This window comes from Taudactylus pleione, unplaced genomic scaffold, assembly GCF_031769625.1.
Source record: "Taudactylus pleione unplaced genomic scaffold, aTauple2 ptg000006l, whole genome shotgun sequence".
In the NCBI taxonomy this organism is placed as follows: domain Eukaryota; kingdom Metazoa; phylum Chordata; class Amphibia; order Anura; family Myobatrachidae; genus Taudactylus; species Taudactylus pleione.
Window position 1 is genome coordinate 3,197,172 of NW_028284409.1, and position 144,179 is coordinate 3,341,350.

Here is a 144,179-nt window from a genome sequence, read left to right on the forward strand (position 1 = left end):
TTGTCACAGTTCATTGACGTGGGTTTAATGAAATTGCTGTTTGCTTCTATTTGTTTAAAAAACAAATCACTTAATTAACTCAGAGGAAAATAACATTCAGTGATTATGGCAATGCACTTGTCCCTACTCCAGTTTGATCTTTCATATTACAGTCCCATTTCTTGCCAACCCTCACAGTAGAGTACAAGGGGAGTGCAGTAGCAGTCCAGTGATTGCTTGGCCTTATATCAATCTCTCTTCTTATAAACACTTAGAAGACTAATTAACAGAGTACTCATATGTGTTTCAGCAAGACATTTCTTAACGAGAAGGGAATGGGCTAAACAAGAGTTGCTAATTGGGAAATTAGGTGTAATAGCATTAACTTATTAAAAGAATGGCAGCTTGGCTTTTGATAGTATAAACCTGCTAAATATGATCATTGTTTTATGTGTGCCTGTTCTTCTGTATCTAACATGCATGATTTTTAATAAATTCCTTAAGAATTGTTAAAAGTGTTTGTGGCACCATGTGGCCTGTAATCATATGTTGAAGAAAATTTCGTCCTTCAGCTCTTCCTTGTTCAGAGCACATGGCTTTTTTCCATTGCTTCAAAAGGAAACCACCTTTGGGTAAAAAAAAAGAAAATTGATAAATATAATATTTATTGTTACATTGTTTTAAAGGCTTTCTTATCATAAAATTAGTTATGTGTGTTATACCCCTTTCAGACTAGCAGATAAAACCCAGGTCATTACCGGGTTAACCTGGGTTGCTGCTAGGTGACAAAGGGGCCAGGGTTGGATTACCGTTTCGAGTGACCCGACAATCCAACCCAGGCAAGTTGCAGGGTTTAACACGGGAACAACCTGTATAACCCTACAGTGTAAACAGATAACCAGGGTCGTCCGATCCGGGTCCCATTTACAGCATGATGCGTTCTGGATTTTCTGTGGCATGGGAATGAGGTCATCTCTAAGCATCGGCAGGCCAGTTCCACTTCACCAGTGTGCTGTGTGAACGGCGCCCATCCGGGAATAACCCGGGTCGGTGTCATGGTCTGAAAGGGGTATGTCCTGGGTCTGAACCAGTTTAGAACCTTGTACCAAATCCTGGGTAAACCCGGGAATTTAGTGTAAAAGGGGTATTACATTATCCATATGCACTTCTTTCCACATTATTATAGTGTGTAACACAGAAAGCAGCTGCGTGTCTTGCTCATGCAAGGAGAGTGAACAAGAGGTCTTCCCAAAGAGTTGAGGAGACAGTTCAGCTCAGTAAAGGGACAAGCGGGAGGACATTGTCTGTGAGAGGCAGAGTGACAGACGTCGAAGTGAAGACAGAAATGCATCTTGTCTCTAAACAGAGACTAGGGGGTTTAATTACTAAAGTGCGAGTTTATAGACGTGGAGTTGCTGCCCATAGCAACCAATCATATTCTATTTATCATTTATCTAGCACCTTCTAGAAGATGATAGCTAGAATCTGATTGGTTGCTATGGACAACAACTCCACTTCTAAAAACCCGCACTTTAGTAAATATACCCCTAAGGAGGGAAACTCAGAAACCTAAAAAGGACCATATATTTGTGTGTACAGCCACTAAACAAAGTGGTAAGTAACCTGATTACCCACTCTTGTAGACTATTAAGGTGGAAGAGGTGATTCCTATCACATTGTAATACCCACAATGCAACTGTGGTGTTAACAGTCTGCTTTATTTTCAGGATGGTAAATCATTTCTCCATTAACAAAATAATGAATTCTTGGCAATTCCTAGCACTAATTTAGCAAAGTCCAACTAACTCTTAGATTGGCCAAATGGTCCGGATTGTTTACAGGAACCAGCAGCTTTTTAAAGGATTAGTTCTAGCTCAGTTCTATTCTAATTAGCTGGTGTTTCACAAGTTTTACCTTTCCCTATATGGAATCGGTATGTAATTGCGGCTGTCGGGATGCCTCCTGTCACAATACCAACAGCGGCATCCTGATGGTTGGTATCCCAACAAGGGTCTGGTAAGTATACTTACACTCCCCCCTTCTCCCCCCAACCCTCCATTCTTGTAGCCTAACCCTAACCCTCCCTGTTAGTTCCTAAACCTAAATCTCCTCCCACGTGCCTAATGCTAACCCTCCCCCCTTAGTGCCTAAACCCAGAGGCATTACTAGGGTTGGTGTCACCCGGTGCTGTAATGCACGGTGACACCCCCCCACCAAAAAATAAATAAATCGGGACCAAGGTGCGCAGCTCCGTGAATTCTTCCTCCTTACCAGTCCAGCAGTCACACTGTGCTCATCACAGAATGCCGGGCGCACCCGACGGGCGTGATGAAGCTTAAAGTGGTCCTAGAGACGTGGTGGAAGGAGCCCCCCTCCCCCCTTCCTCTGCGATTAATCAATAAAATGACAGCATGTGCCTAAGGCGCATGGCGCAAAAAAAGGGGCGTGATCTCGAAAGAAAGGGGCATGGTCATACAATACTATCCACAATTAAAATTCTGCCAGAGAGTATCACAATCTTATTCACATTACACAGCACATAGTACCCCTGATCCACTTTACACCATAAAGTAGTGTCCTTTATTTATGTTACGACACACAGTAGTGCCCCTTTTACACAATGCCCACAGTAGTGCTCTTTTTACACAATGTCCACATTAGTGACCCTTACACACAATACCCACAGCAGTAGTGCCCCTATAAAATGCCCACAGTAGTAGTGCCCCTTATGCAATGTCCCCAGTAGTAGTGCCCCTTATGCAATGCCCCCTGTAGCTGTGCCCATTATGCAGTTCCCATTTTAGCAGTGCCCCTTTATGCAATGCCCCCTGTAGTTGTGTCCAATATGCAATGTCCCCTGTATTCGAGCCCATTATGCAATGCCGCCTGTATTATAGCCCATTATGCAATGCCTCCTGTATTAGAGCCCCTTACACTGTGCCCCCAGTAGTGCCCCTTATACACTACCACCAGTAGCACCCCTTATGCAGTGCCCACAGTAGTGCCCCTTATACAGTACCCCCAGGAGTGCCCCTTATGCAGTGCCCACAGTAGTGCCCTTATACAGTATCCCCCAGAAGTACTCTTATGCAGTGCCCCCAGTAGTGCCCCTTATACTATACCACAGCAGCTCCCCTTATGCAGTGCCCCCAGTAGTGCCCCTTATGCAGTGCCACCAGTAGTGCCCCTTATGCTGTCTCCCCAGTAGTGCTCTTATACTGTGCCCCTTATACAGTACCTCCAGGAGTGCCCCTTATGCAGTGCCCACAGTAGTGCCCTTATACAGTACCCCCCAGAAGTGCTCTTATGCAGTGCACCCAGTAGTGCCCCTTATACTATACCACAGCAGCTCCCCTTATGCAGTGCCCCCAGTAGTGCCCCTATGCAGGGGCCCCAGAATGCCCCTTATGCTGTGCCCCCTCACCTGTGCAGTACTACTTACCTCTCTTCATGATGTACAGGCTGGCTTGCACTTGGGGTGTCCGGGTGTGCACCTCCTTCTTCTTCTCCCGCCCAGAACCACAAGCGGAGCCGGCGTGCCGCGTGCGTGATGAGGTCACCGCAGCCTGCATCCAGAGTCACACACAGGCACAGAGAGATGCTCAGTACCTGTGTGAAGCTCTAGATGTCAGCCGCAGTGAGAGAATGAACTGACCCCCGGCAGCGGCGTGCAGGGCCAGCTCGTTTTTGGGGTGCGGTGGTGCCGGGGAAAGGGGTGTGCGGGCATGTCTGTGGATGGGGTGTGACCCATGGGTGTGTGCGCTGCTCTTTTTGGTGTCACCCTTGAAGGGTGACACCAGGTGCGGGCTGCATCCCCCTAGTGATGCCACTGCCTAAACCTAACCCCCCTCAGTGGTGCCTGACCCTAACCCTCCCCCTATGGGTTCCTAACCCTAACCTCCCCCCCACCTAACCCCGCTAACTAACCTAAACCTAACCCGCCTCCCCGCGACTAACATTAAGGTTGCCCCAGCTTACCTTTGTTTCGGGCATGCATCCTCCTGGATTCCGGCGGTATTTCAATGCCTACCTTAACTCCCTTGTTGGGATTCCAGCGTCGGGATAGAGACCGGCAGCCGTGAACTACATACCCCCTATATACAACTGATTATCCATGGTGTCCTGTTTGATATCAGTTCCTCTGTGCATTCTGCCAGAGTAATGAAAGTTGAATCTCCTACAAACAGGTGGTAACTCATTCACTTGGTCACAATTATCTATCAATAGAGGAAAGGAAGAAAAAAAAGTCTTATAACTGTCGAAGCCGGATGATTGGCTAAGACAGAATCTGTTTAAAATCAAGATCTGCAAGACGCCATTTTGTGACTGGTCGCAAAACACCATTTTTACAACTAAAATAATCCTTACATTAAATATTCAGTGATGACAAGACAGGTTTTTTTTAGATCTGTCTGTAACAAATAATTAAGAATACACAAAGGTATGGTGATCGTTTGCTCTGCATACAGAACAGTATGCCTATGAAAATTGAGAATACACAAAAACACTAATATACTTAGAAGGAATGGATTGGGAAACAATTGTTAGACATATAAGCTATTGTTAGCCATTGTATGCCTTGTATCTAATGGAGAAAGGAATTGTATTCTGGGTAAGCCATTGTCTTTAAGTCTGAGGCTTAAACAAATTAGCCTTACCTGTGTGATCTCATCAAGCCTTGTTTGATCACATGTGTAAACACATTGCCTATCATTGTTGTAGCCCAGTAATATCAAAACCAAGTAATGCAGAGAGAGATACATATATATATATAAATATCTCTCTCTCTATATATATATATATATTAAATTCATGATAAATACATGCATGCACATAGACAATTGCATGTGTACCCACAATGCGTGCATATATATATATATATATATATATATATATATATACAGTTGCTATTTCAGATATAAACCTACACACTGCACACTTCCATAAAAGGTTCCCTAGCATTAAAGTGTAATATCCAAGGTTTATGCAGTAGTTATTAATGTTGTGTAATAAAGGTTATTTGATATCTAAGGTTTAGTACATGGTAAGCTGACCGTGTTTGGTGTTGTACTGATTCACTGTGTCTAAACAGATTTCCAGTATCATCGGTGAGAAGATCGCAACATGCATCTGCAAACTATGGACTATAGAGAGTTAAAACATTAAAATGTACTCTGTAATGTTAGCAGCTTAGATTAGCATGCAGCGGGAAAAAGGACACAAAGGGTTGTTAGAGGCTGTTTGTGTCCATTCGAGTTGACCTATGAACTATCCTGTGACAGAAGCACTTTTAAGAAGAACCAATGGAATCATGTCAAACTTGTCTATTGTATTGCCTATCCCTGTAAGAGTATATATGTGCGCTCTCTGACCCCAGTCTTGAGTCTTCTTGCTGTGCTGTTGACGGAGGTTTCTAATGCTGATGCCGGGATCTGGGCCCAAAGCGGCGTGCATATATAACAACTGTACCTTGGGTCTACATGATTTATTTGTGCTAATTGTCTTTAGATCACAGCATGTAACCATCTGTTTTTATATTGAATAATAACTTTTTGTGCTTTGAAACCACACTCAAAGTCTGAAAGCATTTATTTACTGTGCGACTCATTACGCTAAATAGCGACAATTTTAGAAGGTATAGGCAGGATTTTAGAAGGTATAGACAGGATTGCATAGAGGTTTTATTTAGGTATCCATAGTTGGGGGCTCACAGTGTTAATCACGCTACCGGTCACTTGGTAACACTCGGTAGCAATCTCTCAGCAAAAGGGTGGAGGCGCCATAGCAGGAGAACGCATTGTGCCTTTGAAATCTGCTACCACTTTGTTGCTGAGAGCCCTGTTATTGTGGCTTTAGGAGCGCTGATTGAGAATCCAGGGACGATGGAGGAAAAAGTTTGTTTTCCTTCATCAATAGTTTTTTTTGTGTTAAAAATGGGAAGTCGCATTATTGTGTATGCGACCAGTCACAATATAGCATAAAAGTCATAATACGTGTTGTGTAGTAGTCGCATTATTGTGTATTGACTAGTCGCACAATAGCGTATACATACTTTCGGTATTGCTGCCACGTGTTTTGAACAAAGCCATTGAGAGTGCATTGATAGACAGCATTGTTGTAAGCATCTTGATCAGTGTTGCCATAGTCTGGGAAAACGTGTATTTTTCTGCGCAGGAAAAGGGTGTGTAACAGTGAGTATTTGTTGGTAGGGACAAGAGTTCCCTAGTTAAGGATATCGTAGGACCCTAGGCGCAAGGGTCGACCTAGTAGCTCGGTAGTAGATACCATTCTAACACATAAGCAGGTGTAGTTGTTGTCTTTGTTGTAGGTTCGGCTCCCACTGTGATTACAGTATTCAGTGATCAGTTATCTGGGTTATTTGAGCATTGTAATTGAACCGCACAGTTTTGGCTAAATTGTGATTGTGAACTGGGTAGAGAGTGGACAAAATCACTGAAAAGGGTAGATGTTATTGGAATGCCTACATGCTAGCAGTTGAAAGGTAGTCAAAAAGGAATTAGGTGCGTGGAAGCAGCCTGGTTATTTTTCCATAGGTTTGTGGGCGCGTCCTGTTAAGACGTCCACAGGTAAGTGAAAGTATCTTGATTGTCTTTCACCAGTTTAAATCTCCATTGAAAAGCTTAGGGATCTCCCAGGTGGGGGCCAAGCAAATGGTAGAGATATTAGATGATGTGCTGCTGATGGAAGCGCCGCTTGGATTGGCATGCCATATTATGCATACTAAGTACGGTGCTTATGCAATTAGGTATTGTGATGTATGGTTTAAAATGACAATGAAGAGTGTTAGACCATTTCCCAGAATTGGTAGCTTTGATAAGGAGGTATTGAACAATGGCCCTCATTCAGAGCCGTACGCTCTGAGCAGAGCACACGCTCTGAATGAGGGCCGCCCTCCATAATTATGGAGCGTCCTCCTGGACGCTCGTATAGCTGTGGGTCACCACCCACAGCCTATACGAGCGTGCAGTTTGATGGCTGCGATGGTCGTGACCATCGCGACCATCGCCACTGCGAGCCGGAGCCTGCGGTTGAGGTTTTCAACCGCAAGGCCCGGAGTGATTTTGGCTCTATCAGAGCCAAAATCACTCCCACTGACATCACTAGTGATGTCAGTGGGCCGGCTTCTGATGGTAGGCGTTCCCTTGGGAACGCCCCCGTCTGGGAGGCACGCCCCCGGCACGCCCACCAAAGGGGGCGTGCTGTCAATCAACATCGACAGCACACCCCCTTTGATCAGACACAACGAGCGAAGGAAAGTCCTTCGCTCATCGCGTCTGGCGCATGCGCACGACGGAGCTCCCTCCGTCGTGCGCATGCTCAGTGCAGACCATCGACCCACTTGCGAGCGGACAGCCGCTCGCGAGTGGGTCTGAATCAGGCCCAATGTCCGAGATAGCATCTGTATGGTGTGCTCTCAAATGAAAAAGGTAAAATATAATGAGTGTTTAAAATTATGGCAGCGTGAGGGGGATGCGTGGCTTAAAGGTGTGCACGCAACGCAAACTAGTGTCGCAAGCACGTAACCAGAAAGTACACACGCAGCGCTAAACTGCGATGCGTGCGCGCCGCGAGATAGCATGCACGTGCAGCAAGGTAGCATTGCAGAAGGTATTGCCAGTGGTTCACATGCACCACCGCTGCCCTATGCGGATGGGGGTGCAGGTGCAGTTGTTGAAAAAACCCATAAAAATTTAACAAGTAATTTGTACCCTCTCTTAAGTAATCATAAAGAAAATGTTTATGATGCGGATGATGAGCCTACTGTTATGCCTGCCATTTCCCATGCTGTACACATGTTAGAGGCTCCACCACAACAATCACAAGTGGTGCCACCATCTTCATCAGGGAAAGCACAGGAAGTGTTTACATCCACTGCACCGATAGAGGAAGTTGTTAACCCTATACGTAGCAGTAATAGACTAAATCCCCAGCCAGGTAACAAGGTCAAAAGTAGCAGTGCGGCCGGTCTGCATCCCATCCGGACAATAACGGTTCTGAATGGGAATGCGGATGCAAACGGTGTAGTGCCCACAAGGGAGGTAGCAATGCATTGTCCTTGGACAAGAGCGGAGCTAAATTCCATAATGAATGATTTCCCTGATCCTAAAAAGGAATTAGCCAAATGCCAAAGATTTTTAAAAAATTTGGGTAGTGCTCACAAGCCAACCAACAGAGATTGGCGAGTGGTGTTAAGGGCTTGTCTTCCACGCAATACTGATGTGACAAAGTTTATCACGGATTGTGTATTGGATGGAGATGTTCCCTTAACAGACGAAATTAACCAAGGTAACATTTCCCACATTATAACTCAATTGGGTGCATATTTTTCAGTAGTAGTTAACTGGAGCAAAATTTTCACCATAAAACAAAAAGAGAGTGAATCTGCAGAGGATTATTGTAACCGAGCTCTGCAGGCTATCACCCAGTACACTGGGTTAAAGGATATTAAAGATAGCACTCATCACAGGGGAATGATTGTCACTGTAATTATGGATGGTCTAAAAGAGAACCTAAAGACCCGAGTTCAGACCTCACAACCTGGCTGGAGGGGAGTCACTGTAGACACCCTCTTAGAATCCACTATTGAACATGATAAGAACATCCTTAAAAAGAGAGAGACCCAGAGCGAGAAGCTAATGGCTGTTAGTATTCAAGCTCTAGAAGGAATGACTATAACATCACAGCCAACAGTCACACATGCACCTGCACAGCTACACCTCCTCACCAATCCAGCACCACCTCAAACACAAGCTTACCCCACTTATCACACACAGCCACAAAACCCATACTATCCACAACCACCATATTTCCCTCAATATCTTTACCCACACCCACCATCTTTCCCTTCTGCTCAACCCACACAGCAATCCTTTCACCCAACCCACTCACGAAGGTGCTTTAACTGCAACCAAGTGGGACATATAAGTAGGAACTGTAGGGTGAAGAAGGTAGGACCCCCTAACCAGGGAGTACCTGGATATCCCCATAAGTGATATACACAGAGTAGAGGAAACCTACAACAGTCACCAGCTCCAATTGTGGCCGTAAATGCTGTATTGGGGAGTGAGAGTCAACGCTAGGTGTCAGGTCATACCTGTAGTCTACAGATAGTCAGGTTAACGTGAAGTACTAGGGAAGAACCGGTGATGATGGTTGATGTAGCTGGTACCAAATATCCTTTCTTTGTAGACACAGGGGCGACCAGGTCAGTGATAAAATCTCCCGCTAACTTACAGGTAACCAGCGAGACGGTACCAGCAATGGGTGTAATGGGTAAAGTGCAACATTATCCTTTTACAAAATCCACAGAGGTCACTATCGGGCCATTGCATAACAGACATTCTTTCCTCCTGGCAGCAGTGGCTCCTACTAACCTACTGGGAAGGGATTTGTTATGTAAGATGGGATGTGTCATATATTGTACCTCTGATGGTGTATTTCTAGATATCCCAGAGAGAGTTGTGCATGAGGTGAGGGATATGTTGGACACTCCCCAAAGGATAATGTATCACTCTATTGGTTTAAGTGAAAATCCATCTCAGGTAGATCAAATGCTATCCCAAATTCCAGATTCACTTTGGACCAAGGATGGACAGGACGCTGGATTAATGGCAAACATAATTCCCGTAATGGTAAATCTAAAAAGTGGTAGGCAAGCTCCTAAAATTCTCCAGTACCCATTAAAACAGGAGATAGAATTAGGGGTTTATTCCATAATTGAGCGATTGTTACAGCAGGAAATTTTAGTTCATACAGCAAGTGTAGTCAACAGTCCCATCTTTCCTGTAAAGAAGAGTGGTGGGAGGGGTTATAGGCTGGTACAAGACCTTAGAGGGGTTAATATGGCGGTAGAGAGCCAATTTCCCATAGTGCCAAATTCAGCTGTCATTCTTATGCAGATCCCACCCAAAGCAACCCATTTCACTGTCATTGACCTCTGTTCTGCTTTCTTCTCTGTACCTCTTCATCCTGGCTGTCAGTACCTGTTCGCCTTTACATACAGGGGTGTACAATACACATGGACACGATTGCCCCAGGGTTTCATAGACAGCCCCAGTATCTTCTCCCAGGCCTTACATGACTGTTTACAATCTTTTCAACCTGCCAATTGATCTGTTCTAATACAATATGTGGATGATTTATTGTTATGTTCTGATTCATTTATGTCATGTTTAAATGATACTAAACTTTTGTTGCTTCATCTCTCGCAAACAGGACACAAGGTTGCTAAGGACATATTACAGCCATGCCAGGCTAAGGTTAAATACTTAGGGCACTGCCTAACCCAGGGCCTACGACACCTGACAAATGATAGAATCCAAGCCATACAGACCATGACCCTGCCGCAGAGCCAAAAGCAAATTTGTACTTTCTTGGGAATGTGTGGTTATTGCAGAATGTGGATCCCAGGTTTTTCTATTTTGGCATTACCATTGCAGGAATTGGTGTCATCCTCAAAACCCGATCGTGTCATACATACGGAGGAAACAGAGCAGGCTTTTCTTAATCTTAGGATTAAAAGGATAGTCTGACGAGAGCACCTGCATTGGGAATACCTAACTATGAAAAACCCTTTGAATTGTATTGTACGGAAGCCAATGGCTGTGCAGCAGGTGTCCTCACTCAGAAACATGGTGATGCTAACAGACCTGTAGCATACTACAGTGCAGAATTGGACACTGTGGCAAGATCACTCCCAACGTGTTTAAGAAGTGTTGCTGCTACCGCTCTTTTGGTCAACAAGAGCGAGGACGTAGTGTTAGGGCATGATACAATTGTCTATACACCCCGTGTAGTATCTGCCTTGTTGAATTCAGCCCGAACCAGACATGTCTCCTCAGCTAGGTTCACTAAATGGGAGCTAGCTCTGATAGCACCTGCAAACATCACCATAAAATGGTGCAATATGTTAAATCAAGCTACGTACTTACCGTATGTGTATGGGAATGCACAAAGGGTGGAGGGTGAGTCTATTTCAGAAGGTGAGTTTTGCAGGGCTACTAATGAACATGATTGTATGGATTATCTGAATCAAACTTTTACAGCTAGGCCTGACATTCGTGATACACTTTTAGAAAAATGCAGATTTTATGTTTTACACAGACGGGAGTTGTCGTAGACAAACAGACACAGGTGAATTATGTACAGGTTATGCTGTTGTAAATGACGAGGATGTCATAGAAATGGAACCTCTTGGTCCGCCTCACTCAGCTCATGGGGGCAGAGTTAGTAGCACTAAGGAGAGCGTGTGAATTGGAGGCAGGAAAATCTGCTAACATTTACACTGACTCAAGGTATGCGTTCGGGAAGGTACACGATTTCGGAGCTCTATGGCATCTGAGAAATTTTATGATAGCAGCAGGCACACCAGTAGCCCATTCAAAACACATAAAAGGACTTTTGACAGCCATTCAAATGCCAAAGGCAGTGGCTGTCATAAACTGTAAAGCTCAAACATGTGAGGACGACCCAGTGTCTTTGGGTAATAACAGGGCAGACGAAGCTGCCAAGTAGGCAGCAGGGTTGAAAATAAATGTACCTAATGAACAAATTATGGTTTTTCAAACGATTGATATGCAGAAATTAATTAAGATGCAAAACTTGTGTTCCATTCAGTAAAAAGCAGTCTGGAGATCGAAGGTATGTGGGCAGGAGTCCTCCGGACTTTGGAGACATGGACAAGGTAAGCCGGTGGCACCCAAGGCATACTACTCAAGCTTGGCTGAGGGAGCACACTGTCTGACTCACTTGGGAAAGCAAGGTATGTGTAAGTTGGTATTGGCGTGCATCGGGCTTCTCTTCTCAAGCTGAGAAGAGAGCAATGTCCTGTTTGACATGCTTAAGGAAGAATGTTGGAAAAACAATACCAACTGAACCATCCCACATCCCTCCGACAGACGGACCTTTCCAGGTAATACAAATTGATTTCATCCAATTACCACCCTGTAGGAATCTCAAGTATGTATTAGTTTGTACAGATGTATTCTTTAATTGGGAAGAGGCCTATCCAGCTGCCACTAATACTGCTGTGTTCACTGCTGAAAAGATTGTACAGTAGTTTGTATACAGATACAGTATCCCTAGATTTATTGAAAGTGATAGAGGTACTCATTTCACCGGTGACGTCTTCCAGAGTATGTGTAAGTTGATGGGTATTGATAGTAAACTTCACACCCCATATCGACCCCAGGCCAGTGCCAAGGTGGAGAGAGTGAACGGCACTTTTAAAAATAAATTAAGTAAGTACATGGCAGAAACTGGACTGGGGTGGCCAGAAGCACTACTGTTGGCCCTACATAGCATAAGGGCCACTCCTAGGCCTCCTCTTAATCTGTCCCCCTATGAAATACTGTTTTGTAGACAACCTCATTTGATTGTAAGTCCACAGGAAGATCTGAAAAGTAACAACGAGGTCACTGTAAAGGATCTTATAACAATGAGTAAACAGTTGAAACAGCAGCAGGAGAAACCGAATTTGTTGTCACCCGATATGCCAGAGACAAACTGTCATGATGTCAAACTTGGAGAATTTGTTGTGATCCGAAATTTTTTTACACTCAGGTTGTCTTATAGATCGGTGGGAAGGTTCGTATCAGGTGTTGTTGACGAGTACCACATCCTTGAATGTGGCCGAGAGAGATACTTGGGTCCATTCCACTCACTGCAGGAAGGTTAACCAACCGGTGGAGATACAGGGCAGAGTCGAGGCAGATAATGAGGACCTGTCAATTGCGAACCTGTTCCGGGAGGATTAAAAGAGTCTCCATCATCTTGGTTTGTCTGGGGATTTCTGGTTTCTGTGACAGAGGACAGATAAAGGAGATGGGAGCTGATGTTGATGTTAATGTAGTGGAGTCGAGAGGAGGAGTGCTACGCCAATCAGAGGAGTGTCTGACCAATCTTAGTACCATAATTGTTATGTTATTTGGGAAGGATACGTCCAGAAATTATGACCCTTACACATGGTGAAATGCTTAGTATCCAATAAAAACACCCCATCTCCACATCTTCAAACACATGTTGAAGTGCAGGAAATGTACTAGGGCGAATCGAGAAATCAAGATGGTGGTGGTAAGCATTGGAGATATGGATACCAAGGTTAAGGAAGAGCTGTATTACAACCCTGAATTAGAATGTACCCAATGATAAAGTGATCCAGATTTTGTATGGTTGTTCATGAATATATATCGATAATGTTATTTTAAAACATCCTAGGTAATACTGTCCAAATTCCCCCTCAAAACTTCCTTTATAGGCTAGATGAATTCCCACATCCTGCCAATGGTCCCTTAAGGATCTGCAGATGGCGCATAAGGATTGTTTCACCCTCCTCGAGACGCATTATCTAATGGTTCAAATGACCAAACTGTGTCATACCATAATAACATTAAAAGGTATATTCTCATGCATAGCCAAACAGATTCAAAATAGGTTGTGATAGCGTTTGATTGTCTATCAAAGGGTGGACTGTCGAAGCCAGATGATTGGCTAAGAAAGAATCTGTTTAAAATCAAGATCTGCAAGACACCATTTTGTGACTGGTCGCAAAACACCATTTTTACAACTAAAATAATCCTTACATTAAATATTCAGTGATGACAAGTCAGGTTTTTTTTAGATCTGTCTGTAACAAATAATTAAGAATACACAAAGGTATGGTGATCATTTGCTCTGCATACAGAACAGTATGCCTATGAAAACTGAGAATAAACAAAAACACTAATATACTCAGAAGTAATGGATTGGGAAACAATTGTAAGACATCTAAGCTATCATTAGCCATTGTATGCCTTGTATCTAATGTGATGTGGTTAAGGAGAAAGGAATTGTATTCTGGGTAAGCCATTGTCTTTAAGTCTGAGGCTTAAACAAATTAGCCTTACCTGTGTGATCTCATCAAGCCTCGTTTGATCACATGTGTAAACACATTGCCTGTCATTGTTGTAGCCCAGTAATATCAAAACCAAGTAATGCAGAGAGAGAGATATATGTATATATAAATCTCTCTCTCTCTCTCTATATATATATATGTATATATATATATACAATATATATATCCATATATATATATATATATATATTAAATTCATGATAAATACATGCATGCACATAGACAATTGCATGTGTACCCACAATGCGTGCATATATATATGCATATATATATATATACAGTTGCCATTTCAGATATAAACTTACACACTGCACACTTCCATAAAAGGTTCCCTAGCATTAAAGTGTAAAATCCAAGGTTTATGCAGTAATTATTAATGTTGTGTAATAAAGGTCATTTGATATCTAAGGTTTAGTACATGGTAAGCAGTCCATGTTTGGTTTTGTACTGATCCACTGTGTCTCAACAGATTTCCGGTTTCATCGGTGAGAAGATCGCAACATGTGTCTGCAAACTATGGACTATAGAGAGTTAAAACATTAAAATGTACTCTGTAATGTTAGCAGCTTAGATTAGCATGCAGCGGGAAAAAGGACACAAAGGATTGTTAGAGGCTGTTTGTGTCCATTCAAATTGACCTATGAACTAACCTGTAACAGAAGCACCTTTAAGAAGAACCAATGGAATCATGTCAAACTTGTCTATTGTATTGCCTATCCCTGTAAGAGTATATATGTGTGCTCTCTGACCCCAGTCTTGAGTCTTCTTGCTGTGCTGTTGACGGAGGTTTCTAATGCTGATGCCGGTATCTGGGCCCAAAGCGCGTGCGTATATAACAACTGTACCTTGGGTCTGTATGATTTATTTGCGCTAACTGTCTTTAGATCACAGCGTGTAACCATCTGTTTTTATATTTAATAATAACTTTTTATGCTTTGGAACCACACTCAAAGTCTGAAAGCATTTATTTCTTGTGCAACTCATTACGCTAAATAGCGACAATTTTAGAAGGTATAGGCAGGATTTTAGAAGGTATAGACAGGATTGCATAGAGGTTTTATTTAGGTATCCATATAACCAACAATTAATAACAGTGGAATGAGGTAAAAAGTGTAAGTAATATGTCAGGGGAGTGAAAACAAGAGAATAGAAAAAAATTAGAGAAAGAACTAATGGGGAGGATTTCTTTTTATCAGTTATGGGAATATTATCATGGAGAAATGGGATAATGTGTTTGGTCTATATATATATATATATATATATATCACCGAAGTGCAAAAAGTAAGCGATAGTTGCCTATTATCATGTAGAATCCCCTCTAGACCGTGAAAAAGTGCAGCAACGGGTGTGGCATTGATTCCACAGATTGACAGAAGACTTATGGAGAGATATTGATCCAAGCCATCTGTATAGCTTCCCACAGCTCTATCATATTTGTAGATGAAGGATCTTGGATGCGAATGGACCTCTCAACCACATCCCATAAATGCTAGATTGGGTTCATGTTGGGCGAACATGGTGGCCACACCATTTGTTATAACTCTCCAAAATGCTCCTCAAACCAATTCTGGACAACTTGGTTAGGATGACACAATGCATTATCCTGCTGGAATATTCCATTGTGGGGGTACATGAAGTCAATGAAGGCCTGAAAATGGTCACCAAGCAATGCAATGTAGTGGTTAGCAGTCAATGACGTGTTTAAGTGGATAAACAGACCCAACCTATGCCATGTGAACACCAACCACACCATTATGGAATCACCACCAGCCTGCATGTTGCCTTGTTCACAACTGGGGTCCATGACCTCATGGGGTCCACACCACACCTGAATCCTATCATCACCCTATCAAAACAACTGGAACCATAACTCATTGGATCATGTCACATGTTGCCAGTCCTCCAGGGTCCAATTAGCAACGTCACAAGCCCAGATGAGGATCTGTGTTTGGTGTGATGGTGTTAACAGGGACACATTGGTGGGTCTCTTCTGCTCCAATATCCTATGCAAGCTAAAGAACACTGACCTGCTGGATATGCATCTGGTACCTCCTGCATTGATTGTGGATGTGATTTGAGCCAGTGTTGCTTGTCTGTTACCACTGAGAATTCTGTCCAGACCTGCTGGCCACAATCATTATGCACCCTTGTTCAGCCACTGGACTGTCCACGGTGGGTGGTAATGGCTTACATGAGGTATTCCCAGTACACATGTGGCACCGTAGATTGAGGAATGTTGAATGTCCATCCATTAGGTGTGTGGGAAACATTCAGGTAATTACACCGCTGATACAGGTAGGAGGAGTTAGAGTTCAAACTGTCAGTAACTGTATTGTGACTGTTACTTAGTATAGGTGTTTTTGTTACTTCTTTCATTAGCAGCAATCTACAGAGACAGTGGCAAGATTTATAAAATTTCATGAGGTATTTTTCAAAAATGCTTTATGAATATGTATGGCCAACTAACAGCCTAAATAGCAATTGAACAAAAAAAACGATCATTTGGATTACTACAATGCTGGCGAGCGATTATCTGGTAACTGTTGCACACCTATCTTCCTCACAGAATAGACATATCCCAACCCCATACACAACAAGAAAGAATTATGTCTGATATGCTCTAATGTTCTGGAGTGTGGGGGCGATAGGTGCATTGATATTAACCACTGATCGTGAATTATACAAATTAACTAACAACAAGAACTGGAAATATTAGACTTAAATTCTTAGATAGATCTTATATCATGTGTGTGATCAGATTCAATAGTCCAAAAAAAAACACAATTCTTTGTTCCACTGTGTGCCACCTCAGGGAGAAGTCAGGATGGATGTGCACACTCTATAATTTTCATGTCTTCAGCATAGGGTTTGTTATGTTGCACTAATTTACATTAATAGCCCCACCTAGTGGTCAGGACAGCAGCAGTTTAAATCTGATCTATTTTGTCCTTCTTAACAATCCATAGCAGTCTAGCAATGCATTCTAGGCTAAAGGAGCTGTAAGCAGCCATTTTCCTTTTCACATGGTCCCAGACAGTCATCATTACATATGCTCAACCTGGTACAGCATCCGATGGTGAGTTCTAAGCTTCAACTGTGCCATAGATCTGCTAGCCAGTTATGTTATGCATGTTAGCTGTACTATGTGACATTGCAGCCTGTACTTTGCATACTGTATATTTCATGTTGTTTGCATAGCCCATGTAATGTATATGTTTGCCTTGCATTCCCATGTACATTTAGTAATTGTTTTTTATTATTTGTTTACAGTTTTACCATCACTTATCATCACTTATCATTACTTATCATCACACATGCGCACACACGTGCACACTTGTTTATACGCATTGATCTGTGTACATCTACGCAAGTTCCTCTATCGAATAATAAACTCAGTTCTTCAGATCACATCTGACTGGTTTATTGGAAGATAGAGTATTAGTTATGCTGGCTGCTCCAAATTTGTAAGACACTTTGGGCCTGATTCTGACCTGGTTGCAAGCGCTGTGCGCTCGCAACCGGGTCGATGGTGGGCCAGTGTGCATGTGCACGACGGAGCCGGCTCCGTTGTGCGCATGCATGAGACCCGGATAGTGACGGGCAATCCGTTGCTCTGGGTCTCGTACCAAAGGGGGTGTGCTGTCAATGTTGAGTGACAGCATGCCCCCTTTGGTGGGCGTGCTGGGGGAGTGGCTGCCGAAACGGAGGCGTTCCCATGTGAGCACGAGTGATGTCAGTGGGAGAGATTTCGGCTGTTAGAGCCGAAATCTCTCTGGGGCTTGCGGCAACAAGTCCCTACCACAAGGGTCTCGCTGCAAGCCCGATGGTCGCGATGGTCTTGACCATCGCGACCATCTTCCTGGCCGCTCGCTATAGCTGTGGGTGGTCACCCACAGCTATGCGAGCGGCCAGGAGGCCGTTCTAAAAAAAAAAAAAGCCCAGCCCTGATTCAGACCCGCTCACGAGTGCGGGTCGATGTTGGCCAAGTGCATGTAGGCGGCTCCGTCGTGCGCATGCACGAGACCCGAATAACGACGGCCAAGCCGTTGTTATGGGTCTCGCACCAAAGGGGGCGTGCTGTCGATGGTGAGTGACAGCACGCCCCCTTTGGTGGGCGTGGTGGGGGCGTGGCTGCCCAGATGGAGGCGTTCCCATGGCAATGCCTACCGTCTGGGGCTGGCCCCACTGACATCACAAGTGATGTCAGTGGGAGTGCTTTGGCTCTGATAGAGCCAAAAGCAGTCCAGGGCTTGCGGCAACGAGACCCTACCGCAAGGGTCTCGTCGCAAGCCCGATGGTCGCGATGGTCTTGACCATCGCGACCATCATTTTAGCCGCTCGCTATAGGAGGCCGCTCTTAAATTCAGAGGGACGGCCCTGATTCTGAATCAGGGCCACAGTGCGGGGCAGTACAATAATCCTGAAGTCTGTAGGTAGGGTGTTGTTGATAGTTGCAATCAGGTTATTCTGCATGCAAAAACTGTGGGCATGGTATTCTTTAAAGTATAGTTTGTTGCCTTGATGTAATATCCCGGGCAGCATGTTATGTCGGCTAATAATTTATATAATATGTATATATATTAGGGGTGAGCGGGATCCGAGTCAGGCTCGACTTTTCCCGCCTGACTCGGATCTGAAATCGAGGCAAAACGTCATCATCCCGCCTTCCGAGTCTCGCGGGTTTTGGATCCTATATAAGGTACCCGCGTCGGCGCCATTTTCTCACTCGGCTGTGGACAGTGAAGAGGGAGGGTGGGAGTTAGGGCTGGCTGGGCTGTGTAGTGTAGTGTAGTGTAGTGCTGCTGTTGTCCACTACTTCAAAGTCCATAGGGGCTGGCTGTGTTGTGCTGTGCTGCTGTTGTTAATAGGGGTTGTTAATAGGGGCTGTGTCCACTACTTCAAAGTCCATAGGGGCTGGCTGGACTGTGTTGTGCAGTCAGTTCTCCATAGGGGCTGTGTCCACTCCAAAGTCCTGTGTAGTGTCCCAGTCCTAAAGGGGTGCTGTAGTGTTGTCCAGGGGGTGCTCTGTCCATCAGGGGTGCTCCCCTCAAGTGCTAAAAAAATAATATATTTTCTGTGTTTGTGAATTGTGAGCGCAGTAGCCGCACGTGCATCAACAAAGTAGTGCCAAGCGTGCGCCTGTGTCATAAGTAAAGGGCCGGCTGGCTTGACCGTTAAAGGGTGCTGTAACCCCCAAAGTACACTCCAGTCCAAACCAAAAAAAAAATAATTTTCTGTGTTTGTGAATTGTGTGCGCAGTAGCCGCACGTGCATCAACAAAGTAGTGCCAAGCGTGAGCCTGTGTCATAAGTAAAGGGCCGGCTGGCTTGACCATTAAATGGTGCTGTAACCCCCAAAGTACACTCCAGTCCAAACCAAAAACAAATTATTTTCTGTGTTTGTGAATTGTGTGCGCAGTAGCCGCACGTGCATCAACAAAGTAGTGCCAAGCGTGCACCTGTGTCATAAGTAAAGGGCCGGCTGGCTTGACCGTTAAAGGGTGCTGTAACCCCCAAAGTACACTCCAGTCCAAACCAAAAAGAAAAATTATTTTCTGTGTTTGTGAATTGTGTGCGCAGTAGCCGCACGTGCATCAACAAAGTAGTGCCAAGCGTGCGCCTGTGTCATAAGTAAAGGGCCGGCTGGCTTGACCATTAAAGGGTGCTGTAACCCCCAAAGTACACTCCAGTCCAAACCAAAAAAAAAAATATTTTCTGTGTTTGTGAATTGTGTGCGCTGTAGCCGCATGTGCATCAACAAAGTACTGCCAAGCGAGCTCCTGTGTCATAAGTATAGGGCCAGCTGGCTTAACCGTTAAAGGGTGCTGTAACTCCCAAAGTACACTCCAGTCCAAACCAAAATTTTTTTTATTTTCTGTGTTTGTGAATTGTGTGCGCAGTAGCCGCACGTGCATCAACAAAGTAGTGCCAAGCGTGCGCCTGTGTCATAAGTAAAGGGCCGGCTGGCTTGACGGTTAAAGGGTGCTGTAACCCCCAAAGTACACTCCAAACCAAAAAAATATATATTTTCTGTGTTTGTAAATTGTGTGCGCAGAAGCCGCACACGCATCAACAAAGTAGTGCCAAGCGTGCGCCTGTGTCATAAGTAAAGGGCCGGCTGGCTTGACGGTTAAAGGGTGCTGTAACCCCCAAAGTACACTCCAAACCAAAAAAAATATATATTTTCTGTGTTTGTGAATTGTGTGCGCTGTAGCCGCATGTGCATCAACAAAGTACTGCCAAGCGTGCGCCTGTGTCATAAGTATAGGGCCGGCTGGCTTAACCGTTAAAGGGTGCTGTAACTCCCAAAGTACACTCCAGTCCAAACCAAAAATTTTTTTATTTTCTGTGTTTGTGAATTGTGTGCGCCGAAGCCGCACGTGCATCAACAAAGTAGTGCCAAGCGTGCGCCTGTGTCATAAGTAAAGGGCCGGCTGGCTTGACCGTTAAAGGGTGCTGTAACCCCCAAAGTACACTCCAAACCAAAAAAATATATATTTTCTGTGTTTGTGACTTGTGTGCACTGTGGCTGCACGTGCATCAACAAAGGAGCAGCGCCAAGCGTGCGCCTGTGTCCCATAAGTAAAGAGTCGGCTGGCTCATTTCTTAAAGGGTGGTGTAACCCACAAAGTGCACTACTCTCCAGCAAAAATAAAAAAATATTTTCTGTGTTTGTGTGTGCTTTAGCCGCACGTATATATCAATATAACATAAATGGAGGACCAAACTTTCTCCGATAAAAATAAAATAGGGAAAGATCAAGAACCACTTCCTCCTAGTGCTGGTGCTGCTGCTGGGAGTTGTTTATCATCCCAGAGAGGAAGTAGGAACATCACTACTTTTACTAAACAATTGACCCTTCAACAGTCCCTAGCGATGAGGATGAAGTACGACAGCAGTCATCCTGAAGCAAAACGTATAACTGAGGCCTTTACTGCTATGTTGGTGTTAGACGTGCGTCCGGTATCCGCCATTAGTGCAGTGGGATTTAGACAATTGATGGAGGTAGTGTGTCCCCGGTTCCAAATCCCGTCTAGATTCCACCTGCATCCTCAAAGCAGCAGCGACAAGCGTGCGTCTGTCTATTAAAGGGTGGTGTAACCCTCAAAGTGCGCTCCACAAACAATAAAAATATTCTTCTTTTTTTTTCTGTCTTTGTGAAATGTGTGGGCTGTAGCCGCACCTGCATCCTTAAAGCAGCAGCGACAAGCGTGCGTCTGTCTGTTAAAGGGTGGTGACACCCTCAAAGTGTGCTACACAAACAATAAAAATATTGTTCTTTTTTCTGTCTTTGTGAATTGTGTGGGCTGTAGCCGCACTTGCATCCTCAAAGCAGCAGCGACAAGCGTGCGTCTGTCTGTTAAAGGGTGGTGACACCCTCAAAGTGTGCTCCACAAACAATAAAAATATTCTTCTTCTTTTTTATGTCTTTGTGAATTGTGTGGGCTGTAGCCGCACTTGCATCCTCAAAGCAGCAGCAACAAGCGTGCGTCTGTCTGTTAAAGGGTGGTGACACCCTCAAAGTGTGCTACACAAACAATAAAAATATTCTTCTTTTTTCTGTCTTTATGACTTGTGTGCGATGTAGCCGCACTTGCATCCTCAAAGCAGCAGCGACAAGCGTGCGTCTGTCTGTTAAAGGGTGGTGTAACTCTCAAAGTGCTCCAAAAAATAAAAAACTATTTTTTTAATGTGTTTGTGACTTGTGTGCGATGTAGCCGCACTTGCATCCTCAAAGCAGCAGCGACAAGCGTGCGTCTGTCTGTTAAAGGGTGGTGTAACCCTCAAAGTGCGCTCCACAAACAATAAAAATATTCTTCTTTTTTTTTCTGTCTTTGTGAATTGTGTGGGCTGTAGCCGCACCTGCATCCTTAAAGCAGCAGCGGCAAGCGTGCGTCTGTCTGTTAAAGGATGGTGATACCCTCAAAGTGTGCTCCACAAACAATAAAAATATTGTTCTTTTTTCTGTATTTGTGAATTGTGTGGGCTGTAGCCGCACTTGCATCCTCAAAGCAGCAGCGACAAGCGTGCGTCTGTCTGTTAAAGGGTGGTGACACCCTCAAAGTGTGCTACACAAACAATAAAAATATTCTTCTTTTTTCTGTCTTTGTGAATTGTGTGGGCTGTAGCCGCACTTGCATCCTCAAAGCAGCAGCGACAAGCGTGCGTCTGTCTGTTAAAGGGTGGTGACACCCTCAAAGTGTGCTACACAAACAATAAAAATATTCTTCTTTTTTCTGTCTTTATGAATTGTGTGGCCTGTAGCCGCACTTGCATCCTCAAAGCAGCAGCGACAAGCGTGCGTCTGTCTGTTAAAGGGTGGTGTAACTCTCAAAGTGCTCCAAAAAATAAAAAACTATTTTTTTAATGTGTTTGTGACTTGTGTGCGATGTAGCCGCACTTGCATCCTCAAAGCAGCAGCGACAAGCGTGCGTCTGTCTGTTAAAGGGTGGTGACACCCTCAAAGTGTGCTACACATACAATAAAAATATTCTTCTTTTTTCTGTCTTTGTGAATTGTGTGGGCTGTAGCCGCACTTGCATCCTCAAAGCAGCAGCGACAAGCGTGCGTCTGTGTTAAAGGGTGGTGTAACCCTCAAAGTGCTCCAAAAAATAAAAAACTATTTTTTTAATGTGTTTGTGACTTGTGTGCGATGTAGCCGCACGTGCATCAACATAGTAGCAGCGCCAAGCGTGCGCCTGTGTCATAAGTCAAGGGCTGGTTTGGGCATCTGGTCCAGACTGAAGGACATGCCAACAATTTCTGACAAGTCTACTGTCACTGCATATGATACTGTCCTCAAAGCAGCAGCGACAAGCGTGCGTCTGTCTGTTAAAGGGTGGTGACACCCTCAAAGTGTGCTACACAAACAATAAAAATATTCTTCTTCTTTTTTCTGTCTTTGTGAATTGTGTGGGCTGTAGCCGCACTTGCATCCTCAAAGCAGCAGCGACAAGCGTGCGTCTGTCTGTTAAAGGGTGGTGTAACCCTCAAAGTGCGCTCCACAAACAATAAAAATATTCTTCTTTTTTTTCTGTCTTTGTGAATTGTGTGGGCTGTAGCCGCACTTGCATCCTCAAAGCAGCAGCGACAAGCGTGCGTCTGTCTGTTAAAGGATTACATCGGTGACAGCATCCAAGTAGGCATGTCAGACTGTCCATACCTGTACTGGCAGGAAAAAGAAGCAATTTGGAGGTCCCTGTACAAACTGGCTCTATTTTACCTGAGTTGCCCCCCCTCCAGTGTGTACTCCGAAAGAGTGTTTAGTGCAGCCGGGAACCTTGTCAGCGAAAGGCGTAGGAGGTTGCTTCCACAAAATGTGGAGAAGATGATGTTCATAAAATTAATTATCAACTCTTCCAGGGAGACCAGCCTCCAGAACGTACAGAGGGACCTGTGGTGGTGGATTCCAGCGGGGACAAATTAATACTCTGTGAGGATGAGGATGTACACAACACTGAAGAGGGTGAGGAATCGGTGGATGAGGAGGATGAGGACGACATCTTGCCTCCGTAGAACCAGTTTGTGCAGGGACAGATTAATTGCCAGTTTGTTTTGTGGGGGCCCAAACAAACCAATCATTTCAGCCACAGTCGTGTGGCAGACCCTGGCACTGAAATGTTTGGTTTGTTAAAGTGTGCATGTCCTGTTTATGCAACATAAGGGTGGGTGGGAGGGCCCAAGGACAATTCCATCTTGCATCTCTTTTTTTTCTTTGAATTATGTATAGTTTGAGGCCTAGTTTTTCAAACTGCCATCCTGTCTGCCACTGCAGTGCCACTCCTAGATGGACCACGTGTCTGTGCCGCCCACTCGTATCTCTTAGCATAGTCATCCAGCTACCTCGGTGCAACCTTTTGGACATAAAAACACTATTGTGAGGTGTGAGGTGTTCAGAATAGACTGGAAATGAGTGGAAATTAAGGTTATTGAGGTTAATAATAGCATAGGAGCAGAAAAACCCACAAATTCTGTGATTTTAGCTGTTTTTATGCTTTTTTTCAAAAAAATACAGATCCAAAACACAAAACCCAGAACCCAAAACACGGAAGGGTGGTTTTGGCAAAACCAATCCAGATCCAAAACGCGAAGAAAGATCCAGATCCAAAACCAAAACACAAAACACGAAAAGTGGCCGGTGCACACCCCTAATATATATATATATATATATATATATATATATATATATATATATATATATATAAATATACATACGGTGTCTGCTGCCACAAATCTTTCTCAATCCATGTAGGACGTCACTCCTGTATATATGCACACCGTCTCTCCACCACAAAAATTAAATATTGCACGGCATTAGGAACTTGCAGGCACTATGATGCAAACTACTGAGGTAAAATAATTGTACTTACTCGGATCTTATCCTTAGTGTTTGCTGGTCCTGGATGTTCCAGATGCTGTGTGTTCTGCAGATTGCGTGCGTGTGAGAGAATGGGATGTATAGTCAGAGAATGAAAAAGTGGATTGCACTATGTAAAGATACAAATCCTTTTATTTGTAGTATTGCTGGTACTAAACTGCCCATGGATATCAGCCTATGGCTGCATGGTGCTGGATACTCTAATCCACTAATTGTTATAAGACAAAAATGATAACATGAAAAACGAAAATAAAAATAATACCAGTCACTCATTAAAATGTGGGTGTGCCCGAAGGCGTTCCATCTCAAGGAGGGACTTTTTCAAGTGCATTTAAAAAAACTTGTTTGGATTTCCTATTAAATCTCATGCAATGAAAGTATCTGTATATTTATACCACCACATTGGGCCAGCTTGGCCAGGCCACTCATCCACTGTACCTTGCTCAATTACAATCAAATATTTGCTCACAAACCACTATTTAGACACTATTTCACTGGCCATTGAAGCACATGCCTGCATGCCGCTGCACGCGTATGTCCGCAATAAAGTACAATGCTTGTGGCTGCCATCATTTGGACACATATTCAGATTTTTTATGCAGTTTTGCACACTTGTAATCCAGCAAATGACATGTCTAAAATATTAGGATATACAGTAGTTTTAATTGAAGAATAATCTCACAAGGTGTAGAATGGACAGGGCCTGGAGAAATAAAGGTGCTGGTGGTTTCTCCCACCGAGGGTGCAATAATATTTACTGATGACTCTGTGACTGCATAGGTCTGTGGAGCTAATATAATAAAATGGAGCAAAGAGCAATTACAGTGGCCACATAAAAGATTATGGAGTCTATGTACAAAGCCTTGGAGAGAGATAAAATGGATGGAGATAAAGTGACAACCAATCAGATCCTGTCACTTTACAGGCAATGTTTGAAAAATGACAGAAGCTGATTGATTGGTACTTTATTTTATCTCCATCCACTTTATCTCTCTCCAAAGCTTAGTACATAGACCCCTATATGAGATACGATCATCTTTGAGTTTTGCCCTGTGGTATTAGTGTTTTTTTTTTCTATGAGAAAAGGTACTGGTACTTACTTACAGTTACAATTTAATACATTTGATCTGTCTTCAGATGCTCATTTTAGTAATTTCTGAAACAATTTCACTGATGCCTTCCAGTTTCTAGGACTAGTTGTAAGAATTAAAAATATTATAAAAAAAAAAGTTCCACTACTGTGTACCATTGAGTACTGTACCATCAGAAAAAAACCCTGGGTAATAAATAAGGTCTGGAATTTTCTAAGTTTGTGACACTGTAATAATCATGTATTATACACCGTTAACCATATTTAAACTTCTTTGAAATAAATAGTTAATAAGCTAAGCACGTTCTAAATGTATTCTTTTCTATGCACCTTGATGAAGTCTGCGGGAAATGTGCAATGCATGGAAATGTGCTGAGAATAATTCTGGTATTAAGTTTTCAGTTTGTGTAAAGCATATTTGACTAAGTCAGTTCAGAAAATTAAATTTGAAGTAAAGGCAGGCAACTATTCATCTTGTAATATTAAGTCAGCAAACTCAACATTCAATTATCCATCAAAATACATAAAGTTTGGCAAGTAATATTGCTGTGAAAACATAAATAGTAAATCTTTCTTAAGATTACATGCGACAGCTGAGTTGAATTAGTTTTATTATGTATTGAATATAGTATAGCATTCATACACATTTATTATTGTGCAAATGTAATGTGGTCTGTTTCTTGCTGGGACCACCTTACCAGCTCACACACAAACCACAGGAAGTGAGAATGAGAATCAATTAAATGACTCAAGGCAGAAAGAGTAAAAAAGCATAGGTGTTGTTTTCTGTGGTGTACAGTACAGTGGGTTTAAGCATTTCATCTTCAAATGTATGTCTTTTGTAAACCTTCACACATTGTATATCAGTGACAGATGCAAGAAAGTAAGAAATTCCTTTTGCACAATTACTGTATATGTATATAGATTATATCATAGAAAGATTATCTACTATATAAAAATTAAAATTTGTCCTTCTGTCCTTCTGTCATTCTGTCTTTTTATACAAATCCACAGTTTACAAGCCAAGATCGTGAAATTTTACATACGAGTGTATTAAAACACGGCAGAGGCAACTAAAAAAATGTGAAATTGAAAGTAATTACTGTTAATTTGTAAATAATTAAAAACCACAATTTTTGCATAGCTTTCGCCCTCTACAGGTCAGGTGTGAAATTACAAAAGGATTTAGGGCCTGATTCAGAGCTGAACGCTCTGACCAGAGCGCTCGCTCTGAATCAGGGCCCTCCTACCTTTTTTTGGAGCGTCCTCATGGACGCTCGCATAGCTGTGGGTTACCACCCACAGCTATAGCGAGCGTCCATGATGATGGTCGCGATGGTCTTGACCATCGCAACCATCGGGCTTGCGACGGAGACCCTGCGGTAGGGTCTCGCTGCCGCAAGCCCTGGAGTGATTTTGGCTCTGAGCCAAAATCACTCCCACTGACATCACTAGTGAGTCACTAGTGATGTCAGTGGGGCTGGCTTCAGACGGTAGGCGTTCCCATGGAAACGCCTCCGTCTGGCAGGCACGCCCCCGGCACGCCCACCAAAGTAGGCGTGCTGTCAATCAACATCGACAGCACGCCCCCTTTGGTGCGAGACCCGGAGCGACAGCTTGGCTGTCGCAGTCCGGGTCTCGCGCATGCACACGACGGAGTTCCCTCCGTCGTGCGCATGCGCAGTGGGGCAACATTAACCCGTTTGCGAGCGTCCTTTGCTCGCGAACGGGTCTGAATGACCCTCTTAGCCCACAGTTTACAAGCCAAGATCTCTCATGGTTCTACACCTAAAACACCAAAGAAGAATAAAAGCATTGTCCTGTGTAGTTTATTGTTAGATGCAGATTTGGACACCATTCTTCTTGGGCCATCTGCAAGGTCAATAATAAAAATATTAAAATTTTATTTTTGTTTCATTTCATAATTTGATTTTATAACATGCATTTTGCTACATACTAAGGAATTATGGAATTTTATTCTGTAGCATATAATCTAAGTCTCTGAACATCATTTACTATGGCTCTCGCATGGAGTTTAAAGTACCTTTTAAATGCTGTATGAATTTATTAGGGATTAGCGGGTTCGGTTCTCAGAGAGCCGAACCCACCCGAATTTTGGGGATCCGGGGCGATCCCTGCCCCGGATCCCTCACCCAAGGCAAAACCTCGCCATGCCACTGTCGGGTCGCGAGGTTTTGTATTGAGTGGGCTTAACGCTGATTGGCTAAGAGAGCCGTCTGTAATGGCTCTCAGCCAATCAGCATTAAGCCCATTTAATATGCACACAGGAAGCAAAAGAAGATGGCGCACGCCATCCCTCGCTGCCTGACACCGCTGGCACCCCCCGCTGCCAACACCGCCAGCACCTCCACTGACAGCATCCCCCGCTGCTGACACCACCGCTGCCGACACTGCCGGCACCCCTGCAATGCTGCCCCACCTACTCACCTACACCCTTAGTGACCCCCACACTGCCGACACTGCCGGCACTCCCACACTGAGGACACCACCAGCACCCCTGCACTGCCGACACTGTCAGCACACATGCACTGAGGACATCGCTGGCACCCCCGCTCTGCCGACACCACCGGCATCCTGCATTGACAACACCCTTGAACTGCCAACACAGTCAGCAAACCTGCACTGAGGACACCGCTGGCACCCCCGCACTGCCGACATCGCCGGCACCCTACATTGAGAACACCGCTGCACTGCTGACACAGTCAGCAAACCTGCACTGAGGAACCACTATTGATATTAAGCCAGGCTTATTATGAGTCTGAACATGGTAAAAATTGATTGCATCCATGAGGAGAGATCCATTTGATTTACAGTCAGGCCCATAAAGATGGCAACTATACTGGGATGCAAAAACGCAGCTCTGCAGCATAAATTTTTATTTATACTTGCTCATGCATCAGCTTACACAACTAGATGGTGTCAACAGTGGCGACCAAACTTTTTAGGCTACCTCCTTGGTTGCTGGACCGCACTATGGAATGTACAGAGGCTACTTCCGGTTCATTCCTTTGTCAGCCCCTGAAGGGTAAAACCGAGTGGATGAATCTTATGAACCGTGGAGACCCTGAATGCCAGAAACAACTGCACAAGGAACTGGAAGTAGTTGCTGTGCATTTCATAGTACGATCCAGCAACCTAACACAGTCTAACACAGTCATCCTGGTATCACAGTAACAGAAGCTCTTGGCCGTGTTTACACTGTACATCCGACAAATTTTGAATGCTTCTATCTCCAAAGTTTGCTTTACACCGTTGCAGGTTCTACTTCCTTCAAAGACCTTAGGACTGTGGATGGGGAAGTTTGTCACACTTTTCATGAGGCCTGCCAAAGGAGAGGTTTACTCCAGCTAGTAATAAATATAGCAAACTGGACTTTAGGAAGTCTGTTGTGAAAGTTACAGTATAGTTCAAAGTACTTGTTAAATTATTTAAAGAGCTTTGATATTACAAGTTATTCCTCTATGCAGGATCTAGTCATAATTTCGGTGCTTAGGATGCCAGCGCTTAGGATGCCGGCGCTAGAATCCCGACACCCGTCAGAATCCCGGCACCAGAATCCTGATGGTAAGTAGTGGGGTTAGGGGGAGGGGTAGGAGTTAGGCACTAAGGGAAGGGTTAGGCCCTGGGAGAGAGGGTTAAGTTTAGGCTGCGGGGGCTAGGTTTAGGCACTAGGGAGGGAGGGTTAGGGGTAGGGTTAGTATACCTACCAATGGGTATCCTAACCCTGTTCGGATGCCGGTGTAGAGATTCTGACCGCCGGGATCCCGAGCGTCAGTATCCCATACCGAACCCGTTGATGCTTAGCCATTTCCAAAGCAGTATACTTTATATATTTTTGATTATTCATTGTATTCACTTTCAACTAATAAAATAAACTGTCTTTACGTGATTGAATATAAGGAATTTAGTGGTTTTCATTCTTACACTATGGTTTGCAACACTTAAATATATCAAATTAAGACCCAAAGTCATTTTAAATTGCTTTACATTTATATGTGTTGCTGTTATTAAGTATGTAATTACATGTATATATAGGGAATTTTGAGCTCATACACACAGGGCCGTAACTAGGAGTGTGTGAGTGGTGCTGTCTCCACGGCTGCATGGCCCATATTAACCCCCTCCCCAAATTGCTAACCAGAAATAGGCATTTAAGCCTCGGTTGGTAGTGGAAAAAATTGGTGGGACAAAGCGCATGGGAACCCTGTAATTCTTCATTAACCAGTGGCACTCTAGCAAGAGGGACAAGCGTCATGGGGTCCCCCCAGCCCTATTACCAACCAACACTAGGCTGGTCAGCACGTGGCTGGAATCCCTTAGGGAAATGGGTTTACAAAAAGTGCCCCCTCCTCCTTAGAAGAACAAACCCTATGCTAATAGCACTAAGGATATTTCCCACATCCCTAGTATTAATAAATATTGTTTGAAGATAGAAATTATATTGTTCTGTTCTGGCATACTACAGCAAGACTGTTCCATCGCTTTTAGCATTCCAATGCATTCCTAAACTTATGATCTCATTTGTAGTGCCTACATGTATATGGAACAATCCTATCCATGTGGATCTGACAAACTAATAAAGTGGTGAATGAGGGTTTGTGAGTGCTTATTTAACAAAGGTTTTTTTTTAGAGAAGCACTACAAGAACCAACAGGCCCTGGATGCAAGGTCACACTGACACCTGTGGCTCTCAAATGCCCTGGCAGCAATTTAAATTGGGCACAACAGTGCTAGCTGTGATCTTTAGTGCACCAGTAAAGAACAATATCATTTCTAACTTTAAACAATATTTATTAACACCACACTCACTGCACCGGCATGTGGAATAACCCTAATGGTATCAGCAGTGATCTATTCTCCCTAGGAGGAGGTCCACATTTTTATTGTAGGCCCGATACCAGTAGGGATCTCAACCCTTTGCTGGCCAGCATAGGGCTGGTTGGAACTATGGCATAGGGACACCAATTTAAGTTTTGTCTGTATAATGCCACAAGCCCAGTCTGTTAAAACCTAGTGCTGATTAATGGATATTTTGGGGGGAATACTGCTCTTTATTCCCCCCAATTTTTCCACTATCAACTAAGGGTAAGGGAGGAAACCCAATGCCATATGTTTTTTTTTTCATCTGTGCAGTGCTTTTCAGAGTAATTTTTTAGGTGGTGGGTATCAAACTTGCCCCTTAGTAATTTTGGTGGTTTCTGCAGTTCTTCTGGGGGAAAATAGGGTGGTGGTTTCTATACTAAAATGTGGTTTTGGTTATTTTTGCAGCACTTTTTAGTTTAGTAAACCAGTAATGAGAAAACCCAAAATCAGGAAAGATGGGATTATTCTGATAATTCCATTTTTTGTTTTTAATCTAGTATAAAAACAAATTAATATCCTAAAATTTGTTAATTTAACAAACGATTATTAATTTAAATTTCACTATTACACTTACTTTCTCTTCCTTGTCAGCTGTCAAACTCACTGGCATTCCTCATTCTTAGTACATGGTAAAATAATTCAAAAGTTATATTGTACTATCTTATCAATAAATAGAAATAAGCAGTAATGAACTACAGTAACAGCGTATTGAACATTACTTGATCATATGAATGAAATAAACATACCTGTGAAAGTATTTCCTCTATTGAGGAACCCTAAAGTTACCAAAACCTTGTTTTTCTGTTCAGAGAAGTCAGAGATGAATGGAGCCGCATCACTATCAGCCAGCATCCTGTGTGGGAGGAAAGCCTGAAACTCATTTGTGTTCTGAAAATCAGTTGGAAAGTTGGTGGCTGCAATGAATTCTACTGTCGTAGCCCAATGTACACCAAAGTCTCTTTCAGGTGCTGACAAATAGCTTAACCTGTGTGAAAATACCAATATAATATTTTACATTATTTTAACAGTGTACAATTTGTGCTGCTTGAACACAAACTGATATTAGCTACTAAATAATACATTTTGATTTTTAATATAAAAATCAATTGTGAAGCTTACAAAATAAGTTTGATCAAATAAATTGATGATATACAAATTATAAAGCAGTAAAGCATCTGTCTATAAAGTGAGTTACATCTACAACAAAACATAAAGAATATAGGCAGTCTCCCAGTTGCAGAGCAGTGACAGTGACAGACAAATTGGTACTATTACATAGATCATACCCTCCAACTCTACCGTTTTAGCTGGTACAGTACCGTTTTTTAATGGTCTGTACTGGCAAACGGGCTGTACCATTTTGTACCGAGTGGGTACAATCTCCCTATTCTTTTAACAGCGCTGCTGGGACACAGGACTCCCGCAGCGCTTCTGAGTGACAGGCGGCTGTGCTCCGCCTCCGTGGTTCACTGCAGTGCAGTCTGCAATGACGCTGACATAATCACCCCAGCGCCGGTGTACTGAAGATAAACCAGCCTGCGCTGGCTGGTGCTTCTGGACCCCAGGTACAGTATCAGTGGACACGCCCCTTTATCTTTTACTACGCCCCTTTTATCTGTGGTCACGCCCCTGTACTGGATTCTTAATGTGAAATGTTGGAGGGTATGATAGTTTCAGTAATACATCATCACACAATCCTTCATATTTTTTAGGGACTTCTGCATTAACAGAATTAATTGACAAAATATTACATAAAATAAGTTTAGCGGCAAAAAATGTAAATCAATTTGAGAAGCTAGGCAAAAACAATTATAATATCTAGATTGATGCTGGTACCTGAATTAATGTTATTGCAATTGGTAATAATCTGGCTCGTTAAGAAAGGCCATAATACACTAAGACATGATAAACATTTGTAAGATGACTATATAGATTGAAAAATGGCATCTTTGGGTGTTTTTGAATATTCAGGGAAGCATGGTAGCACTGTTTAGCAATCCTGACTCATAGCACTGATGTCGTGAGCAGCGGCGGCTCCTACCCTCTTAGATGAGGGGTGCTGCCGCCGCTGATAATGAGGGGGAGGACAGGTGCAATTACTCACCCACTGCACCTGTCCTGGCCGGGTCTCTGCGCCTGCGCAATTCATTTGTCAAGCACCGGGACCGGTGCATGCGCACTAGCGGCAGGGAGCCGCGCATGTGCATGCCACCGGCATCCAAAGGGCTGCATCGTCTGCAGCCCCTAGGAGCCGGTTAGGGCTTGAGGCAAGGCAGAGTAGTGGCTTCCTCCTGGAAGCCGCTCTCTGCTAACAGCAGCAGCCCGGACTGGCAGTCCCAGGGGGAGGAGACATCTGCCAATAAGACTGCTTGTATATGTGACTGGCAGGTAGTGCTTCCAATAGGAAGCCACTGCCAGTCACACAGTGTAGCCAGTGCAGTCACGGACTGCACTGACTACACTGTGGTGGTGGATTTTATGGGGGAGCTGCAGCCTCGCAACCCCTAGGCAAAGTCCGCCACTGGTCGTGAGTTAGATTCCCAAGGCCTTATCTGTGTGGAGTTTTGTTTGACTGGATATTCTTTCACACTCCAAAACAGATTTATTGGCTGATAACCAAAATGGACCTAAGAGTGTGTGCGGCTGCTTGTATGTTAAGAAATTTAGACTGTAAACTGCAAAGGGGATGGCCTAATGTGAATGGCAAATGTTCTCTGTTCAGCACTTTTATTCACAGTACAGTATATAAATAAATTATAATAATATTCCATATGCACCAACATTATTTATAGTGGAAGCTATTCTTTTTGATCATAAAAAATTAGCGCTGACACATATATATGATGATATATAGTATGAAGTGGGACATTGTATGAGGCTGTGTGTCATTATTAATATCCTTTGAGAGAGCATGGCCCAAACTTGTAAGGCTGCACTTATTTTCTTCTAACCAGTACGAAGCCAGAGACTGGAGTAAGCGGAGACGTAAGGAAGCTCTGCCTGAACAACTAATATGTTACCGGAATCATGCGGCCGGCGGTTCTAATCCCGACATAGGTAGCCTGGCAGGGGTGAAGATCCCCAAGCTACAAAAGGTAAGTATAAACTAATTTTTTTTTAACCCCTAACCCGAACCCTCCTTTAGGGGTGCCTAACCCTAACCTCCCACCCAAGTGCCTAAACCTAACCCCCCTTTCCCCTAGCCTAACCCTAACCTCCCGGGGGGGTGCCTAACCTTAAGTCCCCCCCGGGAGCCCCTAACCTAACCCTCCCCTGTCCACGCCTGGCTTACCTTCGATTGGTAAGCCAGGTGTCGCTCTCCCGGCGTAGGTCTAATGACAAGTTTCAGGATTTCGATGCCTGTCATTTCTACCTTGAATTAGACAGTCGGGAAGCCGGCGGGATTTCGTCCGTTGGCTTGCCGACTGCTTCCCATGTTACCTCCGAGTTCTCTCAGTATTGCTGAGTATTGCTGATTGTGTTCAAGCATCCTACCATCACTGCAACCTGACCAACTGTTCATTTATGTACAGTCATTAAAAATTAATAAAATGACTGGAGCTTAAATTCTAATAATCCCATCAACAAACAGACTTTTGTGGCTCCAAAATTACTAGGCTACAGTAGTGTTACATCCATGCACTGTCATTTCAAGTGTAGTGGGTATTTACTCATCTCTTTATATATATAATATATTCCATAGACAAAAAACCTCACGGTTTCACATGTCCCATTAAGGCTGCTTAGACATCATCTGAAAATTCACAAAACCTATTGATTTTCTGCCACTCAAACTTCAAAAAGCAATGAAATTACAATCATTAAGGCTGACGCCTTAATGGACGTGTTCCTTGCACAAGACAGATATGATATGCCATCACACCCTGCAGTTAACTGCAAATTCAGCACTCTCACAGAATGAGATTGCTGGCCCTCACAAAAGTCCAGGATCATTTTACAGGTACCTAGGAACGGACAAAGGCCCTCATTCAGAGCCGTACGCTCTGAGCAGAGCGCACGCTCTGAATGAGGGCCGCCATCCATAAAAATAGAGCGTCCTCCTGGACGCTCGTATAGCTGTGGGTCACCACCCACAGCCTATACGAGCGTGCAGTTTGATGGCCGCGATGGTCGTGACCATCGCGACCATCGAAACTGCGAGCCGGAGCCTGCGGTTGAGGTTTTCAACCGCAAGGCCCGGAGTGATTTTGGCTCTATCAGAGCCAAAATCACTCCCACTGACATAACTACTGATGTCAGAGGGCCGGCTTCTGACGGGAGGCGTTCCCTTGGGAACGCCCCCGTCAGGGAGGCACGCCCCCGGCACGCCCACCAAAGGGGGCGTGCTGTCAATCAACATCGACAGCACGCCCCCTTTGATCAGACACAACGAGCAAAGGACTTTCCTTCGCTCGTCGCGTCTGGCGCATGCGCACGACGGAGCTCCCTCCGTCGTGCGCATGCTCAGTGCAGACCATCGACCCACTTGCGAGCGGACAGCCGCTTGCGAGTGGGTCTGAATCAGGGCCAAAGGTAGGAGGTGCGCGCACCTGTCACAATGTGGCTACATTTTTAAACAAAATTTTTTATGCACAAAATCGGTCTATACAGAGTTGCTTCAGAACTGTGGAACTGTACTATACCCTATATACTCCTGAAAGAGCAATCAGCTGTTGCTCATATATAACTTCTAATAAGAGACTTTTTCTAGAGACTTCATGCATATTTATTTATTGTGTTTTATTTTTACATATCTGGATTTGATTGCATTTTAATTTTTTTATGTATCTGCATTATCTGTCACATTTTTATTTTTTTACATTGTGTACTCATTAAAACGCACCAATTATTCCATATCCAGACTATATTCGTTGTGCGCCTGATACAGACCCAAAAACTCAAAACTCATATTTATCTAATTTAGAATATACGTTCAGCTCCCTTATTTTTAAAAATATCATACTCTGCCTATGCATGTACACTTTCTTCCCCTATATGCCTCCATGCTGCTATATATTCCCCAATCCCTACTGCTGTGTGGTCTCCCAACTGTGATAGTCTGTGTTCCCTCATCCGCACCAATGTTTTTCCCCAGCTGCACCGCCCTGCATCCGTGCCTTCTCCACAGCCACATTGCTGTCTTTCTCTCATCTATGGCACTCTTTCTTCCTCCATCTGCACTACTCTGATCCCCCCCCAACCATGCAAATCTGTCTCCCCCCCAGCACCTGCACCACTCTGTCTTCCTCCCCATCCACACCAATCTGTCTTCCCCAATCCCTACTGCTGTGTGGTCTCTGAACTATGGTAGTCTGTGTTCTCTCATCTGCACCAATCTGACTTTCTCCATCTGCACCGCCCTGCATCCGTGCCACTCTGTTTGCTTCTGCAGCACTGTCTTCCCCTAAGCCACGCCGCTGTCTTCCTTTCCTCTGTGGCACTCTTTCTTCCTCCATCTGCACCACTCTGTCCCCCCCAAACTGTGCAACTCTGTCTCCTCCCCCCACCCGCACTACTCTGTCTTCTTACCCATCCACACTAATCTGTCTTCCCCAATCCCTACTGTTGTGTGTTCTCCTATTTGTGCTAGTCTGTATTCCCTTATCTGTACCAATCTGTCTTTACCCATCTGCACTACTCTGTCTTCCCAGGTCCATGCCACTCTCTTCCCCCATCCACGTCGCTGTCCCCCAAACTGTGCCACTCTGTTTCCCCCCATCCGCACCGCTGTTTTCCACCCATCTGCATTACTTTGGCTACCCCTCCTCGATACTGCAAAACCTTCCCTCCTCTACACGCCTTTGTGTCTCACCTATCCACAATGCTGTGTCTCTTTCCCCCATCCACAAAACTTTTATCCCATCTGCACAGCTCTATTTTCTGCTTTGACCTCAATTGCATAGACTGCATGTGTGTATTCCAATGAGCACACAATTCTGTGAATTAGCAGCTCCACCATTTTGTGAGTGACAGCAATCTCATTCTGTGAGAGTGCTGATCTGCAGTTAACCACAGGGTGTGATGGCATACCATATCTGTATTGCGCAAGGAATACGTCCATTAAGGCGTCAGCCTTAATGATCATAATTTCATTGCTTTTTGAAGTTTGAGTGGCAGAAAATCAATAGGTTTTGTGAATTTTCAGATCATGTCTAAGCAGCCTTAACGGGACATGTGAAACCGTGAGGTTTTTCGTCTTTGGAATTTCATAGCTTTTTAAAATTATTAACTATCAGGGTTTGGATCAGCAAACCCGGCCACCTGCAGGGGAGAAGGGCAACAAAATGGTACACTAACGCAGGTGGAAGAGGGGACAGCACACAGGAGGTTGGTTTGGGAGGTGCAGAGTGCGAGACAGCTGTAGGCATGTGGGGTAGCGGCAGCAGCGGTGGTGCAGATCAGTGGCAGCGGTGCAGTGCAAAGGGGGCATCAGTGGGCGACAGAAGGCTCACTGGTAGTGCGTATGCACCTGATAAAATCAAATCAATAAGTCACAGATGCATGAATGTAGCAGTGAGATCTACGCATCTATGTTAAAATTGATTTATGTTGTGTGGTGCATATGAATATATAAATATTGTCTTTTGCAGTAGTACTACAGATCCCAGCAGGCATCCCCCACATACTGGCACTTGGAGAACCACAAGTACCAGCAGGCGGGGCACTAAGGGCCTGCTGGTACCTATAGTACCCCTGCAAAAGAAATATTAAAATAAAACAGACAGGCACTGTTTTTTTTAAATATTTTTTTAGCGGGATCTTCACCTGGACTTCTGCGGCATCTTTACCTGGAGCGCGGTGGCCATTAAGCTCTTTTGCATGGCTGCCGCCCATCCAGGGCTTTTGCGGCATCTTCCGTCTTCGGCAGCTCTTCACTGCTGCCTCCCCGCCGCCGACTGAATGCACGGCAACTCGCGCTGGCTGTATTTAAGCCAGCCGAGGGGTCTGGGCAATAACGTTGTGAGCCGTGATTGGCTTGCAGCGGCCATCTTTGAATTTCAAAAATGGCGCTGAGGCGCTATTTTTGAAAAGGGCACGCTTGGTTCTCACCTTTGAATTCAATGGTGAGAACCGCTCATTGGCTGAGAGGCAGATGGCTCGCCTCTCTCAGCCAATGAGCGATCCACACCGGGATTTCTGGACTGAAATCCCGCAGCGGAGCTGTCATTCGGGTAGTAGTGTCCTTAGAGGACACTACTAATGTCCGTGGGCTCAGATAATTCGTGTTTTTTTTTTTGCCAAGACCCTAGATTGTGTGAAGAGGACCTGGACTATGCATAGGAGGAGGTATGGAATTTTTTATTACAGGTACTCCCCATTGGATTACCTCCTGGAGAAGAGGACAGAATGGCTTCAGGGATACTAGGTGAGTATGTGAGATAGTGTGTGCATGTGTGAGTACATGTGTGTGCACATCTATGTTTTAATAAAACTGTATTTTTTTTACAGTGTGTTGTGTGTTTATTTTAATATTGCTCTTGCTGTGGAACTAAAAGTAACAGCAAGCCCCGTAATGCCCCGCATGCATGCGGGGGAGGCTTGCTGGGAACTGTAGTTCCACAGCAAAAGACAATATTTATATTTTCATGTGCACCACACTTTACATAATCAATCCAGCACCCACCACCCTGAGGAGGGGGACCCCTTTTTTGGGGGGTCCCCAACTCCCCAGGGATTCCCAGCCTGGGCTGACTAACAGTCAGGGGTGATGCTTCGGCTGGGGGGCCCGGTGAAAGGGCACCACCCCCCACTAGAAAGGGTCCGGTGCTGGTTCTGGGAAATACAGGGGGGGCCCTATGCATTTTTCCCCCCTGTATTTCCAGAACCAGGACCGGCTCAGAGCCCTGTGCTGGTTGCGCTAAATATGGGGGACCCCTACGTCATTTGTCCCCCATATTTTGGCAACCAGGACAGGTTCTATAAAGCCTGGTCTTGGTTGTGCTTAATATGGGGGACCCCTACATCGTTTGTCCCCTGTATTTAGCACACCCAGTACTGGGGCTCCATAGCCCAGGACTGGTTGTTTTTTTGGGGAGGGGGTCACACCATTTTATTTTATTTTTTTACACTGTTTTTATTTTTAAACACAGAAGCTTCTGTGTTTGTTTTTTTTAAACACAGATGCAGGTACCACGGATCTTCCAGATCCGAGCCTGCATCTGTGTGCTGCTACCTCCCCCGGGTCCTAACGCCTGCACTACCTCTTCCCGCACCACCACCGCTAACGCCCGCTACCGTCCTCGGTTCCCAGCTGCAGCTAATGGCCGCTAACCCCTACCCCCTCTCCCTCACATCCCAGCCGCAGCAAACGCTGGCTTCCTGCCCCCCGGTCTCGGCCCCTGCTACCGCCCACAAACGATAGCCATCATGCTGCACCCATGTGAAGCCATAGTTATTACACCTGCTGGAGGCTCCTACTGCGGCTACGCAACAAGTTGAAAAGTCCTATCTCTACAGTGGCGCATTTTTGAGGTAATAGTTTAAAAACTGTAATTGTCTAATTTACCTGAACCCCAAAAGCACGTACCCTGGCACAATTGCTACCTAATTAAACAAACCCCAAGTCTAATTTCCACCCCTACCCTGAGTTTTGCCTTCCCAAAAATCCCCCATAGACTACTGTATAGCAGAAAAGGGTTCCTAATTGAGAGTGTCAGAAAAAAGTGACAGTTGGAGCTTTAGATTACTCCCATGTCCTCATTTTTATGTTTTGGCCTTGAAATTTGGCATGCAGCACCGTGCGGCAGTTCTACCCGCCCCTACCAAATTTCAACTCGGTACCTCCTATAGCTTTTGAGGTGTAGCCCCTTAAACATCCTGCCTCCCCTTCAGAATTCTCTTTGGAGAAATCCGTTTTTTTAGATGCAGCCTTAATATAAGGGCACTCGCACATGTTAGGAAAAAGTAAAATATGTGCAAACAGCCTTTTGTATTGACAACATACAATATTCAGAATCATAAAGTGTGGATGAGTCTCATGGTAACTATGTGCTACTATTAGGGATGCAGTCACCATCCCAGCGGTCGGGATGCTTGTGCTCAGAATACCGGTGTCAGAATCCTGACCACCAGCATCCCTGCCGGTAAGTATTAGGGTTAGGCACAGGGTTACGTTTAGGGTTAGTGGTTAGGGACTAAGGGGAGGGTTAGGCATAGGCGCGGGGAGGTCGGTATTCTGACCGCCGGCATCCCTTCCGCCGGCATCCCGACCGCCGGGATTTCGTACACAACCCTACTGTTATACTGATAACTGATATCATGCTTATTTTCTATTTTATTTATTTTTAGCAAAATATTTAGACTGCAGTGCACAAAAGGAAGTACAACATTACTAAACAAATGATTAATGGGTTCATTCATTTGGTTATTAGCCAAAGAGATTAGAAACCTCTTCTTTATACTGATATTTTTAATTACATACAGTACAGTATATTATTGACAAAGAAATACAAAATAAAGAAAACTAACAAAATCTGATGTCACCTTTTTTGGTAATCATATTGAAGTTTGCCTGTGTCACCGGGTTAGGTACAGGATCCAGATGCCCAGGATGCTGGGTGGTCAGAATATCGAGAGCAGCATCCCAACAGTCAGAATCTCAATTAGGCAAGTCTCCCAACCGTCCTCCTTACCCTAACTCACCTTTCCTGCAGTCTAACCCTAACCCTCCCACCCCACAGCCTAACCCTAACCCCCCCCTCTAACGCCTAACCCCTAACCATTAACCTAACCCACCTCCTAACCCTAATACTTACCGTCAGGATGCCGGTGGTCAAGAGTCTGACTGCTGTTGGGATTCCGGCGCCAGTATTCTGAGCACCTGCATCCCGGCTGCCGGGATGGTAACTACATCCCGTGTCACTAGTTCACACATTTGTGTTAACATTTTTAAATAAAGAAATTGGGAAAATATTAATCTACCAAGGCCACCCTGTGATCCATCCTATCATGGCTCATTTAACCATGATGTTTACAACATGATAATCCCTCTTTTTTTATCCAGCAGTAAATTGCAGTAGTTGAGGGGCAATCACCCAGGTAACCTAAATTCAGTATATGCTGATGCATGTTTCAATAAACCACATACTATATAAACTTACTAGTTCACTGCTTACCCTCTTTTAAGCAATACCTTTTCCCATTTTCTTATAGTCATTACCTTACACCTACACACTCTTCCAAGATCTCCCTATTATCTTGTTATGACTGAGTAGTAAAGAGAAGGATACAATAAAAACAATGACAATAAAAATTATTTCTAAACAAGTTTGTTTTCCTTCTACAAAATGTTTCTATATCTCTTCTACTAGACTATGTTACTCTATCTATTAAAAAAATAAAAACAATGGAGCTATTTTTATAACAACTGTAAGTACTAATTGAGTTTTGTTAAGGAATTGCAAACCATGATTAGTCTTCTAGCAATAACTGTTTTTGTTATGTTATGTGCTGCTTTTGTAGTCATTTTGCTTTCTGTTACCTTTTGGAGCACCTCGGCAATGCAACATTAATAGACTCCACATGAGCCCTCCACATATAGGATAATAACCCTTCTTCTTTGGATAATGGTGGCAGTGAGTTGTTAGATATTTGGTTTGGTGTTTTAATATACTGTATTGAAAAAATTGAAAAAAAATATGTAAATGTTAGTGTAAGAAACACAATAATGATATGACATTTGGCACCGATTGCAATGCTACAAAATAATAAGTAACAGATTGAAAACATTATTTAGTTATGTACTGCGATGCTATATCAGTTACTCCTGCAGCCTAATCACATTATATAGATGGCCTTACAGATGGTAATACAGGCTTACTAGCCAAAAACACTTCTTGGGAATTGAAAAAGCTACAGTATTTTTCAGGGCTGGATTAAGGGGCAGCGACGGGTCAGTCATCCCAGGGCCAAACACACATATGTATGTATGTGTATGTATGTGATTCTGTGTGTATATGTGTAATGGTGTTTATGTGTTAGTGTGTGTACGTATGTGTTAATGTGTATATGTGTTAGTGTGTGTATACTGTTTATGTGTGAGTGTAGGTTGTATATGTATATTTATATTGAGGACCCCCACCCCCAAAGAAAATCCTGCATTTGCCCATGTATTCATGTGGCCGGGGGGGGGGTAGTCTCTGTGTGGTGCTTTAAGGAGGGGTAGGAGCTGTGTGACTTGGAGGGTCCCCCCACAACGTAATTGCCCTGGGGCCCCCCACAAACCTTAATCTGGCCCTGGGAATTTGTTTGCATGCAGTCAGCAAGTTTGACTATAAACTGGACACTAATCTTTCATGTATATATGGTACGTATGGCATGCTAATGGCAGTTACAGTCAGCTATACATAAACTCTATGCTCTTTTTCTCACTTATTCTTCAAACACAAATAACGTTTTGAAAATGTGTGTAAACTGTTGACAAAATACACTGTAACACTTAAAAGTGTGGCCACAAAAAAAAACTGTTATCAGGATCTCCTGCATAGCAATTCAGTTTTCTGCAATGTGCCCCCACAGTGTCCAGATGCAAACATTACCATTTATTGGGGTTAGCAATCCTCATTTTGCTGTGCATCTCTATAGATATGAGGAAAAAGTAGCCAAGGTACAATGCAGAGAAGTGATTTTGTGACTGTAGTATAGGTACATCATGGAAAATTGACTTGGCCCCACTGAGCTCAACTGTGATTGCTGTTGCATTCTCTGTTTAACTGCTGGATCTACTAAGCCCATCTGTCAGAATCCTGGGCCAAGTGTCCAAGCTGCAAATATTACTGCCACCATTGCTCTAGCTTGGGTGTGGTGAAAGAGCCTCCATCTCCTCTGTTGCCCTGCACAACTTTGATCACTTTTTCTCCTCATTCTCTCATTACCTATCCTACCTACACCATCATCCACATGCAGTTTCACAATTTACCTTCTCTCTTTCTTCTGCACACTTTCACCACACTTTTATGAAAACCTTGCCTCCAGGAAACTTCTCTCCCTCTACAATTATTAATTCCCCTTCATTACCTTCCTCATTTTTCAGATCAGTCCAGCACTCCAAGTGCTTAATTATTTTCCCGCTGTCAGATCATATCTGCTAATCCTCTCAAGCTTCCTGGTTCCTTGCTACAGCCTTATTACCTTGATTTGGCTCCACGTGTACCAAAGACTTGCTGTCTCATCCCTGTCTGCACCTACACCAGTCTGACTGTTTCCATGTGAACAATTCTATGCCGCCTCATCCCTGTCAGTACCTCGCCATAATCTGGCTAAAGAACTAGCACTCAAATAATGTTGGTTCCAGCCTAAGGAGTCCAGCTACATCAAGTGAGGAAAATAATTCATACCAACAGTGACACATAGCTATTGAATTTCTCTTATCTGGGAGATACAGCAAACTTTCCATTTTGACTACCTGTTGGGGTCCCAAAGAGTTAGATCTAAGTTCTCTGCATTTTTCACATGACTTGACATATTTGATGACAAACAATTCTCCTTCTCCTCTGCTGACCTCACACCTTCTATGTTATGTCATGTAACCATTTTTTATGTTCTGTTTTTGCATATGTCCCACTGATACCTAAGGCTCAACATATCCAAAACAGAGCTTATGATCTTCCCACCTACGAGAATCACCACCTGAGCTATCCTTCGTTGCCAATAACACCACAATTTCCAAGTCTCTGGTGTCACACTTTATTCCTCACATATAGTCTATTTCTCCTGTTACCTCTACCTTTGGAAAATGTACAGAAAATATCCTCTTCTTACCAAGATGCAATCAAATATCTTCTCAATTCACTCGGCATTTGTAATACTGTAATCTTCTCTTAATCATCTCACCCATTTATCCCCAGATATATCCATTATAAATGTTGTGGCAAACCTGATGTTGCAGTCTTGTCTCATCTCACCCATGTACCACTCTAAAAATCCCTGTACTGACCATGTCCTCTTTGATTTCATGTCTGGCTTTATGATGTCTACCTTGTCTCTTTTTAATTTACTATATTTTCTGTTTGTTCCACTGTCCAGCACTGTAGTACCTTACAAATGAATGTCAATAATAAATCCATTGTGAAGTAACCTGATCTGTAATAGCAGGTGGCTTTTCTACAGATTTAAACTTTTTTGTGATGAGACAGGGTTTTCATAAAAAAAATAACTAAATAACTAAAACAAATAGCTAACTTTCAAGCTGCAAAATAATTCTCCTGCAGTATCATCATGGGGAGCCAAGTCTACAGCCTTATCAACTAACATCCAGAAATCTGCACAAATCTCAGTCATACTTAGGGGTCTATTTATCAAATAATATTGGTGCGATATTCCCTGAAAACTGCCGTTTTCAGGAGATACTCACAAATATTAGGTATTCACTGAATGTACCTTGGAAGTCCCTCCATTTCCAACAGCAGCTGCAGCCCCCATCTCTGGGGGCTGCCGTATTGTCGGATTTCCAAGCTCTGGAATGCAAAACATTAGTTCAGATAAGATACATCTCCAGATGGCATTATTCTATAGTGGCCTATGGTCTACTATATCGCAAAATCTTCTGGAGAGGCGACCTCCCACTCCCTTTCCATCGGCCTTCGGTGACACATGTGCCGGCCAATGGCCAAGCATGCACATTGGCTGCCAGGGACCCAAACCAGGAAGCATAGTTATAGCTTTACACTATCAAACTGCTTCCAACTGTTCGCCAACATTTTTTAACACAGATTTTTCCTCACAGCTCCTGAGGTTGAGGAAAAATCCAGCTACTTAGCATGGGCCAAAGGGTTTAGCATTCGGGGTTCCTGCAGTTACAGTAATTGAATTGGGCTGCGTGTTCAATTAGCTGCAGGGTACAATTTCCTAATTTAATTCCCCCCTTAGAGTGATACAGAAAATTGCCCTAAAAGAAGAGACAATAAGGCAGTAGAATTAAAAAGTACATAATCTATGTATATTAATATAATTTATTTTAAGGTATGAGATCATGATTACCTTAAAAAAAGCCGTCCATCCATCCATTGCACGAGGAGATGTTAGGCGACATTCTGTAATGTTATAGCAAAAGTCAAATTCAAATTCTTCTGGAGGGGAAATGTCTAATTCATATGGAAAACTTTCAAATAATCCTGCATCAAAAGCCCCAAGAAATGGAATGACAGCCAAGTAATAATTCATACCTGAAAATGAGCAAATACAACATTTTACATACTGTAGTGATGTACATTGAGAGGAGTATGATACAAAGAAATAATTTATGATGAAATGAAACAGAAGGTAAAGGTGGTGCTACCCAAGTGAGTTTATAATGTATGTAGTGTGGGGAACAATTGACACGATTCACAATTATACTATTCAACCATTTGTGCTGATTATGGGAATATATTTGAGCTAATCACTGAGGATTTCTTGATTTTTTTAAATTCATTAATTAATTGTAGCTCAGTGGCTAATGGAACAGGCTATTCAGTTGTACTGTAATTTCATTGTGACTGTAAACACAGAATACATTTTTACTTTACTGAGTTCAAACTATAGATGTGCGGTTCGGTTCTCCAGAAATCTGAATCCACCCGAATTTCAAGAATCCAGGTAAATCCGAGTCGCAGTTCTAATCTCCTCAGGAGATTCAGGTAAATCCAGGTTGTAGTTCTGATCTATTTGTGGTTCGGAATTCAGATTTTAAATCCGAATTATGGGTTTTGGTTTGCATAAATGACATGATTTTTGTTGTTTTTAAAAGTTTTTATCTATTTTTTTTTTTTAAATCCAGATCAGAAAAACAAAACCAAAACTCTTGAGGGTGGTTTGCAAAACCAAATCCAGATCCAAAACCTTGAAGGAGATACAGATCCAAAACCAAAACTAAAACACGGGGGTCGGCGCACATCCCTAGTTCAAACCAATAATTTTGTGGTTCCAGGGGACTACTATAATCAGAACTCAGAGATTAACAGCAGTGTCCAGAGCCTGATTAAGAGTTCCTACTGCCCTTGGCTAATAAACTCATAGCACCCCCCAATCCCCATTAGTAATGTTTATATTTGAAGTCACAACAACACAAGGCAATTTAGGGACACATATATAATACAGGAAGCATTCCAGACACAGAAATACAACATACAGTAGAGAGTATTTCAGAGACCACCATACAATAGAGAAGGCATCTTAATGACTACCATACAATACAATCCACAGAGCATCCTAGTGATCATCATATAATTCAGGCACTTTACTAGGGACTGCTATACAATACAGTGGACATCCTAGTGACTGTCATAAAATACAGATAGTATTTTGATTTGCATTAAAAAGATTATTCTTCACTCAAAATAAGACAAAACATTAAAAACTTGAAAATAAGTGATCTGTGAATAAAAAAATAATGTTTGCTTATTTATTTTCATAATATTTATAATATAATACACTTTGTTGTGGCAAGTATAATGAATATCAGCAGTAGACACATTTATATTCACTTAAGGTGGGTACACACGTGGGCGACATATCTGGCGATTCAGGCATGTGCAGACCGAGCTCCTGATTGGTATGCCAATACACATTTATCAATCTGCAGCTTGATGTGTCTGCACTGACATCACAACTGGGCAGGCATTTAAATTACCTGCCCATTTGGGATGTCAGCCACCAGCGGTCCCTGCAGCAAGTGCAAGGGAGGTCGGGGGGTCGCCCGTACACACAGCCAGATGCACAGATATATCTGTTAGATATATCTGCATTGACTGTGCTGCACGGCAAATCCGATATATATATATATATATATTCTATATATGTGAACGACATCGTTCACAGACATATCGAGTATACACTAAACTACATATATATTGCTTGTTCAATGGAATGGCCGATATATCTATCAGTGTGTTACCAGCATTAGGCTGTGCATCTTATTTTGGGGAAATTAAATATCAACATTTTCAGCAGAGAAGTCTTTCCCATGCATATATACTACAGAAGAAAGTATGACATTTATTAATCTTCTATTTATGAGGGTGGTTCAATAGGTAAGGTAACAAGACCTCTCACATGTGTTATTTTCTCTATTTCATTCTAATTTCCCACCAGGTCAGAGCAGGTAGACCACTTCTTCCCATAACCACCATTGAACAGTGTATAATATCAGTCACACTGTCCCAACATCAGTTGTAAGATTGCGGGGCTGGTGGAAACATGGAAACATTGAGGTGTGTAGTGTGATACATTTTTTGCAGCTAAAGGGAACATCAACAGCTGAAATTTATCGCCAATGTGTCGAAGTGTACTGTGATAACATCATGTCCCAGAAACAGGTTTGGGTGCAGTGCACTGCCTTTGATAACAGCAGAACAGATGTTCAAGATGAGCAGCGATCCGGCCGGCCAAGCACGTCCACCACAGATGAAATTTGTGCCGCATTGAAGGTTTGATTCAGAAGGACAGACGCACTCAAGTTAGTGATATTGCTGATGAACTGAATATCTCAGTTGGTACTGTGCACAACATCGTTCATGAGCAACTCGGATACAGGAAAAAGTGTTCATGCTGGGAATCGAAGCTACTCACAGAAGTTCACAAAACCAATAAGATGGGATTGTCTCTCGTGCACTTAATGTGGAAATATTCCGGCAGAATATTGTTACAGGCAATGAAAGTTGGGTGCATAATGTGACACAGGAGACAAAGCAAGCATCCATAACATGGAAACATGCATCATCCCCACCTTCAAAGAAATTCAAAATAACTCCATCAGCAAAGAAGGTCACCCTGTTTGGGAACACAAGGACCTGCTTCTTGTTGACTTTCTCACCAAGGAAGATACTGTGTGAATGCTGACCACTATTGTGACACATTGAGACGGTTGTGGAGGGAAATTCATCGACAACGACCTGGGTTCCTGTGAACAGGCATCGTATTGCTGCACGATAATGCCAGGACACACTCAGCGAATTGCACTTGTGAGTTGTTACGGCGCTACCATTGGGAGGTACAGGACCATCCTTCCTACAGCCCTGACCTGCCCGAGTGATTTCCTTCTCTGTGGACCATTGGAGAACCACCAGGCTGGAAGGCGATCTGCAACTGACGGTGAAGTTAAGTAAACCGTCATGTCGTTTGACACTGTTTTCTACTATGCCGGGATAGATGCCTTGGTGTATAATTTGAACAAATGCTTAGACAAGTATGGGGGCTATGTGGAAAAATAATCTGTGCCAAGGTCAAACTATCAATTATACATATACAGTATATATATATACTGTATGTATATACGAGTTGAAAAAAATTACGCAATGAGAGGTCTTGTTACCTTATTTATTCACCACCCTTGTAAATAATTTTTAATAAGCAAATTGCAGGCTATAATATATCTCAAATATTGTGCATTTATTGATTTTACTAAAATAAGATATTTTCCCTGACATGTTATACAAGTTGACACCTTTATTAGACCTCTGATAGCATGGAGTACTGTATATCACAATATTGTGTGAGATATTTTGATAGTTAAGTATAGTAACTTAACAGTTTTCTACAATATTTAAAGCTACGGTGTGCTTTGGTAAACTCCCATTAGCAATCAATATAGTGTTCTTTTAGATTCTTTAAATCACATGCCTAGAAATAAATCTATCCATATTCACTGTAATTTCTAGTCTCAACACGGTTTCTCAATAGTGCAGGCAATTCTGCAAAAATTAAATGAGTCTGTAGTTGATGTTTATAATGATTGCCACAAACACATCTGTTAAGGGGCCTATCCATTACCCGACTTTGTGAACAATCCGCCCAAAACCAGGAGGTTATGGTCGCATTGTTCACAGGAAATGGATAGCCGGCAAGGACCAGCGATGCGCGTACACGTGCATTTTGGGTCCTTGCTGTCCTTAACTGTCTACGGAACATGCTGGTCAACCTGACGACACTCGTCAGGTTCCCCATGTTCCGAGATAGGAGGTCGGGCTCTGCACTGAATAACGTTCAGTGAACACCGTTCAGTGCGGGCACCGCACCTCGGCAACCTGAAGGTCTAAATGTTTAGACATCCAGACTTTCAGGTCTGCTAATGGATAGGCCCCTTTAGAGTGACAGCAACTCAGCACAAACAGTTAAGCTGGGTACACAGTAGATGATTTTTTGAGTGATTTGCACGATTCTGACGGATTGGAAAGACAAATCCCCAAAATTGTCTAGTAAGTAGTACCCACTATGTTGTGCGGTGTGCGCTCCTGTGGGGTCATCAGCTGCATCGTCAGGTCGGCCCTACATGCAGCTAAACCTGACGATGCGGCTGACGACTCCATACAGCGGCAGGGTGGTCAGGTACCGGATCGTCTAGTGTGTACCTGCCACCCTATATGTTGGCCTGTCAGCAGGGGGTCGCCGGTCATATCGCTGGGTACACTCATCATTTAGTGTGTACCCAGCTTTAGTTCTCCTATTATATTGCAATTACATCTACCCCAGAGAATAGAGGATCTGATTCAGAAATGGACACTGTAGCAGAGCCGTTGGTTCTTTGTACACAGCAGCTGTACTACAATATGTAAAAACCGCAGGAGGCGTCCAAAGTAATAAAATGCCCGCTGCCAGCTTCTCTGATACCATGCTGCTTCAGGAAAAGCAGTCATTGAATCAACTACATGAACGTCAGCAATCCGAGTAACCCTCAGGTTACTAAGAATGACCATGCATTACACACTGTAAATGGTTTACATTCTGATGGCCGTCTCTTCCTCTTTATCTTTTGGAGCATAGTTTCTCTTACTGCCTGGGAGAGAAAGGATGAGCTTGCTGCAGCTACACTAGATATTTCAATGCCTTAATGGCGAGACTCAGATGAAAGAAAGTCCCTGGTGGCCTCAGAAGTGCCACCGCCCCCAAGTCACAGCACCCTAGGTTTCAGCCTGATAAGCCTATGGATCATTAGGCACTAGTAGTGTCTACAAAATAAGTGCTATATACAGTACAGTCTAGTGTAATAACTTGCTATGCAAGGGATTGTTTCCGAAACTGAGCACTGTGCTACAGCGAATGCAGATGTCATCACACAGGAAAACCACAGACTACACTAACTAGCAGCCTCTACAGCTGCTGTATAAGGGCCTGATTCAGCAAGGAATGCAGTTGCTAATATGCACACAATCGGTCGGTTAATTCGCCCTACGCATGCATCGCAGCGTTCGTGTGCAAGCCAGACGTTTTGTTCAGAACTGCATACGCAGAGGCTATGAAGACTCATGACAGGAAGCACCATTTGTGTCAGATATGATCACACCATGTGCGATCACAATGGAAATGCAATCTTTTAAATATCACCGCTGATATTAGCAACGCAGTTGCGTGCGTATAAGCAGAATAGCGATCCATGCTGAATCAGGCCCTAAGTCAGGAGGACGTCTTAAAAGTGTTGTTAGGAGGGCAAATGGCAGTTGGAAGATAGTAATAGTTGGTTGGGAAAAAGTGTGAGGGAGTAGGTCATACTTGCCATCTCTCCCTGCATGTCAGGGAGACTCCCTGTAATAGTAACAATCTCCCTGACTCCCTGAAGAGTCTAGCAATCTCCTTGATTGCACCTTACCCCGTTATGAAGCTGTTATATATATAAATAACAGAAATATGTACATTCAAATGAGATCATTAGTATAATTTCCCTGCATTGGTTATAAGTAGGGGTGAGCGGGCTCGGATTTCTGAAATCCGAACCCCCCCGAGCCCCCCGATCCGAGGCCGATCCGAGTCAGGCTCGACTTTTCCCGCCTGACTCGGATCTGAAATCGAGGCAAAACGTCATCATCCCGCCTTCCGGGTCTCGCGGGTTTTGGATTCTATATAAGGTACCCGCGTCGGCGCCATTTTCTCACTCGGCTGTGGACAGTGAAGAGGGAGGGTGGGAGTTAGGGCTGGCTGGGCTGTGTAGTGTAGTGTAGTGTAGTGCAGTGTAGTGTGCTGTGCTGCGCTGTGCTGCGCTGTGCTGCGCTGTGCTGCTGTTGTCCATAGGGGCTGTGTCCACTCCTCCAAAGTCCATAGGGGCTGGCTGTGTTGTGCCGTGCTGCTGTTGTCCATAGGGGCTGTGCAGTGGTGTAACTAGGGTATTTGGAGCCCAGGGAAAATTTGAAAAGGGAGCCCCCCCTCCGATGTGCGTGCGCCTTCGGCGCGCACGGCAAAATATGGGTGTGGTCACTTAAAAATGGGGTGTGTCGACATGACACACCCCTTTATTTTCACACTGAACATTCCTATCCATATGCACCTTAACCCCAGTAGTACCCCTTATACAGTACCCCCAGTATGCAGTTGTGGTCTCTCTTATGCAGGCCCATAGTAGTGCCCCTTATACAGTATCCCCAGTAGTGGTCCCCCTTATACAGCCCCCAATTATTTCCCCTTACTCAATACCCCTAGTAATGCCCCCCCAAATGCAGTGCCCCATGTAGTGTTCCCCCTTATGCAGTGTCCCCAGTAGCAGTCCCCACAATGCGGTGCGCCCAGTAGCAGTATCCCCTTATGCAGTGCCCTTTATATGGTGCCCCCAGTAGTAGTCCCTCCCCCTATGCAGTGCCTTTTATATAGTGCCCCCAGCAGTAGTCCCCCCAACGCAGTTTTCCCAGTAGTGGTCCCCTTATGCAGGCACCCGGTGATCCCCCCTATCCAGTGCCCCCTGTAGTGGCCCTTCCTATTATTGCCCCCAGTAGTGGTCCCCCGAGTGCAGTGCCTCTAGTAGTAGGCCCCTTTTATAATGCCCCCAGTGGTAGTTCCCCCCCAAGCAGTAGTCCCCAGTAGAGGTTCCCTCTCCCGATTAAATACCCCAGTAGTAGCCCCCCCCAGTAGAGGTCCTCCCAATAATGGTGCCCCCAGTAGTAGCCACCCCTCCCCCGTTGTGCCCCCACCCCCAGTAGAGGTCCCCCCTGTAGTAGCAACCCCCCTCCGCCATTGTGCCCCCAGTAGTGCAGATAGATTTAAAAAATATATATATATATATATAAAAATATACTTACCTGAATCCACGCTGCTGCTGCTCCGGTCTGCGACGTCGCTCCCGCCGCCTGCGCCCGCCAGTCCTCCCGGGCTGGCGCGCTCAGCATTATGGGACAGACGTCATGATGTCTGTCCCATTACCAACTGCAGGAGCCGGACGGAAGTCCGGCTCTTGCAGTAGGCGCTGCAGCAGTCAATGAGAGACTATCTGACTCTCATTGGCTGCTGTTTAACACACGCATCGCTGCCAGCGCTGGCGGTGATGAGTGTGTTATGCACAGCCTGAGCCCGCCTCCTAGCGCTATTGGGCAAGCGCTCAGGGGGAGGGAGCGGGCTCAGGTATGCAGCACAGGACCGGCGCTGGAAGCCTAGTGCCGGTCCTGTGTAAATGTGTAGCGCTGACCGCACTCATTGCGGTCGGCGCTACACTGGCTAACTAGGGTGGGCGGGCCGGTACCGTGGCCGGCAGCGCCCCCCTGCGCCGCCGGTCCAACGGCGCCCAGGGCACGCACCCCCGCTCGCCCTGCCCTAGTTATGCCACTGGGGCTTTGTCCACTCCTCCAAAGTCCATAGGGGCTGGCTGTGTTGTGCTGTGCTGCTATTGTCCATAGGGGCTGTGTCCACTCCTCCAAAGTCCATAGGGGCTGGCTGGACTGTGTTGTGCAGTCAGTTGTCCATAGGGACTGTGTCCACTCCAAAGTCCTGTGCAATGTCCCAGTCCTAAAGGGGTGCTGTAGTGTTGTCCAGGGGGTGCTCTGTCCATCAGGGGTGCTCCCCCCAAGTGCAAAAAAATAAATATTTTTTCTGTGTTTGTGAATTGTGTGCGCAGTAGCCGCATGTGCATCAACAAAGTAGCGCCAAGCGTGCGCCTGTGTCATAAGTAAAGGGCCGGCTGGCTTGACCGTTAAAGGGTGCTGTAACCCCCAAAGCGCACTCCAAAGCAAATAAAAAAATATTTTCTGTGTTTGTGAATTGTGTGCACTGTGGCTGCACATGCATCAACAAAGGAGCAGCACCAAGCGTGCGCCTGTGTCCCATAAGTAAAGGGCCGGCTGGCTTGTCCATTGAAGGGTGCTGTAACCCCCAAATTGCACTCCAAAAAAAATAAAAAAATATATATTTTTGTGTTTGTGAATTGTGTGCGCAGTAGCCGCACGTGCATCAACAAAGTAGCGCCAAGCGTGCGTCTGTGTCATAAGTAAAGGGCCGGCTGGCTTGAACGTTAAAGGGTGCTGTAACCCCCAAAGTGCACTCCAAACCAAACAAAAAAATATTTTCTGTGTTTGTGAATTGTGTGCACTGTGGCTGCACGTGCATCAACAAAGAAGCAGCGCCAAGCGTGCGCCTGTGTCCCATAAGTAAAGGGCCGGCTGGCTAATTTCTTAACGGGTGGTGTAACCCACAAGGTGCACTAGTCTCCAACAAAAATAAAAAAATATTTTCTGTGTTTGTTTGTGTGCGCCTTAGCTGCACGTATATATCAACATAACATAAATGCAGGACCAAACTTTCTCCAATAAAAATAAAAAAGAAAGATCAAGAACCACTTCCTCCTAGTGCTGTTGCTGCGGCTGGGAGTTGTTCATCATCCCAGAGAGGAAGTAGGAACACCACTACTTTTACTAAACAATTGACCCTCCAACAGTCCTTAGCGAGGAGGATGAAGTACGACAGCAGTCATCCTGAAGCAAAACGTATAACTGAGGCCTTGACTGCTATGTTGGTGTTAGACGTGCGTCCGGTATACGCCATTAGTGCAGTGGGATTTAGACAATTGATGGAGGTAGTGTGTCCCCGGGTCCAAATCCCGTCTAGATTCCACTTCACTAGGCAGGCGATACCGAGACTGTACAGAAACGTCAGAAAAAGTGTCCTCAGTGTCCTGAAAAATGCGGTTGTACCCAATGTCCACTTAACCACGGACATGTGGACAAGTGGAACAGGGCAGACTAAGGACTATATGACTGTGACAGCCAACTGGGTAAATGTATCACCTTAAGCAGCAACAACAGCAGCGTCACCAGTAGCAGCATCTCAGAAACGCCATCTCGTTCCAAGGCAGGCTACGCTGTGTATCACCGGTTTCAGTAAGAGGCACACCGCCGACAACCTCTTAGAGAAACTGAGGGAAATCATCGCCCAGTGGCTTACCCCACTTAGACTCTCCTGGGGATTTGTGATATCTGACAACGCCACCAATATTGTGTGGGCATTACATCTGGGCAAATTCCAGCACGTCCCATGTTTTGCTCACACAATAAACTTGGTGGTGCAGAATTTTCTGAAAAGCGACAGGGGCGTGCAGGAGACACTTTGGGTGGCCAGAAAAATTTGTGGCCACTTTTGCCATTCAGCGACTGCGTGCGCCTGTGTCATAAGTAAAGGGCCGGCTGGCTTGTCCGTTAAAGGGTGCTGTAACCCCCAAAGTGCACTCCAAACAAAATAAAAAATTCTTCTTTTTTTTCTGTCTTTGTGAAATGTGTGGGCTGTAGCCGCACCTGCATCCTCAAAGCAGCAGCGACAAGTGTGCGTCTGTCTGTTAAAGGGTAGTGTAACCCTCAAAGTGCGCTCCACAAACAATAAAAAAATTCTTCTTTTTTTTCTGTCTTTGTGAAATGTGTGGGCTGTAGCCGCACCTGCATCCTCAAAGCAGCAGCGACAAGTGTGCGTCTGTCTGTTAAAGGATTACATCGGTGACAGCATCCAAGTAGGCATGTCAGACAGTCCGTACCTGTACTGGCAGGAAAAAGAGGCAATTTGGAGGCCCCTGTACAAACTAGCTCTATTTTACCTGAGTTGCCCCCCTCCAGTGTGTACTCCATAAGAGCGTTTAGTGCAGCCGAGAACCTTGTCAGCGAAAGGCGTAGGAGGTTGCTTCCACAGAATGTGGATAAGATGATGTTCATAAAATGAATTATCAACTCTTCCAGGGAGACCAGCCTCCAGAACGTACAGAGGGACCTGTGGTCGTGGATTCCAGCGGGAACAAATTAATACTCTGTGAGGATGAGGATGTACACAACACTGAAGAGGGTGAGGAATCGGTGAATGAGGAGGATGAGGACGACATCTTGCCTCCGTAGAGCCAGTTTGTGCAGGGACAGATTATTTGCCAGCTTGTTTTGTGGGGGCCCAAACGAACCAATCATTTCAGCCACAGTCGTGTGGCAGACCCTGGCGCTGAAATGATTGGTTTGTTAGTGTGCATGTCCTGTTTATACAACATAAGGGTGGGTGGGAGGGCCCAAGGACAATTCCATCTTGCACCTCTTTTTTTTCTTTGCATTATGTACTGTTTGCGGCCTAGTTTTTCAAACTGCCATCCTGTCTGCCACTGCAGTGTCACTCCTAGATGGGCCACGTGTTTGTGCCGCCCACTCGTGTCGCTTAGCATAGTCATCCATCTACCTCGGTGCAACCTTTTGGACATAAAAACACTATTGTGAGTTGTGAGGTGTTCAGAATAGACTGGAAATGAGTGGAAATTAAGGTTTTTGAGGTTAATAATAGCATAGGAGCAGAAAAATCAACACATTCTGTGATTTTAGCTGTTTTTATGCTTTTTTAAAAGAAAACACAGATTCAAAACACAAAACCCAGAACAGCGCTGGTCGTAGCGGGTCTCGATCCAAAGGGGGCGAGCTGTCGATGTTGATTGGGGGGGGTGGCATCTCAAACGGAGGCGTTCCCATGGGAACGCCTACCGTTTGGGGGAGGCCCCACTGACATCACCATCTGACCATCGCGACCATCACCGGAGCGGTCGTTAGAGCTGTGGGTGTTAACCCACAGCCTAATGACCGCAACAGAAGCGGGCGGTCAGGATGCAAGCGGCCGCCCAGTTTCTGAGCGACCGCTTGCATCCTCCGACCGCCTCTGAATGAGGCCCACAGTGTCTGACAAAGAGACCAGAGCAGTGAAGGTTAGAGAAAGATGAGACTGAGGGCCTGATTCAGAGGTAGATACTCAGAGTTATTCCAGAAAAAGTCTCTACACCACACACGGCAGACAAACGTAAGAATAAATGTGATAAACATGTGATAAACTAAGTGGGAGATTTTCTCAAAGCCTTGGGAGAGACAAAGTACGAACCAATGAGATCCTGGCTGTCATTTTACAGGCTGTGGGGACCAGAGGGGGAACTGGGTACTGACAATGCAATTGCTTGTAACCACTATGGGAGTTTCATAGTAGCGTCGTGGGTGTGTATCAAAAGCTCTGTGTTATACAGCTAATGGAAGCCTTTTCTAATCAATCTCTTGTGCCTTGCTTGGAGCTGGTGCAAATGCAGATACTAATGATGAAGATTGCAGCAGCTGGTGTAAAATCAATGGGTGGCACAGGTTTAAACTTGCACTAGGGATGTGCGCCGACCCCCATGTTTTGGTATTGCCAAAACTGCCCCTTGCGTGTTTTGGATATGTATTTTTTCTTTAAAAATCATAAAAACAGCTAAAGGCCCTCATTCAGAGCCACTCGCTAGCGGCAGTACGCTCGTTCCGAGCGATATTCGCACATCTGCGCATGCATACGGTTTTTAGTGCGCATGCGCGAACCAGTCAGTGTGGCCGAAAATCGTTAGTACGCAATATAGCGAGTGCCTGCTATTTTGAGTGACAGAATGAGGCGTATGTGGGTGGTAACAGGGGAAGGTGCTTGAAAACGGGGAGTGGAGATCAGAACACAGGCGCGCTTAAAGGTCAAAACGGGCGTTTTATGGGTGTGCATAATTAATAAAGCAGCGTCATTGACCACGTCACTTGGTGTTTTTAACTCAGAACTGCTCGCAAAATAGCGGTTGAAAAAACCAACCACAAGAATAGCGAGCAGTTCATATCCTGTTCGATGTACTCGATTAATCTAATAAATAGCGGACATGACGTATGGTGCGAGCGGCCAGGGGGCGTTTTTAACAAATAAACGAGCGTATGTTTTGCTCGCTTGTTCAGACTTAGAGGTGTGAACAGACTGCAATGTGCGAACGGATCATTTGAATAGCCACCCCTTGTTTTTGAACGAACGAACGCAAATAGCGAACGGCTCTGAATGAGGGCCAAAATCACATAATTTGGGCCTGTTTTTGTTCCTACAGTATTATTAACCTCAATAACATTTATTTCCAGTCATTTCCAGTAAATTTTGACCACCTCACAGCTCAAAATATTGTTTTTTTCATCTAGTTTAGGGCCAAAAAGTTGCATCCAGCTAGCTGGCTGACTAAGCTAAGTGACAGCAGTGGGCAGCACTAACAGGTTATTAGGGATAATGGGACCAAGACTTGCTGTTTACATCAGAGGAAAGCAGCATGTAGTTCTCTGGCTGAACTAGAACTCCCAGCATCTGTGATGTTTACTGGGCCTACTGGAAGTTATTTGTCAAGAACAGGTGGCGTGCTTCAGGTTACCTCAGCTTGCTTTACCATGTAAATATGTATGTATGTGACCAATATACACAACAAATTTTTGTATCAAAAGTTTTTGCACTTTATTGTACACATCCTGGCAGGAAGATGCTCTGTGCCGCTGCTCATATTTGCCCATCCCATCAACTTGGTGGTTCAGAATAATTTTTTTTTTAATGAAAGATGCTGTCTGTGCCATTACAATTTGTGGACATTCATAAACCATAAAATTAAAAATATCAGGCAGCAATGCCCCAAACAGCACATAATGCAAAGAAAAGAGGTGTAAGATGGAATTGTTCTTGGGCCCTCCCACCCACCCTTATGTTGTATATATGAAACAGGACATTCACAGTTTAACAAACCAATCACTTCAGCAACAGGGACTGCCATTTGTGGCTGAAATTATTGGTTTGTGTGGACCCCCACAAAACAAGATGCTAATGCATAGTGGACATTGGTGGCAATAATCCCATACACAAACTGGCTTTACAACATAGGTAAGATCAGATGTCGTCATCGTCATCCCCATCAGTGTGTACATCATCTTCTTCACACAATATTAATTCATCCCCGCTGGAATCCAACATTACAAGCGCCTCTGTATTTTGTTTTACTTAATTGCTGGTAAAGGTCTTCCATGTGGAATTTGTAATTCATTTTGATGAACATCAACTTTTCCACATTTTGGGGAAGTAACCTCCTATGCCAATCACTGACAAGGTTCCCGGCTGCGCTGAAAACTCTTTCAGAGTACACACTGGAGGGTGGGCAACTTAAGTAAAGCAAAGCCAGTTTGCGTAAGGGACTCCAAATTGCCTCTTTTTACTGCCAGTAGTGATATGGACTGTCAGATATGCCTATTTGGATGTTATCTCTAAAATAATCATCCACCATTCTCTGAATGGTGAAAATATCAGACAAAGTCATGGTAGACATGTCACTAATTGTAGACAGTTCTTTCAGACCCAACCAGATGTCATGAGGTTTTGATGACTGATCTGCATCACCAGCAGTGGGTCTCTTAGGCAAATTTAGTTTTTTCCTGGCAGCCGCAGAAACTGAAAGAAGAGATGCTGCTGTGTCACATGCCGCTTGAGCTGATAATTTTTTCAACAACAGCTTTTTGCATCTTTTCAGATTTATGTTCATCAGAAAGAAAGACACAAGGTATGACTTAAACCTAGGATCAAGTATGGTCGCCAAAATATAGTTATCTGATTTCAAGAGATTGACGACCCTTAGATCCTGGCAAAGTGAGTGAAGGGCTTGATCTACAAGTCCAACATACTCAGCAGAATCACTCCTTTTCAGCTCCTCCTTCAGTTTCTCCAGCTGCTTTTGCAAAAGTTTGATTAGGGGAATGATCTGACTCTAGCTGGCAGTGTCTGTACTAACTTCACATATAGCAAGTTCAAAGGGTTTGAGCACCTTGCATAACACGGAAATTATTCTCCACTGCGCTTGACTAAGGTGCATTCCCGCTCCTCTCCCTATGTCATAGGACATAGTGTAGCCTTGGATGTCCTTTTTCTGCTCCTCCATCCGCTGAAGCATATAGAGGGTAGAATTCCACCTAATTACTACCTCTTGCTTCAGCTGATGGCAGGGCAAATTCAACAGTTCTTGCTGGTGCTGCAATTCTTTGACACGCAGTTGCTGAATGTCGAAAATGCCCAGAAATCTTTCGGGCGACCGAGAGCATCTCCTACAAGCACCTATCATTTTTAAAAAAATGTTGCACCACCAGATTAATTGTGTGAGCAAAACATGGGATGTGATCGAATTTGCCCACATGTAATGCTTACACAATATTGCTGGCATTGTCAGAAATCACAAATCCAGAGGAGAGTCCAAGTGGAGTAAGCCATTTTACAATGATTTCCCTGGGTTTCTCTAAGACAGGGATGGGGAACCTTAGGCCCAGGAGCTGTATAAGGCCCGCGGAATCATTTGGTCTGGCCCTCTGAGCTTTTTTCTCCTAGCCTCATCTGGTTAGCAAAGTGCCTAGAATGGCACCCTGCAGCCAGAATCTATGCAGCAGTGCCATATGGAGCGTCCTTAGGACGCTTCAGACAGTCACACCGCTGCCCTTACATGCTTCTCGGAGCATCCTCAGAATGTTCTGGGCATTGCTGTAATCATCGGCGATTCTGGCATTCTGGCCTCACCCCCGCGGGCCTGCACCAGGTCGCGAACAATGTTATATATATCAAAATGGCCCTCAGCAGAAAACAGGTTCCCCACCCCTGCTCTAAGAGGTTCTCAGCGCTATGCCTCTTACGGAAACCGGTGATACACAGAGTAGTCTGCCTCTGAGTGAGCTGGCATTTCTTAGCTGCTGCTGCTGTTTGCACTGTTGGAGGCAATACACCTACCTAGAGGGCTGTCACAGTCATGTAATCTTTAGTTTGCCCTGTTCACATATATATGGTTAAGTGGACAGTGGGCACAATGCCATTTCGAAGGACACTAATAAGGTTTTTTTTTAATGTCCTTGTACAGACTGGGAATTGCTATTCTAGTGAAGTGGAATCTAGAAGGGATGTGGTAGCAGGGACACAGGACCTCAATTAACTGTCTAGAACCCACTGCATTAATGGCGGATACTAGATGCACATCTAACACCAGCATAGCTGTTATGGCGTCAGTACTCCACTGTGCAACTGGATGACTGCTGTCATACTTGTTCCCCATTGCAAAGGATTGTTTGACAGTCAAGTGTTTTGTTAAACTACTAAAAATAATCTTCTTCCTGGTCCCCTTCTGGGATGAAGATCCACTCACAGCAGCAGCAGCAGCAGCAACAGGCATAGCACTCAAGGATCCTTCTGAGGATAGGATAGGAGAGGAGTCATTATTATGAAATTGGATGCAGGACTACTTCTGATCACTATTGAGGATGTTGATGATGATGCAGGTGTTGGTGGTTGAGATTGCAGGCACTTGGATCTAACAGAGAGAAGGGAGCAGCTAGGTGAGACTGGACTGATTGTTACATTTTTAACCAAAGTTTCTGCATTTGAAAAACACTTTTGATTTGATTAATGCGCTGCAAGTGACATAACAGGGAGGAGGTTCCTAGATGGTTAAGGTCCTTACCTCTACTCACTCTTGCTTGGCATTGGTTACAGATGGCTTGACAACTGTTGTCCAGATTTGAGTGGAAATAATTCCACACATGAGAAGTGGATTTTTTTGTCTTTTGCCCCGGCATGACAACAATGGGCTTTTTCATACCTTCGGCAACAGCACAAACAACGTCCATGGCATCAACATCCTCATCATCATCAGCATTCTCATCATCCTTGTTAGCGCCAACTACAGAAATATCCTCCTCATCCTCCTGTCAGCATGTTGACTTGTGCTGCTCATTCACACATTTGCAGAGGGCACACAAATGGTGGAAGTTGGATCCTCTTCAAGTACAGTATAAGAAAGGTTAGGTTCACACATGGCAACTGCTGACACACTTGGACTCTCCTCTGGGATCTGTGACTTTTCTGAGCACACAGTTGGTTCATGTGCCTTAGCGTTTTTAATTTTTTTGACACTTCTACAGGGAGAAGGGCTTGCATCATTATAAGATGCAGAACCACCAGTCATATATAAAAGCCAAGGCCTTATCCTTTCCTTGCCACGTCGTGTAGTAAATGGCATATTACCAATTTTTTGTATCTCTGCAGCTAAATTAGCTTTAATTTTTTTTTCTTTAACACTGTAAAACATTGCTTGTTTGATTTTGACTTAAGCCCTTCGTAGATGATGTTGCTGGCCTTGCATTGTCATCATGACTGCTGGCAGCAGCTGCAAGACTGGTATGTGGTTCCTGCTCTCCTCTCATTTGATTGTCCTCTATATCAAACTTACACTGCGGTCTGACCGGAAGTGTCACCGAACAATATTTTTTTTTACACTGGGGAAGAGCACTCCTGAATGAGGTAGAAGCCCCTTGATGAACAACACAGACAGCATCCCTCTTTTATGGACAACAAAGCTCCCCTGCTGAGTGCGGACAGACCACCTGCAAAGTTACAAATAAGTGCATGATAAACTGCGGCAGTGTCACCGTACAATAATAGTGCAGCTAAGTTGCTAATGCACACATACCAAAAAAAATGTTTTTTTTTGTGGTTTGATATTGATATTATTAGTTTAATTTCACTTTTATGGTTTTTTACACTGGGGAAGAGCACCCCTGAATGAGGAAGCCGCCCCTTGATGAACAACACAGACAGCATCCCTTTTTGACGGACAACAAACCAACCCTTCCGAGTGCGGACAGACCACCTGCAGAGTCACAAATACGTGGATGATAAACTGCGACAGTGTCACCATACAATAATAGCACAGCTAAGTTGCTAATGCACACACACACACACACACACAAAAAAAACCACTTTTTTTTTTAAACTGGGGAAGAGCACCCCTAATTGACAGAGTACCCCCTGGACAACACAGCACCCCTCTATGGACTGCATCCCTAGCCTGATGGACAGGACAAAAACAAAGCAGCAGCCACAGTTACTGTAATTGACAGGACAAGTGACACAGCAGCTGCAGCACCCACTGAAGGAAGCCCCCCTATACTGCAGCCTAAGCCCCTTTATGGACAACACAGCAGCAGCCTTCAGGCCAAGACCCAGAATGGATACACACACTGAGAGACTAAGAGTAACTGACTACATTGGCTCTCTCTACAGCCGAAGTGAAAATGGCACTGATCACGGGGACCTTTATATAATCCAATACCCGTGAGAATCTGACAGCGGGAGACTGACGCATTTTGCCTCATTTTCAGATCCGAGTCACGTGGAAAAACCCAAGCCTAGCTCGGTTCTCATCTCGGATCTGGAGGTTCGGGTGGGTCCAGTTCTCAGAGAACCAAACCCGCTCATCTCTAACTTGCTCACACATGAATTCCTGCATTAGTTGAACAGATACTGCATACATGCCTACTGTCCCGGAAGTCACGGAAGGTTCACAATGTTTTGGGTAACCCCCTGCACCCCCGGTAGAGTAGGCACTTCTCCCACATTCCTGCCCACTTCCTAGTGAAGAGGCCAGAAAAGGGAGAATTTTCCTGTAGATCGGGGGTCCCCAAGTAGGGGGTGGAGATTAATGATTCAATTCTACAAGAATTGTGTCATTTTACCCACCCTTATTTAAATATGAGCTATTTGCGGCAATTTAGTGAAGACTTAATGATGTGCCCCATCAGACCCCGCCCCCATCATCGCCCCCCTGCTTCTCCTCCCCGGGCTTCTTCGGGGGAGGAAAAATTAAAAGTAGACAAGTATGAATCTGACATTAGCATAAGATAGGAAAATCTAGCTTCATTGGGTGCCCAACAGGTACTTTGTATGTGGCTCAGAATCAGCCCCAATGTTAGGAAAGGGATTTTTTAAAGACAGCTGGCAAAACTCTTTAGATCCCTATTTGCAGACAGACAGTGGCCAGGAGTGGATTTTTAAAGGAACATAATTTGATATTCAATAGTATCCCCAATATCCGTGGGGCCTTACTGTCTGTATATTTTTGTGGGGGTCTTTGCTTATTTTCCTGTGGTGTGTCCCTACAGTTACATTGGATCAAAAGGAATTGGGAGACAGTCATTGTCATTTAAGTGAGTTTCTGTGGGCTGAACCTCATTGGTAAATACACTACCAGTGGCATAGCTGTCTTTTAACATGAGGTGGAGCAAACATTAAAAAATAGGTTCCCCAGGCCCAGGTATTTAAAATGTGCCCATTATAAGGCATATTAGATACCCCACATGCCCCCTTTCTGTATATCCTGTTTTCTGCTCCCCCGATCTGTTTATCCTGTATTGTAATTTCCTTTATTCCTTGCCTGTTTGATATGTATTACTGTATGCAATCTCCCCTCCACCTAAAAAATGTATGACCTGTACAATGTGTATATACTTCCAGTAACATAAATGTATTTAATGCACTGCAGTGGCTCCAGTTTTCATTATGCCACACAGAAAACACAGTTCACATATGCCATAGTGCCCCCACATTGGTGATGCTCTTCCCCTGTCCTTATCTGTGTGTCCTGTACTGTACATCTCTGTTTTTATATTGTGCTCCCACACCCCCATATGTATGTTCTGTATTGTGCATGTTTTGCATTGTCCCTGCTCCCCCACCCCAGACTCAATGATTTGTACTGTGCTCTCTTCTTGTGTTCCTCCAGTCCTGTTTGCTTCTTCAGCACTGCCGGCCTCTGTTTTGGTTGCTGATGGACAGCATCAAGTCATTAATATATAGCATCAACAAAACTTTTGGGAACAAGTACTGCACTGATGGTGCAGGGGTCGGCATACAGTAGGTGCCGATTAGGCACCAATATTAAACTGGGGGAGTGGTTTCTTCCCTTGCACCCTCCCTGGCCAGTCTATTGCTTTACTACCTGTTTAGTACACTAGTATAGAGATACTCTATATAGAAAGATCCTGTACATGCTTCAGAAAGTACTAAATGAGTCCAGTACAATCCAAGGATTCCAGGGAGAGCTCAGTTCCAGCCCAGGAGAGAGATCAGAGTGTGTATCCCCTGCAGCCTATTGGGAGGGTTGAAATAAGGTTTGTGGGGGCCTCAGGGCAACTAGCTTGTGGGGGCTTCTACCATTAAAAAAGCAGGCGTGTCTGACCATGTAGACGCCATTTTATGGGCATGCAGAAATGAGTCATTACAACCTCCTTCACAGCATGAGCCTTCACAGCATGAGAGCTCTCTGCATGTCAGGAGAGCCGCAGTGTTTGAAGCAGGTCAGACTTGACTTACAAGCTGTGTTGCTGTCTGATCTGCATTGATGTTACTGATGTTAATGCTGTTGTATGTCATTGGATGGATATAAGAAGGCAGCAGTGGGCGTGCCTATGCTCGATTAAGCTTTGGAAGGCATTAGCATATTTTAGCAATTGCGATTGCATTAGCGTAAATCTCAGAATTATGCCCCCAGTTCACATATGCCACTGTGCCCCCGAATTGGTGATGTACTACATGTGGAAGCTCCCAGTGTTTGGGGCCCTGGATTAAATCCTGGTCTCCTGCCTCTACTGTTTGAGTTCCTGGATTATGAACCCTGGTATTATCTGAATCCTACTCTGGCTTTGATTTCCCAGACTTTGTGCTTTATCTTGTCAATGGTTAATCCCTTGGCTACCAGTGTTAGATTTGTAACTATTTATCTGCGTACCAAACCTTTGACTTGGTTTCTGATTCTGATACCAGCTCTTTTTAACAACTCAGCTATAAGCAACTAGGAGCCAGCCATGAATTTACATCGCAACAGTCCATAGAAGAACTATTCTTTTTGTTCTGTGTTTAAAGAGCACTTCAAGTTACTAGAACTAGTTAGTGTACTCAACAACAGTGGGTAACCCATTATATAATTTACAATGCCATACATGGGATTATTTGCTGGTACAGCAGCCTATCTGATCAGACTAGGGGTGTGCACCGGCCACTTTTCGTGTTTTGTGTTTTGGTTTTGGATCTGGATCTTTTCGTGTTTTGGATCTGAATTGATTTTGCCAAAACCACCCTTCCGTGTTTTGGGTTCTGGGTTTTGTGTTTTGGATCTGTATTTTTTTTTTTAAAAAGCATAAAAACAGCTAAAATCACATAATTTGTGGGTTTTTCTGCTCCTATGCTATTATTAACCTCAATAACCTTAATTTCCACTCATTTCCAGTCTATTCTGAACACCTCACACCTCACAATAGTGTTTTTATGTCCAAAAGGTTGCACCAAGGTAGCTAGATGACTATGCTAAGCGGCGCGAGTTGGCGGCACAAACACGTGGCCCATCTAGGAGTGACACTGCAGTGGCAGACAGGATGGCAGTTTGAAAAACTAGGCCCCAAACAGTACATAATGCAAAGAAAAAAAGAGGTGCAAGATGGAATTGTCCTTGGGCCCTCCCAGCCACCCTTATGTTGTATAAACAGGACACGCACACTTTAACAAACCAATAATTTCAGCGCCAGGGTGTGCCACACGACTGTGGCTGAAATGATTGGTTCATTTGGGCCCCCACAAAACAAGCTGGCAATTAATCTGCCTCTACAGAGGCAAGATGTCATCCTCATCTTACTCATTCACCGATTCTTCACCCTCTTCAGTGTTGTGTACATCCTCATCCTCACAGAGTATTAATTCGTCCCCGCTGCAATCCACCACCACAGGTCCCTCTGTACGTTTTGGAGGCTGGTCTCCCTGGAAGAGTTGATAATTCATTTTTATGAACATCATCTTCTCCACATTTTGTGGAAGCAACCTCCTACGCCTTTCGCTGATAAGGTTCTCGGCTGCACTAAACACTCTTTCGGAGTAAACACTGGAGGGGGGGGCTGCTCAGGTAAAATAGAGCCAGTTTGTACAGGGGCCTCCAAATAGCCTCTTTTTCCTTCCAGTACAGGTACGGACTGTCTGACATGCCTACTTGGATGCTGTCACCGATGTAATCCTCCACCATTCTGTCAATGGTGACAATATCATATGCAGTGACAGTAGACATGTCAGCAATTGTTGCCAGGTCCTTCAGTCCGGACCAGATGTCCAAACTTGGTCCTGCCTGCCCTGCATCACTGCCAGCGGATTGCTTAGGATACCTAAGTTGTTTCCTGGCAGCCCCAGTTGCGGGAGAAAATGAAGAAGGAGCTGTTGACGTGTAACGTTCCGTTTCAGCTGACACTGTTTTCACCAGCAGGTCTTTACACCTCTGCAGGCTTGTGTCGGCCGGAAAGAGAGACACCAAATAGGCTTTTAACCTAGGAATGAGCACGGTGGCCAAAATGTAGTGGTCTGATTTCAACAGATTGATCACCCTGGAATCTTGACAAAGCGAATGAAGGGCTTCATCCACAAGTCCCACATGCCGAGCGGAATCGCTCCATCTAAGCTCCTCCTTCACTTTCTCCAGCTGCTTCTGCAAAAGCCTGATGAGGGGAATGAACTGACTCAAGCTGGCAGTGTCTGAACTGACTTCACGTGTGGCAAGTTTGAAAGGCTGGAGAACCTTGCACAACACGGAAATCATTCTCCACTGCACTTGAGTCAGGTGCATACCCCCTCATTTGCCTATGTCAAAGGTGGATGTATAGGCTTGAATGGCCTTTTGCTGCTCCTCCATCCTCTGAAGCATATAGAGGGTTGAGTTCCACCGTGTCACAACCTCTTGCTTCAGGTGATGGCGGGGCAGGTTCAAGAGTGTTTGCTGGTGCTCCAGTCTTCGGCTCGCAGTCGCTGAATGGCGAAAGTGGCCAGAAATTTTTTGGGCCACCCAAAGCGTCTCCTGCACGCCACTTCAAACAAAATAAAAAATATTTTCTGTGTTTGCAAATTGTGTGCACTGTGGCTGCACGTGTATCAACAAAGGAGCAGTGCCAAGCGTGCGCCTGTGTCCCATAAGTCTGTTAAAGGGTGGTGTAACCCCCAAAGTGCACTCCACAAAAAATAAACAATTCTTTTTTTTCTGTGTTTGTGTGCGAAATGTATGCGCAGTAGCCGCACGTGCATCTACACAGCAGCACCAAGAGTGTGCCTGTGTCATAAGTCAAGGGCCGGTTTGGACATCTGGTCCTGACTGAAGGACGTGCCAACAATGTAAATTTCTGACATGTCTACTGTCACTGCATATGAAACTGTTACCACTGACAGAATGGTGCTGCTCCTCCATCCTCTGAAGCATATAGAGGGTTGAGTTCCACCGTGTCACAACCTCTTGCTTCTGGTGATGGCGGGGCAGGTTCAAGAGTGTTTGCTGGTGCTCCAGTCTTCGGCACGCAGTCGCTGAATGGCAAAAGTGGGCAGAAATTTTTCGGGCCACCCAAAGCGTCTCCTGCATGCCACTGTCGCTTTTTAGAAAATTCTGCACCACCAAATTTATTGTGTGAGCAAAACATGGGACATGCTGGAATTTGCCCAGATGTAATGCTCGCACAATATTGGTGGCATTGTCAGATATCACAAATCCCCACGAGAGTCTAAGTGGGGTAAGCCACTGGGCAATGATTTCCCTCAGTTTCTCTAAGAAGTTGTCGGCGGTGTGCCTCTACCTGAAATCGGTGATACACAGCGTAGCCTGCCTTGGAACAAGCTGGCGCTTCTGAGATGCTGCTACTGGTGACGCTGCTGTTGTTGCTGCGTAAGGTGATACATTTACCCAGTGGGCTGTCACAGTCATATAGTCCTTAGTCTGTCCTGTTCCACTTGTCCACATGTCCGTGGTTAAGTGGACATTGGGTACAACCGCATTTTTCAGGACACTGAGGACACTTTTTCTGACGTTTCTGTACAGTCTCGGTATCGACTGCCTAGTGAAGTGGAATCTAGATGGGAGTTGGAACCGGGGACACACTACCCCCATCAATTGTCTAAATCCCACTGCACTAATGGAGGATACCGGACGCACGTCTAACACCAACATAGCAGTCAAGGCCTCAGTTTTACGTTTTGCTTCAGGATGACTGCTGTCGTACTTCATCCTCCTCGCTAAGGACTGTTGGAGGGTCAATTGTTTAGTAAAAGTAGTGGTGTTCCTACTTCCTCTCTGGGATGATGAATGACTCCCAGCAGCAGCAACATCAGCAGCGGCAGCAGTAGGCGTAGCAATGCAGGATCCTCCGGAGGAATCCCAGATAGGAGAGTCAGTCATGCCAGTGACATGGCCTGCAGGACTACTTCCAATCCTGACTAAGGAGGAAATTGACAAGGAGGGAGTTGACGGTGTGGTTTGCAGGTGCTTGGATACAACACGACAAAGGGATTTAGGTGTCCCTGGACTGCTTACGGTTTTAGCCAAAATTTCTGAACTTGACAGTAACTTGTTATGAACGCACTGCAGGTGACGTATAAGGGAGGATGTTCCTAGGTGGTTAATGTCCCTACCCCTACTTATTTCACCTTTACATATGGTACATATGGCAAGACAGTTGTTGTCCGGATTTGGATAGAAATATTGCCAGACCAAAGAGGTGGAATGTTTGGTCTTCTGCCCAGGCATTACCGTGATGGGCTTTTTCATCCCACGGACAACAACTGTCTCCCCCGGAGCCTGATTTAAACAAACAACATCACCATCAGAATCCTCCTCGCCAACTTCCTCCTCAGCACCAGCAACACCAGTATCCTCATCCTGTTGTACTTCAACAGTGACATCTTCAATTTGCATATCAGCAAGTGGACTGTGGGTGCTCCTTTCAGCACTATTAGAGAGCGTGCAAATGGTGGAAAAAGCCACCTCTTCCCATCCAGTGCTGGGAAGGTCAGGCATCGCAACCACCACCACACTTGGACTCTCCTTGGAGATTTGTGATATCTTCTTAGAACGCACAGTTCTTCGCTGTGCTTTAGCCAGCTTAACTTTTTTTTAGCGGGATGAGGGCTTCCATTGTCATGTGAAGCTGAACCACTAGTCATGAACATAGGGAAAGACCTTAGCCGTTTCTTGCCACTCCGTGTCGTAAATGGCATATTGGCAAGTTTACGTTTCTCCTCAGATGATTTAAATGTTTTTTTTCAGGTAATTTTCCTGAACTTTGTCATTTGGGATTGTATATGCCCTCTACTATGACATTGGGCATTGGCCTTGGCAGACGACGTTGATGGCATGTTATCGTCTATGTCATGACTAGTGGCAGCAGCTTCAGCACTAGGAGGAAGTGGTTCTTGATCTTTCCCTATTTTATTTTTATCGGAGAGAGTTTGGTCCTCCATTTATGTTATATTTACATATATGTGCGGCTAAGGCGCACACAAACACAGAAAATAATTTTTTATTTTTGTTGGAGACTAGTGCACTTTGTGGGTTACACCACCCTTTAAGAAATGAGCCAGCCGGCTCTTTACTTATGGGACACAGGTGCACGCTTGGGGCTGCTCCTTTGTTGATGCACGTGCAGCTACAGTGCACACAATTCACAAAGACAGAAAAAAAAGAAGAATTTTTTATTTTTTGTGGAGCGCACTTTGAGGGTTACACCACCCTTTAACAAACAGACGCACACGTGGCGCTGCTGCTTTGAGGATGCACGTACAGTGCACACAATTCAAAAACTCAGAAGAAAATGTTTTATTTTTGTTGGAGTGCACTTTGGGGGTTACACCACCCTTTAACAGACAAACACATGCTTGTCGCTGCTGCTTTGAGGATGCAGGTGTGGCTACAGCCCACACAATTCACAAAGACAGAAAAAACGAAGAATTTTTTATTTTTTGTGGAGCGCACTTTGGGGGTTACACCACCCTTTAACAGACAGACGCACGCTTGTCGCTGCTGCTTTGAGGATGCAGGTGCGGCTACTGCGCATACATTTCCCACACAAACACAGAAAAAAAGAAGATTATTTTATTTTGGTTGGAGCGCACTTTGGGGGTTACACCACCCTTTAACAGACAGATGCACGCTTGTTGCTGCTGCTTTGAGGATGCAGGTGCGGCTACAGCCCACACAATTCACAAAGACAGTAAAAAAAAGACAAATTTTTTATTTTTTTTGGAGTGCACTTTGGGGGTTTCAGCACTTTTTAACGGACAAGCCAGCTGGCCCTTTACTTATGACACAGGCGCACGCTTGGTGCTGCTCCTTTGTTGATGCACGTGCAGCCACAGTGCACACAATTCACGAACACAGAAAATAATTCCTCCACCATTCTGTCAGTGGTAACAGTTTCATATGCAGTGACAGTAGACATGTCAGAAATTTACATTGTTGGCACGTCCTTCAGTCAGGACCAGATGTCCAAACCGGCCCTTGACTTATGACACAGGCACACTCTTGGTGCTGCTGTGTAGATGCACGTGCGGCTACTGCGCATACATTTCGCACACAAACACAGAAAAAAAAGAATTGTTTATTTTTTGTGGAGTGCACTTTGGGGGTTACACCACCCTTTAACAGACTTATGGGACACAGGCGCATGCTTGGCACTGCTCCTTTGTTGATACACGTGCAGCCACAATGCACACAATTTACAAACACAGAAAATATTTTTTTATTTTGTTTGAAGTGGCGTGCAGGAGACGCTTTGGGTGGCCCGAAAAATTTCTGGCCACTTTCGCCATTCAGCGACTGCGAGCCGAAGACTGGGGCACCAGCAAACACTCTTGAACCTGCCCCGCCATCACCTGAAGCAAGAGGTTGTGACACGGTGGAACTCAACCCTCTATATGCTTCAGGGGATGGAGGAGCAGCAAAAGGCCATTCAAGCCTATACATCCACCTTTGACATAGGCAAATGAGGGGGTATGCACCTGACTCAAGTGCAGTGGAGAATGATTTCCGTGTTGTGCAAGGTTCTCCAGCCTTTCAAACTTGCCACACGTGAAGTCAGTTCAGACACTGCCAGCTTGAGTCAGTTCATTCCCCTCATCAGGCTTTTGCAGAAGCAGCTGGAGAAAGTGAAGGAGGAGCTTAGATGGAGTGATTCCGCTCGGCATGTGGGACTTGTGGATGAAGCCCTTCATTCGCTTTGTCAAGATTCCAGGGTGATCAATCTGTTGAAATCAGACCACTACATTTTGGCCACCGTGCTCATTCCTAGGTTTAAAGCCTATATGGTGTCTCTCTTTCCGGCCGACACAAGCCTGCAGAGGTGCAAAGACCTGCTGGTGAAAACAGTGTCAGCTGAAGCGGAACGTGACACGTCAACAGCTCCTTCTTCATTTTCTCCCACAACTGGGGCTGCCAGGAAACAACTTAGGTATCCTAAGCAACCCGCTGGCAGTGATGCAGGGCAGGCAGGACCAAGTTTGGACATCTGGTCCGGACTGAAGGACCTGGCAACAATTGCTGACATGTCTACTGTCACTGCATATGATACTGTCACCATTGACAGAATGGTGGAGGATTACATCGGTGACAGCATCCAAGTAGGCATGTCAGACAGTCCGTACCTGTACTGGCAGGAAAAAGAGGCAATTTGGAGGCCCCTGTACAACCTGGCTCTATTTTACCTGAGCTGCCCCCCCTCCAGTGTGTACTCCGAAAGAGTGTTTAGTGCAGCCGAGAACCTTATCAGTGAAAGGCGTAGGAGGTTGCTTCAACAAAATGTGGAGAAGATGATGTTCATAAAAATCTTGCCTCTGTAGAGCCAGTTTGTGCAAGGACAGATTAATTGCCAGCTTGTTTTGTGGGGGCCCAAATGAACCAATCATTTCAGCCACAGTCGTGTGGCACACCCTGGCGCTGAAATGATTGGTTTGTTAAAGTGTGCGTGTCCTGTTTATACAACATAAGGGTGGCTGGGAGGGCCCAAGGACAATTCCATCTTGCACCACCTGATTGCTCCCTATGGTGTTAATAACTCAAAGGTACAAAGATAAAAATAAATATTGACATTGACTGACACATTGAGGAGACTTTACATTAACGCAGCAAGTTATTGGCAAGTAATTAAGTTTACAAATACAACTGATACACCTAATCCTTTCCAGCTGGACGCAGCTGTGAGGATTTAATTAGATCCATTCATATTTAAGCTGATTTTGGGAGATTTTGGATACAAATATTGTTATTGTTGTTGCAGGTTAATTATACTTAAGTACTGTTACACATTACATTGTATCGACATGCTTTTTAACTTTATGTGATGTTTTTCAAGCATTGAATATCTATTATTGGAGTAATAACTCACATGTTTTATTAAAATACATTTTATTTTATTCATTTGTGGTACATCTGTTTTTTCATATTCACAGTGCTGTTTTTTAAATTAGTTGTTTTTCCTTTTTTGGCTTGCCACCATATAAACAGCTGGTGAAGTGAAATACTGTTTAAGAGTTTTTTTCCTTTGAGCGCCCGGGCTACTATATATTTTGGTTACCGTGACTCCTTGGGCCTTAGCCCTCTGTGCATACAAGCACTGTGACTCTGTGGGCCTTAGCCCTCTGTGTATAAATTAAAAGCACCGTGACTCCATGAGCCTTAGCCCTCTGTGTATACAAGCACCATGACTCTGTGGGACTTAGCCCTCTGTTTGTAAAATAAATTAAAAACACTGTGACTCCGTGGGCCTTAGCCCTCTGTGTATACATGCACCGTGACTCCGTGGGCTTTAGCCCTCTGTGTATACAAGCACTGGGACTCCTTGTGCCTTAGCCCTCTTTGTATACAAGCACCATAACTCCTTGGGCCTTTGCCCTCCATGTATACAAGACCCATAAAACCTTGGGCCTTAGTACTCTGTGTATACAAGCACCATATCTCCTTGGGCCTTAGCCCTCTGTGTATACAAGCACTGGGACTCTGTGGCCCATAGCCCACTGTGTATACAAATACTGTGTGTTTCATAGATGTGCTTTAAACTGCAGTGTCTGTGCTGCTGCTCTGTCGCTGAGTAACTAGCCAGCTCACTGCATCCTTTGCTCAATACTGGTGAAAACAATATTGTGAGCTATGAGGTGGTCTAAATTGACTTTAAATGACTGGACATTAATGTTATTGAGGTTAATAATACTATATAGGAACAAAAAAAAATGTAATTTTAGCTTTTTTTGTAAATTTTTTGTAAAATAATCCAAATCCAAATCCAAAGCCAGTCACGGAAGGTTTGGCAAATGCAAATCCAAAGCCGGACGATGAATCAGAGCCAAATCCAAATCCAGCAAAAATGGTCCGGCACACATCACTAGATCAAACATTTAACAAACTTGTCTGAACGACCATTTTCATCTGTTTTCTGCCATTTAGGAGCAAATTGTTGATCATCAGTTACTCCCATACGTTACCAGATTCTCATTCCAACCAGCCAACTAGTTGGATGGTTGGATGAAAGTTGGTCTAGTGTGTGGCCTGCTTAACACTGCTCTATCAATTCTTTGCATTTGTCTGTGCTAATTGCCCGAAGGGTTACTTCCATCAGTAATTGCACTTATTCTTGTTCAATGGAAAATATGCAAGTGATACATGTGGTGGGATTACTACTAACACCATTATATCCACCCTCATACTAGTCTTTATTGGGGCTACAAACAGAGGCTTATTGTTATGTCACCTATGGAGAGGCATAGCCAGCTGTCCGACAGGGTGTGGCCAGCAAACGGAAGATAGTCAGAATTTAAGCAGCTTCAATCCACAGTTTGGGCTTGTGAGTGGTTGTCACATTTTAGTCTGGGGCTGGGCACACTGCACTGACCAATCTCTTCAGATGTTTTTTTTTCAACATTAATTTTTGTTTAAATTGTCACAGAAAAACGGGAGAGACAAAAATAAACATTAAAGTTGGAAAGGAATAAATTAAGCCTGCAGGCAAGAGTACTGAAAACCAAAAGTCACATAAAATCGAAATCAAGAACAAAATAATATTAACATTAGATAATAACATCAGAAATAAACAGCGTTGCACAGAATAGGGATACAGGTATACAAGATATTTGTGTAAACCAGAAGAATAAAATACCTTAGGCATTAGAAGTGGAACCAACAGGCCTCCCGCTGTCATCTGCCAGCCATTTCTCAGGCCAATATTCACTTCACCCAAACCAAAATGGGATTGTTCCTTAGATTCTACACTAGACGCAACAGCTGTACGCCAATGATATGCAATCAGTGCTTTAGTCGCTATTAGGATATGTCCCATAATGTACTTATTACCAGAAGTGATATCGCCTTGACATACATGAAACAATGTCAGGAGTGGCTCTGGGGCTAATCTAATCTCAGTAACTTTAGCAATCAACACAAAAATATTCCTCCACAGGGAGCCTAGAGCTGTACAGTCCCAAAACACATAATACACATTAAAAATATCCTCTATTTGTTCGCAGTTTCACCAACAAAATTTGGAAAGAGAAGTCCAGTGTTTATGAAGTCTATCTGGAGTCAAATACTAGCTATGCAATAGTTTAAAAAAATATATACACTTATGGAAACAAAATAGAATTACAATCACCCTCAGAGAAGGACTGGAAAAGGTGAGCTTCCCACCTCAATTGGGCTGGGAATTTCAATTGTTTATTTGACATTAACAATGGGCCTGATTCAGAGTTGTATGGTATTGTACAGTATTGTACGGTATTGTGCGTTATTGTACATTATTGCACAGCCGTACAACTAATATGGTGTAATAATAGTGAAAATTGCCGCCTCCTGACCGCATCACAGATCCGAGTGCTGCATCCTAATATGCAGTGTGACAACCCAAAATCCACTCTACCTGGTGGTCTAACAGGTTCATTAACCTAAGGTGGTGGGTGTACAAATATTTCCTCAAATTACCTTTTCAGAGAGGCAAGTTCCCCAGTTAAACCTTAAACTTTACACAACTTAGGAATTTTAATACAATTTTGACAAACATCATAAATTTTATTTAGCAGAAACATTTCCTCAGTCAACTCCACTGGGCCACACTTTCCGCAAATAGGAAGATATATTCATACAGTGCACATTTCTCTATTCCATTACAGTTGCAATATTGAAAATCCACGTACATATCTATAGTTACAATGAACACAATTACCTAGTTTTACCAAATTATAATACTAACTTCAACAACACTTTTTAAATGTTTTGTCAAAAACATTGAAGAGTAACAGTTTTATACTGCAGTATAAAGTAACCTGTAAAGCCACTCACTTCCCATGACATGCATCCGCAAGTCAACGATAACATCAGTAACATTGAGTAACATCGAAACCATCCGCACAGTTGTGGTTGACCTGACCCTACCGCAGAAATTGCTAAACTTCCCGTCACCATCTAGACTTCTGCCAGTGTATGCTATTGCAGGGGCTTAATTATGCACGCCCCTGTAACGGTGTTTAAACGCCCAGGCACACCTGCGTTTCTCTGACCACCCCCTGTCACCACCCTCAAATGGTCACTTCCTGTCAGTCACTGTGTGAAGACTCTGCGTGCTCACTGCGATCACTGCCCGATCGCTGTTGCCGGTTCGCGCACGTGCACTGCGTCTTATATGCATGCGCTGATTGCAAACATCGGCTGGCTGCGTGCAAACGCAGCCTTGCGAACCAACCTGAATCAGGTCCTTAGTTCCCTTCCATTCCTCAATAGTGCATGCAGGAAGATATTGGTGGACTGAAGACTGCAACAAAGGAAATTGTGCATCAGAATAATGCTGAGGTGTTTGAAAGGCAGGTCCCTAGTTGAACCCTTGTGACCAGTGGTGGCTCCAGAGGTGGGGCTGCAGTGCAGTCCAAAATTCAAATAGGGGAGCCACACCAACTGCCAGTGAGTCCTGGCCAGTGATGTTTGTCAGCATTTAGGGTGACAGTTGGTGTGGCTCCCCTATTTGAACTTTGGACTACGCTGTAGCCCCACCTCTGGAGCCACCACTGCTTGCGACCAGTGGCAGTTCTAGGGATGGGCTAACAGGGCCGTTGACCAGAGTGCCGGCCCCTAGAGGGCGCCACCAAGTCCCCCAGATGGCAGCAGACGCAGGAGCGGGGGTTAAGGTAAGTATTGTGTTTGTTTTTTAATTGTATTTTTTTTCAGAAGCACCAGCACTGGGGGCATTACTACTGGGGACATGACTATAGGGGGGCATTACTACTGGGGGCATTACAACAGTGAACACTACTAATGGGTGCATTACTACAGTGGACACTACTAATGGGGGCATTACTAATGGGGACATTAACATAGGGGGCATTACTACTGGAGGCACTACTATAGGGGGGCGCAAACCGGAAATGTTAGTCTCCATATGTGGTGAAGCGCAAGCCAAAAGCTTGCCTCCACATATCCATATCTCAACTGCTGGTAATTTATGCATTCCATATGTTGGAACGCAGGCTAAAGATACTATTCCCTAATAGGTCGGAGGTATAAAATAGGAGGTATGTCCATAAAAACAAGATTAATACATTGAAATCCTCCTCTTGGATACAAAAATAGATGAAATATTAAATATTTAAAATTCAGATCTTAAAATGCTAAAAATTATAAAAACCACTTCAGCTCAAAGTCAGCATTTAAACATCCAGGTGTCAGTGTTTGTAATTTAAATATCCATGCATTTCTGCTCGAGCAAGGTTACCCTCAATATTCCTCTTTTTCCAGTTAGATTTTAAATTTTGTATCCCCATAAACTCAATTAAATCTTTGGTTGAACAGTTATGGGATACTCTAAAATGTTCTGACAGGGTATCTGTAATCAGCCCTTTCCTAACATTTCTGATATGCTCTGCTAGGCGAGTTTTTAAGGACCTAGATGTAGGACCGGGATGTAGTCTGGAAGCCGACGGTCTAAATGCAGACTGCTGGCTTCCAGACTCTCTAATCCCGGTGTGGTACTAATGACAGGCGTCAGAAAGTCGACGCCTGTCATTAGACCTATGCCAGAAGACCGACGCTCGGCATACCGAACGAAGGTCCCCCCGGACAGCCGCGGGGGGGGAAGGGTTAGGTTTAGGGCTCCTGGGGGACCTTAGGGCTAGGCACCCCCCGGGAGGGTTAGGTTTAGGCAAGGGGAAGGGGGGGGTAGGGTTAGGCACCCCCGGGGGGAGGTTAGGGTTAGGCACCCACCCGGGGGAATTAGGTTTAGGCAGCGGGGAAGGGGGGTTAGGTTTAGGCACAGAGGGTGGATTAGGGTTAGGCACTTGGGGGGAGGTTAGGGTTAGGCACCCCTAAGGGAGGGTTAGGGATTGGGGGTAGAATTAGGTTAGCAATACTTACCTTAGGGACGATAGGGATCTTCACCCTTGCCGGGCTGTCGCTGTCGGGATTTGAACCACCTACTACACCCATACATCCTATGTATATCAAACCACACCTACATTTCAACAAATATATAACATTCGCAATATGACAGGTAATAAAGCTGTGAATTTTATATTCTTCACCTTTTACTATAAAATCAGTAACCTTAGTTTTAGATGCAGGGACCGCCTTGCATGCAATACAATCCCTGCATCTGTGAAAACCCTTTGTTCGGGTTAGGGGGTCTCATAAGGTAATGCACTCCTGATGAGATTGTCTTTCAGATTAGCTGCTCTGCGATATATAAATACTGGTTTGTTGGGGATTAGGGTCCTGATTCAGAGCCGGACGCTTTTTTTTGAATCAGGGCGTATTTTTTTTTTTTATGGAGTGGCCTCTTGGCCGCTCACATTGCTGTGGGTTGACACCCACAGCTAATGCGAGCGGCCAGGATGATGGTCACTATGGTCAAGACCATCGCGACCATTGGGCTTGCGACGAGACCCTTGTGGTAGGGTACGTGGCAACAAGCCCCAGAGAGCTTTCGGCTCTACTTGTGATGTCACTTGTGATGTCAGTGGGGCCGCCCCCAGACGGTAGGCATTCTCATGGGAACGCCTCCGTCTGGGCAGCCACCCCCCCGGCCCGCCCATCAAAGGGGGCATGCTGTCACTCAACATCGACAGCACGCCCCCTTTGGTGCGAGACCCAGAGTGACGGATTGCCCGTCGCTATCCGGGTCTCGCGCATGTGCACGACGGAGCCGGCTCCATCGTACGCATGCTCTCTGGGCCACCATCGACCCGGTTGCGAGCGCTCAGCACTCGCAACCGGGTCTGAATCAGGCCCTATAGCCTTTAAAACAGGGTCCTTTAAAAGAATATCCCAACTGTTCAACCAAAGATTTAATTGAGTTTATGGGGATACAAAATATAAAGTCTGACTGGAAAGACAGGGATATTGAGGGGAACCTTGCTTGAGCAGAACTGCAATGGATATTTAAATTACAAACAGTGACACCTGGAGGTTTAAATGCTGACTTTGAGCTGAAGTAGTTTTTATAATTTTTCATACTTTTAACATCTGAATTTTATTTAATTTCAACTATTGTTGTATCCAAGAGGAGGATTTCAATATATTAATCTTGTTTTTATGGACATACTTCCTATTTTATACCTCCAACCTATTAGGCAATAGAAATCTTTAGCTCGCATTCCAACATATGGAACACATATATTATCAACAGTTGAGATATGGCTATGTGGAGGCAAGCTTTTGGCTTGCGCTTCACCACATATGGAGACTAACATTTCCGGTTTGCGCTCCACTACATGGATACGGACACGTGGAGGCAAGCGTCAGGCTTGCGCTCCACCACAAGTGAAGACTAACATTTCCAGTTTGCGCTCCCCTACATGGAATGCAGCAACTTCCGGGCACAGAGGTAATAATATTCAGATTTTTTGAATAATTAAGCTTATAAATAGCCTGCCGATTTTAGCTTCAGACCATCGGTCTCGGGGAGGATGTCTTTTATATCGGGGAAGGGTTTATTCTTTATATGATATGATATGTTTGAATTTTGATGTATTGTATGTAAATTCTGTGAATTTGTGAAGTTCTGGTTCCGCCCTAATTGTAAAGGGGGAATTAATAGTATAAATAGGAGAATATAGCACAGTACCCATTGAATGCCTTGAGAAAGACTTGTTTTAAACGTGTTGGCTGTTGGGAACTGTGCAATTGAAAAGGACCAGAATTTTTTAAACCTTGGACTATTGGAGGTATTTTTAGGTGACTGTACTATTGATCCGGACAGCTGTACAAACTTACCATATATGTTAACACCATATTACTCCCTCCCTGTGGCTTGGAGAACACTAATCTGTGGACTTTCTTTGAATTATGGTGTTTTTTATGAAGAAGAAAAATTCTTCATGTTTTTAAAGTAAATACATTTTTCATTACAAAATAACAACGTGACTTTTGCATATGAGACCTGTGGAGAAAACCCAAATAAAGATACCTCTACAGGAGGAAGACACATATCAATTATGTGAGTAAGGTACGCTTTCCCTTGAATTGATTGTGTCGTCTATAGAGTAAAGATACCTTGATGAGCAGGTGTATATGTAGTTACTAAGTGAGTAAAGTATATTACATATCTCAATTATTACTTTTTTGATGGAGATTAAATTTTTTTTGGTTGATATTACATGTTGAGTGCTAATTTTGACGATACCTACTGTATTTCCACACATGTCTTTATGAAGTGAGGAAGAACGTTAAAGAGTTTATACAGATTTTGTCGTTTCTTGTTTTCCTTTCCATATTGAAAAACTTTGAGTGAAAGAAGCATAAAGAAAAGGAAAAGATAAAGGAACTTTGTAAGAAACTTTTTGTGGACATTTGGAATATTATTTGCCTGTTTCTAGTTATCGGGAGCGCTCTTTGATCCTATTCTAAAAATCTATTTGTGTATACTATTGTTTTCTTGTATTTTGGGCAAGAGTAGGATAGGATTGGAGCTACAGCATACCGTTTTATTTGCACCCAGACATCTCCTTTCTATAAATTTTGTATATACTACTATGTATAGGGGGCATTACTACTGGAGGCATTATTACTGCGGGCACTACTAATGGGGCATTACTACTGGGGGAATTACTATAGGGGGCACTACTAATGGGGGCATTACAACTGTGGGCACTACTATAGGGGGCATTACTACTTTGGGCACTACTATAGGGGGCATTCATACTGGGGGCACTACTATAGGGTGCACTACTAATGTCTACATTACAACTGTGGGTGCTATTATAGGGGGCATTACTACTGTGGGCACTACTATTGGGGGCATTACCAATGGGGGCACTACTATAGGGGACATTACCAATGGGGGCACTACTACTGGGGACATTAGCACTGTGGGCATTACCAATGGAGGCATTTCCACTGCGGGCACTACTAATGAGGGAACTGCATGGGGGGCACCACTTGGGGGGCCATTGTGTAAGGGGCACTACTACTGTGGCCATTGTATTAGGGGCACTACTACTGTGGGCCTTGTGTATAAGGAGCACTAATTTGGGTATTGTGTAAAAGGGGCACCACTGTGTGTCATAACATGAATAAGGGACTACTGTGTGGTGTAATTTGAATTGGGGATAATGTATTATAAAGGGAATTACTGTGTGTGGCACAATGTGTTATACAGGGCATTACTGCATGTGGCATAATGTGATATAAAGGCCAGTACTGCGTGTGGCATAATGTGTTATACCTGGCATTACTGCATGTGGCATAATGTGTTATAGAAGGCATTACTGTGTAAGACATACTGTGTAAGTCACATTACTGCACATGCCAATTATTCGCCACGAGGGGAGAGCTTGGGGGAAGCCCAACACTTTTGTAAGTGCTGGGTACGCCCCACAGTGTGATGAATTAGGGGTGTTTCGCAAGGACACTCCCCCTTTCCAGAAGCGCGTGCGCCGGTGAACGCCATCTAAAAAATGTTATTTCTTTCTTGTTTTTTTTGGGGGGGAGCAACTGGGAACTTTCTCCCTGAGCTCCACAATGTCTAGAACCGGCCCTGCTTGCGACTGTAGCAAATTGTTTGTAATGAAGGATTAGTGACAGGTTAATTAGTTGAATTTATTTAGTTGAGTTTATTTATTGAATCTGGGCATGGAGCCAGCAATGTAGCACTTTTAAACTACTTCTCCGTGCCAGGGATCTGTCTATGCAGAGTTGGGTAACTTTACTGTGGATAATGTGCAGATGGGTCAGTGTATAATGGAAGAGAAGAGTGTCTTTACTTCATAAACTCAACGGCTATATTACAGTCTCAGCCAACTAGAATCACCTGTTACATTTTCCTTAACTACAAAGTGGTTGTCTGGTTGGAGGGTGGTTAGATACACTGCAGCTCTCCCCTTCCATATTATATAACTCTGGGTTCTCTCCTGTGCTGTCTGTGTAAACTTTGCTGATGAGGAAGTGTGAGGTGTCAGTTGTGAGTTTGCCTAAGCAGATATCAGCAACAAACTAAACAATTATTATGCTCACCATGTCCCTGCTTGCCTTACTCCTGTGGCAGCTCGGATATCCCCTTCAGTCTCCTAAGGGTAGTCTCAGTTTGACAAGACCATGACATTCCCTCCACTCCTGCTGATCTCCCTGTCAGACAAGATCTCGGTGCCATCCCTGGTGAGCTGCGCAGAGGTACCAGGAAGGTACAAGTGATTAATGGGTCCCCTCTCTGGGTGGCAATCACCAATACCATCTCTGACTAGCAGCAGCCCCTCTGCTTCATGAAGGGAACCCTCTTACCAGTGCCAGAGGCCTGCTCTCTGACCGTTAGCTTAGGCTGCACAAACCAACTGCTGCTCACTTCCAACTGTCACATATCTGACCACCTGACACTGGTCATGTGACCTGCCCCTGACCTCTTCAGCAGCTGCAGAGTCTGCTGGAAATTGTGTACTGCCTGTGTATTGGCACACGCATGTGTTTTAGCGTGATGCAGAGTGCCAGATGTAATACTGTACCTCGCATAGAGGGGTATTATAGCAGCATCAGATCTTCTGCAAGACCAATTTGACCAGCCCATTCAATCGCTCTTGCCCCATAGTTGAATGAGTATAGCTTTTTAAGTTATTCAGCACACTGGACGTTCATTCACCATCACACCTCACTGTTCACCCCACAGCTCACTCCCTCACCCCACAGCTCACACTGCCCCATCACACCTCACTGCTTACTTTATAACTGACTCTCTGCTCCCCACAGCTCACACTGCCCCATCATTTCTCTTACAAGTGTTCCCCTCACACGTCAAACTGCTCCCCTCATGCTCTTGACCTTTTCCAGCAACCAATATCTTTTCTCCAACTACCCTAATTTATCCTAGCACCTCAATTGCCCCCCTACACACCCTAATTCTACCCCTGCAATCACACACACTTACCCTAATTCTACCCAAGCAATCACACACTTACCCTATATATTCAGAATAAGCTAAGAGCATAACACCTAAGTAGTTCAAACATTCTGAATGAATATACGAATAGTGGGCCTGATTCCAGTTGTACAGTATTGCACAGTCGCAGGGAAGAGGCTGTACCATACCGTACAACTAATATGCTAATGCAGCAGGAGGCGTCTGGTGTAAATAGACACCACCTGACTACAGATACAGCATGGGATCTTCTGCCAGCCCATCAGTAATCTGAGTAACCCTGCTGTGATTATATGCTACATCATGAGGTACTATACTGCTGTGTGATTATATGCTACATCATGAGGTACTATACTGGTGAGTGGCTATATGTAACATACTGACTATTCTACTGTAACATAAGGAGACACTATTGCTGGTATAACTTAGCTCTTATTTTTATTAGCTGAGAAGATACAAGTGATCCAGTCTAGTAAAAAGTTTTGATGGCATTGCCAGTCTGTCACTGATTAACAATAAGTCATATGGGAGGATTCCCCACAACTGTCAGTAATGGCTGCAATCTTGCATCTGTTTAAAGAATCATCTATTCTTAGTTTTTACCTATGTATCACAAATTTTCAGTTTGATGTGTGTTAGTGAACTTCATGTATAGTTATAGTAGTTTATAGAGCAACATGCAAAGAACAATACCTCTTGTTTTACCAAACCCCATGCTAAGAAGCTTCTGAAAGATAACAGGCAGGAATACACATCTCTAACAAATGCTATCTTGTACTGATCCACAATATGAAATGACCACATCATAATCATCATTTCACCTCCCCAAGCTCTTGCAATACATCCCATATTATCCCATTACCCAGACCTGACCCCCATCTGCTCCTCAGGAACCAAGCTATCGTGCTTCTCTCCTGCAACTCTTCTCTGCTCCCCATGCAATGCCTCCTCTGCTGCCTTGGTAATTATCAATTGTAGACTCCATGAGTATAGCCCAGTGCTCCATGCCTTCTAGACCCACCATTAACTTGCTCCATTTTAACCTACAGTATAATGGGTGTGATATAGAGATGTACACTAATGCAATCACATCTGCGATTTCTCAAGGAACATAGCTTCGAAAATATGATAATGTTTCCAAAGTTTACCCGAGCATAGGGATGCCCACTGCTGCCTTCTCTTATCCATCTGATGACATGCAACAGTGTAAACATAGGTAACATTGATGCAGATCGGGCAGCCATGTATGAAATGGCATTTAAACAGTCAAACACACCTGCATTTGCCTAGCCACCCCCTGTTACTTCCCAAAACACTGACTACTGTACCTGTCACTCACTTTGCGAATGGATCCTCTATGCGTGCGTAACCGCAAAACAATCGCTGCGTGTGTGCAGTGCAGCTTACATGCATGACCAATGGCAAAAAAATTGCTCAATCTGCCTACAAATTGGCATTGAGTCCATCTCTGAATCAGGTCTAATGTCCCTGTTCTCTCTCCTACTTTGGCCCATTCAGACTTGGCAGAAAGCAGGGTTTCAGACTTAGCAGTAAGTATCCACTTGCTCTTCTCTGTCACCGGAGAAATCCAGCTACTGACACTCCACAACAGGCCACTGTAAATGCTTTAGTCGTCAACTGGGAGCCAAGAAGATCAGAAGTCATGGAATGCAGCAAGAGCAGCGCCCCCTTATGGAAACAGTGGTTGCATGCAAATGCAACCAGGTGTTTTGATTCCCATGGTTTCCTGTCATTTCATCTCTGTTCTGCATGTCTCCAATGGAATGTTAATTTCTGAATTTTTTTGGAGAGCTCTCATACTCCGAAGGAGATCACAATGGCTAATATATTTTAGCCCATGGAACGGCGTTTTAACGGTCAGACACGTCTGCATTTTTGTAACCACCCTCCATTACCTCCCCCATATGCTGACTACCTGTCACTTAACTTGCGAGTGAATTCTCTGGGCAAGAGTAATTGCAAAACAATTGCTGTGTGTGCGCAGTGCAGCTTTTGTGCATGCGCAATAACAATCGCTCATCTGTAAATATCTGTAAATATCGGCATTGCGTAAATCTCGGAAGCAGGCCTCATGCAATGAGTTTAGCATTTCACATGGTACTGTTACATAGCCACATTAAATAAGCATATAATTCATTCCTACTTATATCAGAGTGCAGTTTAAAAGTATTGACATTGTGGACCTGCTAATTCAAAACTGTTACTTCAGTCCGTTCATTGACTGTTGCCATCAAATATCATCATCATTGGTTGTTTCTCTAAAAAAAATCATTATACAATACAATTTTTAATTTAGAGGCTGAAGTAGAGTTGAACACAAGCATATTTTTTGTACTGCACACGAGCACAAAGCATTCTTATGCATCTGTTCTTATGCAGTTTTGGTCACATTCTGTGTTCATGAGAAGTGTAATAGGGGAGGGAGGAGGCATACAAGTGTTGGTTAAGTACAGTAAGGTCAAACTGGAACTGTTGGGAGGAAACAAACTGGGCCAGCCATTACCAATTTGGTGCCCTAGGCAAGATTTTAGACCATGCCCACCATGCGTATAGTATATTTTCACTTGCTGCTTCTTTATAAGATATATTTTGAAGTTTATATACAGTATAGCCTTTATACTAATATTACTATTGCCATCATAAAATATATTCTGTGTAGATTGTTTCCCATTTGTTTTTTCTTGTCTTGTCCTATATGTCTGTGCCCCACATTGTGTTCCCTTCCTCCATCCACATCCCACATTCTGCTTCCCTTCTCCCTCCACATCCCACATTGTGTTCCCCTTTCTCCATCCACATCTCACACTGTGCTTCGTTTCCCCCCTCCACATCCAATATTGTGTTCCCATTAGTCCATCCACATCCCACATGTGCTCCCCTTCCCCCTCCACATCACACATTCTGCTCCCCTTACACCTCCACATTGTTTTCCCCTTCTTCCATCCATATCCTATATTGTGATCTCCCTCCCCCAGTCCCTCTACATGCCACACTGAGCTGATGCTTCACTTTCACCATCCTGGATGGGCCATCCACATCCCACATTGAGCTCCCCTTCCACCATCCCCTCCACATGCTACACCATGCTAATGTTCCCCTTACCTCTCCACGTCACACATTTTTGTTCCCTGGCAAGAGACTCCACCCCAGTAGTTACTTACGTTACAATACCAGAAAGGGCTGCTAAGGCTGTCTTCTACCTTGTCCTCTGAGTCTGACAGCCTGAGGCAGAACAGCAGGTTCTTCTCTGACTCCTCTAGATTTTACAGCCTGAAACTGTCATAAGACTATGATTGTCACGTCAGATACCATGTGCATCTAGCCATTCCCTGGCGATGGCTGCCAAAAACAGAGAGGAAGAACTGCAGGGGAGGTAGTGGATAGATCCCATTCAGTAGATGTTCCCTGACGTCATCAGTTACTACAAATGTCTTCGTTTGGTGGCCTTTATGGTCATTGAACTGCAATTCCGCCCTCACTCCACATCATTTTCATGTACATCTACTGAAGGGGATCTCTACATTACCCTGGAGGGGAGGGTTCCCCCACTGGTCAAAATGCCCCTCCCTCCCTCCCTCCCTCGGCACTGACCCACTGGCAGCACACAGTGGGCTGCATGTGCGCACTGCTGTCACCAAACACAGTGAATAAAATGTATTTAAAATACAGTTTTGTCTTGAGGCAACTGGAACCCCCCATCCCCCTGGGCTCTGAGCTAGTTTGCTCATGGCAAATGTTGTGGGCAGAACTATAGAGAAGGGAGCAGGCCAGACAGAGCAGAAGATGGGTGGATCAGGGGGGTAGAGACTGAGGTGAGCCAGCATATGTCAGGTCCAATATACGAGTACTAGCACTATTAATAAGGGTATGGAGCCATTTTAACAAACATACTATACAGTATCTTAAGTGGCTTATACCTTTTCCTGGTGAGTGTTTGTGTAAGTTATCACAAATAACGTGTACAGAAATGACCAGAGGTTTCCCTAGTTGAACCCTGGTGGACACACAACCGTGAAGAGAGAACATGATTCAGGCATAAGCGTTGCTTTAAAAAACGTAATGATATACAGTATGTGCATGTTTATCCAGTACTCTGTGTTCCTAAAAATTACAACAATACAATATCAGAATAGATGTGGAAAGATGTATAATGTTAGCAATGCTTTGTGACACAGTACATCTGCTTGCAATGCAGAAAAAAATATCACCAAAATAAAATGTTTCGTTCTTTCTGATGTTTCCTAAGAAATGTTGAAACTCACATAACACAATTTATAGCTAATTTCTGGTCATTTATTTCAATTTTAAAGCACAGAAAAAAATCGTTACCTTTGCTGTAATTTGAGTGGAAAAAAAACTCTTAACACAAGAAAAGGTTACTATTTTGTGTATTGGTTTCATTGAAGGATGTTTCACATATGGAAACGTCTGCCACATTGATATTGCTATACAGTACTTACATGCCCACCAACTTCTAACCGAGATGCAGGTTTGGTCTTCATCATTCTGCCCACAGGCTGGCTGCTTAGATTTGTCTTTTAATCGACCTAGTTTAGGTACAAAATAAAGCTGTATTGTTACTGATATTCATTTAAATGTGAGAAAATGGTAATTATAAATTTTATACTTACATATGTCTTTAATGTCCTATTTTACATAAAATACAGAAATTTAATGGAAAACTTAATTGAAAATCAGTTTATGATAAGGGGAACTTATCTAATCCTATTGTCAGAATGTCTATATCATGTTTCTAGCAATGTATTCCCAGAATAATAAATCATTGAATTGCATGAGCTAATAATTAACAGCGCATTATTCTATTATTCTACAAAAGACTGTTCTTTTTGTGAAAGATTATTATCCTAATCATCATCATCATCATCAAGTAATCATTTAATTATAGGGAACCACATATTCCATAGCACCAGCACCACACTTACAGATATAGCATAGGTGAATGCAACAAACAGGTCAAGGAGAATGTAAAGAGAGAAACGGCCCTTTTACTTTCCTAACAGTAGATTATCAATATAGAGCACAGTCAGTAGACTAAAGTAACATAAACACTGGATTTTAAGTCTATGGAGGAGAAGTAATAGACCTAGGAGTAGACACAAATCTTAGCATTTCAATAGCAATTTTGGCAACCAATAGTGCCTGATATAATAGTTGGCAATATGAAGGCTGAGAAGCCAAGATGCCTGCGATGTGTGTCAAGGTTTAAACCTACACATCACACTGGTTTTGACTTAAAAATAATCCCCACTTTAAGGGGCTGAGTCACATGCTGCTGCAACCGCTTTAGCGTTTTTTTGTCATAGTTGCTTCTACGACTTTATGCTAATGCTTCCCCTGGTGTACAAGTGTGTGCTCAATGTACAAGGACTGAGATGCCCACTTTGTGGATCTTTAGATGCAACAATCCCACAATCAGTCGCACCAATGAAACTTGCACCAGTGCCATGCTGAGTACAGATCCTCTATCAGAGTATGGCCTCCAATGTAGGCAAATAAGTGAGTTTTCAAACAGTTATGTGACATGCCGATAACGCACCTGTAAGACGTGCATCTGAACAGCCACCTCCCAGTCAGCGACCAATACATTTCCAATACATTTCTGAGACCATGAATTTCCATCACTACTGCGACTCAGTGGTGTGCATGAGCTGTGTGACTTTTTAGCTACTTAGACAATTTGCAGTTGAAAAATATCAACCTTTTGCGTGAATATCAGCATGGCGAATTAGGCCCTAAATTCCAAAGCAAAAAATTGCAGAAAATCTTAAAAATTGCTGCCATAGGAGAAATAACAAAAACATTCAGTATTACATTTGAAGAATATATTGTTATTTTAATCTGCTAAATAATGGATCGATTAGTTTTAAAGTTGCTATTTATTACTACTTTAAATAAAAGTTGGAGAGGTAAATTAAGACACAAATAAAGATCTTTACAGATACAAATAAGACTTGAAGAAATGCGTTGCACCCAAGAACCCTAAATCTTATTATGCCTCTGAGATCTTCCAGTTATTCAGATAGTATTACCTGTATGAAACTGCCATCCGTGTTGCAAGGGCAAACCCCAAAGTATGTTCTCTTTGTTGTCTGGTTCTTTCATATCCAAAAATGGTGCTGTGACATTCAATAATATTTTATACATCCCCATCCTTCCCAGATAATTCCAGGGATTGATTACAACAACCTTGTTATTGTGAATGCTGAAATCACTTAGTTTTCCTGGAACAAGGTCCCACATTGGTGGGTAATCAGCGACGTAATTCGTAACTTTAGAATCAGCACTGCGCAACCCCCATATTACCGATAAAAGCAATAATGTAGCCATTGCCTGGTATGATGTAATTTTCAGTACAAGTTGTAAGCAGCTCTAAGACCCTGTCCTTTAAATACCTGTTGCTCCGTACCGTACAGCATATGCTAAATGGGAAAGCATAAACTGCTTTCCCATGTTTATAGCTGTAGAATAGACTTTGAAAGTCAAATAAAGTTAAGTCAATATATTTGCTTTCTGGCAAAAGAAACCTATGCAATTTAACAGCTTAGCTTGCAGAGCAAATAATGTAAAAGTGAAGCTCTGCAGTTACTTTACACAATGTTTGTTCTAACCTCTTATTATCTGAGGATATATAAAAAAGCTGTGAAAAATTTATGATGCCTACTCATAGAATATAAATTGTTTTTGCAATTTTATTATACTGATTGTGCTCATCTGTACAGCTATTATGGTCACAACCTTGAATTATGCAAGTTTCACTATTGTTCAGCAAATAGAGTGAAGGAACACATTCAAAATGCAATAAAAAAGTCAAGCAATGAAAAAATGCAGATACTCCTGCTTTCATACTACCAAAAAAGCAGCTGACAGAAGGGTGCATGAGAGAGCTGTGATCACAAAAATGTTAATTAAAAATTAACCAAATAAACAGTCATAAATCCACTGCACTCGCCACTCTGTCTTAAATGCATTGATGTATTATGGTGAGTGACTTTATGATGGCGAGTGCTGAGTTTTGTGTTTTTTATATATTTAAGCAATGTGGTCACAAGCCACTTTGCAACCCAGGCCTGGTAATGGTGAGTGCAGGTTTGCACCCCAAACCTGGGAGTGGCGAGTGCAGTGGATTTATGACTTTGTTTATTTGGTTAATTTTGAATTAACATTTTTGACTGATATGTAGGACCTGCAGAGAAATGGGGTCCAGTGATGTGGGCTGTAGGCTTAATGCATTGATCAATCCATGAAGCAAAACCCTATTCTTTATGTATTACTAGCTGAAGTACATGGCATTGCCTGGGTTTAAATCTTCAAGTTATCAAGTTTATGTGATGTCATCCAAATCCATCCAGTGGAAGGCCCAGAACAGACTCCCTGGGTCAAAGTTCTTCCTAGTCCAACCATGACCCAAAGCACTCCTGTCAGGGTTCAGCCTAGGATCGGCTATCTCTTACCTCTGTGCCGGCTTCCCCTGACTTCCTTGTGGTCAGACGCCTGGTGCAATGAGGGGTGTGATGCTGAGTATTCTACCTTAGGAGCTTTTGCAGACTTCCATGGTTGGCTGTGTGTTTTGGGGATCGGAGTTCCCATCATGGGCGCCGCCATGACAGTTCCTCTCATGTGACAGTCCTCCTAACCAATGGTAGCATGATCTCAGTCAGCTGACGCTGTGCTCCAGTAATCTGCTACCCCAGGGTATAAATCCGCCTCCAGAACTCCAGGAAGTTGCCTGATCAACAGTTGTCAATCCTAATTTACTAGTTGAGTTTTGTTTCAGGTTCCCTCGGATTCCAAGCCTTTGTTCCAGTGCTTTCCAGGGAGCAGCAGAGCTATAACATTCCTGCCTGTGTTCCAAGCCTCCAGTGTCATTCCTGTGAGCCACAGAGCTATAACATTCCTGCCTGTGTTCCAAGTCTCCTGTGTATTATCCTGTGAGCCACAGAGCTATAACATCCTTGCCTGTGTTCCAAGTCTCCTGTGTATTCCTGTGAGCCACAGATTTATAACACTCCTGGCCTGTGTATCTAGCCTCCAGTGAGCTACAGTGCTTTTATAGCTCTGTGTGTGTTGGAGTTCCAGTGTCTCCTTTCAGCACCAGGGTGATTAATATCTCTACCTGTGCATGCTGTTTTGTGATTCCCAGCTACAAGGTTATCCTGAGTGTTTCACAGCTGCACCAATTACAAGCTACAAGTGTTCCTGTGAGCAACAGTGCTGATTACATCCCTGCCTGAATATTTGCTACCAGTGTCTCCTGTGAGCTACAGTGCAATTCCATCTCTGCCTGAACATTACAGTTACCAGTGTCTCCTGTGAGCTACAGTACCATTCCATCTCAACCTGTGTATATTACCAGTGCCATTCTGTGTGGCTAAGTGTGTCCACACACCGTTCCCTGTGTATCCTTTGTGTGCCACCCCACAGTTCAAGTGCTATTTACAAGTACCTCACAAAGAGCATCTCCTGGTGAATCTCCCGGTGCAATAGTGCCTTGGTTATGCACTTCCCTTGGGCCACTGACATTCGAGTCTCTATTCCCATGGGGCTTGGATACCTGGTCAAAGGGCCGCGACCTGCCTGTAGGGTGCAGCTAAGCCCATATCCCACTTGGAGGGGTCACTTGCGAACACCTCCCTGAAGGTTAGACTCCGCACCTTTGACCTGGTCTCGTCAATGTCCAAGACCTGTGGATGAGGAGTCCTGATGTCCAGGCCAGTTCCCCGAATTCTTCCAAACTACCATCACAACCCCTCACTAGGGGATTCCAGTACGTCAAACCTGAAAACTCCATTAGGCATCCCAGATTAAATGGCAACCCTCTATGAAGTTTTCATCCAAATCCACCCAGTGGAAGGCCCAGAACAGGCTCCCAGGGTCAAAGTTCTTCCCAGCATCACCCGGGACAAGTTTTGCCCAGCGTACACCAATGTGAGGTCCAACCAGGACCTCAACCCCCTAGTATGTCTTCTGGAATCCAATGTTACTACTCTGTGGTTTTTGTCAAAATCCATTCAGTGGAATGTTCAGAACAGGCTCCCCAGGTCAAATTACTGCCCAGCGAACACCAACAACCTGGCCAGGATCCAACTGGACCACCTCGCACTGGTTTCATCCCAGTTGGTGCAGGAGTGTCTGAATGCATAACTAGACAGACAAACAGACCAATGAGTTATACATGTATACATGTATATATGTGTATGTATATATGTGTGTGTGTGTGTATGTATATATATTATATATATATATATATATGTGTGTATGTATGTATATACATATGTATATATGTGTGTATGTATACATATGTGTAATATATATATATATATGTGTGTGTGTGTGTGTGTATATATATATATATATATATATATATATATATAGGAAGCAAGGCGCGGCACTCGTGGCACAATCATAAAGAAAGATAGCGGGACCACAAACTGTTTCAACATTTCAATATATTAATCCATATTGTCATCAGGAAAAACAATGAACAAACAAGACATACCTTTTATACCGAAGTCCACCTCGTGAATGCCGTTATGCAGGAGGGGACCGCTCGCCTGCCCTTCTGCCGCTGTGTATACTGATGTCATCAACAGGAGACGTTCAGTCTCGTGTGTTCAAAGAATGCCATCACCATAGTAACCCCTGGTAACACTGCGAAAATACAATGTAAAATCAGGCTATTTACATAGGAAAGTAGCCATATATTGAACATCGTAAAATGTATCAAAAAGGGGACAATATAAAATAGTATATAACCTACCTATAACTAGAAAATGAGATATTGTCATTAAGACCCCTAGGATGGATGACATCTAAACGATGAATACATCTTGTTTCACACTGAAGGAGCCTTTGACCACGATTACCCCCTCTACAATACAGGATGATTGATTGTGTTCCTCCTTCCATTAAACTGTTGAGCAGATGATTGAATTCACAAAAATGTCTCACGACTGGTTGGTTACTATTTTTAGCTATTAAGGCTGCACGTATGGCCGCTCATTGGTGGGCCATACGCTCCTTGAATTTTCGTTCCGTCTTACCGATATAATATAGCCCACAAGGGCATATAATTTGGTAGACAACGAAAGACGAACTACAATTAAAATAGTGTCATATTTTATATATTTTGCCTGTGTGGGGATGTTTAAAGGAGTCACCCCGTCAATAAAAACTGGCTAGTGACGCATCTACATTTAAAGCATCCTAACCGCTTGTTGCTAAGAAAGGTCATCATTTGTTTCTTCTTATTACAAGAATTAGTCTTGACAAGGATATCCTTGAGGTTACGACCTCAGGAATAACAAGGCATAAGTTGTTGGTCTTGAAGCTGAAGTGCTTCATCCCCTTTTAGCTGAGCTATTAATGGTGACGCAACATTAAATCTGTTGACCCATGGAAACTTACATAAAGAATCTTTATTCACCTTACTACTCTTTAATAAGTCATCCCTACTAAAAGCTAATACTCTATCTTTACATATAAAAAGTAACCCCTCTCCAGGAATTTTTCTATAAGCAGATCAATTTGATGCACTGCCGTATTAAAATAACTGTTGATGCGGAAAATCCGAAACATTTGGGAATATGGAAGACCGTTAATTAACGATTTGGGGTGTCAACTTTAAGCTTTTAGTAGCATATTTCTGTCAGTTGCTTTAGTAAAAACTGTAGTGTGAAGATAGTTACCGTTTATAAAAACATTTACATCAAGAAAATTAATGGTTTGTTGACTAAATGCAAATGTAAATTTTATAGGACAATCCATCGCATTATGATTATCTAGCAATTTAGTAAGTATGGATATATCTTCACGCCAAATTATAAATAAATCATCATTATAGTGGGTAAATAAAACAATGTTACTAGAAATTAAAGGATCAACAAAAAATAAACCTGTTTCAACAGGAAACATGAGAATATTAGCATAGGCTGGTGCCATAGAACTGCCCATGGCACAGCCTCTGACCTGAAGAAAGAATTCATCCTGGTAAAGAAAAAAGTTATTATTCAATAATAAATCAAACAGCAATATGATAATTTCAATTTTGGTGGAATCAGTCACTCTTTTTTCCAAGAACTCTTTGACTGCCCTTATGCCAAGAGAATGTGGGATAGATGTATATAAATTAATAACATCAATTGTCACTAGCCAGCTGTTAATTGGAATATTCCCTAGGTTCTGTAATTTCTTTAAAAAAGTGGTCGTATCCAATAAGAAGGTATTTTATTTCTGAATCAATGGTTGTAATAGTGAGTACAGAAAAGTGGCAATCAGTTGGAAAAGTGAACCTTTCGCAGACACAATTGGTCTGCCTGGTGGAGGGTCCAGGCCTTTGTGGATCTTCGGTACTGTGTAGAACACAGGTACTAACAGAAATTCGGGAAGTAGAATGTCACGAAGTTGATCACTAATAACTCCAGAATCACAAGCCATATTAAGTATTTCCATTAAGGATTTTTTCCATGTTTTGGACGGATCTCCTATTAATTTCTTGTATACTGCAGGCTCTAAGAGCTGTCGCATGATTTCATTGTGGTAATCCTGTGTGTCTTGTAAGAGTACCACCCCTCCTTTATCCACAGGTCGAATTGTAAGACTATCATTTTGAGATAGTGTTTTCAGGGCTTGGTGTTCCTGTGATGATAAATTAGGGTGAGGAGATTTGAAGGATTGCAATCCTGTACTCACTTGTTGATCTAATAATCGCACAAAAGTTCTGATACTAGAATTATTAGAATTTGGATCGAAGCTAGAACGTTTACCAAATTTCTTAAGTTGAATGGGGATGCTTGGCGGGGGTGGATTTACATTTTTATTGAAAAATTCTTTCAGCCTTAACTTTAAATAGCCTGATGTTACATTGTATTTTTGCAGTGTTACCAGGGGTTACTATGGTGATGGCATTCTTTGAACACACATGTGACTGAACGTCTCCTGTTGATGACATCAATATACACCGCGGAAGCAGGGCAGCTGAGTGGTCCCCTCCTGCATACCGGCATTCACGAACTGGACTTCGGTATAAAAGATATGTCTTGTTTGTTCATTGTTTTTCATGATGACAATATGGATTAATATATTGAAATGTTGAAACACAGTTTGTGGTCCCACTACCTTTCTTTATGATTGTGCCACGAGTGCCGCGCCTTGCTTCCCGTATACAAATGTATTTGTGAGGGCACCGGCCGGAGCTAAAAGTGAGTGGGGAGTGCCAGACCCAGGACAAGTATATATGTATGTGTGTGTGTCTATATATATATATATATATATATATATATATATTAGAGATGTGCGGGTTCGGATTTACTCGGTTCTTATCACCATTTTACCGCAAGTTCGGATTTATTTTATTGGCTATCCAAAACACGTGATAGCCGATAGCCAATAAAATGCCGTTTTGAGATCTGAGTAAATCCGAACCTGCTCATCTTTAATATATATATATAATTCATTGGTCTGTTTTTCTGTATATAATGTGTGTGTACATAGATGAGTATAAACATTATACATATTTTACAACTCAATAACTATACTGAATCATTTATAAACCATACTAATTACACAAATTAAATTATTTTTTTCTTTTGTGAAGTATAGTTCAATTTCCTTAAGCCCCATACACACTGGGCAATATTTTTAAACAATATGAACGATAACGTCAACTTTGAAAGAAGCATTGTTTCAAATTGTCCAGTGTATACGCACTATGCAAAGAACCATGCATGCTCCCGTGTGTCGTTAACGATGTCTTGTGTCATTTGTACATGCAGCTCAATTTTGACTATTGTGGATGATTTAGTTCATATCGTTCAGTGTGTATTGTTCAGTTATTTGAGAAATCGCTCAGTGTTTACTCACAATATCATTTGTCCAGGACTACGGGAAATTCATAGGGAAATCGTTCAACAATATCGCTCACAGAGCATATCGTCCAGTGTGCATGGGGCTTCAGTGTTACTGTTATTATTTTAACATAGCAGAATTTCTAACTTGATTTACAACATCAAGATATGATATAATATCTTAGAGTTAACCTCTTGTAGGAACAAAATTTGACCTTAATCAATTCATAATAACAGGTATATTGCTTTCATGTATACTTCAGAACTTGTAGTTCTGATGGGATATCTAAAACCTATTAATGATATAAACTAGAGATGTGCGCCTACCCCCATGTTTGGTTCTAATTAATCATTGTGTTTTGGTTTTGCCAGAACCACCCTCACGTGTTTTTGTTTTGGATCTGTACTTTTTTCAAAATATGATAAAAACATAATTTATGACTGTTTTTGTTTCTACAGTATTACTAACCTCAATAACATTATTTTCCCGTCATATGCAGTCAATTTTGACCACCTCACAGCTCACAATATTGTTTTCACTTTTCACCAATATAGGCCAAAGGCTGCAGAGAGCTGGATGGCTAGATAAGTGATAGAGCAGTGGCAGAAATGCACAGCAGTTAGAAAGAATATAGTACATCTATGAAATATTGCCACACAGCAGTGGCAGACAAGATGGCAGTTTAATAAACTATAAAAATGTTTGTTGTTTATGCAAAAAGACAGTCACCAATGCCCCAAACAGCTCATAATGCAAAGAAAAGAGGTGCTTGATGGAATTGTCCTTGGGCCCTCCCATCCACCTTTATGGTCTATATTAAAAAGGACATGCACAGTTTAACAAACCAATCACTTCAGTCACAGGGACTGCCACTTTTGTGGCTGAAGTGGTTGTTTTGTTTGGGCACCCACAAAACAAGCTACCAATGGGCTTAAGGCAACTAGCAGTGTTGTAAATGATCGGTTTAAGGCAGTTAACAGTGCTGTTAATGATCTCTTCTCTGCAGTAGCAAGATGTCGTTATTGTCATCTACTTCCTCACTGTCATCAGTGTTAACATCATCTTCACACAATATTAACTCATCCCTGCTGGAATACACTATTACAGAAGTATCGGTACTTTGATGTATTTAACAGTGTATCTTCTTCATGGAATATATAATTAATTTTGATAAACATCTTCTATTCCACATTTTGAGGAAGTAGCCTCCCACACCGATCACTGACAATGTTCCTGGCTATGCTGAAAATTCTTTGAGTACACACTGGAAGGTGGGCAGCTTAAGTAAAGCAAAATAAAGTATATACAAAGGCCTTCAAATTGTCTTTTTTCCTCCAAGCCGTCAAAGGGATTTCTAACATGTCTTTCTGTACACTGTTATTAAAATAATCCTCTACCATTCTATGGATGGTGACCATATCAGATTGTGTTACAGTAGAGGTGTCACTAAATTTAGGTGATTCTTTAGACCTGACCAGATGTCAAAAATTTCTGTTGTCTTATCTGCATCACCAGTGGGTCTCTTGGGAAAGCTCAGTTTTTTCTGGCAGCCACAGGAGGAGATGTTATGTCATGTGCCACTTGAGCTGACAACTTGCTCAGCAGGAGCTCTTTGCATCTCTTAAGATCTGTGTCAGTTGCAAAGAAAGACATGATGTACAACTTAAACATAGTATCAATCACGGTCGACAAAATGTAGTGATCCAATTTCAAGAAGTGAATAAATAAAGGACTTGATCTATAAGTCTGACATACTTAGTGGAATCGCTTCATTTCATCTCCTCCTTCAGTTTCCCAAGCTGCTTTTCCAAAAGTCTAAATAGTTGAAATCACCTGACTCAAGCTGGGAGAGTCTGAACTTACTTCACAGGTCACTACTTCGAATGGTTTCAGCACCTTGCACAACATGTAGTAAGGAAAAAGTTGCAATGTTTTGATTACTGCTACACATTAATCACTATGAGTGGAGTGCCTTCTACTTTCTTCTACATGGGGTCTTTGTGCCCCTAAAGAAATTTAGGGTGTGTCCATAGCCTGACAAGAGGGTGCCCGCTATACAAATACTCATTTGATTTACAGACTTACAAACTTCAAGTGTGGGGGGTGTATATATATATATATATATATATATATATATTGACATTGCATTAAAACTTTCTTCTTACACTTTGGGAGTCTCTGAGTGCCGCCTGCATCGTATGTGCTATTGGAGGGTGTTGCCGGTCCATTGGATTGTGTGTGTGTATGTATATATATATATATATATATATATGCTTAAATATATATATACTTAAATATCTATATAGATGTAGGAACTTTATGAGATATACATTTTCCAGTAAAAGTAGTTATTGCTCATAGTCTTAACCTATTTGAGGTATTCACTAGTTGTCTGCTGTAGAGACTGCTGTTAAGGACAGTTATTAATTAAGTTTAGTTAAGTATATCTAAGTTTATAGCCTCTATTAGTCAATTTCTCATATAAAACCACTGATTTGCCAGGGTAATCCTACTGAGGAATGTAGGGGTTACACTGATTTATTATTTGAAGGGGGGGTGAAAGAGAGAAACTGCCAGCAGTTCTCATTATACTCCTTCTATTACAGTGGCAATTCAGCAGCCTGGACCTGTGGACAGCTCTGGCTGTCATACAGTCTGAGACGGACACGTCCTCCTGACTGGGAGGAGCTTAATACATGCCAGCTGCTGTTTCCCCCTGCCCATGAGTCTCTGCAATGGTGCTGGTCTCTTTCATTGTCCTGCTCTGCTGGAGGCACTCTGACATCCAGTTTCCTTTCTCCATTGAGTGAGATAAACTCCCAAATGTCATCACAAACTTCTATGTATAGCCTCTTCTCCCACCAGCATTCAGTTATCCCATGACCCTTTCAGAACAATCCTTCTTCTCAAGTCCTTTCTTCTGCTATCCTGTCCTAGTGTAGTGAGTGTGGCCCGCACTACACAGAAACAAACAGTGTACGGTGTGTTTGTTTTGACAGCCAATGAGAGTCAGACAGACTATCATTGGCTGTTTCACCCATGGCCAGAGCTGGGCTGGAGCTCAATCATGAGCTCCACCTTCCTACTCCTGCAATGGGTGATGAGACAGACTTCATGACGTCTCTCCCATAGTGCAGAGTGGGCCTGGAAGATAGAGGAGTGGATAGCATCAGGTAAGTGTTTTTTTTTGTCCTATATATGAAAGGGGCACTGCATAGGGGTGGGGCCACTACTTGGGGGGACTGCATAGGAGGGAATACTACTGGGGGCACAATGTAAGGGGCACTACTGGGGAACCTGCATAGTGAGGATCACTACTGGGGCCAATGCATAGAGGGGGCACTACTGGGGGAACTGTATAAGGGGCACTACTGGGGGCACTGCAGAGGGGGGCAGTTATGGAACATAGTTGTTTGAGGATGGGGGCAACTATCTGACATAATTAATGGAGGAGGAGGGACAGTTATGGGTCATAATTATAATTGCTTGAGGAGGGGGGCCATTCTGAGACCTAATTAAAATTGTAGGAGGAAAAAGTTATGGGACATAATTGTGTGAGGAGGGGCAGAATCTAAATACTGCAGTATAGCTTAGTGGCCCTCGAGCTTTGTTGAATTTTTTAATGTGGCCCACACTGTCATAAAGGTTGAAGACCCCTGGGTTAAATGATGTGAGCCAGATGCATGAAAGTGTTGTATTGACAGGAGAGGGGTTTTATAACTTGCAGATGAAAGCTAAAAGCTTTTATTTAAACTTTTTCCAAACGTCTATAAAACACTGAAAAATTACTATCAGTCTGCAATCTCCTCCCTGTTTCTTTTTAGCATCTCTTAAAGATGTATTGCATGTGGTGACAGACACAACAATTTGAGCAGGTGGATCTGCTGCATCAATTCTGGCTGCAGTCTGCTATTCTAGGCACCCTGCTAGCCAAATGAGGCTATCATAAAACAGCTCCAAGGGCCAGACCAAATGATTCTGAGGGCCTTATGAGGCCCCTGGACAGGAGGTTCCCCATCCCTGCCCTATGTCATGGCTTGATGTGTACATTTTGATGGCTTGTTTCTGTTCCTCCAGACACTGAAGTATATAAAGGGTGGAATTCCAAGTGGTTACTACCTCTTGCTGCAGTTGGTGTCATGGCAATGCAGTTTAGGAAAAGTAAAATTTGGTGGACAGAAAGTTGCATTACTCTCCTGCTTTTCCAGCGCCTTAGTACGTTATGTTGCGACTTACTGTAGCATGATGTGACTTAGAACGCCAAGCAGTGGCATGGCAGGGTGTGAATAGCACGGCATGCTACATGGCGTATGGAGCAAAGATGTAGCAGGACACATCTGTAGGATCAAGCATGGTTGCCAAAATGTAGCAATCCCATTGCAAGATGTTGCAAACCCTTAGGTCCTGGTGCAGTGAATAAAGAACTTGGGGTCTCATTCAGATCCGCTCGCAAGCGCAGGGCTCTCGCAAGCGGGTCGATGGTACCCAAATGCGCATGCGCACGACGGAGGGAGCTCCGTCGTGCGCATGCGCTAGACCTGGATTGTGACAGCCAGGCTGTCGCTCCAGGTCTCGCACCAAAGGGGGCGTGCTGTCGATGGTGAGTGACAGAACACCCCTTTGGGGGCGTGGCTGCCAGACGGAGGCGTTCCCATGGGAACGCCTGCCGTCTGGGTCCGGTTCCACTGACATCACTAGTGATGTCAGTGGGAGTGATTTTGGCTCTGATAGAGCCAAAATCACTCCAAGGCTTGCAGTCACCAAGACCCTACCACAGGATCTCGTCGCAAGCCCGATGGTCGCGATGGTCTAGACCATCGCGACCATCATCATGGACGCTCGCATAAGCTGTGGGTGGTCACCCACAGCTATGCAAGCATCCAAGAGGCCGCTCCATTTTTAAGTAGGAGGGCCCTGATTCAGAGCGAGCGCTCTGGTCAGAGCGTCCGGCTCTGAATCAGGCCCTTGATCTACAAGTCCAACATACTTAGCAGATTTCACCCTCTCCTTCAGCTTCTCTAGCTGTTCTTCCAGTAGTTTAATTAAGGGTATAAACCAACTCTGGATGGCGGTGTCTGAAATTATTTCAATGCTTACAATTTCAAATTGTTTCACTAGCTTGTATAAAATCATGAGTATTCTCCAATGTGCTGCAGTAAGGTAAAATGACATCTCTACTCCCTGTGTCATGGCTTGATGTGTACATTTGGATGGCTTGTTGCTGTTCCTACAGACACTATAGCATATAAAGGGTCAAATTCCACCTGGTTGCTACCTTTTGCTTCAGTTGGTGGCATGGCAAATTAAGGTGATCTTGCAGTTGCTGCAATCATCTACATGTGGTACATAATTGTTGAAATTCACCCAGTTGTAATTCCCATACCATATAACTTGCAATAACAGAAATTACAAATCCTGAGGAGAGTCTTAGAGGGGTTAGCCATTTTGTTATCACATCCATGAGTTTTTCCAACCAATTGGCACTAGTATGCTTCTTAGTGAAGCCAGTGATACAGAGAGTAGGTGATACATCCAGCCAGTGGCTATCCTAATCATGCAAACTTTAGTTTGGCCAGTACCGCTTGGCCACATATCTGTAGTTAGGTGGTTAGCTGGTACAATGGCATTTTCTAGGCAAAGTATAACTATTTTGTTTAACATCCCTGTACAGGTTAGAATTTTCGGTTCTGGAAGAATGGAATCGAGATGGAATTTGGTTGCATGGATATATGACCTCAACTAATCTTTTCAAACCAGATGCATTGATGGTGGATGTTGGATACAGATATAATGCTAACATAGCCATCATGGCTTTAGTGATCCAATGTGCAACATCCTGGGGGTCAGTTTACTAAGCTTCATGACTCATCGAGATTGCAATCATGGGTGTGTTTGGCCATTTTTTAAAACATGAGTGAAAACACAAATAGAAATAAATACACCATTAGCCAAACTTGCAGGTTCCTTTCTTAGCCGGGAATACAACTTGGGAATTTACCAAGAATCATGATTAAAATCACAGGTGTAATTTCAGCATACTCAGACCTAAATAGAAGTTTCAAATAGACTACCTCCTGATCTGCATGTTTGGCAGAAATATGCTCAGATCAGTGTGATTTTGTGTATGTTTCTGCCTGTAATTAGACAAAAAAGGGTTATATAAAAAAAAAAGATGTGGGGTTCCCCCCAAAGCATACCCAGCCCAGTCTCCTGAGCCATTCCTGGTTCTAAAAATATGGGGGACAAAATGTATAGTGGTCCCCCATATTTTATGAACCAGCACTGGGCTCTGCGCGCCAGTCCTGGTTTTAAAAATATGGGGAAAAAATGGCAAGGTGGTCCCCATATTTTTAAAACCATCAATAGACTCAAACTAGCTGGGGTGTAATGCAACAGTGGGGAGCCCCTCTCCTGAGCACCCCATGCATAGGCTGAAGCCCAGGGCTCTTCCCTGCACCCCTGGTGCAGGGGTGAAAGTGGGAATAATAGATATGTGTATTATTGTTTCTTACAGTGGGGCTGCAGGTGCCAGCGTGCCTGCCTCTTGGCACTTGTTGAACTACAAGTGCCAGCAGGTGGCTGGCACCCATACCCCACTGTAAAAAATACTAAAAAAACAACAGTACACACACACCATAGAAAGTATTTTATTACACACTCACACATACTTACCTAAATCATCATCATCATCATCATTACTTTTACTACTCATCCTCAAACTGCAGAGGGTTCATAAATGGTCAAAGGATGCTTCTCTAGGATTACAGTGCCTGAAGTATCAGACTCACACAGAGCACTCATGGCCACTTTTAAACTCTCCTCAGGGATCTGGGAAGTTTGTGAACACACAATTTGTTATTCAGCCTTTTTGTGCACTGATTTGCCTGTTTTAGACGTGACACATCTACACTAGGACTGAGAAGGTGATGCATGCAAGGTTACAGAAGATTGTGTTTGGCCTAGGATTTTTCTATTGTCATTCTAGTGCATGAAATAGCAGCAGCAGGAACACAACTTGCAAATATGGCCATGGTCTGTGCCTTTCCTTGCCACTGGTGTTCTGTATGGCATGTTGGAAATGTTATGTTTTTTAGCAGTAACTTTTCCCTTCCGAGTTAGTGGTGATGTTTTCTTAAAGATTGTCAAACCTTCTCCCCACTTGACCTCCTTTAAAAGTAGATGTAGTACTGGGTCGCATGTTGCGCATGTTCTTCTATCCACTGATTCATGATTATTTATACCATCACAAGTATAAGCTACTGAACTTAACTGCCACCATACAATGAGACAGGGAAATGAGGGATTGTTACCTTCACCATGACATTTTATTAAAATACTGCAGATTTGTTATATACCAGAAAAAAGTCTATTTTTTTCCACTTAAATTTTTTGGGTACAGCTGTTGGGGACTTGACAACAACCAGTAAGTATAGTTATATACGCTGCCTCTCCACGACACACACTCCAGAAATACAATTTAAATTGAATTATAAAAGACAAGATAAAAAAGATGTTAATTTTGCAGTTTTTTTTTTTTTTTTTTGTAATAGAAAAACAGGTCTCCTTTGGGGAGCAGTTCACTTGGACACAGCACAGCCCTTATACACAAGTGATAATACTTGTATAAACTGCAGTGTAGATAGATTTCCTTGTGAAAAACAAGTGAAAGTTCACAAACATACACAACAGCCTGTTTGCAGTGCACTGGTTTACAGGTGCTACTAGTGTCTGACAAACACACACATACACACTGACAAAGATAACCTGCACCTACCCTTCCCACCTACTCCATTTGCCTACTGCAACTCTTTCTGTCCTCCTAATGGCACTCTAAAGGTGGGTACACACTGCAAAGATATATCTGCAGATCGAATGATATGTAGATGATGGTCATTCATATACACTGAACGACCATCTTCCAAGCAGCCACGGGTCCCGCTGGCCCGGAGGCTTGTCCCGCCCCCCTCCCCGCAGCTGCATGTGTATGGGCGGTCACCTGATCGCCTATATACACTGGCCCATGGACAGATATATCTGCAGATATATCTGTCCATCGGCTGTGCAGCACAGTCGACGCGATATGTCTGTTAACTACGTTGTTCGCAGACATATCCCTGGTCGACAAGCATCCGATATATATTGGCCGATCAACTGATCGGCCAATATATCTGTCTGTGTGTACCCAGCTTATCAGTGTCCTCCTAATGGCATTTTTGTAATAACAACTTCAGCCGATACACTTTCCTGTGTGAAATGGCAGCTGATCACAAGAAAGGAACTGTAATCCAAAACACTCAAGATGTGTGATTTCTAGGAAAGTAACAAATTTGGCAGGAGAAATGTTTTTACTCGGTTTGAGAATCAAACTTGGTGGGAAGACCTGAGCCCGGGACTCAGTTTGACTCAGAAACGCTAATGGTGCATACACACGGGACGATCTCGTTGAACGATCTCCCGGGTGTTCTGGATGATCGATATCACCACCACCAACCCACCAATGATGGCCGACGACTCTCGATCAACCATCGCGGGTCCCTATAGTAACCTGGTCGATATCGACCAGGTTGGCCTGCATGCCCGGACGATGGACAATATCGTTATCGTCCATACATTCCCACGCATCGCAGGTCATTGGTTGGAGGTACCAAAAAATGCATGATATGAACGATAACAATATGTTAATTTCGTGCATTTAATCGTACCCAAACCGCTTATCTCTATTTTTATGTCCTAACTACTCCTGCTTTGGACAAAGTGAATCTATATACTGAGCACTATTGGAGCCTCAAGGTAATCTTAATCTTCCATTGTCTGTACAGACTATATATGATCATTTACTGTAGACAGATTCATTGGTGTGTTCAAGAGCAGAACCAAATAGTAAATAACTAAGATTGTTTTTGAAATTAGCAATCTGTCAATATTTGCAGTTGTATATTTAAAAACAAGTTAAGTATTAAGCTGGGTACACTGACAGATACATTGGCCGATCAATTGATCGGCCAATGTATCTGCTGCCCGTTGGGCAGTGTGTACCCGTGATATGTCAGTGAACGTCGGCGTTCACTGACATATCACATTGGCTGTGCAGCACAGCCAATGGACAGATATGTCTGCAGACATTTCTGTCCACCGGCTGGTGTGTACGGGCGGTCTGCAGACCGCCCATGCACACAGTGGCAGCAATGGGGAGGGGGGTGGGACACACCCCCTGGTCGCCGGACCTGCGGGCAGGCACAGATGATGGTTGTTCAGGGTATGAACAACCATCATCTGAAGATATACTGTATCTGCAGATCACTCGATGCAGATATATCTGTATAGTGTGTACCCACCTTTAGTGTTTCTATAGTTTTTTTATTGTTCCTTACTTAGTAAACAATGTAAGCCAATGTATATAATTTTGATGTGCTATTTTTATTTCCTTGTATTGTTTTCTGTCTTCATTTCTCACAGAAAATATATCTGTGTCAAGAAAAATAATCAATACAAAACATTACTATATTGAAAACAGTGATGAAAAAGTTAGAAAATAAACACACTGTAAAGGAAGACATATCTACAGTATATGTCACTTCAAAATAATATTTGTCTCAAAATCAAGATTTATAGAACATCATTATTTTTTAACTACTTTGAATCAATATTTTCATTCTTCTAACATATCATGTTCACATTAAATAACAAACAAGCAGAAAGGCACCAAGAGAACAACAAAGTGCTCACAAAAGTAACATTGGCGCCTAGTGAGAACCTGTGTTGGGCATACACTCCAGCTGCCACCTAGCAAGAAAATGGAGAGTGCCTGTCTCCACATTAGAAATAACTAAATCAGAGAGGTATTCGCAGTGGCGCTTAGAGCATCATAAATTGCACATGAACAACATATAAATTATAAATGTATTAAAATACTAGACAAATAAACTATAAGCTCCCGGGAGTATAGGTCAAATATAATTCACATATTAATCAGTAAAATTTCCAGAGCATATAGACTATATTCTTGCTAGTTGTGAAAGCAATACTCTAGATACTAGACACAATGCTGCTTAAATAAAAAAAGATATCAACATCGACAGGTTGGCCTGCATGTTCAGGCGATGACAAATGCCGACAGTTACCAGCGGGAACGCGCGTCGCTGGTTGTTGCCGATATTTTAGTGCACAATTAATTAACAATTAATGAACGATTGAATGATAATGATTTCAATCATTCAATCATTTTTCTCGTCTAGTGGATACGCACCTTAAGCGCCACTGCAAATACCTTTCTGATTTAACCAAGAGAACACCATACTGTAATGCATGCAGACTTTTAACTTTAGTTGTCTTTAAAGGGTTCTTTTTCTGTTCTTACTTAAAGTCCCAGGGTAAAATGTAATAGAGTCTCAGTTTTGAAAATGTGTGAGTATAGAGCTATACCTGCACATTTCTAGAACTCACCCTATGTGTTAGGGGGGATGTAGTTATAAGACCAGCGGCCACATGGCCGCCGGTCTCAATTCTGACAGAGTAATCAAGGGATTTAACATAGGCGTTGAAATACCGTCGCCTATGTTAATCCCGATGCCGGACCGATCGTCCTCTCTGCCCCCCCACAAGCATAACCAGTTCTGAGCTCTGTTGAGCCTTTCCTGGTTCTTAAAATACAGGAGGAAAAGAGAAAAAATGTCTAGGGTTCTCCTTTATTTTAAGAACCAGCACCAGGCTCTGTTGAGCCAGTCCTGGCTGAGAAACTACATGGGGAAAAATGATGTAGGGGTCCCTCATATTTTCATCAACCAGCACCATGCTCAGTGAGCCAGTCCTGGTTGTGGAAATACAGGGGAAAAAATGAGTAGGGGTCCCCTGTATTCTCCACAACCAGCACCAGACACTTTCTAGCGGGAGTGTAATTCCACAGCCGGGGTACCCTTTACTGGGTCCCTCGACCAAAGCATTGACACCTGACCGCTAGTCAGCCCAAGCTAGGGATCCTGGGGGAGGTGAGGACCTCCCAAATAAAGTGTACCTCCTCTCCAGGGCACACCAGGCCTGGAATGATAGCCCAGGCTATTCCTGTCACCCCTGTGCGGTAGATGCCAGGTTGATTGTGTATAAAAATAGATGAATAATATTGTCTTTTACTGGAGAACTAGAGGTCCCAGCAAGCCTCCCCCTCATTCTGGTACTTGGAGAACCACAGGTACCAGCATGCAGGGCATTAAGGGCTCATGGAACCTCTAGTTCACATGCCAAAGAAATATTAAAATAACCGCAAGACTCACACACCATGACAGTAACATTTAATTAAAACATACATGCACACTCACACTCACATTCATGCATACTCACCTATAATCCCTGTAGTCATTCACATCCTCTTGTCTAGTAGCATCCACATAACATGTAAACCTGTAGGCATCCATGTCTTCGGAAAATAAAAAAATGCCATTACAGGAGCCCACTGACAGGTACCATCCTTTAAGGACGGTACCTTGCAAATGAGGGCTCAGCCACTGTTAGCCTTTAGTAACCTAGCGTTTCTCACCATTGAAGTCAATGATGGGAACTGTTTATTGGATGAGTGAGGCGGAGGCTCGCCTCTCTCAGCCAATGAACACTCAGCCAAATAATTTATATGGGAAATGCAGCGGCTGAGTACAGTCCTTAGAGGACCTGTTGTGGGCTCGTGTAATAGCATTTTTATATTTTCCGAAGATATTGATGCCTACAAATGCCTGAAATTAAAGATTGCACTATTGAAATGCCACACCACTGCAAAGTGGCCTTTTGGATAACTCAATTTTAACTTTATTTTCTATTGAGCTTTATTTCACAAAGGCTACACACAGCACAACAAAGTAGGCACTTCAGCATGTCCTCATTGCTGGTTGATGAAATGATCACTGAACTAATAACAGTTTCTACTAACTTCTTATACTAAAATAAGTGCCTCTCTATGCAACCCTATCATTGTGCTGCTATATGATTGGTGAAGCTACTATATCTATAAGGTTCATTTTGACAGCCTTAAGCAATTACTTTCACGTGTTCTAACCTTGTAAGATATTAAGGTGTTCTAACTTTGTTTATTTTTCAGTTCAAAAGACTTTTTGGGCCTGATTCAGAGCCGCTCGTAAGTGGCCGCTCGTTCGTTCCGAGCGATGTTTGCACAACTGCGCATGCGTACGGATCGTAATACGCATGCGTGAACCAGTCAGTGCGGCCAAAAATCGTTTGTTCGCTAAATAGCGAATGCCTGCTATTTTGAGTGACATGAGGAGGCGTATGTGGGTGGTAACAGGGGAAGGTGCTTGAAAACGGGGAGTGGAGATCAGAACGCAGGCGTGCTTAAAGGTCAAAACGGGCGTTTTATGGGTGTGCATAATTAATACAGCAGCGTCATTGACCACGTCACTGGGTTATTATTTTATAGTCAGAACTGCTCGCAAGATTGTGGTAGGAAAAACCAACCACAAGAATAGTGAGCAGTTCATACGCTGGTCGATGTACTCGATTAATCTAATAAATAGCGGACATGACGTAGGATGCGAGCGGCCAGGGGGCGTAGTTTTCCAAAAAACGACCGCAAGTTTTGTTCGCTCGTTCAGACCTAGAGGCGTGAACAGACCACAAAGAGCGAACGGTTCATTTGAATAGCCACCCCTTTTTTCTGAACAAGCAGGCGCAAATAGCGTCCGGCTCTGAATCTGGGCCTTTGTTCCTTTCTTTTACTGTCCTCAGGTATTTCATTCTCTAAATTTCTCACAAAAAAGGAAAACTTTTTTCCTTTATCTTAGAGAGAATCTGCCATGTTCTCAAACATAATTGAGCAATTATAATATATATTAAATAAGATCAAGTTATGTTCTTCTATAATCTGAATTTCACTGTTTTCAATATGAAATCCTTATGTTTTAAAAAAAAATCTGGTGTAATTGGTGTACTTCCTTTACTGTTATATTTTATCATGAGAATACAAGATAAGAGTAGAAGATGGAAGAAACCTGTAAAAGCACACATGAAAAATATATGTTATACCTTTGCTTTTTAATATTGAATTAACACCTAGGGGGAATATACTAAGAATCGTGTTGTGTGATTTGGTGATTTTCAGTGATAAACCCGTGAGTTTAAAATTGTGAATTTACTAAAGGGCAACTTGCGTGGTTCTCACATGTCAAACATGACTGCACTCCATTTCACGGCATATCACCATCAGACCACACATTGTATGATTAATTGACACCAATGCAAATGACAAATTTACGAAGAATTGTGCTGGACCATATGACCAAACTCGCACTAAAATCGCAATGCAATGCACAAAATGAATAGAGTACCAAATCAGTGGCATGTTTGCATGTGCAAACCATTTCAGTTATGACCGTCTCAATCATGATGCTTATAAAAGCTGCCCAACTCAGCTACAGCACTGTCTGTGATTCCAAACATGGCTCGGACAGGCTTTTCTGTCATGTGGACACAGGCACTTGTTTCATGTGGATAGCACCTGCTGGCTCAAAGGGCCCAGGAGCAAGAAATTGAACAGAGGAACCAGCAGGCCTAGGTTCTTTCAGGTAAATCTCATTGCAGTGTCTAATAATGAGTTCATCCAGATGTTCCGCCTCACCTGAAACAACTTAATGCACCTATATAACCTTGCTAAAACTCAGCTTGGGCCAGACACTACACGGTCATCAGTCATATCAGGCCTACACAAATTACTTTCTGTTCTGCACTTTTTTGCTACTGGAAACTTTCAGTCACTGACGGGGAGGGTGGTTGAAACAGCACAAGCCACCTTCTCCCACTGCCTTGCCCAAGTCCTAATTGCTCTAAAGACCCTCTCCTACACCTATATCTGCTTCCCTAGCTAGGAGTCAGTGTCATGTCAGGTTAGCTTTTTATAGCATCTCAGGCATGCCAAATGTCCTGGGTATTATAGACTGTGCACAAATTGGGCTGAGACGACCTAGGGCTAGGGCCTACATATACCTAAATCACCTTCATGGGCATTTGACCAACATGTATGTGGTTTGTAATGCACAACAACAAATCATGAGTGTTGTAGTGGGCTATCCTAGCTCATGTCATGATGGCTTTACCCTTGTCAGTCATCCCTCTATGCGCAGTTCAAATGCCAGAAGGATGGCTGGTGGGTAAGTACACATTCCTATGGTTACATTGTCACTATACACCTATAAATTATGTCATATTAACCTTTATCTGCATTTTTGCATTTGCCTTACAAGGGATTCAGGCTATGGCTGTCTCTCCTGGCTACTGACTCCATTGTCACTTCCTGATAGTCCTGCTGAGCACAAGTATAATGATGTACATAAGACCACTAGATCTATGATAGAACATACATTTGAGCTATTAAAATCTAGATTCTGATAAGTCTGGTGGGATTTTGCTGTATTTGTTGTATAAAATATCCAACATTGTGCCCAGCTACTGTCTATTGCATAATCTGTGCTTGCAACAACTTCCCCCACCAGATTATGCAATAGACAGTGAGCAGGCAGGGTTATCTGATACATTTGGTGACTCTGTGATCAAAGAAAGTGGGAGACAGGTTAAGTCTTTAGTGATTGCCTGCTATTTCACCTGTCAGTATATTAAGTAACCTTGGTACTTGAACCTTCACTAAAAATGTGGTTTCTAATGTTTTAAAAATTACAGAACATCTACAAAACAAAACACCTCCAAACCTGTTCCATTCCAGTATGGAACAAATTATCTGTTTCTTGACTTACTGTATCTCTAAAATAATGATTCACCTCACCTGTGGATGAGGTAGTTTACCACAGGTAATTTTCAGCAAAAAATGAAGATGGAAGTCAAGGTGCAGAGCATTTGCCCCTCCTGGATGTCTCCTGTTGGGAGGTGTGAAAAAAAAATAAAAACAGAATAATTTACATTAGTACACACCATGCATTTTTTCAATATAATGGTAATTTCCCTTTTTCTCATCTATTTTTGTTGCATATGTGTTTTGAAAATGAACAAACCAATCAGCCTAGAATGTTTGTGTCTCAATTATAGTGAACTGACAAACTTTTAGTTTGCCCCTCTCTGTGCTGCATTTTATGTATTTTGCCATTTCGTCAGACAGTCAACATATATATTGACAAGTGTTTTATTTCTATGTAACTGTATTTTGGTCACACAGTATTTGGCCAAAATATAAGTGTTGCAAATTTCAACATATTAATTTATTAACCCTTAATTTAATGTGTATTATCTAATCAATTAACTAATGCATGCAAACAGGTTGATAAAGTGTATCTTAAAAGATAATAAAAACAAACTTTTTTTTTTTCACAACATCTTATGTTTTGAGAGGCACAATTGGAATAGTGCTCATCCAATTTAATGTGTATTATGTAATCAATTAACTAATGCATGCAAACAGGTTGATAAAGTGTATCTTAAAAGATAATAAAAACAAACTTTTTTTTTTTTCACAACATCTTATGTTTTGAGAGGCACAATTGGAATAGTGCTCATCCAATCATTAACAAATGCCTTCAATAGGCCATGAACAATAATAAAAATATAATGTGTGTAAAAAGAAATTTTTTTTTTTTTAACACTCATGGCTGTAACATTTAATGTTTCCTTTTAGGAGGAGGGTGTAGTACAGCTTGGAACTGTAACACCACTTGTGGTGTGTGCCCCATGCCTGGTTAGCATTGGTGCAGTTGAGGGGTTTAAACTGATGCTGCAGCTACTTTGTGGTAACTGGTTAATTATTTCTCTACCCAATGAGGCAATGTTAACATTCATATCCCTAATTACATTTGTTGGATTTTGGTACATTCTTTAACCACTTAACTGACAAATTCTCCCTCCAAAAACCGCTCTGAAATTGTCAGGTTTTTTTTATGATTGAATTATGTCAGGAACAGCTTTTTATAACTTATCCAACACGATTTTCTAAAAAAAAAAACTTTTTTAAGCACTGTATACCATAAAAATGGCAATTTTTATGCTATATAGTACAGTTGGCCATTGATAGAAACATTGATTGTGACCACAGCTACCGATGTTTCCTTAACATCGGCTGGGGGCTGCCATCTATATATGTGTGTATGTATATGTGTATATATATATATATATATATATACACGTGCATATATATGTGTGTGTGTGTGTATGTATATATATATATATATATATATATATATATATATACACACACATATATTATGGCCAGGGCTCTGATTTATTCATGGGGGTGGGGTTATCGTCAATAGGGGAGAGGCTGCTGATAGAGGGGGTGGAGTGAGGGAAGGACAGCGCTGACAGCGCTACCTTCCCTGCCCGGCAGCTGCTGCTAGCGCTGCCTTCTCTGCCCTGTCAGTAGCCGCTAGGCTGCTGCTAACTGCCGGAGGAGGGAGAGAAGGACAGCGCTATCAGCGCTGCCTTCTCTGCCCTGCAGCAGCCGCTGCTGCAAGCCAGAGTAGGGAGAGAAGGACAGCGCTGTTAGCGCTGCCTTCTCTGGCCTGTCAGCAGCCGCTAGGCTGCTGCTAACTGCCGGAGGAGGGAGAGAAGGACTGCACTGTCTTCTCTACCCTGTCCTCTCGGCAGCCGCCAGGGGGGGGTGGGTTCGCCAGCGCTGGTCTGGCCAATCACTGCAGTGATCGGCCCATGGGGAGGGGCAAAGTGTGCAGAGGGACCAGGAGGTCCCCCTGTGATTGGCGGCTGCTAGAAAATGATTTTCCAGCAGCCGCCCATACAGCTTTTCAGACTGGTCGTATCTGATTCGACCATGCCAGGCAAGTGGTTAAAAGCTATCTTGAGATATAACGTTTGCATTGGTTTGTGCCTCCAGCACAGGGTGGTTCAATTTCATTACTCTTCCAACATTTTCAAGATTTGAATTAATATTGGAATTAATGTCAGTTAGCTGCATGATGCTTACCTTAATGGCTGAGAGGCTGCAGTTACTTTTATGCAAATGGCAATTGTATCAACTGTCTAATTTGTGTGTCCATAAGTACCACATGATGGTCATTGAAAGCATCTATGGAGGTGAGAAAGGCAGAGACAGCATCACCATTTGGATTTGTGGGTAGCTTTTTTAAGTGTGGGCTGGGTGGGCACAGGGCCGGATTAAGGGGGGGCGACAGGGGCGGTCGTCCCTGGGCTCCCACACATGGAGGGGCCATCATGACGTCTCTCCCATAGTATAGTGCAGGAGAAGAGCTGGGACTCGGAGCGGAAAGCGGTGGTCGCGTCAGGAGCGGGGATTCAGGTAAGTTGTTGGGGTTTTTTTTGTGTGTGTTTGAGATAAGGGGCACTTCATGGCATCACTGTATATGGGGGCCGCTACAGGCATCACTGTATAGGGGGGCCACTTCATGGGGGCACTGTATAGGGGGGTGCTACTAGGGGCAATGCATAGGGGGGGACTAATACTTGGGGTACTGTATAGGGGGGACTACTACTGGGGGCAGAGCATGGGGGGACTAGTACTGGCGGCACTGTCTAGGGAGGACTACTACTGGGAGCAGAGTATGGCGGGACTACTACTGGGGGCACTGTATAGGGGGGGACTACTACTGGGGGCACTGTATAGGGGGGGACTACTACTGGGGGCACTGTATAGGGGGGGACTACTACTGCAGGCACTGTATGGGGGGACTACTACTGGGGGCAATGCATAGGGGGGACTACTATGGGGATAATGCATAGGGGGGTCTACTAGGGGCAATGCATAGGGGGGTCTACTACTGGGGGCACTATATAGAGGACACTGCATAGGGGGGACTACTACTGGGGGCACTGTATAAGGGGGAACTACTACTGGGGGCACTTAATAGGGAAGGAACTACTACTTGGGGCAATGCATAGGGGGGACTACTACTAAGGGCAATGCATAGGGGGGACTACTACTGGGGGCATTGCATAGGGGGAAAACTACTGGGGTACTATATAAGGGGCACTGTATAGGAGGGACTACTACTGGGGACAATGCATGGGGGGACTACTACTGGGGCAATGCATAGGGGGCACAACTACTGATGGCAATGCATAGGGGGAACCACTACTGGGGGCACTGTATAGGGGGGACCACTACTGGGGGCATTATATAAGGGGTACTGCATAGGGGGGACCACTACTGGGGCACTACTACAGGGGGCACTGCATAAGGAGCACTGTATAGGGGGGACCATTACTGGGGACATTGCATTAGGAGAACTTATACAGTGGGCATTGCAAGAGGGGCATTAGTACTGGGGCATTAAGGTGAACAGAAAGGAAAAAAAATCCTAGGATGACAAGAAACGGTGTTTTATAGGGGCCCCCAATAAGTTTGTTGCCCAGGGGCCACCATAGACCTTAATCCGGCCCTGGGTGGGCATGGTGTTTCTTGCCTGACTGGTGTTGCTGGAAACATATCTAAGGTGATGAATTCTTCTAGTGTTTCCACAGGTCCAGCAAGTAGCTCTAATATGGGCGAATGTGACTCATCAGTCTGTTGAACTAAAGGAGAATATGAGGTGAGTATGTGTGAAAGTATGTAATGTAACATGGTTAAAAAATATATTAAAATACTAAAATCCAAGATTTAAAAACAAAAAATGCATGTAGGCTGGCAACATGTGCATGGACATGTGTAGAAATCTATCAGAGAGGGATCCTATGTACACTTGGTTAACATTTCAATACAATACAAGCAACTGTACTTTATATAGCCATAATGCATATCCTTTAAAACATGGAAACACACATTTTAAAATTCTTATAATGGCTGAAAGAAATATACAAGGATTTTTATCAGAAAAAATAAAATAGTACTTTGGTGAGTTTGACAAACAAACTAAAATATTGCCACCCAAAATATAATGGTTGTGTGGACACATCTACTATGCAGATTTGGAATAAAGGTGCATAAAATCTTTTTAAAATCTTATTATGTCATAGACAAAACATTTATATAACAATTCAAAAGTTTTCTTGAAGATATTACTCACTCCTTTGGGGTAGGGCATCGGAGTCATGCACATGGGTACCCTGCATCTCTTCTGGCAGAATAATGCTTTGCAGTGGTTCCTCATATTCCAGCAATTCCTGCAAAAATGGTGATCTGCCCCCAGTCTGCCTTTCCTGACGCACCTCAGTGGTAATTTTCTGCTTGATGCGACGCTTGATGTCGCTGAAGTACTTTTTGAAGACCTCAACATAGCGCTTCAGCGAGCCAGAACAGTTCACCTTGTCCAGAATTTTCTTCCAAATGAGGGACTTTTTTCTTCCACTCATGCTGGAGTCATGCTGCCCAAACAACACCTCATAGCTTTGGATAACCACTTTCAAGAGGACCAGTTTCTTCCCAATGGAGAATTGCACGTTGCGGTCACTCACATCATCATCTTAATTCTCAACCTCTGACTCCTCTAAAGGCTGCTGCACAAGCACCTCATCTTACTCCACATCTGACTCTGAGACCTCCACATTAACTGGCTTCCTCCTACCACTGTTCTCCTCCATCACCACAAAAAACACTAAACACAGAAAAATAAAAGAAAATAACAAACCACCTCCAATACCACTTCTCAAATACTCTTTCACACACAAACACACACACACACACACACACACACACACACACACACACACACACACACACACACACACACACACACACACACACACAACACAGATACACACAAATAATGACAAGACAAAAATTAAAATGACACAAGATGAAAAAGAAGACACTGTAAAAACAAAACAGAATAAGACAAGACTATTTTTAAAACCAACCAACAATGCCAAAATAACTTAACTATTCTCCTCTCCAAACATAGTATGGCATTTGTATTAAGTATATACTCTTAATACAAACGCCACCTGTTTATGTGTTTCAGTGGTTTGGGGGAGTATTTATTAGGGCACAGGAGCTTCTGCCTTTTGAGATTTTTGGTGTGAGTTTCGGTGCATCCAGGATTTGTGAAGTCATATGTGATTTAGGGTCAATACGAGTGAACTCACACACCACAATTCTGTGAGAATCAGCAATAAATGCCAATAGTCAGGTAGACACGCTTGTTCCGATTAGGGATTACACACCAACACAATTCTTAGTAAATTTACCCTCTAGCTTTTAGCTGTAGTTGAGCTGATTTAAAGTACTGCAGCTTGGAGGAGATTGGGAGATACTGTAATTGCAAGATCAAAGGATTGATATAGGGCTCTGTAAATTCTGTGGTGGTTCTTGAGAGTAAAGAAAGAAACAATGTTTGTGACTTTCGCATGATGTTTCGATATGACAAAGTGTAAAGATATTGTTGATGAAATAGAAATCAAAGCAGGAGCAGATTGTGAACAGGCTTCATCGGGAGTTTACATGGTAAACTTGTGGCAATGAGAAGTCATGGGACCAATTAGTACATTTTTTAATAAAACTTTTCTTTTTTTGAGCTAATTGGAGGAGACCATGGTCTGTTAGTGACCAGCCCTGACATTGGTCTGCTTACTGGGGGCTGATCCCTAGACAGGGAACAGCCACCTTAATACATGTGCCCTGGTTGAGCCATCTCTCCCCCTCCCCTTCCTACGTCTTGCTTTCATTTCCCACTACCTCATCTCCCTGCCACCAGACATGTTTAGGATGCATTAAATCACTACATGTAATTACTTAGAAGTTGAAACTACTTTTAAACATCACAATTCTGTCATTATTTCTTTAAAATTAGATGCTGTTTGACATGTTCAAAAAATATTCGGTAATCTGTATAAAATGTAGCTGTGGGCTTTGCTGTGTTGGAAAGATGACTACACAATTTAAGGAGAGAATTACTTCACATACATGAACAATTAGATCAGCTCTGGAGGGTAAAATTGATCAGCCAGCAGCAATATATTTTCTTACAGCAGCACACATTATTTTAGCCTTAAAATATATCATTGATGATGTTTCCATACTAAGGGCCTGATTCAAAGATGGACACAGTAGCACAGTAGCTGCTTCTTAGAGTTTCTAATGCAGTGTTACAAAATGTTTAGGAAACAGAAAACAAAGTTTGTAATCAATATGATATATATATATATATATATATATATATATATATTATTGTGACACAGTTAGGTTAGGGGGTCCCTCTCCTGGGTAGAGGACTCCTTCCTTACACACACACACAGCAGCATGGAAGCAGCACACCAGTCTGGATGCAAGTACAAGCTGGTCGGCGCCAGTCTTTATTGTACAATGTCAGAAATATAAAGAAAACATAAATATAAATCCTAGCCCTGTCGGGGCACTAACTTCACAGGTAGTTCCCTCACTACCAGAACCTGGCAGGGCCTAATGCCCTCGCCAGCAACAAAAGCACAGCACAACACTCACAGTTAGGTTTCCAAGTGCCTCTGAGCAAACTCCCTGCCTGCTCTCCAAGGTGAGACACTCAGCCCTAAACATACTAGGCTTATATTGGCCACTCTCAGGTGGAAACCCTAACAAGCCTGTTACCAGGCTGCAAGATCCAAAACCTGGAGTGGCCGTGGGTGGAGCCCTCCCTCTCCTCTCACCCACAACCCCCAGGTCTCAAACCGGCTTTTCAAAAAGCCGAGACTCAAGCCTGCTAAACTGCAGACTTTCTCCTGGGGATTTAAAACACATAAGACAGGAATCTGGGATAAATGTCCCTGTCACAGACCACTTTACCAGTGATCCTATCACATATCCCCCCCCTTTGTTTCGACCTATGGGGCGGAACAACTGAAGCCCCCAAACAATGAACGCGTGACAACGCGTCTGCTTTAGACAACAGGCCCCCTGGCCTGTGTTCCACTGAAAATTTAAAAGTTTGTAACGCCAAGAACCATCTCGTAATTCTCGCATTACTGTCCTTATTTTCGGACATCCACTTCAAAGGGGCATGGTCAGTGATCAATTTGAACTTTCTTCCAACCAAGTAGTACCTGAGAGCCCCTAACGCCCACTTTATGGCCAACGCCTCCTTCTCCACTGTGGCATCGGGTAGGCATCGAATTTTGAAACACTGTTCAACTTTCGGAAGTCATTGCAGAAACGCACACTCCCGCCGGGCTTTGGAATCAACCCAATGGGACTTGACCATTCACTATGTGATTCTTCAATAACCCCTAACTCTAGCATATTTTTTATTTCTTTCGACACCGATTCTCTTTGTGCTACTGGTAACCTATAGGGCTTTAGATTAACTTTGACCCCTGGGTCAGTGATGATGTCATGTTTAACGACCGAGGTTTTCCCAGGTACGTCAGAGAACAGCACCCTATTTCTGATCAGAAACTCCTTGACCTCTTGTTGTTGAATTGCCGACAGGGTTTTTGCCACTGTCACTTCGGGAACTAAGGGCCCTGGTTTTACTAGAGGGGCTCGGATGGCCGACAGTACCGTTCTATCTTTCCAGGGCTTTAACCGATTTATATGGTATATCTGTTCCGGCTTTCTTTTCCCCGGCTGGTAAACTTTGTAATTGACCTGTTCCACTCTTTCTAAGATTTCAAAGGGCCCTTGCCATTTAGCCAAAAGTTTATTTTCCACAGTGGGAACCAACACTAACACTCTGTCCCCAGGAGCAAAGCTGCGTAACCGAGCATTGCGGTTGTATACCCTCTGCTGTGCCTGTTGAGCCTGTTCCAGGTGCTCTCTCACTATCGGCACCTCTATAATAGGCAATGGAACTAGTGGACCCTTAGAACGTGGCCTGGGAGCATGATACTGACACTCAGGGCAGGATGCGCAAAAGTCAGATACCTCTTTATGAAGCCCGGGCCAGAAAAACCTCTGCATTATTCGCTCAGTGGTTTTCTCTACCTCTAGATGGCCTGCCATTATATGACCATGGGCCAGATCCAACACTGTTCTTCTGTAGGCTTTGGGAACTATTAGTTGTTCCACAATATCTTCCCCCTTCTTAGTCACCTGATATAACAAATCCTGACACATTGCCATGTGGGGATAGGACAAAGGACTATCAGGGTCTACGGGTTTACCATCAACTACTTTTACATTCTCCCTGGCTTTTACCAAAGTAGGGTCATTCAACTGCTCCATGGCAAAGACCTCTCTTCTGACCTCTAAATCTGGCAGACGATCACCTGGCCCAACAACACTTCCCACCTCAATGGGAGGCACATCAGTTGGCGGGCCACCGTCACGCTCAGCATTCTCTAGTTCGCCAATCATAGTAGAAAAAGGGAGTACCTCTGACTCAGAAGAAACTCCCTCCTCCACTACATCGACAACCTTCTCAAATGGATCGGGGTTGTTCACTTCTGGAACAAAACGACTTTCCCACAACTTCCAGAAGTGAGCAAAGTCTCTCCCCAATATTGCATCGTACATCAGACCATGCACCAAACCCACAGAAACTATAGCAGAGCCACATGGTGTCTCGATGTTCACCTCGGCAGTAACATAATATCGAGTATCCCCATGTATGCAGGTCACACCAACAGTTTTCCCTTTATGCCTCAAGGGGTTCACCAGCTCAGCTTTCATAAGTGTCACCAAGCTACCAGAGTCTAACAGTGCCTCTACTCGGTTGCCATCTACAGTGAGTACACACATGTGCTTATCAGTCTCAGCCTGCCGGTCAGCCGTACAGGCTGTCTGTGCAAAGAAAGACCCCCTGTGGTAGACATGAGCAGTATCACATTGCATAGGTTCAGTTGTAAGTGAACAATTAGCGGCAATATGGCCGAAGTCACCACACCGGAAACACTGAATCATATTAATGTCTGGTCGTTTACGGGGCAAGAACCTTCCTGGCCTGGCAGGCCTGTCTCCAGGTTCTACACCCTCAGTCTTAGGTACATTCCACCGCCCAGCACCCTTCTCCCCTGGAACAGTCTTACCAGTGTCTGTGGGAGTTCGCCGGTGCGCCATCGGGGCTCCGTGGGGCATACTCATCAGCTCCTCAGCCGCCACGTACCTCTCCACCAGCTCAACCAACTGGTCCACGGACTTAGGGTCTGCATGGCTCACCCACTTGCGCAGTCGCAGGTAACGATCGCATGTACCGGTCCATCACGACCCTTTCCACGATCTGTGGTCCCGTCAGCATCTCAGGCTGTAGCCATTTTGAGGACAGATGGACGAGGTCATGCATCTGTGAATGTGGAGGCTTGTCCATATGAAACTCCCAGCGGTGGACCCGTTGGGCACGAACAAAGGTGGTAACTCCCAAGCGAGTTAGGATCTCCTGTTTTAGTGTTTTATAGTCCTTGGCATCAGCCAGGCATAAGTAGAAATAGGCCTTTTGTGGCTCCCCAGACAAAAAAGGTGCCACCAGACTTGCCCACTGCTCCTTGGGCCAACTCTCCCTTTCGGCCGTTCTTTCAAACGCGGTGAGATAGGCCTCCACATCATCGCCAGAAGTAATCTTTTGGAGGAAGTGACTGGCTCGTACGGAGTGAGTGGGGGGGGGAGGACCAGTAGCAACATCTCTGGGCCGGGCGAGCAGGTGCTGTACCACCTCTTTTATGGCCTGGCAGGTTTCCTCGATGGCGACCTGTTGTTGCCTCTGGGCTGTCTCCACGGCCAACAGTTGCACCCTGGTGGATTCCTGCTGAGCTCTGGTAGATTCCTGCTGAAGTTTGTTTGTCTCCTGCTGAGCTGCTGTAGCTTGGAGCAAGGCCTTAATAATGTCCTCCATTTTGTCCTGGGGTGTAGGTTGGAAGCTGAACCTTGCCTCTCTGAGCATTGGCTGACGCCTCCTCTATGGGACTCCAAGGACACAGCGTTATTTCCACACTTACAAATTGGGTGTCTGTCCCTTTAATTTTTAAATGGAAAGTTTTCCTCTTGCTGCAACTTCAGTGTGTGTGGTTGCCCGAATTCTCCACCATATTGTGACACAGTTAGGTTAGGGGGTCCCTCTCCTGGGTAGAGGACTCCTTCCTTACACACACACACAGCAGCAGGGAAGCAGCACACCAGTCTGGATGCAAGTACAAGCTGGTCGGCGCCAGTCTTTATAGTACAATGTCAGAAATATAAAGAAAACATAAATATAAATCCTAGCCCTGTCGGGGTACTAACTTCACAGGTAGTTCCCTCACTACCAGAACCTGGCAGGGCCTAATACCCTCGCCAGCAACAAAAGCACAGCACAACACTCACAGTTAGGTTTCCAAGTGTCTCTGAGCAAACTCCCTGCCTGCTCTCCCAGGTGAGACACTCAGCCCTAAACATACTAGGCTTATATTGGCCACTCTCAGGTGGAAACCCTAACAAGCCTGTTACCAGGCTGCAGGATCCAAAACCTGGAGTGGCCGTGGGTGGAGCCCTCCCTCTCCTCTCACCCACAACCCCCAGGTCCCAAACCGGCTTTTCAAAAAGCCGAGACTCAAGCCTGCTACACTGCAGACTTTCTCCTGGGGATTTAAAACACATAAGACAGGAATCTGGGATAAATGTCCTTGTCACAGACCACTTTACCAGTGATCCTATCACAATATATATATATTTAAGTACATAAAACATTTTTCTGCTACTATTGCCACCCTGAGATGGCAATAGTGAAAAAGAATGTAAGCTCTTATGAGCAGGGCCCTCTACCCTCTTGCGCTTCTCCTTACTTTACTTTCATCTACTGCTTACTCCCCACTAGGGCACCTGACACTTTATAGCTTATACTCTGCTACCTATGTGGGTGTTATGGTCACTAATGTAGCAATGTATATTATCCATGTTCTTGTCTTGCATTGTATTGTATTGTACTGTAAGTCACTTGTCACCTGTTTATTTTATGCTTTGTGAGGAGCTGCAGAACACTTTTTGCTCCATATAAATAAATGATGATAATAATAATAATAAGAGGAATATTGCAGTGGTATCGCTGCAATCCTTAACTAGGCTTCCCCAAAGTAAGGTAAAGCTTCAGCTTGGAGAAACACAGTGAATAGTGTCTCCAACTGCCATGAAAACACACACTTTTACAGGAGAAAAGCTTTAATAAAGAGACACCCCTCTTAGGGCCATATTCAATTAGGTGCAAAAAGTCAGTTTCTGCGTAAAAGTATCGCGAGTGACGTAATTTCGCCATGCGAAAAGTTTCCTCCGTATTCAATTCTGGAGACTTTTCACCGGGGCGGAAACCCAATGCAATGGAAATGCGATAAAGTTTCACCTATAAATAGGTGTCAAAAAAAAGCGCAGAATTGGGGTTTTGGGGTGCAAACATCTGGAAACCACCCAGCACACTTGGGACAGTCACCCGAAGGTAAACTGCATAAAAAAAAGGTTAACAAATACTTTAGAACACCCCAAAAAAGTACTTTCATTTTGGGGGTGAAAAAGTCCAAAGTTGGGGGACAAACTAGTGAAATAGACTCCAGGGGGGTCCCCAACTATGCCCCAGGTGTTTCTAAGTTTGCAGGTGCTTGCGGCAGGTGATTTTTTAAATTTTTTAAAACTCATTTTAGCAACTTTAAAATATGCTAGCACCCATTTTCGTGTATCCCAAATTTGCTGGGACTAGTTATTTTCACAAAAAATAACTGCTAAATGCTATTCTTCACCACTTATGCAAAGATGCTAAAAAGTAGCTATTGGATCATTTAAGTATCCCACATACCTTCAGCAGGGCTATTCGGGGGTATCTATAGGGAACCTCAATGTCAGCGCATCTTTTGCAGCATGTCAGGCTGATTTCTCCAAATCTGACAGTATTTTTCGCATGTCAGAGTTTTGCCGGGTCCCGTTTTCGCTGATTTCTAATTGAATACAGGGATAGGCAGGGATGAGCGCGATACTTTTTCGCATGGAAAACCAGCGATGTCGGCGAAAAGTCCGGGACTTTTCGCATCTAACTGAATATGGCCCTTAGAATGTTCATTGTTTAAGAAATACTTATGATAAATGTACTGTAAGTATATTTGTTTACTTTATTTTTAATTAATTGCAAAACAGAACAGATAAAATAAATATACATACACATATTGAATTCAAATATATACAGTCAGGTCCATAAATATTGGGACATTGACAGAATTTTCATATTTTGGCCTCTATTCACCACAACAATGGCTTTGAAATGAAACAAACAAGATGTGATGTTACTGCAGACTTTCAGGTTTAATTTGAGGGTAATTACATCCAAATCAGGTGAACGGTGTAGGAATTACAACAGTTTCAATATGTGCCTCCCACTTTTTAAGGGGCCAAAAGTAATGGGACAAACTAAACAATCCTAAATCTAACTTTCACTTTTTAATACTTTGTTGCAAATCCTTTGCAGGCAATTACAGCCTGAAGTCTGGAACGCATAGACATCACCAGACGCTGGTTTTCACCCCTGGTGATGCTGTGCCAGGCCTCTAGTGCAAATGTCTTCAGTTCCTGCTTGTTCTTGGGGCATTTTCCCTTCAGTTTTGTCTTCATCAAGTGAAATGCATGCTCAATTGGATTCAGGTCAGGGGATTGACTTGGCCATTGCATAACATTCCACTTTTTAGCCTTAAAAAACTCTTTGGTTGCTTTTGCAGTATGCTTCAGGTCATTGTCCATCTGCACTGTGAAGCGCAGTTCTGAAGCATTTGACTGAATATGAGCATATAATATTGCCCGAAACACTTCAGAATTCACTCTGCTGCTTTTGTCAGCAGTCACATCATCAATAAATACAAGGGAACCAGTTCCATTGGCAGCCATACATGCCCACACCATGACACTACCACCACCATGCTTCACTGATGAGGTGGTATGTTTTGGATCATGAGCAGTTCCTTTCCTTCTCTTCTCTTTCCATCACTCTGGTACAAGTTGATCTTTGTCTCATCTGTCAATAGGATGTTGTTCCAGAACTGTAATGGCTTTTTTTAGATGTTGTTTGGCAAACTCTAATCTGGTCTTCCTGTTTTTGTGGCTCACCAATGGTTTGCATCTTGTGGTGAACCCTCTATATTCACTCTTGTGAAGTCTTCTCTTGATTGTTGACTTTGACACATATACATCTACCTCCTGGAGAGTGTTCTTGATTTGGCCAACTGTTGTGAAGGGGTTTTTCTTCACCAGGGAAATAATTCTTTTGTCATCCACCACAGTTGTTTTCCGTGGCCTTCCGGGTCTTTTGGTGTTGCTGAGCTCTCCGGTGCGTTCTTTCTTTTTAAGAATGTTCCAAACAGTTGATTTGGCCACACCTAATGTTTTTGCTATCTCTCTGATGGGTTTGTTTTGATTTTTCAGCCTAATGATGGCTTGCTTCACTGATAGTGACAGCTCTTTGGATCTCATATTGAGAGTCGACAGCAACTGATTCCAAATGCAAATGTCACGCCTAGAATCAACTCCAGACCTTTTACCTGCTTAATTGATAATGAAATAATGAGGGAATAGCCCACACCTGTCCATGAAATAGCTTTTGAGTTGATAGTCCCATTACTTTTGGCCTCTTAAAAAGTGGGAGGCACATATTAAAACTGTTGTAATTCCTACACCGTTCACCCGATTTGGATGTAATTACCCTCAAATTAAATCTGAAAGTCTGCAGTTAAAGCACATCTTGTTTGTTTCATTTAAAAACCATTGTGGTGGTGAATAGAGGCCAAAATCTGAAAATTCTGTCAATGTCCCAATATTTATGGACCTGACTGTATACTATTGTTGTATGCAACATTCAAAGCATTCAGACTTTGGGCCTGATTCAGGTTGCATCACAAGGCTGCATTCGCATGCAGCCAGCCAATGTTTGCATACTGCTCATGCATATAATATGAAGTATTCGTGTGCAAACCAGGTGCTGCGATCGGCAATGCAACCTCAGGCTGTACGCAGACCCATCACTCAGTGATTGACAGGAAGGGCCATTTGTGGGTGTTGACGGGGGGTGGTCATGGGAACGCAGACGTGTAAGTGCATTTGAATGCTGTTGCAGGGGCGTGCATAAATTATCCACAGTGAACCCATATGCAGCCTGAGTACTCACTGCGTGCAGGAAGTTTAGAAATTCCTGCGGGAGGGTCAGGTCAACCACTATTCTGCATATTGGTCCGATGGTTCCTAATTGTACCATGGTTCTCGCTATCTTGCACATTATTATGGATGTGAGTGATAGTAAAGGGGCGTCTTTATGAAGTGCTGGGCATTTTCATATTATGGTGCTGTGGCAGTGCGTATGCATTCATTAGCATATTTTTGCAGCGGCCTGGTGCGTGTGATTGCAGACTTGCGATCTGTGCTGAATCAGGCCTTTGGTACACTGACCTTTCTCACAACTGGCTTAATTATTGGAACCTATATAATAAAAATAAATGTTAATAAGTACTTTACACACTTACCTTAATGGTGCATACACACGGTCAGATTTTTCCTTCAGATATGAACGATAACGATTTTAAAATCGTTCAGTCGTTCATATCTGAAGGAAAATCTGACATATCTGACATACCTGAACGATGGACGATCAACGATGCGCGTTCCCGTTTGTCAGATAACGATATCTGACATCTGATGTGTTTGCAGTCAGACTTGGACGATTCCATTCATTTTAATGCAGTCAAAAATCGTTCAAATCGTTCATCTGACAAATCTGACAAGTCTGACCGTGTCTATGCTCCATAAGAGTCATGCCTGTTCACTTTTTCTGTCTGATAATTTTTGCCATATTGCTGATTCCCTCATTATTTATTAGTTATTTATATAGTGCACTCATATTCCGCAGTGCTTTACAGAGAATATTTGTCCATTCACATTAGTACCTGCCCCAGTGGAGCTTACAATCTATGGGATTGATTCTTTCAGAGCCGCTCGTAAGCGGCCGCTCGTTCACTCCGAGCGATGTTCGCACATCTGCGCATGCGTATGGGTCGTAATGCGCATGTGCCAACCAGTCATTGCGGTCAGAAATCGTACGCTCGCAAAACAGTGAGGGCCTGCTAATTTGAGTGACAGAATGAGGCGTTTGTGGGTGGTAACAGGGTAAGGTGTTTGAAAACGGGGAGTGGAGATCCGAACGCAGGCGTGCCAAACGGTCAAAACGGGCGTTTAATGAGTGTGCATAATTAACAAAGCAGCGTCATCGACCACGTCACTTGGTTGTCTTTTAGCCTGAACTGCTCGCAGTGATTGCGGGAAGTAAAACCTACCACAAGCACTGCGAGCAGTTCAGACGCCTTTCGATGTACTCGATTAATCTAATAAATAGCAGAGATGACGTATGATGCGAACGGCCAGGGGGCGTCTTTACAAAATAGCGAGCGCATGTTTCGTTCGCTCGCTCAGACATAGAGGCGTCAACAGACCGCAAAGAGCGAGCGCTCAATTTAAATAGCCAGCCCCTTTTTCTGAACGACCATTCGCAAATAGCGTTCGGCTCTGAATCAGGCCCTATATTCCCTAAAACATGTACACACATACATAACTAGGGTTAATTTTTAGGGTTAAGTTTGATCTATCACACGATTCATCGTATGATGCATACTTTGACAGACAAGAGTCTGTACACGCCCAATCGTCATCTTGTGCAGCATCGTGGGTTGAAGGACTAATTCACATTAGTGCCTGCCCCAGTGGAGCTTACAATGTATATTCCCTACCACATGTACACACATACATAACTAGGGTTAATTTTGTGGGGAGCCAAATAACCTACTAGTGTATTTTTGTAGTGTGAGAGGAAACTGGAGTACCCAGAGGAAACCCACGCAAGCACAGGGAGAATATACAAACTCCACAGTTAGGTCCGTAGTTGGAATCGAACCCATGACCTCAGCGCTGTGAGGCAGTAATGGTAAACATTACACCATCTATGCTGCCCATTATGATTAGAGATGAGCGGATTCGGCTTCCTGGAAATCGAACCCGCCCAAACTTATCTTTACCGAGCAAATCCGAGCCACTGCTTGGATCTCCACATCATTTTTGGATTTGAAAAAAAGATACAATGTCATCTTCCCGGCATCAGATCTCACTTGTTTTGGATCCAATATAAGTCCCTCCCGCAGTTATTTGTCTCAGGACCGCTGGAGGGGAAAGAGCTTAGGGTAGTTAGGAGTGGAGAGAGTGAAGGTGATTTGCCCGATTTAGACGAATTGTGACAACAAATCATGTAAAATATGCTCAAATCTTGAGTTTCCACTCATGATCACGATGCTGATGCACATCCCCGCTCGTCGCACATCGCATCTTCAGATCTGCCGTGCTGTAGGGCAGATTTGCCAATCTGGGACACAATGTGGTGCCGATTGTGAGTACTTCTTACTCATGATCTATCACACAATTCATCGTATGACGCATATTTTGACAGACAGGAGTCTGTTCACGCCCAATCGTCATCTTGTGCAGCATCGTGGGTTGAAGGAGAAGAATGTGATTTCCTGCACACCTGAAGTTTGCTATTCCTGGTTTTGGTGAGTATTGCTACTACAACCCCACTGCCCACCAATGTGCACCACCCACCAATGTGTGCCGCTCACCTATAAATGCATGACCCAGCCACCTCCCATCTACAGTATATGAGGTGGGCGGTGGCTGGGTCATGCGTTAAACTCCCATGCCCACCAATGTGTGCCACCCTCCTATACATACATGACCCAGCCACCGCCACCTATATGAGGCGGGTGGTGGCTGGGTCATCCATTAAACTCCCATACCCACCAATGTGCACCACCCACCTACCCACCAACGTGTGCCACACACCTATAAATACATGACCCAGCCACTGCCCGCCTATATGATGCAGGCGGTGGTGGGTCATGCATTAAATTCCCATGCCTACCAATGTGTGCCAACCACCTGGCCACTTACTGCCCACCAATGTCACTGCCCACCTAATAAATACCTAGAAAATATGAAAACACTCCAAATATATTAATATGACATAAACAAATATATTACAACAACATAAACAAATATGTAACATTTGTTTATGTTGTAATATATTTGTTTATGATGTTGTAATATAACGTCATAAACAAATATGTTACAACAACATAAACACATATATTGCAACAACATAAACAAATATATTACATTTGTCTATGTTGCTGTAATATATTTGTTTATGATGTTGTAATAAAAATGCCATAAACAATTATATTACAACAATATAAACAAATATATTGCAACTAAACAAATATATTACATCAGCATAAACAAACATATTAAAAACCTGTAAAAAAACATTAAAATACCATTACAAACATTCAAATCCTGAAAAAAAAACATTAAAACAACATTAAAATGTTTAACATTAAAAATCACAAAACAATTTACAATTATAGCTAAAAATGTATATGTTCATGATTTTCTTCTTCCTAGGAATGTCTATTGTCAGAAATAACGCAGCTGCAGGTGAGATACTTTTAATTTTACCTTTCATTTTCTGTGATGGAATAATACAGTGGGTCAGTCCTGTGTAGCAAAGTAAACTCCAAAACGGACTCCTTTTTCGGGGTAAGGATCATGCGAATGCATACTTTTTCTATGATTATCTCCTATGATTATTAATTATTGCTTACTGTATTTTTATTGAATTGAACAAATTATTGGACTGTACATTATTGGCTTCATATGTCATGTTTTTAGGTTGTTATATTTCATGATAACGGTTGCATGATCTCTGCATTATCTCAATAACATTGAATACTAAGGTACAAAAGTGTTTTGCTGCCACTAGGAAATCCTGTGTTGTTCTAAATGTGTGAATGACTAGAGAGGCTGTGATAACTGAGACGTGTTGGCCAAAGAGTAACAAGCTTTCACACACTTGTGAAAAACAAGGGTCCAAGCTTTATTTCAGGTGGAAATTTAGCTTTTAAGGTTCCATTTTTGTTGGACGCATCAACGACAGGTTTTGACTGGGTCATTTGAAATACTGTTCCCGTCCCTTATTGCGATAAGGGGTCCTATTTTTTCCTAGGGAAGGTTGGGTAAAGAGGATTAGTGTGCACCAGGAGTGTGACGAAAGAATGGGACAGGGACGATCTGTCGAGGGGAAATATCCCCCGAATGGCCCAGCCAGTGATATGTATCGAAAGCATGGTATGATTGCGGTGAAATATTTGAAGAATTGGAATAAGCGAACACAGGATAGTCTAACTTTTCCACTTACAGGTACCTTTGACAGAGCAATTTTGAATAATCTAGGAAATGTTTTAAAAACTTGTGAAGAATGGAAATCTTTTTGTTTATGGGTATCTGAATCTGTTGCAATGTTACCTCCTTCTGCATGTCCCCCACCCTATGCAAAACAAACAATGGTTTTAAAGACAACTGTAGATGAGGATGACAGGAGGGAGGAGGCATTGTATCCCTACATCCATCAGATTCTGACTAACCCAGAGGAAGGTGCACGGGCTGCGGACAATTCCCAGCTGCTTGCCAGTGCTCCTTCCCCTCCTCCTAATGACACTACACTACACATATCTCCGAGCCGTGTTCAGTCACCAGATTCATCTGGTATGCACACACTAGATTTTGTCGTAACACCTCTATCTGAGGGAAGAGGCCGGAGAATGATACCATTAACGTCCACACCATTAGCACCTGAAGTGTCACAGCAGTCATTGAACCCTGTGAGACTCATCACTGCTCCCCCAGCTGTAGCCGGAGGACCAGCAGTGACCTATTCCATGCACGTTCCGTGGACGGCATCTGATCTTAGAGCCCTAGCAGAAAAAATGCCTGATCCACGCAAAAATACTAAAGCTGCATGGGATCACATAGTCTTAACAAAACATATACACAGTCCAACTTACAAAGACTTGTTACAATTGTTACCTGCCTTATTGAATACAAATGATTATGCCTCTTTAAAGCAACATTTGACTTGGCAGGCTGATGACGTTGTTGACGATATAGCTATGGGAACTAAGTGGACAGAATTAGAAACAGCTTTTAACAAGACCTTCCATGCAATTATAGACTGGACACAGATAATGAGCATTGCTCAGGATCCTAAGGAATCAGTGGCAGATTACACTGCCAGATTCTTTAAGACTGTACAATGCCATAGTGGGATTCCAGACATTCAGGGCAAACAGGACTTAGCTCCTTTATTAGTAACATCTTATGTAGAAGGTTTAAAGAAACCTATACAGTCTAGACTTAAGACACAAGCACTGGACTGGAAAACAAAATTTTTAAACAACATTATTGAATGGTGCAGGCACCACGAGAATAATTTGTTTGAAAAAGACACAAACAGACAGAACAAGCTTATGAATGTACAGATTAAGGCAGCTGAAGCAACCGCACAGCAGGCAAACAAACACGTCCCGAGTGAGAGGAGATCAACTTTCCAGGGAGAGGTAATATGTTACAACTGTCAGAAGACGGGACATATGTCCTATGACTGTAGGCGACCTCCCAGACAGGGGAAACCAAGACAATTTGAAAGGAATGGTAACCACACCAGAGTACACCTGATGGAGTCTACCTACACGTGCCAGAACAAAACGCTGACATGGCACAGAATGCCTTATGGCACCCCAACAAATGTAGACTCATGCCTGTTTCACAGATATTACCCAGCTGGCTGTCACAAATCCCTGAACAATTGTGGACCACAGACAATGCAGACGTAGGACTGATAAAATCTGTAGACCCAGTGCGCATCTCCTTAAAACCTCACAAACAGCCCCCCAAACTACCTCAATATCCACTCAAGCCAGAAGCAGAGCTAGGTATTTTTCCCGTACTGCAGAAGCTTCTAGAGCAGGGGGTGGTAGTTAAAACTTTAAGTCCCGCCAACACTCCAATCTATCCTATTAAAAAGGGGAGCGGCAGGGGGTGGAGATTCGTACAAGATTTGAGGGCCATTAATGCAGTGGTGCTCCCTTTGTTCCCTGTGGTCCCAAATCCTGTTACCATTCTGATGCAAGTACCACCAGACAGTTACTACTTTTCTGTGATTGATTTATGTTCAGCATTCTTCTCTATGCCTATACACCCGGATAGTCAATACCTCTTTGCCTTTACCTATAGGGGTCAGCATTACACCTGGACCAGGTTACCTATGGGTTATACAGACGCTCCTACAATCTTTAGTCAAGCATTAAATGACGATTTGAGTCATTTCATACCACCAGGTGGCTCCACTCTCATTCAATATGTGGATGATCTTTTGCTCTGCTCACCGTCACTTGCAGTGAACAGGACACCAAAGCTTTGTTGTGTTTTTTAGCAGACAGAGGACATAAAGTCTCAAAAGATAAAATGCATTTGTGTTCCCCCAGAGTTGAATACATAGGACATTGTATCTCTCAAGGTTACAAGCATGTAACTACAAAACGGGTTGAAGCAATTCAACAAGTACAGTTGCCCAAGAATAAAAAACATGTGCGTGGTTTTTTGGGAATGACAGGGTATTGCAGACAATGGATACCTGGTTTTTCACAATTAGCTGCACCTTTGTATGAATTGACAAAGCATGCTATCCCAGAACCTTTACAGCACACGCAGGAAACCAAACAAGCTTTCCAAGCATTAAAGGAATCACTGTTGCAGCCACCTGCACTAGGAATTCCTAATTACAACAAACCTTTTTCTCCTTTTTGCCATGAAGTTTTGGGCCATGCTGCAGGAGTGTTAACTCAGCGTCATGGGGACAAACAGCGTCCAGTAGCATACTACAGCGCTGTTTTGGACCCAGTGGCAAGGGCTCTCCCTGTTTGCCTGAGAGCCGTAGCAGCAGCTGCTACACTAGTTGACAAATCTGCAGACATTGTCCTGAATCAGCCTTTGTATTTGTATGTACCTCATGCAGTAGCTACTTTACTTACCTGCAAGCAAACTCAGCATCTAACTACCTCAAGGATCACTAAGTGGGAATTGGCATTACTTGCACCCAGTAATCTCATCATTCTGCGGTGCAACATTTTAAATCCTGCAACCCTTCTGCCATTTGATGATGAATCTTTACAGACTCAGAGGGAGGAGGGCAGGGATGGGAGCACACATGATTGTCTTTCAATTGTAGCACAAAATTTTTCATCCACGTCCAGATCTCACTGATGATCCTATACAAAATCCAGACTTAGTTTTGTTTGTGGACGGCAGCTGTCTGAGACGGGAGGATGGCAGTCTTGGGTCTGCATACGCTGAATGCACAACAAATGACACTCTGGAAGCCAGAGCCCTGCCCGCCCCTCACTCAGCTCAAGCAGCAGAACTTGTAGCTTTAACAAGAGCCTGTGAACTGGCCCATGGTAAAAGTGTAAACATTTATACTGATTCCCGTTATGCTTTCGAGGTAGTACAAGATTTTGGAACTTTGTGGAAAATGAGAAATTTCCTAACATCTAATGGTACACCTATTGCACATGCTGAAGCGGTACAGAAACTTTTGAACGCAGTAATGAAACCTAAGCAAATAGCTATAATTAAGTGTCAAGCACATACCACTGGTAAAGATGAAATTACTAAAGGAAATGCCAGAGCAGATAAAATGGCTAAACAAACAGCAATGTCAAAAGAACAAATTAATTTAATGTCTGTAGTTTGTATACCTGATGCACAAACACTAATGTCTATGCAATCAGCTTCTTGTCCACAGGAAATCTCCACCTGGGAGCGGGAAGGATGCCAGATGGATGCTGATGGTTTGTGGCGCAGTAAAAAGGGTAAGCCGGTAGCACCTAAGTCACTTTTACCTGCATTGGCTGAGGTCACCCATGGTGTGACCCATGCGTCTAAAACTGCTATGACTAATTTAGTCAAGGCCTACTGGTACGCTCCTGGGTTCTCCACTTTGGCTTCTAAATTTTGCCAGAGCTGTCTAATTTGTCTACAAAACAATCCAGGGAGAACAGTGCCTACAATATCATCACACCTTCCTGCCACAGAGGGACCATTTCAGGTGGTACAAATTGATTACATTCAGCTTCCAAAGGTAAGACAACTGCAATATGTGTTGACATGTGTCGATTTATTTAGTGGGTGGGTCGAAGCTTGGCCAGTGGCCACTGCAACAGCCAGTATAACAGCTAAGAAAATAGTACAGGAATTAGTGTGTAGGTATGGGCTACCACATGTCATCTCTTCAGACCAAGGTACACATTTTACAGGAAAGGTATTCAGAGAAATGTGCACAATGATTGGCATAAAGCAAAATCTTCACGTGCCGTACCATCCTCAGTCCAGTGTCAAGATTGAAAGGGTTAATCAGACCATAAAGACTAAGTTACAAAAATGTATGAAACAGACTGGACTACTTTGGCCTGAAGCCTTGCCACTGGTCTTGCACTCAATCCGAACCACACCCAGAGGACCCTTTCACATCTCACCATATGAGATTTTATTTGGAAAACTACCTAACCTTATGATGGCCCCTGCTCCAGACATATCTACAGCACAAGATGTCACAGTTAAATATCTAATCACCATGAGCAAACAGATCAAGCAGATACATGAGGCTATAGTTTCACAGCAGCCTAGTAACCCTGCGGCTTGTCATGATTTAATGCCTGGTGACTTTGTGATGATTAAAAACTTTTTGCTTTCCAGTTCCTTATCAGATCGGTGGGAAGGACCGTATCAGGTGTTGCTGACAACTCCCACAGCAGTAAAGGTCAGAGAAAAGTCTACCTGGATTCACGCATCACATTGCGAAAAGGTCCATTCTGTTCCACCGGGAGAACCTGAGGATATTCTACTGACAACCTAGCTTGTTCTACGCCCCCGGATCTGTAACCGCCAGAAGGGACATAATAACCTCCCCTGGTTTTGTGTTACCACCTAAGTCGGAAAGGAGCAAAGCTCCTCGACCCGTGAAGAAAAGAAGATGTTGTGGATACTGGTCACCTTGTTTACACCAGTAATGCTAGACCCGCATATTACAGACTATGGACATGAGATCAAAGGAAAGAATGCAATAATGACTATTCATAAGGCTCTTGCAAAGTCTAGTAATGAAACTAATTGTTGGGTGTGCACTCATTTGCCAATGACCTCTGAATCAGGAATACCTTTAGTAGCAGTTTCTGTAACTTGGGAAGAAGCGATGAAATTTGATTGGGAATATTGGCAGCAGAATTTCCTATCAACAAACCTAAGTGAAAAGATTAGCCCAGAAAGAAGGATAAATTCACTTCCTTTAGAAGTGGTAGCCAGGATAGGTACCCCATCCATATGTGTAACACATAATGATGGCCCAAGCTGTACCAATTCCTGAAGCAGGTAAGGGAAAATACCTAAGTATAACAAAAAGACAACAAATGGGGGACACTGAATGCCCCCAGGGATTTCTGGTCCTAAATAGCTTCAATGGGATAGGGACTGCATTTAGGGATCAGTATGGAAGTATAAATGATTCCTTGATAACAATAAGAAATGAGGCTAGGGACATACAAGGCAACAACCCATATAGTAAAGAAGGTAATAAAACGCAAGCCCTCCTGAACACTTTACTCGTCAATACACACATAGCAGGTATAGCACTCCCACAAGGATTTTATTGGTTTTGTGGAAGAAATGCTTATTCTTGGTTAGCCATAGGAGGATTAGGTAACTGTGTCCTTTCCAAACTAGCCCCAATGGTAAGAATCACGAAGAATCTTCATGGGAGCCCACGAAACATAGATGGTAGACAGGTGTTCTACAGAGTAGCAAGAGGGGTTGTATACACTAACAGATGGGAACAGTTCTATTCACTTTTTCCACAAGTAGGGGTAGGCATACTATCAGAAAGGATAGAAGCCTACACTCAGTACATGGATCAAATAGTAAACGAGACGAGCCATGCCATAAGGGATATGAATGAAGAACTAGCTCAGGTACGCAAGGTAGCTCTGCAGAACAGGTTTGCTTTAGACCAAGTGTTAGCCTCCGAAGGAGGAACATGTGCATTGATTGGACAGGAATGTTGTACCTTCATCACTGATAATGAAGATGCAATTGAGGGACATATACGAGAAGTAGCAAAGATGCAGAAAGAAATAAGCCAGATAGGAGGGGCAGGTTGGTACCCATTCGGATTTCTAGGGAAACGGATATCGGCACTGCTAGCAGGAATCCTACAATATACTGTGCTCTTCATTGTAATAGTACTAATCACTCATATATGTATCAAATGGGTTCCAAATTGTATTGGCAGGATGTGTCAAAAGGATTTTAAACTTGCAGCTGATCCATCTTCCTTCACAACTCAGCCATCAGACTATGTCCCAATGTATCGAGGGGTAATGCCCCACAGACAAATTTTCCTGCCCAACATGGCTCCTCCACAATATGTACATTCTGTAGTGACCTTCGCCCCAGGTCGAGAGGGAGGTCAAGCAGAAGTATATGAGAGAGTGGGCAATAATGTGTGACAAAGGAATTTGTCAGAGGGAGGAATTGTCAGGGAATTATGGATCAAGATGGAAGCGAAGCTGAATGTGTAAGGGTTAATTAATTTTGCTGTGTTGCATAGACCTGTAAATGACTCCTTTATCTGTTCCCTCACCCTCTAGACATGGTATTACTTACATAGGACAAGAACAAATGCTAAATCTCCAATCTAAGTTTAAACCAAAAGGGGATCTTTGGAGAGGTCATGAACGGTAGAAATGATGGATAATGTCACTCTTTTGACATGTGAACCTTGTATGACTGAACATGATGTCCACCATGTCTAATTATAAATAGTTGTGTGTTCTGCATGTACACCATTTGTCTTTTTAGGGAATGACTTGTAATTAGCTATGCTTGCATCTGTAACCATATGTGGATTGGACAATGCCTATTTAAGCCTGTTGTATTTCTCCACCAAATTGTCTCTCCAGCCACCTCTGAGCAGAGACACCCACATGCATGTGAATAAACAAGCTATGCTATTTCATCTGATCCCGGCGAATCGATTTATTTTCTATTTCACTATGGATAGCAGTTGAGAGTTTGTGACTGGATTCCTGGAGATCCTGCAGTCCAAAGAATGTCTATGGCGGAAAAGTTGTAGACAATACCATAATAAGTCCCAAAAATTGGCAGCTTTGGAGGTGTTGTTGGAGTATACCAAAAAGTTTGTTCCGCATGCTACCCTGAAAACAGTCCGCCAGAAAATCCAGAACTTGTGTACTGTGTATGTAAAGGAAAAGACAGTGGACAATTCCGAGCGGTCAGAACAGGCATCGACAACCTCTATCATTCAACGCTGAGGTACTATAACATGATAAGCTTAATCAGCAATCAGGAGCCAAAACGCCAGTCTGTTGTCCTGATGGCCGAGCGAAAGGGAGAAGAGGAGGCGGCAGAAGTGAGTGGACCGTTTGAGGAAGTTTCGGTAAGTAGAGACACAGTTCATAAACCAAAACCTTTTCTTTTTTTAAACAAAACATTTTAGATCAATCCAAATATAGTCCATTATAGTCAGTTATCTCACAGACAGTCCTCCTGCCATGGCACAGCACCTGGTCCATTGAAATAGGCCATATACTCCTCCCTCACTACTTTGGCACGTGCAGTTGATGTTGTTGGAATTGGAGGTGCAGCCACTGATGTAAACTGTGCAATCTCCTCCGGATGTCCTGCATCTTTTGGTCTAGCTGTGACTGGTCCTCATTGTGTAGTTTTCCTTCACAAAAAGTTATGCAGCACAAAGCATGCCATCACAACCCAGTCTATCTTGTCCACACTTAGGTTTATGGTGGTGTGGAAAATGTGGAACCTGTTACTATTCCGAATGTATTTTCCACAATGGGCCGTGCCGGGATAGACGATAGTTGTAGATCTTCTTCTCTCTGGTCAGGCCCCTTTGTGCAAATGGCTTAATCAAGTGTTCATGTAACGCTAAAGCCTTGTCTTTGACAAAAATGTAATTTAGGCCTTGCTTTGTCTCGTCCAGTGACGGCAAGTTGAGGGTTTTGTTGGTGAATCTCTGGTGGAATGCTGTCTGTTTGAAGGACCCACCATCCGAAGCATGGCCATTCTTGCCAACATCAACAAACAAAAATTTGTAGTTGGCATTCAGCACTGCCATGAGAACGATGCTGAAGAAGCCATTATAGTTGTAGTAATATGATCCGGTGTTGGCAGGTGGGTTGATGCGTATATGTTTTCCATTGATGGCTCCTTCGCAGGTAAGGAAATTCCAACATTGTTCACTCTTCAGCGATGCTCTTCCACTCATGCACAGTGTTTGGAAACTAGAAAAATAGTAAAAAATGGGTTAAACTATGACATAATATTTTTTCTCCATTTTTTCCCTATATAGACTCCCACCCAAGAGCCTGATATGTCCTCAATGCTGGACATCAGTGTGATCAGGAACAGCGATGTGGATACTTCATCCCCATTGCCAATGACCATTCAACCCCGCCCCATCATCTTCTGCACCTCCCCAAAGGAAAAAGAAAAGGGAGGGGAAATAGCAGCAGCACTACATAGAGCAGGAGGACATATTCCTGCAACAAATGGAACGCATCCTGTAAAAACAGCCAGACGACATGATGATTTCACAGCTCATATAAATAGCACAATGCGTAAAATGGATGACCAAACAAAGAAGTATTTCCAGAGGCTGGTGTATGAAGTCTTAATAAGGTCACTAAATTCAAATTTGCGTGGGTCAACATACATAGCAGACCCACTTCTGTATTCACCTGACCCAACCGCCTCTGTGAGGCTCCCCCAGCCCAGTTGGAGGCTTCTCCTCCACTCAATACCCCATCCACAAGCCAGGCTATCTATACTGCTCTGCTGGAGGAAGATGATGATTTGCCCCATTATTCTTAAATGTTATGTCTTTTTTTGTATTATTGTTGCCTGTACTATCATCAAATTTTATCACTCCCAATAGGTACTGTAAGCTTTATGGTGGTGATGATGCTGATTGGACAAGGTCATTACACACATGGCGCAAGTACAGATTGATGGAAGCCGGGGCCACAATCTGTACTTGTGCCATGTGTGTATTGGCCTGTTCAATCTGGCATCTGACCCACCATATAGCATACAGCAGCACCTATTGGGACTGATAAAATTTGGTGATAATGCTGTTTTCTACATATTATATGCATAATTTAACATTTATATATTAAAAAAAACACAACACATTTTTATTTACTGCTGTGTTGTGTTGTTGGCACAGTGTTGTTAATGCAGCCTTATTGGCTGACAACACATTTAAATAAAGAGTTACAAAAAAAAACAGAAAAAAAAAAATTTCTTTGACAAGAAACAAATGTGTAGTGTGTTTTTTTTTTACCTTGCATTACTGGTACTGCAGCACTTTAATGATAGCCTTGCAGGTCTCTGGAATGATGACGCCCAAGGACTGAGGGGAGATGAGGGTCCCAAACTTTAGGTCTTCCAGTGACCTTCCTGTAGCCAGGTACCTCAGGGTAGCCACCAGCCTCTCTTCAGCAGGGATTGCCCTCCACAGCCTTGTGTCCTGCCTCTGGATGTGGTTTGTCATCATACTCAGCAACTCCTTGAAGGTGTCGTCATCCATGCGCAGGTAGTTGCGGTAATCGTCCGGGTTGTTCTCCTTGATCTCCATCCGCAGGGACATGTGAGAGCAAGTATCCCTTTGCAGTAGCCACTCCTTGGTCCAGCATGCTCTCCTCCAGGGGCGTATCTACCCATTGGCCAGGATGGCACTCGCCAGGGGTGCCGGCCAAAGGGGGAGCGCCATCCGGCAGTGCCACCAGCAGCCAATGGGTGGACTACCCCAGGGGCTTGAACTAGCCCCGCTAGTCCCCCTGGCCCCACAAGTGTAGGGCAGACCACAGTGAGCGTGGTCTGCCCTACACAGTAACAAACACACAGCTGTCAGCGGCGGCTGTGTTTGTTAAAGCAGCCAGCCAATGAGTCAGACACTCTCATTGGCTACTGCATCCACGGAGAGAGCCGGCTGGAGCTCACTCATGAACTCAGTCTTCCAGCTCCCTCCGCAGCGAGTGATGGGAGAGATGTCATGACGTCTCTCCCATCCCATAGTGCAGAGCGAGAGCGGGCCCGGAGAAGTGGACAGTGGCAGTCATCGGCAGGAGCTGGGATCAGGTAAGTTGCTTTATTTTTGTGTGTGTGTGTTTCTTCTGACACAGCACGGGGGGGTGGCCGCTACTGGGGGCACTGTATAGGGGGGGTGCTACTGGGGGCAAGTTATGGGGTGATGGCCGCTACTTGGGGCACTGTATAGGGGGGACTACTACTGGGGGCACTGCATAAGGGGGACTACTACTGGGGGCACTGCATAAGGGGGACTACTACTGGGGGCACTGCATAAGGGGGACTACTACTGGGGGCACTGCATAAGGGGGACTACTACTGGGGGCACTGCATAAGGGGGACTACTACTGGGGGCACTACATAAGGGGGACTACTACTGGGGGCACTGCATAAGGGGGACTACTACTGGGGGCACTGTATAGGGGGGACTACTACTGGGAGCACTGCATAGAGGGGACTACTACTATGGGGACTACTACTGGGGGCACTTCCTGAAATTATGGGGGGAGGGGGGTGCCAGTCCATTACCTTGCCAAGGGCGCTGGGATCCCTAGATACACCCCTGCTCTCCTCCTTCGCTGGGCCCTCTCCTTCACCACCTTAAGCCCAGCATATGCGACCATCACTCTATACCGATAGGGCTCCATCAGCACAGAATTCAGGAACAGCATAGAATGTAGGTAGCACACACATGCACACACTTTGCAAAAGGCAAGCCAAATACAAAGCAGAGCACAGTAGCAATGTACAGGGTTCAGCAGGTATAGACCTAGCCTCACTAGTAGCAGAGCAGAAAGTGCACAGGGTTAAAATGGTGCCTGCTTTTTATACCCCCTGGTTAGCCCCTCCCATTATTTAAATCTTCCACCAATCATGAGGATTTTCGTGTGTTGTTTGGTAAACTCACAATCTATCTTGCACGAGCTCATGATTTGGACTTACGACACATTGCACAATAGATCATGAGATCGTGATTCAAATTGGCAGCTTTTTTTACCTAATCGTGCCCATGACTGCTGGGGAGCTCCCGGGGAGAGTTCAGGGGAAATCGTACACGATGTCGGATCGTGAGCACATCGCCAAGTGTGTAGGCACCTTGAGACAGTTCAGGATAAGTTCAGTAACACTGTCTTTGATGGGCAGTGCCACCCACATCAGTTTTTTTTTTTTTATAGTGCAGGAACATCGTCGATTAATATTTACTAATAGTGATAATACACTTGTGTGTGTTTATTTGTTAAAATAACTTCCAGCTGTAATACTGTGTCCGATATATAACAGCAATGGTCAGTATGTCAAGGGTCATAACCGTAATACTATCTATGCAGTGTGTTGTAGTCGGTGGGCAGGTTTATTTTTGTTAGAAATAATATATTTTCTTTGTTAAAAAATCTTCAGGCTATGATACTGTGTCTGAAATACACTATAACAGCAATGGTCAGTAGGTCAAGGGCCATTTCCTTAATAATACTATCTGCACAGAGGACCTGATTCAGAGCCGGACGCTCTGAACGAGCGCCCGTTCTGAATCAGGGCGGTTTTTTGTTTTTTTTTGGAGCATCCTCCTGGACACTCGCATAGCTGTGGGTTACCACCCACAGCTTATGCGAGCGTCCATGATGATGGTCGCGATGGTCAAGACCATCGGGCTTGCGACGAGACCCTGCAGTAGGATCTTGTTGCCGCAAGCCCTGGAGTGCTTTTGGCTCTATCGGAGCCAAAATCACTCCCACTGACATCACTAGTGATGTCAGTGGGGCCGGCCCCAGACAGTAGGCGTTCCCATGGGAACGCCTCCGTCTGGCAGCCACGCCCCTGGCACGCCCACCAAAGGGGGCATGCTGTCACTCACTATCGACAGCACGCCCCCTTTGGTGCGAGACCCGGAGCGACAGCTTGGCTGTCGCTATCCGGGTCTTGCGCATGCGCACGACGGAGCACCCTCCATCGTGCGCATGCGCACTAGGGCACCATCGACCCGCTTGCGAGCACTCAGCGAGCGGGTCTGAATCAGGCCCAGTGTGTCCTGGAAACCGAACCAAGCAAATCCGAGCCACTGCTTGGATTTCCACACCATTTTTGGATTTGAAAAAAAGACAATGTCATCTTGCCGGCATCAGATCTCGCGTGTTTTAGATCCGATATAAGTACCTCCCACAGTGATTTGGCACCATTTTTCTCAGGACCGCTGGAGGGGAAAGTGCTTAGGGTAGTTAGTTAGGAGTGGAGAGAGTGAGACAGAGACAGTTCAGTATAAGTTCAGAAAAACTGTCTTTAATGGGCGGCAGTGCCACCCACATCAGTCTTTTTTTATAGTGCAGGAACATCATGTATTAGTATTACTAATAGTAATAATATACGTGTGTGTGCGTGTTTTAAGTGTTTATTTGTTAAAAAAAACTTCAGTCTGTGATACTGTGTCTGTGATACATAACAGCAATGGTCAGTAGGTCAAGGGCCACTGTCTTAATAATACTATCTGCGATGTGTGTCGCAGCCGGTGGGCATTTTTTTTTTTTTTTACAATTATTTTTTGTTGAAAAAAACTTCAGGCCATGATACTGTGTCTAATATAAAACAGTAACAGGCAGTAGGTCAAGGGTCACCTCCTTATACTGTCTGTGCAGTGTGTTGCAGTCGGTGGGAAGTTTTTTTTTTGTTAAAAAAAAAATGCTAAAAATACTTTAGGCATCGATAAGGAAAATGACGATCAATCAATAGAACAGCAGGAACAGCAAACAAGCACTATCGCTGCAGCTGCTGCCATCACTAGTCATCATGATGATACCGCCTCTGCGTCATCTACTAAAGCTGATGCTCAAGGGCATAGATTCAGTCAGGGCATGTAAAATCTAAAAAAAACTTTATTACATTGCTAAAGAAAAAACACCTTTAATAAAAAGAAATTTTCCAGCAGAAAAGCATAAAATTGCCAATATGCCATACATCACACGCAGTGGCAAGGAAAGGCTCAGACCTTGGGCCTGATTCAGACCCACTCGCGAGCGGCTGTACGCTCGCAAGTGGGTCGATGGTCTGCACTGAGCATGCGCACGACGGAGGGAGCTCCGTCGTGCGCATGCGCCAGACACGACGAGCGAAGGACTTTCCTTCGCTCGTTGTGTCCGATCAAAGGGGGCGTGCTGTCAATGTTGATTGACAGCACGCCCCCTTTGGTGGGCGTGCCGGGGGCGTGCCTCCCTGACGGGGGCGTTCCCACGGGAACGCCTCCCGTCAGAAGCCGGCCCACTGACATCACTAGTGATGTCAGTGGGAGTGATTTTGGCTCTGATAGAGCCAAAATCACTCCGGAGCTTGCGGTTGAAAACCTCAACCGCAGGCTCCGGCTCGCAATTTCGATGGTCACGATGGTCACGACCATCGCGGCCATCAAAATGCACGCTCGTATAGCCTGTGGGTGGTGACCCACAGCTATACGAGCGTCCAGGAGGACGCTCCATGAAAAAGGAGCCCGGCCCTCATGCAGAGCGTGCGCTCTGCTCAGAGCGTACGGCTCTGAATGAGGGCCCTTGTCCTTTATTTCTGAGTGTTGGTTTTGCAACTGCTGTCAATCAGGCATCTACTTCTGCCTCACATGACGTCTTAAGCTGGATACACACTGGCAGATATATTGGCCGATCAATTGATCGGCCAATATATCTTGTGCAGGTCGGCCAGTGTGTACAGACAATATGTCTGTGAACGACGTCGTTCACAGACATATTGCATCAGCTGTGCTGCACAGCCAATGCCCAATATATCTGCAGATATATTGGGCATCGTGCTGTGTGTATGGCCGACCAGCCGACCGCACGATTGGTTGGCCGTTCAGGATGGGCTGGGTTATGCAAAGGAGCAAACACCTGGAGTTCTCGTGGGAGCTGCAGGCTGCCGGCATCGGCGTGTGATCATCTGATCCGGACCGGTCCTCTGACAGGTGAGTTGCAGTTTCACAGCCACGAGGGACCAAACAATGTCAGAGGGTTGGGGGCACGTGACCCGCGGCCAGCACAAAGGTGACATCAGCATGGCAGGATCAGAAAGTGTCCCAGCTGGTCAGAGCCCCAGCCAGCGGGAGGAAGCAGCCAGTGGGTGACACTGCCAGCAGGAGCCCCAGCCTGCATGAAGAAGACTTCAGTGTGTCCAGGCTGGTCAGAGCCCCAGCCACAGCGAGGGAGCCTGGAGCAGGTCATGGCCGGGAGTCCCGGTATAGATACTGTATGCATACGAATATATACTCTGTTTATGTGTATATATATATATATATATATATATATATATAAAATAAATATTATATATTTGGAGTGCCATCCATTGGAACTTTACATATGGTGTGTAGCAGTATTTCAGGTGCTGTACACATTGGATTGGGCATCCAGTCTCTTTTTTTGACTTGATATATACTACGTCCAGTACTATGCGTGCTGTGGGTGGTGACCCACAGCTATACGAGTTTCCAGGAGGACGCTCCATTTTTATGGAGGGCGGCCCTCATTCAGAGCGTGCGCTCTGCTCAGAGCGTACGGCTCTGAATGAGGGCCTAAGTCTTTACAACATCTATATAGAGAGTGGTTAAAACTTAAACAGAGAGAATTCGATTTTCATTATCACGGAGTAACATTGAGTGATTATTTCAAGGACAAACGTATACCCCATGGATTCCGTATAAAAAATTGCCCTACCATCGGCCAATATTACCTTAACTTTTGTAAGCGTTGGATTTCAATTCTGAATAAATGCAGTTACGATTTGATGTTGCTAGTAAAAGAAGAATCTGCAAGGGAATTAACCATCATACGTGATAAAATCGACGTATTTGAGCAACAATATAAAACCAGCTTCGAGATTGATGTCAGTATGGCATGGATGGAAAAATTTAATAAACAAGTAGATGCTTATAAACATGATTTAATTCAATAAAAAAAAACAAAGATGATGAAGGTAACTGCAGATTATGATCATAATCGGGAATACAGTTGTATCCATGGTGGTTGGGGTGATGGACAGCGCTATTCTAAACTGGGTGCTGATCGAGTTCAATTTGAAACTGACTCAATAGCATATCGTGTCTCGTCCAGTGATTCTGATGCCCCTAATCTGAGACTTCCTAGGGAATCAATCCCTTTAGGTACACAGCCGCACGATCTTCCAGTCAGTTGCGGCTAAAAATATAATAGGAGAGGGCACCAATGGGCGCGGACGAAGAAAAGTAGGGAGACCACCGTTTCCCCGGAGAAGAAGATAATAATTAATCTTTCTTCCCATATTCTGACTGAATCTGAGACATCTGTTTTAAGCAGAGGATTATCGTATGTTCCTATGACCAATTTCGATGGTATGAAATGGGAAATAGAAAAGTACAAACTCTCTCGTCAATTGAAAATTCATGAACATTTTCATGGAGCAAAATCTGTTGTAGGACCAGTAGATCCTGATAAATCTTTTATTCCAATACAATTACGTAAAATGGCATGTAAAGCACGTTTTGAACCTATGTCTTATAACCCTGCAATAAAAACATATATCTGCATGATAGATCAGGAAGTGCAGAATAATGTTATATGTAATAATAATGTGATTGAAACCCATAGTAATTTGAGTACTAATGAATGGAAAGCCCTTAAAGATCTAGCGGCATATAAAGATATTGTGGTTCGCCCCGCTGATAAAGGCGGGGCAATAGTTGTTCAAGACCTCTCATCATATAGGAATGAAATTATTAGGCAGTTGTCTGTCTCTAAGGTTTATAGGGTGTTGGATAAAGATCCTACATCTATGTTCCGGACGCAATTATTTGAGAGGATTATGTGTTCTGTTGATTCGGGTGAAATTTCTAAAGAACTGGGAACAGCATTGGTCCCTGAATTTCCTATTATGCCCTTGATGTACATCCTTCCCAAAATACACAAGCGCTTAGACAACCACCCAGGCCGTCCTATTATCTCAGCCTGGGGTTCGTTGTTTCAGCCTACGTCAGTATATGTAGATGCCCTTTTACAACCGTGCATTTTGAAACATCCTGATTTTTTGCTTGACACAACATCTTTTTTGAATAAATTGATCAAGTTAGGGGATGTCCCCAAAGGTAGTTTGTTGTGTAGCATCGATATTAACAGTCTTTGTACTATTATACCTAATGAGGAAGGCTTGATAGCCGTGGGCAAACTCATTAGTGAGAGTGATGCATATGTTGGTCCTAGTACAGAATTAGTAAACGATTTGTTAGAGATTATGGGAAAGATTTCTGGACTGCACAACCTGACTATATATATGATGGGAGGTGCTACCTGATGAGACTAATTGCAGGCACAGAAACAGACAAATCTCAGGTGCATAACTCCAAATTATTAATAATATATAAATGCAATACAATTTTGCAATCAGTAGAGGTTTTTAGCATAATCATACAAGGGTTCAAATCCAGAGCGCAGGACCCCCCAAAACTGGCCCAGCCAAGCTGCCCCAGGGCACCGCCATAGTAAGAAAAGTGCAGTGTAAAGAGATAGTTAGGAGCAGCTGCATAGAAAGAATGAAAATAAAAAAGTGAAGTACATATATATTAAACACACACAGTGTGGGGCAGCTTGCCTGGGCCGGTTTTGGGGGGTCCTGCGCTCTGGATTTGAACCCTTGTATGTTAGGGACCTACCCGAAAGAGGTTACCTGGATATGGTGGGTAGGCCCATAACTTTGGCCATGATTATGCTAAAAACCTCTATTGATTGCAAAATTTTATTGCATTTATATATATTATTAATAATTTGGAGTTGTGCACCTGAGATTTGATTTGTTAGAGATGATTCTGACCAGGATTTTTTTCTTTTTTGATGAAAAAATGTACAACTGTCCAATGTGGCCCCATCGTATGCCAATGCATATATGTTCTCGGTGGAGCAGGACATCTTTTTCAGGGAAGTCTATGTACCTGGCAAGATTTTTTTCTATGCCAGATACATAGACGATATATATTTCTGATTTGGACGGGTACTGAGGAGCAGTTTGTGTCATTCATCAATAACCACAATTCATTAAATCACCCTATTAAGTTCACTTACTGTTGTAATGTGTCTACGGTAAACTTTTTGGATGTTCAAGTAACCTTAATAGGTTGCAAGATATTTACTTCTGTCTATAATAAACCGACCAATCGCAATACTATGCTGCATTTTAATAGTTCACATCCAAAACCCATGCGATATGGTTTGC

The 144,179-nt window shown here is 43.7% G+C and overlaps 1 protein-coding gene across 1 annotated transcript; it reads right to left on the reverse strand.

The window, feature by feature from the left end:
- Positions 1–314: 314 nt before the first annotated feature.
- CUNH6orf58 (chromosome unknown C6orf58 homolog) lies at positions 315–87,616 on the reverse strand. Its single transcript, XM_088451473.1, has 6 exons — positions 87,304–87,616; positions 85,714–85,800; positions 44,220–44,404; positions 40,723–40,853; positions 30,989–31,227; positions 315–605 (listed from the first exon to the last, which is right to left on the reverse strand). The coding sequence occupies exons 1-6, from the start codon at positions 87,599–87,601 to the stop codon at positions 451–453; spliced, it is 1,095 nt and encodes a 364-aa protein (XP_088307599.1). The 5' UTR covers positions 87,602–87,616; the 3' UTR covers positions 315–450.
- Between the last annotated feature and the right edge of the window lie 56,563 nt (positions 87,617–144,179).

Excerpts from the sequence above, each read along its gene's own strand:
- CUNH6orf58 (XM_088451473.1), bottom strand. The coding sequence starts at position 87,601 with ATGGCTACATTATTGCTTTTATCGGTAATATGGGGGTTGCGCAGTGCT. Across the intron at positions 44,405-85,713 it reads GGTTAGAAGTTGGTGGGCAT|GTATGAATTATTACTTGGCT; the intron begins GTAAGTACTGTA and ends GCTCATTTTCAG. Across the intron at positions 40,854-44,219 it reads GATGGACGGCTTTTTTTAAG|TATATTAAAACACCAAACCA; the intron begins GTAATCATGATC and ends TTTTCAATACAG.